This window comes from Schistocerca americana, chromosome 8 (assembly GCF_021461395.2).
Source record: "Schistocerca americana isolate TAMUIC-IGC-003095 chromosome 8, iqSchAmer2.1, whole genome shotgun sequence".
In the NCBI taxonomy this organism is placed as follows: Eukaryota; Metazoa; Arthropoda; class Insecta; order Orthoptera; family Acrididae; genus Schistocerca; species Schistocerca americana.
Genome location: NC_060126.1, coordinates 331577248 through 331721426, shown reverse-complemented (window position 1 = coordinate 331721426; position 144179 = coordinate 331577248).

Sequence of the window (144179 nt, the reverse complement as noted above, 5' to 3'; positions counted from 1 at the left end):
ACATTATCCGGTTCCTCGCCATCGTCTTCCAGAATGTCCATCCCTTTCAGCGCCCCCACACCCTCCAGCAGGTATCCCTCGCCGCCCGTTCCATTTTCCACCTCAAAATGTACACCACCTACTCCAACAACCAGGGTCCATTTCACCTTCTCCCGCCTTGACACCTCTTCTAAATCCCTGTCCTTTTCAACAACATCCGCTCCCTACCCGCCAACAAGAACCTCTTCCAGCACACCCTTGCCACGCACCGCGTGGATGCCTTCGTCCTAAATGAAACCTTCCTCCAACCTCACCACACCATCGCCCTATCTCCTCCACCGCTCCGATAATCTGCTCCCAACTGCGCGTGGCAGAGTTCCCTTTGGTCACCACTGCCAGATCCCCGTTCGGCTCCAACCTCTCCTTCCCGACCCCACCGAACACCTGGAGCCTATTGGTAGTGACCATCTCCCTGTCCTCCTCACCGTTTCAGACGGACGTCGCCCCTGACCCGACCCTCGTAATGACCCTCCCCCTAAGTACGTCCATGACTATTCCCGTGCCAACTGGAATGCCTACCGGGATACCCTCTCCACCCAGGTCCATAGCCACCCTTTCACCTACCACCACCCCGATGATGTCACCCATGCTGCCTCCTTTCTCCAGCAGACCTTGTCTGGGGCCGTGGAGGCCCACGTCCCTACTGTAGCCATCCACCCCCACCGTCCTACCTTACCCCCACAGGCCGTCCTCCTCCTCCGTGAATCCCGCCGTCTCTACCGTGCCTTCCTCCACACACGTGACCCGCACACACTACGACGCCACCGGCAACTCCAGCGACACATTCGTAATTTGCTCGCGGCTAAGAAACACCGGGACTGGCGACAGACATGCATCCATTTAAATACTACTCTACCTATCAACTCGTCCAAGTTCTGGTCAGCCTTCTGTCGCCTTACCGGAACTAAGCCCTCCCCCTATTATCCTCTTCTCCATGATGATCATCCCTTCCCTGACGCCCTTAGTAAGGCCAATCACTTTGCCTCCTACCTGTCCGATGTGTTTTCCATCCCCGATGATCCCCAGTTTGATTACTCCCTCTTCCCGGATATTCGCGATCGAACTGACACCTGTGTCCCTCACCTCGCTCCTGGTTTCCAGTACCTGGACAACATTGCACACACGGAACTAAATGCCCCTATCACTACACAGGATCTCATTGCTACACTCCGCACAAAACGCAACACCGCTCCTGGTCACGATCGTGTCACCTAGTGTCACCTTCGTGAAGCTCCTGTCTCTTTCCTCTCCATCCTGGCCAGGCTCTACAATGTAGTCCTGTCCACCGGTTACTACCCCGACCTGTGGAAAACCTCCCGTATCCTCATGTTTCTTAAACCTGGCAAACCGCCGTCCGCCGTCTCCTCCTACCGTCCCATCAGCCTTACCTCGGTCTTCAGCAAGGTCCTGGAATCTATCCTCACCCGACGCATCCACCAGCAACTCCGCCAGCACCGCCTCCTTCCCGTTACCCAGTGTGGCTTTCGGCCGTCCTTCTCTTCTGACGACCTTCTCCTTCACCTCACTCATCTCCTTTCCGAACAGCTTAATTCCCGTCGCTCCGCAATCTTCCTCTCCCTGGACCTTGAACGTGCCTATGACTGCGTATGGCATTCCGGTCTCCTCTTCAAGCTCCAAACCTTCGCCCTTCCCATTAACTACGTCCGTCTGATCGGCCCCTTTCTCTCCCGCCGTCCTTCCTGTGTCACCATCCATAACACAGATTCCTATACCTTTTCCCAAGGCTCCGTCCTCTCCCCCCTTCTGTACCTTTTGTACATGGCGGACATGCCGCCGCCGTCACCCCCCGTTTCACCTTCTCCAGTTTGCCGATGACACCGCCTTCCTTGCCCTTGCCCCCACCCTGCAGCGCTCCCAACACCTGCTCCAATCCCATCTTGACCGGTTCACCACTTGGTGCCCCCAGTGGTTGCTCAAGGTCAATCCCTCCAAATCCCAGGCGATCATTGTAGGCAAAACCACCCCTTCCTTACGCCTCCTTGATTTCTATCTCACCATCTATGGCCGTCCAATCACCCTCACTCCCAACCTTAAGTACCTTGGCGTCACCCTCGACTGTCGCCTCTCCTGGACTCCCCACCTCCGGACAATCCAAGCCAAGGCACGCTCCCGACTCAGTCTCCTCAAGCTCCTCTCCAGCCGTACGTGGGGTCTGGACCCCTCCACCATCCTCCACACCTATAAATCCCTCATCCGCCCTATCCTTTGTTACGCCCATCCGGCTTGGATCTCCGCCCCCCCTACCTTTTATAAATCCCTCCAAATCCTTGAACGCCATGCTCTTCCCCTCGCCTATCGCATCCGTCTCCCCTCCCCTACACGGATCCTGTACGATCTCATCCCGTTCCCCCACCTCCTCCTTTTCCTTGAAAGGATACGGATCCTGTACACCTCCCGAAAACTCGATCCTCCTCACCCGCTCATCTCCCCAATCCTCTCTCACCCCCGCCCGCTGCCGCACCTGTATTCCCACGTCCCACCCGGTCTCCATCTCTCCACCCTCCTTACCCTCTCCCAAGGTGGCTTTCGCCAGCTCCCCCTCCCTGATGATGTCCTCCTCCCCTCCATCTACCCCTCCTATCAACTTTGACCCTGCCCCACCCCCCACTTCCGGTGTCCTTTCCTTTAGGCACCCTCCCTCCCTTCTCTTCCCTTCCCTTCTCTTTCCTTTTCCCCCTTCCCCTCCCTCCACCCCTCTTCCACCGGGCTTCCCCTCCCCCATTCCTCCTTCCCCCCTATTTCCCCTGCCTGTTGCATCTCTGCTCTCCCCTCCCGGTCTCCCACTCCCCTTCCTCCTCCTCCTCTCTTGGCAGGTCCCCGGACTCGCACACGCATAGTGAACATTCGCGCGTTGGAGATCATCGCCATCAGTGCCTTGTGTGTGTGCTTCGTTTTGTGTTTCACGTTCTTTCGCAGTTCCAACTCCACTCTTCACATGTGCCGTCGCCGTCCTCCATGTTTTGTGCGCCGTGTCAACAAGTGAAGTGTTTTTATCGTCCAGCGTGAACGGCTTCATGTTTATTGTTTTTTTTTGTATCTCCATTTTTTGCCCGCCGTTTTTTTGTATGATCTGTATCACCTCTATGTCATTTTATTGTTCCACTTAAGGCTGAAGAGCAGCGTAATTTGCTGCTGACAGCTCGCCTGTATAGGTGATTAAAATTACAATAAAGGAAAAAAAAAAAGAGAGAGAATCAGATGCGCCAGCAGTCGCAGCATGTTGACATTAGTGAAGCTGTAGTATCAGAATGGGGAATGTGCTAGTTTAGCGTTACGATCCTATTGCCATAGGAAGGGGATTCGAACGGGTAAAGGTCTGTTGACAAATGCAGCTGTGGTGAGAATGATTTCGAAGTTCGAAGCCACGGGTTGTTTAGACGATAGACCCCGTGGTGGCCGCCCGAGCACAAGGCGTAGTGCTGCTAAGACAGTTCAGGAAGAAATGGAGACTGTAGCGGGTTCGTCTGTGCACGGGGAAGTCAGCGCTCGTGCACTCGCACTTCTCACCGGCATTTCATACATTACTGTTTGGTTGGCACTGGGGCGTACCCTCCGATGCTGTCCATACAAAATCCATCGGCATCATGAACTGTTACCTGGCAACTTAGTGAAGCGGAGGGCATTTGAGGTGTGTGCGATTCAAAAGATGGCGGAAGATGACGATTGGTTGAGTAACGTGTTGTGGACCGACGAAGCTCATTTCACGCTCCGAGGGTCTGTCAACACCAACAACTGCAGAATTTGGGCTACCGAAAATCCTAGAACTGTCGTGGAAACTCCATTTCATGACGAGAAAGTCACGGTATGGGTTGGATTTACCACATCTACCGTTATCGGGCCTTTTTTTTTTCGAAGAAATGCATGATTCTGGTTTTGTAACTGCTACCGTGACGGGTGAGAGGTACGCCGATATGTTACAGAATCGCATCATCCCCAGCCTGGCTGATAAACACCTGCTGGAACGTACGATGTTTATGCAGGATGGCGCTCCACCCCATACTGCTAGACACGTGAAAGATCTCTTGCGCGCGTCGTTTGGTGATGATCGTGTGCTCAGCTGCCACTTTTTTCACGCTCGGCCTCCCAGGTCCCCAGACGTCAGTCCGTGCAATTATTGGCTTTGGGGTTACCTGAAGTCGCAAGTGTATCGTGATCGACGGGACATCTCTAGGGATCCTGAAAGACAACATCCGACGCCAATGCCTCACCATAACTCCGGACATGCTTTACAGTGATGTTCACAACATCATTCCTCGACTACAGCTATTGTTGAGGAATGATGGTAGAGATATTGAGCATTTCCTGGAAAGAACATCATCTTTTCTTTGTCTTACTTTCTTATGCTAATTATTGCTAATCTGATCAGATGAAGCGCCATCTGTAGGACATTTTTTGAACTTTTGTATTTTTTTGGTTCTAATAAAAGCCCATGTCATTCCAAGCATGTGTGTCAATTTGTACCTCTCTCTCTCTCTCTCTCTATATATATATATATATATATATATATATATATATATATATATATATATATATATATATTAGCTTATTCCCAAGAATAAGCAGCTTTCACTCACTTAATACTCGGCAGAAGTCAAACTTGCATTTGGATCGGACGTTCTTAACTCTTGTGCAGAAATTTCTCGATTCAAAAAACTTTACCAACAGCCGTATATTTTGGGTTATTTTATTGTATATATCAAATGCTATCACCTTCGGCAATTCAGTATTGCCATCTTCAGGCCCTATACGTTTTTTTCGTATTAACAAGCTTATCGTATGGTGCCATAAAAATGGAACCGTAAATCCAAATCGTTATGCAACTCATTCATATGAAAGGGTGACACTGCAGTGATCGCTGTCAAAAATTTATCATAATTTTTTAAAATTAACGTTCTATTGTCAGGTTTGACGGACTGAGATTTGTCAGGAGGCCAGAGATGATATATGATTACAGTTGCTATAGAGTGCTGACATTATCATTTTGGGCTCTATGTAGATGATCTTTGTAATCGATGTGTCTGTGGGTAGTTTTTGTGTCCGTCCGTTATCTTTGGTTAGGAATTCAATACCACGTTGGATGAAATGTTTACGTTTTAAATTCGTTTGTTCATTTAAAATGTCATCAGGGCGCTGTATTGTGTGTATGTAGATTTCTACCTCTTCAGCTATGACATTGTTAAACCTTGATGCAATATGTGTAAAATTTTCATTACTAACTGCATTCGTTCTGCGTGGTGCTTTTGTTCTTTAAGTGACTGAAGAATGTAGGTGTACTATTTTCGATAATTCTCGTTGCTCTCGGTATCTTATACTCAAGTCAGGGTGCAACTTCAGTATAAGACGTCGAGAGCACACGAGAATAAGCGAAAACAGTCCATCTACGTTCTTCAACCACTTGATGAACGATAACCGCAACGCAGAACGAATGGAGTTAGCGATGAAACTTTCATGCATATCACCTACACGTTTAACACTGAAGGTGGTGAACAGATAGAAATCTACATACACACAATACAATGCCCTGATGAAATTTTAAATGAACAACTGGATTTAAAACATAAAAATTTCATATAAAGCCTTATTGAATTCGCAACCAAAGATAACGGATAGATACAAACAACTACCCATAGACACATTGATTATAAAGATCATACATACAGCCCTAAATGATAACGTCAACGTACCATAGCAACTGTAGGCATATAGCATCTTTGGCCAACTGACACAACTGTCAATCTGTCGAATCTGACAGTAAAACACTAAATTATAAAAATTACGAGAAAGAACGATTAACAACAGCAGCAAACTACAAAACAGGCTATAGCACAGAAGTCCTAAATCCACATCACAGTGTAATACAAAAAATTGCTCTGAGCACTATGGGACGTAACTGCTGAGGTCATCAGTCCCCTAGAACTTAGAACTACTTAAACCTAACTAACCTAAGGACATCACACACATCCATGCCCGAGGCAGGATTCGAACCTGCGACCGTAGCGGTCGCGCAGTTCCAGACTGTAGCGCCTAGAACCGCTCGGCCACTCCGGCCGGCATAGTGTAATACAAAACGGAGTTAAAGCGACCACTGATTATATATGGATGCAAATATCAAATTTGTGTAATCGAAAATCCGATTAGCCAACATTATAACAAAATTAAAAAATATTGTATACTCTTTCACAGATGGTCTGAAGAAGACAGTCTAGTAGAAATAAAACTATCACAATGAAAACATTGAACTTGTATAGCATCAATCTGGTTTTATTACATAATGTATCTAACAGATATCGCCAATGGTGAGGGACGATTGGATCGTAAACTAAAGTTTGTTTTCAGTGGTTCATTACTAAAACTGTGTGTGTAGATACTCGGTTTACGAATATATTCGTTCATAAGGACAGTTTTAAATATCACGAAATAAGAGAGGCACGCTCACGCCTGTACGAGTATGTGTAAGCGTACGAGCACCATAAATTATGTGAACAGTAGCATTCTCTTTTTGTTCGTCCTCCGTCGTGACTCGTGTACTTTCGGGTGCACACTAGACCGGAGAAGAGCTGCTGATATCAAGGAACTCTTTCGAACAACAGAGGAAAACAAAAGAAAGCAACAAGAACAAGAAAGTCGGAGGCAGCGGGGAAGGAATTAAGCCGGAATAGCCAGCACAGCGCTGATTTACGAGGACAAAGGAACGTGGCGGGCTAATTGCATTTAGGAGCATAAGCCGGCGCTCTCTCTGTGAATTACTGAGAGCCACTGCGATGCGGTGCAGAAAAGCCCCTAAATCTGCCCCTGTAGCCACACCCGCACATCTTTGTTTAGCGTATGATAAAGCAGGTCTGGCCTTTGCGTACATCTCGTAATTGCTCTTATCTAGCCCAAATGCAACATTTGTGGAACACGTACACCTCGCTCGTAAAGTGTATTGGATATCATCAATAGACAATAGTCGTCCGAACATTACGTGCTTCTTTCCGCCAGATGAACAACCGAATGTTCGAAGTATCTGTCAAGTCTGCTGAAAAAGATGACGAACTGTACGGAATTACAAGGGAAGCTCAATAAGTAAAGCGACACTTTTTCGTTCTCGGCCAATTTGTATTGAAAAAATGCGGAATTTGCTGTAGGACATCGTGGAATATTACCGCTTCAGCTTCTATAGTTTAATAATGTTCTGGTAGGTGGCGGCGAAATTCGTAACCTTCAAAATGGTGTCTCTAAAGGAGATGGTTTCCAATCTCAGAGGTGTCACTGAGTTTCTCTTGGCGGAAAACTACAGCTTCGCAGATATTGTTACGGCTATGCAGAATCTCTACGGGAACCTGGCAGTGAACAAAAGCGCGATGAGTTGTTGAGCGAGTCGTCTGTCATCATCGAAACAAGGTCGCAGAAACCTGTCAGATCTCCCGCATGCTACGTAGCTGTGACTCCTGCAATATACTCGTCGCCACAGAATTCAGATGTGGACAGCGAGCAAGCTGAACCACTTATGAGGTCGAGCATTAGAGTCCACAGCGCCTCGCAACAACCGCGCTTCATGTCCCAAGTTCTCGTCACGATACCTGACAGCAATTGTAGCTTCCTGATTCACCCATACAGAGGTGTTCCAGTATCAACATAATCCCTACCATTAGGGATCCTCCGCGATAGCGGTCTCTTTCCACGATGTTAGGTTCCGAAATCGTGTTCCACGTTCCGTCCAGATGCGGATCCATCGAGTATCACTCTTCAGACAAAATCGGAACTCATCTCTGAAAAGAACATTGGCCCACTATGCGACCGTCCATGTGGTATGTTGACGACTCCACTCTAGACATTCCATTCTGGGATGACATGTCAGAGGTACTCATGCACCAGGTCTCGATCAATAAATGCCGCTCTGCCGAAGCCTTGCCGCCAGGTCAGATGCCAGTCGTCGTGTAGTACTAAGGCGGAACTGTTGTTCCCCAAATAACGGTCCTCCCTTTCTGACGCCACACGTGGTGGGTCCTGTCCTGGTTTTCGGGACACAGTCACGCTCTCTGTAAACTGTCGCCACACCCGAGAAAAAAATAGAGCAATTCACATTAAGCCATCGGGCTACGTCAGTTTGCAACTGTCCTGCTTCAATTCTTCCTATGGCCCTCCACCGCAGAAAGTCTGGTAGGCGTCATCTCTGTGCCTTACTCCACCGTCTGTGACTGCGCACACAGCGATTGTGAATATGGGACTACCCGGCAAACACTACACCGTTTCATAGGTGTCCTGACGTCATCGATGCCGTGGTTGTCCATTTACCGGAAGGCCATCTTCCGTACGGAACACGATCGTACGGACGTCTGATGACAGTTGGATGATTATATCGTGAAGTAGACACAAGACGGGGAAATCGGTACTTGTTGCTTTAATTTTGGACACCAGTGTATCTGGCCCAACGAAGGATACACTCACGCGGAGCAGTAATTGGATGATGGGGAGGTTATTGATGAACCAAGCCCTTGTCTGCAACGTCTACAAGTAGAGTAGTACCATATGGGTCCTTCCATTAAGGTGGTGTAAAGCCTTCGCGTTGAACGGATACTATGTTGACAAATAGAGTTTCGTAGCGAAAAGAGTGTGAAATAATATATTGTATTGGAATCCTGAGTAAAACCAGTATTCAAAGAACTGTGAGTGACCCCCGAACAACAGGGAACTAACATGCATCAAGATTAAAAAATAGTGCATAGATAAAGATAGACACTAACCGAAAAATGGATTTGCGTAATAAAAAAAAAAAGGGACGACTGACTGCTGCGCTCTATCATTTATAAATTACATAAGAGTCGCCGTGTGCACCCATTTTCCTAATGGAAGGTAACCTGATAAAACCAACCAGTTTTCAGAAAAAAAAGTCCTGCATTACCTATTGAATGGCCCTCGTAACTGCCCTCATTTACGTCTGGTGTAAGTGTTGGGCATCAACCATTCACAAAACATGCCTGTAAAGTCAATGAAAATGGACAATAGAGATATGGTGAAATGAAAGTATATCCGAGAACAAAAAATTATAAAAGAGGAAGACTGAATTCGATACGCTCTCCTTACAAGGGAACCTCCCCATCGCAACCCCCTCAGATTTAGTTATAAGTTGGCATAGTAGATAGGCCTTGAAAACCTGAACACACATCAATCGAGAAAACAGGAAGAAGTTGTGTGGAACTATGAAAAAATAAACAAAATATACAAACTGAGTAGTCCATGCGCAAGATAAGCAACATCAAGGGAGTGGGGAGTCAGGAGCGCCCTGGCCCGGTGGTTAGCGTGAGCAGCTGCGGAACGAGGGGACCTCGGTTCAAGAATTGTGAAAACTGTAATTTTTTATTTTCAGTCTGTGACAAACTCTTACGTATTCATCGCTTTTTGGGAGTGATTACCACATCCACAAGAAAATCTAAATCGGGCAAGTTAGAAGAATGTTTTTACCCATTCGCCAAGTGTACAAGTTAGGTGGGTCGACAACATATTCCTGTCATGTGACGCACATGCTGTCACCAGTGTCGTATAGAATATATCAGACGTGTTTTCTTGTGGAGGAATCGGTTGACTTATGACCCAGCGATCAAATGTTTCCGGTTCCCATTGGAGAGGCACGTCCTTTCGTCTACTAATCGCACGGTTTTGCGGTGCGGTCGCAAAACACAGACACTAACCTTATTGCAATGAACAGAGACGTCAATCAACGAACAGACAGATCATAACGTTGCGAAAATAAAGAAATTAGAATTTTCACACGAGGGAGGACTTGAACGAAGGACCTCTTGTTCCACAAGCTGCTGACGCTGACCACGGGACCACGGCGCTGCTGAGCTCACCCTATCCTTGCTGCTGTATATCTTGCCCATGGACTACTCAGTTTGTACATTTTGCTTATTTTTTCATACTTCCACACAACTTCTTCCTGTTTTCTCGACTGATCTGTGTTCAGTTTTTCAAGGCCTATCCACTGTGCCAACTTATAACCAAATCTGAGGGGGGTGCGATGGGGAGGTTCCCTTGTTAGACGGGTACAAAAGCATGAGAACAAAGGCACTCATGAACGTAAAGTGGACTGACAGAAACGAAATCGGGCCGGCGAAGGTCAATATTAAACAATGGCCACAAGAGGTGTCGACATACATGCCCCGAAAGCCACCTTATAGTGCATGGTGGAGGATACCTTCTACGATAACTAGTCATTTCCTTTCCTGTTCCATTAGCAAATGGAGTGAGGGTAAAACGTCTGTCTGTATGCCTCCGTACGAGCCCTAATTTCTATAATCTTCGTTGTTCTTGGGCGAAATTTACGTTGGCGCCAGTACAATCGTTTTGCAGTCACCTTCAAATGCCGATTCTCTCAATTTTATCAGTAATGTTCAGCAATAAGAACATCATCTTCCCTTCGTGGATTCCCCTTGAGTTCACGAAGTATCTCCACAATACTGGCGTGTTGATCGAATCTGCCAGTAACGAATCCAGCAGCCAGCTTCTGTAGTGCTTCGATGCCTTTATTTAGACCTAGTGTAGATCCCAGACATTCGAACGTTACTTAACAATAGGTCGTACAAATATTCTATAGGTGCTCTCCCTAAAATTCTGTCAACAAAACGAAGTCGACCGTCCGCCTTGCCCGCTATAATCCTTACATGTTCGCTCCACTTCATATCGCTTTGCAACACTATGCCTATATATTTAATCGATGTGATTGTGTCAAACAACGCACTGACAATGCTGTATTCGAACACTACTGTACAGTCTTCTGCATTAATTTACATTTTCTATTCCTATAGTCACTCAACGAGGACACCTTTCCGTACACGGTAGCGTCATCAGCAAACAGTATTTTTTTTTCAGTCATCAGTCTTTTGACTGGTTTGATGCGGCCCGCCACGAGTTCCTCTCCTGTGCCCACCTCTTCATCTCGGACTAGCACTTGAAACCTACGTTCTCAATTATTTGCCGGTGTTTTCCAGTATACGTCTTTCTCTACCGTTTTTACCCTCTACAGCTCCCTCTAGTACCCTGATGTCTAACACATGTCCTACAATCCTGCCCCTTTTCTTGTCAGTGTTTTCCATATATTCCTTTCCTCGTCGATTCTCCGGAAAGCCTCCTCATTCCTTACCTTATCAATCTAGCTAATATTCAACATTCCTCTATAGCACCACATCTCAGATGCTTCGATCCTCTTCTGTTCCCCCGCAGTCCATTTTTCACTACCATACAAAGCTGTGATCTAAAGTACATTCTCAGAAATTTTTTCCTCAAATGAAGGACTATATTTGACACTAGTAGACTTGCCTTGGCTAGGAATGCCCTTTTTGCCAGTGCTAGTCTGCTTTTGATGTCCTCCTTGTTTGGTCCGTCATGGGTTATTTTACTGCCCAGGTAGCAGATTTCCTTAACTTCATCTACTTCTGGACTATCAATCCTGATGTTAAGCCTCTCATTTCTGCCACTTCTCTTTACTTTCGTTTCTCTTCCATTTAAGCAGGATAAGTGAAAGAAAGAAGTATATACAGGGTGTAATGGGTATAAGTGCAGATATTTCCGCTGGTGGCTGAGAATGATGTACTGAATAGTATTACATCAGTATTTACGTCATTTGCATTTAGGTTGGATAGTATCCCCAAGTACAGGTGGCAGGAGCAAGCCATTTATACTTATTTTCCCTAAGGCAGCAGAACAGGTGTTGAGTTGTGGACCAAAATAGTTGTGGACCACGCTGACATGCGTGGTCCGCTCACTGGTGCAATACGACTCTACAGACAACATCAGATAGTAATGTTTGTGACTGTATGTGGGATGACCGTTCAACATAGAGAAAAAAACAACCAGCTCACTGATATCAGAACATTTGAAGGTACCACATACAAAAATATCTGCACTTAGACGGGTTACACAGAGGCCAGACTGAGAGTTCAGCAGAAGGTTAGCGAATGGGAGGGCTACGCAGAGAGAAAATGAGGCCAAAGAAACGAAAGTAAATTTAAAAAGGAGAAGAAAAATATATAGCTTAATTCGCACCGCGCTAGCTTGCGAGATAGTCAGACCCAGGTCGAATCAGCGAGGTGGATTAACAACCGTGGGTCGGTACATCTGCCAGCCTGAGTGTGGTTTTTAGGTTTCCTACACCAATTTAGGCAAATGCTGGATTAGTTCCCTAAATCCATCTCAGAGAATGTAGTACACAAACAGGTAAAATACGATTACACTCAGAACACATCGTACATGATTCAAAGACAGACGGCGCACGCCACCCCCGTTCCATTCCTTATGTTACCTTGATGATTGTAGGTAGAGTCGGGAAGGACATCCGATCACAGTTAAATAATAAAAATAAATTTTTCCAAACACGGAAGAAATATTTGTACAAAGTTGCCCAGACTGTATATTTAGGCTTTTGTCAGCTATCAAGAAGGTTGCTTGACTTTTAGTAGTACCAACATTATTTATATTGCATGAAAACGTTTCTGAGAATTTAAAGTCAATTTTGCTTTAAGGACGGAATAAAGTGCAGAAAACTTTTACAAATGTTAAATACTGCGTTTACTGAGCTGTAGCGGGTAAAACAAGACTGTACGAGTGGTATAGCTGTTTCGAAGGACAACGTGGAGACGTCGAAGTTGAGCGTCCAGAATATCTCAGCACATCCGTCAGCCGATGAAATGTTGGAAAAAGTAAAAGAATTGATTAAAAACGATGGCATAATCACAGTCACAGAAATCACCAAGGACGTTAGCATAACACCTGGCTCATTCCATGAAAGGCTTTTGGACGCTTCTGTCAAGGAACTTGGGATAGAAAAATGCAATCCACAACTGTTGTATTTCGAACAAAAACAATGATGAACGCAAGCTGCTCATATGAAGTCAACAACGACGCAGACCTGGTGAACGTGTCACAAAAGGTGGTGAAACGCGGATGTGCGATATGACGTCGCACCTAACGCCCAATCGTTCCAGTAGAACGATTCTGTATCGCCAAAACCGGAAAGAGATCGACATGTACGGTGAAATGTGAAGGTTATATATATTGCGTTCTTTAAGTTTAACGGCATAATACACGACGAGTTCATGCTGCAAGGTCGAACAACCAATGAGGCGTACCAGAGTACTACTTACAAGTTCTGCACCGTGTGAGTGAACCAGTCCAAGAAAAACGCCCGGATTGGTGGCGAAGCAGTTCACGACTTTTGTATTACGATAATGCACCTGCTCAGACCTCCTTGCATACTCGTGAATGTTTGCCAAAAACGGTACAGCCTCAGTGTTCGCCGGAAATGGTACCATGTAATTTTTTCATATTCCAAAAAACTAAAAAAAAAAATCTAAAAGCGCCTCTGTTTTACATGCGCATATCAGATTAAACACACATGTCTGAGAGAGTTAAAAGATAACCCAAAGGTAAAGTTCCAGAGGTGGATCGGGGATTGGAAAAAGCGCTGGCGTAAGTAGATAGCGTGATGCAGGTTCCCCTACCGATGTCGTCTGACGCAATCCGCAATGTTTTGTCTGGCTTTCAAAAACGTCGTACGAGTTTTTCACATTCTCTCGCTCTGTACGCACAAATTAATCGTTTTACAGAAAAAAAAGAAACAAGACCTTTTTGTACGAAATTTAATGTAGTTAAATTTTATACTGCGATAAGTTTTCGCTGGAGGTCGTAGTTTTAGAGTTATTTAAGAGAAACCTACAAAAGTGACCTTCAGACGCACCTCCACCCCGACATCATCCCTCACCAGTCAGGATTCCTATACGTTGTTCGTGGCACTCCCTCCCAATGTATTTTCCAACCCGCGAAGTAATCCTGATATTCGACCTTACCTGTTCTCTATTGGTTGGACTATCACACCACCAAAGTAGTAGTTTCGCAGTCAGAAGGCCTGAACAATCCAACCATGAAACTGTTTATTTTGTGCTGTTAAAATTCACAAACTTGGCGGGTAATATTTACTCTAACGATAGTTTTATAATTTTTAAGTGCTCGACTAAGCCGCAGTTATAATAAGGCCATTCAATGAAGACCATAAACTATCGACTGTGGGAAACAATACGTGCAGTCTCAAATATTTGTGCAACGATAGGATGGAGTGCCTTGAACAACATACTAGAAAAGCTGACTGGTGGGGGCTGAGTGTGAAACTGGGGCTGCGTTTATCTTGAATAACTCGAAAACTACGAAAACGTATCCTAGTACAAAATTCAGCTACGTTAATTTTCCTACAAAAACGTCCTGTAGGACTAATAGCTCGCACTTAGCGAGCGAGAGAATATAATAATCTGGCGCGTGGTTTTTGAAGGCGAGATGTAAGACTGTGGGTTGCATTAAAAGACGTCGGTAAGAGCAGATGAATCATCCCGTATAATATCTAACGGCGACTATTTTGAATGGCATAATACTGATGTGGTCGAATAAATAAAATACTTCCCAAAAAAATCCCCGTTATGCTTTTAACTCACCCCGTATGAGTACTGCTTAAAATATATCGAGAGAAAATGCTAAATAGGGATCCAAAACTGCTCTTTGCAGTTGCTGGTATATTACAATAAGCTCTTTACAGTACACGCCAGAGCGCATTGAAATGAAAATGAGAGAGGTTTCGATTTGTTAAAAGCCGCATACTAATCTGAGCAGTCTAGCCGCTTATTTTTGGAACGTGAGTACCTGCTGAAAGTATAACCGCACCACGCAACGTAACAGAAGTACAGATAGGAACGTGGACAGAGCTGGTAGCGGAGGGACTAAATTGAGGGAACAAGCAGAGAGAGAAGGACAGGTATGTAAGTGATTCTCTCTTCACTCGGCCGGGGAAGAGGATAAAAAGAGCCGGCGTCAGGCGCAGCGGATGTGAACAGGTGCTCCTGTTTTCTAAATCCCTCGCGGATGAATTTGTTTGGTCGGACAGCGAGGGGAGGGGGAGGGTGGAATGGGGTGGCAGAGGGGTGGGGGGAACCACTGGTGTAGGGTGGTGCGTGCGACGAGAATGCCCGGCCGCCGCTGTCCTCTCTGCGCTGCGACAAGCTTTCGGCCCCGATAAACGCGGCCGGCCGAGTGCGTGCATTCACCGGGCCCCCGCCCCGGTCCCCGGTCACTCCACCTGCAAATGGGCCCCGGCACAAATATTGTCCGACAGCCAAAGCCGTCCGATTTACAATGAAATCTACTGCAGCGTATTTCTGGCGCGACTTTCCATTAGGCGCATCAGCGCGGCGGCGCACGTGTCGGGCGGGCCCCGCGCTCGTCGGCCCATCCCACGCGGCTGGAGAGCCATCGCCAGCGTCCGTGAGCGTCGGAACGCACTCGCCGGGCGTAGACCAGCTCCGGGTGCAGCCACTGCCGCGTCCACTGCGCTGCGCGGAAGCATAAAGCACAATGGAGTAGTCGTCAAATCAGTAGCTTATATCCACCCCACCTCCAAACACACGCACAAACACACACACACAATCCTAATTATCCGCACACGATACAAAGAAGCAGATAATACTGGACTAACCAAAAATATTGACCCAATTTGAATAATTTTCCCAAATTAATCATTGGGTTGGTGCAGAACTTTTAAGCGTTTTTTTTTTTTAATTACACACAACATGTACACATAACACAGACTTAAGTCATCAGTTATATATTACCCTTCACTATTTACAACAGTCTGCCAGCACTGGAGTAACTCCTCAATTCCGCGACCGTAAAAATCACGTGGTTTTTCTCGTATGCTACTGTGACGAGTTCGGAAGCCCGCCAGAACGCATGCACCCAGATGACAGCTGCTAGGCGTAGCTCCTAATACACTACTGGCCATTAAAATTGCTACACCAAGAAGAAATGCAGATTATAAACGGGTATTCATTTGACAAATATATTATACTAGAACTTACATGTGATTACATTTTCACGCAATTTGGCTGCATAGATCCTGAGAAATCAGTACCCAGAACAACCACCTATGGCCGTAATAAAGGCCTTGATACGCCTGGGCATTGAGTCAAACAGAGCTTGGATGGCGTGTACAGGTACAGCTGCCCATGCAGTTTCAACACGATATCACACTTCATCATGATTAGTGACTGACGTATTGTGACGAGCCAGTTGCTCGGCCACCATTGACCAGACGTTTTCAATTGGTGAGAGATCTGGAGAATGTGCTGGCCAGGGCAGCAGCCGAACATTTTCTGTATCCAGAAAGGCCCGTACAGAACCTGTAATATGCGGTCGTCGATTGTTGTTGTTGTTGTTGTTGTTGTGGTCTTCAGTCCTGAGACTGGTTTGATGCAGCTCTCCACGCTACTCTATCCTGTGCAAGCTTTTTCATCTCCCAGTACCTACTGCAACCTACATCCTTCTGAATCTGCTTAGTGTATTCATCTCTTGGTCTCCCTCTACGATTTTTACCCTCCACGCTGCCCTCCAATGCTAAATTTGTGATCCCTTGATGCCTCAGAACATGTCCTACCAACCGATCCCTTCTTCTGGTCAAGTTGTGCCACAAACTTCTCTTCTCCCCAATCCTATTCAATACTTCCTCATTAGTTATGTGATCTACCCATCTAATCTTCAGCATTCTTCTGTAGCACCACATTTCGAAAGCTTCTATTCTCTTCTTGTCCAAACTATTTATCGTCCATGTTTCACTTCCATAAATGGCTACACTCCATACGAATACTTTCAGAAATGACTTCCTGACACTTAAATCAATACTGGATGTTAACAAATTCCTCTTCTTCAGAAACGCTTTCCTTGCCATTGCCAGCCTACATTTTATATCCTCTCTACTTCGACCATCATCAGTTATTTTGCTCCCCAAATAGCAAAACTCCTTTACTACTTTAAGTGCCTCATTTCCTAATCTAATTCCCTCAGCATCACCCGACTTAATTAGACTACATTCCATTATCCTTGTTTTGCTTTTGTTGATGTTCATCTTATATCCTCCTTTCAAGACACTGTCCATTCCATTCAACTGCTCTTCCAAGTCCTTTGCTGTCTCTGACAGAATTACAATGTCATCGGCGAACCTCAAAGTTTTTATTTCTTCTCCATGAATTTTAATACCTACTCCGAATTTTTCTTTTGTTTCCTTTACTGCTTGCTCAATATACAGATTGAACAACATCGGGGAGAGGCTACAACCCTGTCTCAATCCTTTCCCAACCACTGCTTCCCTTTCATGTCCCTCGACTCTTATAACTGCCATCTGGTTTCTGTACAAATTGTAAATAGCCTTTCGCTCCCTGTATTTTACCCCTGCCACCTATAGAATTTGAAAGAGAGTATTCCAGTCAACATTGTCAAAAGCTTTCTCTAAGTCTACAAATGCTAGAAACGTAGGTTTGCCTTTCCTTAATCTTTCTTCTAAGATAAGTCGTAAGGTCAGTATTGCCTCACGTGTTCCAGTGTTTCTACGGAATCCAAACTGATCTTCCCCGAGGTTGGCTTCTACTAGTTTTTCCATTCGTCTGTAAAGAATTCGTGTTAGTATTTTGCAGCTGTGACTTATTAAGCTGATAGTTCGGTAATTTTCACATCTGTCAACACCTGCTTTCTTTGGGATTGGAATTATTATATTCTTCTTGAAGTCTGAGGGTATTTCGCCTGTTTCATACATCTTGCTCACCAGATGGTAGAGTTTTGTCAGGACTGGCTCTCCCACTGCCGTCAGTAGTTCCAATGGAATATTGTCTACTCCGGGGGCCTTGTTTCGACTCAGGTCTTTCAGTGCTCTGTCAAACTCTTCACGCAGTATCTTATCTCCCATTTCATCTTCATCTACATCCTCTTCCATTTCCATAATATTGTCCTCAAGTACATCGCCCTTGTATAGACCCTCTATATACTCCTTCCACCTTTCTGCTTTCCCTTCTTTGCTTAGAACTGGGTTTCCATCTGAGCTCTTGATATTCATACAAGTGGTTCTCTTTTCTCCAAAGGTCTCTTTAATTTTCCTGTAGGCTTTATCTATCTTACCCCTAGTGAGATAGGCCTCTACATCCTTACATTTGTCCTCTAGCCATCCCTGCTTAGCCATTTTGCACTTCCTGTCGATCTCATTTTTGAGACGTTTGTATTCCTTTTTGCCTGCTTCATTTACTTCATTTTTATATTTTCTCCTTTCATCAATTAAATTCAATATTTCTTCTGTTACCCAAGGATTTCTACTAGCCCTCGTCTTTTTACCTACTTGTTCCTCTGCTGCCTTCACTACTTCATCCCTCAAAGCTACCCATTCTTCTTCTACTGTATTTATTTCCCCCATTCCTGTCAATTGCTCCCTTATGCTCTCCCTGAATCTCTGTACAACCTCTGGTTCTTTTAGTTTATCCAGGTCCCATCTCCTTAAATTCCCACCTTTTTGCAGTTTCTTCAGTTTTAATCTACAGGTCATAACCAATAGATTGTGATCAGAGTCCACATCTGCCCCTGGAAATGTCTTACAATTTAAAACCTGGTTCCTAAATCTCTGTCTTACCATTATATAATCTATCTGATACCTTTTAGTATCTCCAGGGTTCTTCCATGTATATAACCTTCTTTCATGATTCTTAAACCAAGTGTTAGTTATGATTATGTTGTGCTCTGTGCAAAATTCTACCAGGCGGCTTCCTCTGTCATTTCTGTCCCCCAATCCATATTCACCTACTATGTTTCCTTCTCTCCCTTTTCCTACACTCGAATTCCAGTCACCCATGACTATTAAATTTTCGTCTCCCTTCACAATCTGAATAATTTCTTTTATTTCATCATACATTTCTTCAATTTCTTCGTCATCTGCAGAGCTAGTTGGCATATAAACTTGTACTACTGTAGTAGGTGTGGGCTTCGTATCTATCTTGGCCACAATAATGCGTTCACTATGCTGTTTGTAGTGGCTTACCCGCATTCCTATTTTCCTATTCATTATTAAACCTACTCCTGCATTACCCCTATTTGATTTTGTGTTTATAACCCTGTAGTCACCTGACCAGAAGTCTTGTTCCTCCTGCCACCGAACTTCACTAATTCCCACTATATCTAACTTCAACCTATCCATTTCCCTTTTTAAATTTTCTAACCTACCTGTCCGATTAAGGGATCTGACATTCCACGCTCCGATCCGTAGAACGCCAGTTTTCTTTCTCCTGATAACGACATCCTCTTGAGTAGTCCCCGCCCGGAGATCCGAATGGGGGACTATTTTACCTCCGGAATATTTTACCCAAGAGGACGCCATCATCATTTAATCATACAGTAAAGCTGCATGCCCTCGGGAAAAATTACGGCTGTAGTTTCCCCTTGCTTTCAGCCGTTCGCAGTACCAGCACAGCAAGGCCGTTTTGGTTATTGTTACAAGGCCACATCAGTCAATCATCCAGACTGTTGCCCTTGCAACTACTGAAAAGGCTGCTGCCCCTCTTCAGGAACCACACGTTTGTCTGGCCTCTCAACAGATACCCCTCCGTTGTGGTTGCACCTACGGTACGGCTATCTGTATCGCTGAGGCACGCAAGCCTCCCCACCAACGGCAAGGTCCATGGTTCATGGGTCGTCGATTATCCTGCAGAAATGTAGGGTTTCGCAGGGATCGAATAAAGGGTAGAGCCACGGGTCGTAACACATCTGAAATGTTATGTACACTGTTCAAAGTGCCGTTAATGCGAACAAGAGGTGACCGAGACGTGTAACCAACGGCACCCCATACCATCACGCCAGGTGATACGCCAGTATGGCGATGACGAATACACACTTCCAAAGTGCGTTCACCGCGATGTCGCCAAACAAGGATGCGACCATCATGATGCTGTAAACAGAACCTGAATTCATCCGAAAAAATGACGTTATTCCATTCGTGCACTCAGCTTTGTCGTTGAATACCCAACGCCTAGCGCTCCTATCTGTGATGCAGCGTCAAGGGTAACTGCAGCCATTGTCTCCGAGCTGATAGTCCATGCTGCTGCAAACGTCGTCGAACTGTTAGTTGAGATGATTGTTGTCTAGCAAACGTCCCCATCCATTGACTTATGGATCGAGACGTGGCTGCACGATCCGTTACAGCCATGCAGATAAGATGCCTGTCATCTCGACTGCAAGTGATACGAGGAACTTGGGATCCAGCACGACGTTCCGGATTACCGTCCTGAACCCAGCGATTACATATTCTGCTAACAGTCATTGGATCTCGACCAACGCGAGCAGCAATGTCGCGATACGATAAACCGCAATCGCGATAGGCTACAATCCGACCTTTATCAAAGTCGGAAACGTGATGGTACGCATTTCTCCTCCTTACACGAGGCATCACAACAACGTTTCACCAGGCAACGCCGATCAAGTGCTGTTTGTGTATGAGAAATCGGTTGGAAACTTTCCTCATGTCAGCACGTTATAGGTGTCGACACCGGCGCCAACTTTGTGTGAATGCTCTGAAAAGCTAATCATTTGCATATCACAGCATCTTCTTCCTGTCGGTTAAATTTCGCGTCTGCAGCACGTCATCATCGTGGTGTAGCAATTTTAATGGCCAGTAGTGTATTTTCGAGCGCTGCTGTCGCCAGCTGAGCGCTAGGCGCGGGCCATGACTCATGTTCCGCCCTGTCGGCGCCTGCAGCCGCGCTATAAAGCTCACAGCGCAGGGTCCTGCATCTCAATTCCCGAGTTAGATGACGATGAAGAAGGCCGTGGCAGATCGCCTTCTAATGACGCTTGCACCATAGGCGACTGCATCTGGCTTCTAACTTAAGGCGAACCGGCATTCGATCACAGTACACGACTTTGGCGGCTGGATGGATGTGTCGCGCTCGCGCCTGCTCTCGCTCTCACGCTCACGCTCTTGCGACGTTGCGGCCGAGAATATTTCGGCCATGCATCCTCGGTTCGCTATACCTCCGAGAGGACGACGGGCTTAAGACACTGCACAGAGGAAGCAGTGCCTTGCTGCATCGCCAGACGTGTCTTCCCAAGAGGCCGCTGCATTATCTGGAGCGATCCGGCTGGTCGTGCCAGGTAAGATTCAGCCAGTCGCAGGCACTCAAGCAGTCTGTCCGCCCAGACAGACTCCATCACTAGTGGGTCGCCATGAAGAAGCCACTGCAGTCAGCCCCGCCAGACGTGACTACAGAAGAGGTCACAGAGCTGCCAGCTGCTACCAAGCCAGTAATGCCGAAGAAAGATGGACATGCCTGAAGCCAATCTGTCCCTCCTGATGGGTTTTGTCCCGACAGGCACATCCCATGAAGACGGCCTTGTGGAAGTTTCACAGGCCTCATGCAAGTTGTTGCCTTCACTGACGGATGAGAAACACTCCTCGTTTCCGTCCACCTATGCCATTCGGCAGTCAAAGAAGTGGACACAAAAGGGTGCCCCTGCTCCTCCTCCATAGCACGGTTTAGAAGGCTTTGTCATCCCAAAGCGGAAACGCACTGCTCGGGCCAAAACGCTCAAGGAATTTTAGCCACTACTGATCCAGAGAGGCTGGCCGGAGTGGCCGAGCGGTTCTGGGCGCTTCAGTCTGGAAACGCGCGACCGCTACGTCGCAGGTTCGAATCCTACCTCGGGCATGGATGTGGTGATGTCCTTAGGTTAGTTAGGTTTAAGTATTTCTAAGTTCTAGGGGACTGATGACCATAGATGTTAAGTCCCATAGTGCCCAGAGCCATTTGAACCATTTGATCCAGAGAGGCAACAATTTCGAGGTAATGACCAAAGTAGCAGCAGGCAACATCGACACAACGCCGCTGGCGAGGGAAACTCCTCTCCCTCCTCCACTCGTCATCCAGTGGCAGAAAAGTCTACAAAGATTTCCAGTTGATTATCTAAAAGGAAGCAAACATCACATTGATCCGTGTTGCCTGCGATGACCTTTATGAGATCTATCGAGCAACCACCCACGGCCAAATCAAGCTCTTGAAATACATCTGCATAGATCACAATGCACAATGCCAAGCCTCTCTAACTACTGAAGATGGTCCGCTCAAGATGGATCTGGACTATCTCAAAGGAAAACTGGTGGTCTTGCGCTATGGCGTCCAGGCCACCAGAATCATGCAGTCGCCCAGGACACACAGGAACACCCCACGGCTCCTTGTCCTGGTAGACACTGACAACCGGAAGATACTTCACGTTACCAAGGTTGCTGACATCACAGTAGAGGTTGAACCACTCTGTGGCAAGGGCAGGTGGGCTCCTTCTGCCAGGGCCTCAGCCATGTAGCACAATACTGTGCAGTGCCAGTCCACTATGTTAAGTTCACCTGGTTGCACCAGAGCTGTGAGTGCATAAAGAAGAGGAAGTTGCAGTGAACAAAACGTGGCCAGTTACAGTGACTGTGCAGCCTTCAAATGTCGCCACCATGGCGGCAGAGCAGTGCAGAAGGTGCACGACAGCACTAGTTTTACCGAAGTTCCCAGGGCCAGGAATCAGTCAACCACCCTGACGAGCGCCTAGTACCTCTGTATTGGTCGTGCAACAACCACTGCTGCCCACTGTACCAGCAGAAGCGATTGTTAGCCAGCCATCCCCATCAGCTGCCTCCCAGGAGTGGTTCTTGTGGTTGTGGCCACCATCTGGACCACCCCTGTACCACCACAGCTCAGTAGCTCGCCAGGTCTGCATCTCGCCAGCTAGCACCCACTGCCCAGGCCCTGCCTGCCATTTTGGCCTCACAGGCATCCATGACTGCTACTACCCCAACCCCAACGTTCATTTAGTTGAGCTTAGCTCTCTCCTGGGCCAGCTCCCAGGGCTGGTCACCACTGCCACGTTGGCCCTGCAGGCTACCATTGCCACTACACAGTAAGACCATGGATAACGGTCATATTCATGGTCTTACTATCTGCATTTTCAGTGCCAATAGTCTCCAGCCACAACATGGTGAGTTCCACCAGTTCCTCTATGACAAGGCCTGTGAAACTCACCTTAAGCTGGGAGTCTCTATTGGATAGCCTCCTTTAGCTGCTAATACAGTCAGGCCAACTGCAGGTGGCAGGACTACTGTCCATGTTAGGATGTCATTACGCCACTACCACGTCAACTTGCCACAGCTGGACCTCCTAGAGGCGACAGACATGGTGGTCAACGCTTCAGTTGGTAATATTACCTTCGTTGTGGTTTACTGGTTGCCCAGAGGACTGCTCCAGGCATCAGACTTTGATGTACTGCTGGCTGTGAGGAAAGGGGGGGGGGGGGATTTTCACTGTGGACGACTTCAATGCAAAGAGCATGCAGTGGAATTCCCACCTCACCAACACCAGTGAGTGTCACCTCCTCCATTTGGTGCAGAATTATGGCACCATCACTTTGGGACCCTTAACCATACTATCTGCCCTGCCAGATATGCTCGATGTCACCATCCTCAAAGGCATCAGGCAGCATGTCTACCTATACGATCACTGCCATGTCCCGCAACCATCTCCCAGTGGTGGATGTGGTCGACACAGCAGTGCCTCCTGGGCAACCATACTACCAGCTCCTGGACAGTGAGAACTACTGGGCGAAAGTTCTTGGCCTAGCCACTGAAGGACTAGCCCAGTACATGATAGAAGCTGATGTGGCTCTCACCTCCTTTACCTGGGCACTACTTCGAGCAGTGGGTGCTGCCACTCCCTGTCAGCTGCAATGGCTGTAGAACCTCTCCCACCACCACCAACTGTTCTGGGAGTGGCAGGTCACTTGCCAGCTGGCCACCAAGAACCATCTCAACAATATGCCCATGGAGATCAAGGCCACTGTCGAGGAACACCACAACATGGACTGAGTGGACCTTGTCTCCACTGTTGATCCTGAGGACAGCAGTGCCTGGCACTTTATCTGCTACATCCTGCAGTATCAGTAGCGCTTCCCACCGTTGTGGGATGGCCAGGACGTCGCCTGATCCAGACACAAAGGCCAGTGAGCTGGCTGCTGTTTTTGATGCCCGTTTCACCCCATTAGTGGATGATGTCGACGACGACCACATCTTGGTTGTCAATTAACTGCTGCCTACCTTCCTGTCTGCCCTACAATCTCTGAAGAGGAAGTTATGGTTCATCTTCAAACCCTCGACACCTGACCAGCAGGGGATACTGATGGGATCAACAACATTCTCCTTAAGAATCTGCCACCAGGGGTCCATTGGCATCTGGCAGTCATCTTTAACGATATTATTTGTTTAGCACCTACCCTTCTGCATAGAAACATGCTGAAGTGGTCGCCATCCTGAAGGCCAACAAGGGCCCTTGGCTGTCATCACACCACCATCCCATCAGTCACCTCCCATCCCTGTCAATGGGCTTTGAGAGGTTCGACCTGTGGTACCTTAAGGGGCTTGTGCACAAGGAATGCTTCCTGCCTGACTAGCATTTTGGCTTCAAAAGCAGCCACACCACCTCTCACCAACTGCTACACCTGGTAGAATCTGCCATGAGGGCACTGGAGATGCGGAAGTGCCTTGGGGCAGTGTTCCTGGACGTGTCTAGAATCTTTACCCCATGTGGCATGACAGCCTCATGTACAATCTCTTTGTACTTGGGGTTCTGACGTCACACAGGGTCCTCCTGCAGTCTGTTCTGTCTGGCAGGACCTTAGGACCTTCCATGTATGGCCTGAATAGGCATATCCACTGTGGCGCCAATTATGTGCAGGGGTCCACAGAGGTTGGTACTCAACACCTTTTTATATTCTCTGTACACTGCTGACACAACCGATACAACACATGTGGCATGCTTTGAGTTGCTTCTCTACATTGATGACATGTCATTGTTCAAATGGTTCAAATGGCTCTGAGCACTATGGGACTTAACATCTTTGGTCATCAGTCCCCTAGAACTTAGAACTACTTAAACCTAACTAACCTAAGGACATCACACACATCCATGCCCGAGGCAGGATTCGAACCTGCGACCGTAGCAGTCGCGCAGTTCCGGACTGAGCGCCTAGAACCGCTAGACCACCGCGGCCGGCACATGTCATTGTTCACCTGTAGCTTGGCTATGACGTTTTGGGTGCCTGGCGACCAAATGGCGGCTCAAGTACAATCCTGTAAAGAGCCTGGTGATCGTCTATATGTGGCAGAAGGTCCTGCTGGCTCTCCCATGAGCCACAGTCATGGGAGGTCCCATCCCATGGGCTAAGACTTTAACTTACCTCGAGGTGAAATGACCAGCGCCTCACCGGTTCTTCCAAGTCCACAAGGTCCAGAACAGGGCCATGGGGTACATCTGCACGCTTTGTGACCTGTCAACCTCGATTCGACACTTCTCACCCGCCATGGTATCATGAGCTAGCTAAAGCTTATTCGTCCAGTGTCGGAGCATGCAGCCATGGCATGGCTGTATGGTGCTGACTCCCACATTGTCACCCTTCAACAGGTGCAGAATTGGGTGCTGAAACTAGCGCTGCACCTTCCCAGGCTCTACTCGACGTGAGGTTGTGGGCCTCCTATTGCTGTGGAACAGGTTCTGTCCGACAGCAAATGCTTTTTACGAAAAGGTTCGAGCAACCAGCAGCACCGCCGACCTACTAGGCATTGGCTAAATCTTTTGCGTGAGTGACTCTCTCCACAACGCCAAGAGGATCACCCCTCTCCCACTTCAACACAGGCTGATCCCACACTATATGGCACACAACATTGCCAGGCCATGCAGGATTAGCATGGCAGTGCTTACCCTGCAAAAGGATATGCTCAGTATTGTCGCCCATCAAAGTGAAGTGAAGCCCAGACCTCAGTCATGTTCCGACTGCACTCTCGTTTGTTCATAAAAGGCAATTTTGTTTGGTTCTCGATACTGCTGTGTCTAAACCGCTCGATTTAGTTTCCACTCTGCACTTGTCGTTCTGCCAAGCTGTCTTGTTGTTTGCCCGTCACTGTTGTTGTCTTTTGTGGTTCAGTGACTCACCGTCGACGCCCGTAGGAGCGCATTTTCATCTGGAAAGGAAATTCTTTCAATGTTGTTTATTAGAGGGCGGAAAAGGTGTAAATCTAAGGACACAAGATTAGGTGAATAAAGTTGGTGTGGAATGACATCGCAGCCCAACTCCTGAATAGTGTTGTTTGTCAGTCCAGCAGAATGCGGGGAGGAGTAGCATTACTTCATGCAGTCCTGGTCGTTGTTCTTGGTTTTAATCCACAAGACGTCTCATGTGTTGACAATAAACATCAGTAGTAATTGTTATGTCTCAGAGAAGCTATATGTAGTACACTACACTGTCACTGTTCCACCAGATTCATAACATTATCGTTTGTGGATGCATGCAGGTCTTTGTATGGGGACTTGCTGCTGTGTTTGAGCTCAACCATTCTTTTATTTTCCTTGTGTTAGCATAAAAACGCCATTTCTCGTCACCTGCAACGATACGACATAGGAATGGTCGGTATTGTTCACGAGCCAATTGATGACGAGCAAGCGGAGGTGCGCAGATGACCACCTGTTGGTTTTTTAGATTTAGGCTTAGAGCATGTGGTACACATACGCCCGATTTTTTAACCTTTCCCGTTGCATACAAATGTCACACTATGGTGAAATGATCACATTTCATCTCATTTGCCACTACTCGACTACAATGATGTGTGTCATTGTGGATTAATGTGTTTAAACGATTTTCATCAAACCTCGTAGGTCTTCCTGAATGTGAAGACTCACATCCTCCTTAAAACAAGAAAACCTTTTTCTTGCCGTGCTCGGTCCAGTGGCATTATCCCCGCATAGGATGCAAATGAATCTGGCTGCCTCCTCTGCTGTCACCTGCCTACCCGTCTATTGAACTCAGACAGGAGAATATTTCGGAAATGCTCCGATTTATCCAGTTGGCATTCCATTTTCTAGCGTACACAGCTCCCATCGCTATCACCAAATGACAAAAGGACAATACGTAAACTCAGACAGCAACAGCGTACTAAAAAAAATGACAATCGATATAAAACTCATACCAACGGGAATACCAACATACCAAAATTTCATGAACTTATGAAGTTGCTTGCTAAATTGCAGCAACTATACAGTTTTGTCACACGGACAAATATGATTATGAGAAAGTTACGGAAAGAAATGCCAACAAAGATCTACGATATATTATTGCGTGTAGTTCCGCTGCCAGAGTAAGGTAACAGGGAAGTTTTCCTGGTATGGTAGCGTATTGTATTGCATAAAAATGACCCGTTCGCTGTTCGATACGCTATCGAAAGTGCGAAGCAACGGCCTGCTTGGTGACTCTCCAGGGGGCATCTGTGTGCTCTGCCGCGCTTCACTCGAGGGCTCAGGACCCATTCCTCCCGACACTAGGTAGCTTATCAAGTTACAAGACTCACTCTTTCCGAACTAGCCTAATGGCCTGCAGGTAATAGCCTCGGGACTTCCCAGCCGTTTGCGGCATAATGTCTCAATCTATGGCAGCTCCTCCGATGCGCTTGAAGTCACAGTAAGCATAATGGGAAGTAAAATATTACTTCTGAAAGGTAACGCCTTCAGGTTTCATAAATTGAACGTGCAACATTAACGGTTGCAGAAGCTTTACTGAAACTGTTCCTGTTCAGGAGCTGGACTGTGGAGATTCAAGAAGACCACAGTCACGTGGAAATACCTTGTGAAGGAAATCAGAGGCAAAAAATAATTTGTAATCTAAAGATAAAAGTCACAGAAGATATTTTTGAGACGGTATCAGAGCTAATTTACAATTAGTTAAAAGTACAAGATATGCAAGACATAGCAATTACATATGTCTTCAGCTTTCATAAATCGAAACTTACGGAAAACGGTCGCTACGCCAAAAAATGATGTAGTGTAATGAAATTCCGCAAATACATTTGTTTAGGTAAATATTTAATTGCAACACTGCAATATCACAGGTTAAAATCCGCGTGAGGTAACCCACTGAGAATATGAAATGCTGGTACATTAATAACCGGTGTAAGTGCCAGAATGACACGCGGGTAGCCGGGCGGTCTTTGGGCGTCTTGTTACGGCCCGCGTGGCTTCCCCCGTCGGAGGTTCGAGTCCTCTCTCGGGCATTGATGTGTGTGTCGTCCTTTGCGTAAGTTAGTTACATAAATAGTTTGTAAGCTTGGGGACCGTTGACCTCCGCAGTTTGGTCCCATAAGACCTTACCACAAATTTCCAAAAATTAAGTGTCAGAATGTTGAATCAAGCATGCGAACGTACTTGCACTATGTTGTACAGGTGTCGGACGAAAGTTTGCGGGATGGAGTTGCATGCCTGTACACTTGGTCAGTCAATACAGGAACGGTGAGTAGTGTTTGTGGATGATGCTGGAGCTATTGTCCGATGATGTCCCATATATGCCCGATTGGAGACGAATCTGGTAATCAAGCAGACCAACGCAATGTGACGACTCTCTGCAGGGCGTCTTGCGTTACAAAAGCTGTTTACAGGGAACTTTATCCTGAATTGTTTTTAATGACTGACAGAGAAACGGGTAGAATCACCAGACTGACGTACAAATTTGCAGTCAGTTTGCGTGGGATAACCACGAGAACGTTCCTGCTGTCATATGAAATCTTACCCCAGACTATAGCTACAGGTATAGGTCCAGTGCGTCTAGCACGCCGACGGGTTGGTAACAGGTTCTCAGCTGGCCTTCTTGTGACCACCACACGGCCATCACTGGCACCGCCGCAAAACCACCTTTCATCAGAAAATACAACACACCTCCATCCTGCCCTCAAATAAGCTCCCTCTTGACTCCATTGAAGTCGCAAATGGTGGCGGGTCGGGGTCAGTGGAAGGCACGCTATAGGGTGTCTGTCTCGGAGCTGTCCTTGAAGTAACCAATTTGTAACAGTTCGTTGTGTAACTGTGGTGCCAACTGCTATTCAGACAGCTGGTGCAGATGCAGTACGCTGCGCCAGAGCCATACGCCGATCACGATGGTCTTTCTCTCCGTAGTGGCACCTATCTTCCAGAGCCCGGTCTTGTTGGGACCGTACATTCCCGTGGCTACTGCTGCCAGCAGTCATGTACAGTGGCTACATTCCTCCCAAGTCTTTCTGCTGTATCGCAGAAGGAACATTCAACTTCTCGTAGCCCTATTACGCGGCCTCGTTCAACCTTGAGTGAGATGTTGATAACAGAGTCTTTGTCACCTTAAAGAGAATCTTGACTAACACCAAATCACCGTGTCCAGTCTCAAAGGTCATGACAGTTGCAGAAATTGTGTATTCAAGCAAACTTGATTTGCATCCTCATAGTGGCGCTACTGACGCCACTCTTTATGTGACATGGTGGGAAATGTGAACAGACGTCATCTTTCAGATGTAGAAACACGCTTACCAACTTTCGTTTATGTCGCACAAGTCTTTCTTGCTACGATTTTTTTTTTCTGTCAGTATATTTACAAAGCTAAATTCCGCCGAAATTGCCGGCGTGTTTTAAAGAGGTTTATGATGTTATCAGCACGCTTAATGTGGAAACTAGAGACGGGACAAATTTCTTGCTAAAAAATACTGCCATGAAAAAAACTGTGATTTTTTTGAATCGGAAAACCTTAAAATACTTACTCAGTTTAACACAATATATGCCGATGAAACATTCAAGTGTCGCGAAAAACTTTTTGACAGCTGTTTACAATACCTGGGCAAGTTCATTGACATTATATTCCAATGATTTTTTTCTTTATTGAACGACAAGACAACTTCGTAGCATCAGTACGTCTTTCAAACAGTTGTGCATAAACGTAAGGATGTAGATCTGAAATTTTCATCGCCAACGATGTTTTCAGAATTTGAATACAGCATATGAGAGCTTTAAGTGAAGTCTGAAGTGACATAAGAATCCTAGGATGCAAATTTCATTGAACCAAGAGCTAGTGGCGAAAAATACTAACTTTGTGACTTGCACATGATTGTTACGTAACAAATGAAATTAAATGGTTTCTGTCTTATGTATTTGGTTTTCAGATACTTGATCCTGGTACGGTTGTGACTGTTTTGTTGAAGATTTCATGTTAGCGATGCATGCACCGGGAAAATTGCAGACGTTGTGGAAGTTTACACAGAAAATTCAATAGTCATTTCTAATCCTACAGTCCAGATATTTACACATTTCTTGAGACGATTAAGCAAATTCAGCTCGGCTCTAAAATCGCAATAAATTCCTCAAAAACCAAGAAAAAGGAAAGGAACTGTCCCGACTTTAAATTTATGATACACCAAGTGGTAAATTTCAAAGCTGGAAAAATTTCCAGATTTCAGTATGTGAGATCGGTTCAAATCAAGAATTACACAGGGAAAAAAGAATTACACAGCGAAGTACATTTTAAAATACAGAAAAATTAAAGGTGTAAATATTTTTGGGGTGTGAAACAGTTCGTTGACTTGTGGTGCACCCTGGGCGAAGCTAAACGAGCTGATACTCTCAACATGTGTTTTATTTTATAAAGTTTGTTTTCAACAACATCAACTTATTCCTAAAAATTAGCAGCTTTCATTCAATTAATATTGGACGGAAATTCATTCTGCATTTGTATCACGCCTCCTTGACTCTTGTACAGATTGATGTTTAGTATTCTCCAGCGCCGCTTTTCAGTAAGCTACCACGACATGTAAAAGGTCCTGGCGGTAACCCTCGCACTTTCCGATGCAAAGTGAAGAATATCCTCATGGAACACTCCTTTTATTGTGTCTAGTATTTTCCAGGGGAAATTTCAGCCATTTCCTATGTTTCATTGCTGTTGTGCTGGTTTATATCCAGGGGTTTTACGTACTTTTTACGGTTAACGGAACTTGAAGAGTAAAAAATTAAATCCCCGTGTCACGCTTAGCCACATACGCAATAAACGTGGAAAAGCTCTCCAGCTTATTTTATAAGTGCATACACTAGAAAACTTTGCCTGCCGGGAGCGTTCATAAGGTTTAAACTGAAGAATGAGTGCAGTTTTCTGGGCAGAAAATGCTGGCGCGATAAAGCGAACAGTCTCGCGGGCTTGCCGCTCACTCCTTCTTCATCGTCAGGTGCGCTGAACGGCCGTCACCAGCGTCTGTCTGCTTTAAATAGGAGGAATGAGTCCCATCCTTTTCTGAACCCTTGCGGGCTCGGGAGGAACAAGTCCTGTTTTTCTGACCGCTAGAGGAGTGAGTCCTGCCCCTTCAGTCACAACTGACGCGAACTGGCTGACTGTTGGTGAGAGAACTCTAGTGGTCGTTTACGTAATTATCGGCACTCTAGTAGTGGTAAACGAAACTTAACATCGTCTTCCTTCCAACGCTAAAATATCGGTTTTATATTTTGCTTTTTACAGTGTAAGATATGGGACAGGGCTATACACAGAAGAGGGTAGAGCTGTCTAGTACGCAGGTGCAACTGAACTAAGACTAGCATCTAACAGAGGGCGCACAAGGCAAGGCCTATTCTATGCTTCTTCTCTATGTTATATATATATATAGCTTCCAATCGAACATCCAGAGGTAAACGTAGATATAAGAGGACACACGGCTCTTTTCAGTCAGTATCAACTTAATATCGCACAGTTCGTCAGTCAGTAGCAGTGAACAGTACCTCAACACAAGACCGTGTCTCTGTGAGTGTCACGACAAACCTACATTCACTTCCGAGAACAGCCAAACTGGACGTTACACTAGTGATATTGGTCTCGTTCACTCGATCTACAGCGAGGCGTAGCCGCGTGGTCCAGGGCGCCTTGCCACGGTTCGCGCGGCTCCTCCCGTCGCAGGTTCGACTACTCTCTCAGGCATGGGCAAGTTAGTATAAGTTATATTATGTAGTGTGTAAGGCTAGGGACCGATGACATCGATAGTTTGGTCCCTTACGAACTTACCACCACCCCACTCGATCAAGAACTATACCACAGTTAACAGTTCAGTGAAAATGATTACTGATCTGTTTAGCCAAGCATAATCTTCTCAGAAAGCTACAATCTTGTTGGTTGTTAGATCGCGCCACATTTCTTACAAAAGTTCGAAGTTTCGACACCTATTCTGGGATCTTCTTCAGGACACTGTTCAGTCAACAACAGTGGTCATCATAGCACTAAGAAGAAGATCGCAGCAGAGGGATCGAAACGTCTATCGCTTGTAAGAAATATGACGGACCCCTAACAACCCAGAATATTTTAGCTTCAGTGACAACGGCCACGAAAGCGTGCAAAATTAGTCTTCTTATTCCATTTAAGCGTTAAATACTCCGTACAATAAACCATTATAAATTGTAGCTAATTGAACACGAAAGTTTTTTCGTTATGGTACCACACCATATTGTAAAAAACGTATTACGGATGAAACCGACGTTTCGGCCGCTGTAACCAAGGCCGAAACTTTGATTTCATCACTAAGTGTATTTGAAGTTCTATAGCATGCGAGTAGCTGGGAGTGCTAAGGTGCAGACAACAAAATGTTAACACATCATAAAGTAAAGGTGATTTATTAAGTTTTCTGCAAAGTTTTAGTGCATTTCTTTTTGAGAAATGAAATCGGAAAAATTGAAGTAAATGGAAGAAAATTACCAGTCAATCATTAACATTTGAAATTTAATCCATTTCCAGTTAAGGTTTGAAAGCGTGGTATGTGTCGCCTTCTGTCAAAATAATTTCAACAAGAAAGTCTGAAAATCCAGCCGTCATTACAACACATACAAAATTTTCAGTTAACACGTGCTCCAAAGACAACACAGTTGAGGCCTGTAAGCCCGACATATCAAAAAAGAATGGGAACATAGGCTCTAGCTAAATCAGAAAAAAAATAATCAAGGGAGGTTGTAGAGAAAGGAATAGGACATATGGTTGTTGGAAAACAGGGATTAGAAGGTAGGAATGATAGAGGAGGGAGACTAATTTCAGATGGTAATACCAAATACTCTATTCAAGAATTACAACAGGAGTTGGTATACGTAGGAAAGATGTGGAGACGCAAGAAGATTTCAGCTAGATTACATAATGGTCAGACAGAGATCCCGACATCTGATATTGGATTCTAAGTCGTACCCAGGAGCAGATATAGACTCTAATCATAATGAAGAGTTGACTGAAGTATGAGAGAATCATCTGGAAGAATCAGTATGGGAGGAAGTGGAATACTGAAGCAGTGAGGAATGATGAGATGCGTTAGAAGTCCACTAAGGATGTGGATACTGCGATAAGGAATACCATAGTAGGCAGCTCAGTTGAAGAGATATCTCTGAAAGGACACAAACAGATGCTGGACATAACGTTCGGTGAAATTAAAATAAAGAGTGGTAATATTAACAGCACAATTCACATTTCACCGTAAAACGCAGAGTAAAGAGCTTATAGTTGGAAATAGCATGCTAAAGGCCTCTATGTGGGGGGGTGGGGACTTGCCTGATGACTTGATAGAAGAACAAATTGGAGTCGATACCGAAAATTTAGAGATCCAGTATTACAAATTAAAAGAGCTCTGGAAAACCTGAGATTAAATAAAGCAGAAGAGATAGATAACATTCCGTCAGAATTCGTTGGGCAAAGTTACAAACAAACTACTATTTAAGTTGGTGTGTAGACTGTCGCTGTTGACACACCATCAGACTTTTCGAAAATATCATCCACATAATTCCGAAAATAACAGAGGCAGATGGTTGCGAAAAATACTGCACAGTCAGCTCAACATTTCATGTTTCGAGCTACTGACAAAAACAACATAAAAAGTAGTGTCCACCGCTGTATGCGGTTATAACAGTTCATTGCTAGCGCTCATTCTATTTCTTCATGTAAACTGTCTGATGGCTGCCTGATAGAGGCTTCAGATGCTCCACTGTACTGAATAACACCTTTGTGCGTGTCTGTGTGTTCTCATATACTGTGGAACAATCTGATATTCCGCTCGCTTCACAGAATGTCGACTTTAGGAACAACCACCTAAGTAAAATGTTTGTTGACAACGCTCCACGTACATCTGTCGATGGTTGAAACCCACAGAAACAATACACACACAACCATTTATGGATCTTTGTGTTGAAAGAGCGGCATTCCTGCTGTACAAACGGTGATGAACAGACGGTGGAGGAATTTTAGCCGCGCGGAGTGAACGTGCGGTTTGAGGAGCCATGTCACAGACTGCGCGACCCTTCCGGCAGGGGTTCGAGATACACGTCGGGCATGGGTGTGTGTGTCGTTCTTAGTATAATTTAGTTTAAGTAGTATGTATGTCTAGGGACCGATGACCTCAGCAGTTTGGTCCCACATTGAACATTTGAGGAATTTTAGACAGCTCTCTTGCAGCTCAAGGAGTAACACGCAGTGTGTCTACCTAAAGTACTGCCATTCTTAACAGCCCAACTGCTGTAAAGACAGCTCACCTTCTACCAGAAGACATGTTGTCTGCTACTTGGAATCATGTCTTCGCATTCAACCGTAAGTTTGTCTTTTTAATTGTTACTGAAATCTTGGTTTGCAGGACAGAGCGGATCAGGTTGTGGTTGTGGTAAGGAGTCAAAATTAGTAACTGTTAGTTGTGCAAAACACACAAACTTTATTTTACTAAGGACACTTAATCAAACATGCCCTTAAAAGGATTCAAAAACAATACGGCTGAAGGCCCGAACACAAGTTATTTAAATTGCTTTAAGGAATACACACGGCTGAAGGCCACATACTGAACATTGAAGAAATGAAGGCTTAAGGCCTGAATAAGAAGGATTTAAAATAGAGCAAAATCTCCTTTTTTAAAATAAGATTTAAACAATTCAATCTTGAAACCTTGATTTAAGTCGGCTGAAGGACTTATTTTAAAATTGAAGCAACTAAATTAATAGACGGCTGAAGGCCTGGCACAGTACTTGAGACTAAAAGAAAATCACAATCTAAAAACAACAGAACAATGGTGCTCAAAAGTGCTCCAAGGGTCGGCCTGAGGAGGTAACTCTAACGTAAGGTTCGGTGAGATAGGCAAACAAGAAAAAGATTAAGTAATCAGATGGCAACCCCACCCAGAGATGGCTGAAGGACCGAACATCAACCTAATCAATTCCCTTCCAGCCGACCAACGGCACGACAAAGGAAAATGTCAGCGAGGACGAAGATACCAGCAGCGCTACGTCTTCAAATATTGGCGTCTAAATACAGCCAAGGAACAATAACCACTCAAAAATATGAACAACACCAATGGCTGTCGAACTACACGCCGTGTCGGACAGCATCATACGGCGAGGAAAGACACTGCTGAACACTACGCTAATGAACTCACCGCGGAGACTTGCTCGCTGCTGTGTCCCAACCGACCGACTGCCTACTCCAGTAGGTAGACAGCAATAAAATTAACTGCTCAGTCGAAATCATACAATCTAGACACACTTCCACAAGTACTCGAACAATGCTAAAAGCAATCACTGTGGAACAACAAGGACGAATCACAAATCAACACACACAGGAGCTCGTAGCGGTCGGCGACCAAATATCCGTCGTCCGATGAGACGACCGACTGAACTACAAACCAAGGTCGTCCCCACTCAAGTCATGTGTGTCAGCAACAGTCGGGCGAGTCTCGACTATCCGGACCTCGCTGCAGCTCCATCCCGACCCAGCTCCATGCCCGTTTGGAACTCTGAGACTCGACGACCCGGGCACACAGGCTCGGACCCAACCATGCAGGGGTAACATGCCCATTGGCCACCCGACATCTCTGCACAAGGAATGAATCGACCCAAGTCCCGCAAGATGACCAATTGAAGGGGCCCAGAAGAGGTAACATGCCCATTGGCCACCCGACATCTCTGCACAAGGAATGAACCGACCCAAGTCCCGCAAGATGACCAATTGAAGGGGCCCAGAAGAGGTAACATGCCCATTGGCCACCCGACATCTCTGCACAAGGAATGAACCGACCCAAGTCCCGCAAGATGACCAATTGAAGGGGCCCAGAAGACGTAACATGCCCATTGGCCACCCGACATCTCTGCACAAGGAATGAACCGACCCAAGTCCCGCAAGATGACCAATTGAAGGGGCCCAGAAGACGTAACATGCCCATTGGCCACCCGACATCTCTGCACAAGGAATGAACCGACCCAAGTCCCGCAAGATGACCAATTGAAGGGGCCCAGAAGAGGTAACATGCCCATTGGCCACCCGACATCTCTGCACAAGGAATGAACCGACCCAAGTCCCGCAAGATGACCAATTGAAGGGGCCCAGAAGAGGTAACATGCCCATTGGCCACCCGACATCTCTGCACAAGGAATGAACCGACCCAAGTCCCGCAAGATGACCAATTGAAGGGGCCCAGAAGACGTAACATGCCCATTGGCCACCCGACATCTCTGCACAAGGAATGAACCGACCCAAGTCCCGCAAGATGACCAATTGAAGGGGCCCAGAAGAGGTAACATGCCCATTGGCCACCCGACATCTCTGCACAAGGAATGAACCGACCCAAGTCCCGCAAGATGACCAATTGAAGGGGCCCAGAAGAGGTAACATGCCCATTGGCCACCCGACATCTCTGCACAAGGAATGAACCGACCCAAGTCCCGCAAGATGACCAATTGAAGGGGCCCAGAAGAGGTAACATGCCCATTGGCCACCAGACATCTCTGCACAAGGAATGAACCGACCCAAGTCCCGCAAGATGACCAATTGAAGGGGCCCAGAAGCGGTCAGAAGACCAAATACACGTCGCCCGATGAGACGACCATCCAAACGACCAACCAACGGTAGTCCCCGCTCAAGTCTCCTTCCATTAGACAGTACATGTGTGTCGCCAGCGGTCGGCGAGTACTGGCTGTCCGAACCTCACTGGCGCTGCGTCCCGACTGAACTGCCGATAGACTACGACCCGGAAATACTAGCGGTCGCTCCAGAGATAGTACGACAGCGCACTCATCGATAAGCTCTGCTGCTTCCACTCATGGACAAGCAAACCAGCAACTTAGTGACGCCAGTAAATCGAATAAGAAACAAGACGGCGGCACCGCAAAGACAAGCTGTCAAGCAATAAACGGCACGAACGCGAGCCGCGCACGGCTCAATTACCCTCGCAACTGGCGAATCATATCCATGACATACTCGGCCCTATTACGAAACAAACTGCATTTCTTTGAATTTTTGTCCATGTGATGGTTCCGATTTAATTTACACACTGACCAGAAATTGGGGGTGCCCTTCTGTGTCTCGTGGAGACTAAAGACCGTGTCATCTCCTAGGCTGGAAATTCACCCAGTGTCTTCAAACTGAATAACGGACGAGTCTTTCGGAGTGGGATCCAATGGGTGCATACTTTCAGCTACCTGCATTCGGATACTTTTCTGAGGCTAAATTTTCCGTTAACTTCTCTCTGTGACTACAGTTCACATCATTTGGTGAACTTGCTGTCACCGTAAAAATTCTATTACAGCGAAATACAGATTATGACAGAGAGGGAGAGATTGCTGTCGCCATATCAAGCAACCAGTATAAGCAGGGAGCAGCGACTGTGAGGCTTTGTCGTTGTTGGCGGCTGCTGCTGGAGCCCGGTCCTCCAATCAGTCTCTGGCGAGCCAAAACGACGACGACGTATTCTGATGACTATTCGTTTCGTTCACCTGTGGAGAACCGCAAGCGAACGTCTCTGCCATAACCTGGCGCCAGACACACGCTGTGTTCCTCAAGCGAGTCAACAGTCTCCTTGTCGGTGGACTAGCGCAGCGGTGAGCGGTTTGTTTCATATTTGCCAGCCCCATCTACGCAGGGGAAATCGAGTGGTCTAAAAGTTGGAGACTGCTGATGAAATACTTTCTACCAGCCGTCTGCTTTGAAAGTGGGTAGCAATGCTGTATTTTTTCTCGTATTTTCAACACCAGCGAAATTATCTACTAAAAGGAATTCATCACACAAACAGTGCATTCAAATTCCTACAAGCAAAAGTACTTAAGAAAAAAACACTACATCGCTGGTGAATTATACAATTTCCGCTCTTGGTCAACACTATTCTCACTGCTTCTGTAAATTACCGGCATTCTGATCAATTTAATTAAATGGTTATGGAGCGCCTCTCAGTTACAAGTAGCTCTCACGCTGAGTTTAGTAAGAGCGATTTCAGCGACCCCTAGCCGTAGATTCTTGCTCTACATGTTAGCAACCGGATCGCGCGCTTCTCTTTTTATCGAATTCAGCTTCTGCATCGCCTAAATAAGAATCCATTCTGCAATTCCTGCTCTTAAACCCCCTTGCTGTAATTATGTTATTCAACTAGCAGAGGGCAGAACAGTGATGGCACATATGGGCAATACATCATCTATTATAGATTCAAGTCTCATAATCATTTAATATTATCACTCTGGGTTTGGCCATCCGCTGAAGCCGAGCGGTTCTAGGCGCTTCAGTACGGAACTGCGCTGCTGCTACTACGGTTGCAGGTTCGAATCCTGCCTCGGGCATGGATGTGTGTGATGTCCTTAGGTTAGTTAGGTTTAATTAGTTCTAAGTTCTAGGCGACTGATGACCTCAGAAGTTAAGTCATACTGCTCAGAACCATTTTTGATTTACCTGAAGAATTTCCTACCAACCTTGCAATCACGTTGCAGAGCGTGAATCACCATACCACTCTGCCATTAGTTATTGCTTCTGAGCTTATAGGTAGTGCCGTAAACATTTAGCAACCTAAAGGTATTATTGTCATGCTCTGGAAATATGCAAATATCTAAAACCTAAACCACCATAAGGACACCGAATGACACATACACAATATTCTCATTCCAGTGCCGTAACTACTGTTCCGCGAAAATTAGCTCTCAGCCTGAGTAGCCCAACTCCCGTAAGTTAGAGATGCGAATCTGGCATTCAGATCAGACGAATTCGATAGCTAAGAAGAAGTGCTCCTCAAACGTCAGTCGGTTATGTGGTTGCTGATGTGTGGGTGTGTGTCAATATACAGGGTGGTCCATTGATAGTAACCGGGTCCAATATCTCACGAAATAAGCGTCAAACGAAAAAACAACAAAGAACGAAACTAGTCTAGCTTGAAGAGGGAAACCAGATGGCGCTATGGTTGGCCCGCTACATGGTCAAACGGATATCAACTGCGTTTTTTAAAATAGGAACCCCCATTTTTTATTACATATTCGTGTAGTACGTAATTAAATATGAATGTTTTAGTTGGATCACTTTTTTCGCTTTGTGATAGATATCTGTTTGACCTACGGCAGCGCCATCTAGCGGGCCAATCATAGCGCCATCTGGTTTCCCCCTTCAAGCTAGACGAGTTTCGTTCTTTGTAGTTTTTTCGTTTGATGCTTATTTTGTAAGATATTGGGCCCGGTCACTATCAATGGACCACCATATATATATATATATATATATATATATATATATATATATATATATATATATATATATATATATGTGTGTGTGTGTGTGTGTGTGTGAGTGTGTTGTTGGAGATCTATAGTGCTCTTGAAAGTATTAAGCACTGTTTACCAACTTCGACTGGAACGAGTACACGCATTTACCGTATCCCGTATCGGCCCTATTCATTACAGCAACGTAGAGCTGCAATCCTAATGAAATAGGAAGGGGATACAATCATTTGTTTTACGTACTGTCAACTTATTCAGACTAAGGACTGCGTCGTCTCCTGAACTGGAGTGTCACCCAATGTCTTCAAACTGAATGACGAACACTCAGGCATGTCAGGTTACATTTTGTCATGATAGACGACATAACTGTTATTGATACACAGACACACACACACACACACATACACACACACACACACACACACACACACACGCACACGCAAACACACACACACACACACACACACACACACACACACACACACACACCATACCCTGCTATACGTGAATGGAATTATGGAACTGCAGAAGACGCTAGGTTTGTAAGGAAAGAAATCTACATATTTATTTTTAATCTATTTTTCTTATCTCTAAATTTATTTTAACGTAATCCTCAACATCATATGATGTTATATAAACCTTGGCGCCGACGGTGATGAAGGTGATCGCGCATTCCTGGTGTCGGCAGTGCCACTAATAGGGAGCGAGAAGCCACCATCGAATGGCAACAGGTACTACATAAGTGGTGGAGGCGGGGGGGGGGGGGGGGAGGTGAGGGCGATCTTGGCGAGTTGGGTACCGGCGTCGGTGAAGGCGGACTATCTGGTATACCACCTGCAAATTACAATAAAATTAAATTAGCTCCATCGCACAGACATTTGATTGCTGCATATCTCCCAGATGTAGCCCCTCATGAATTCAGGCAATAGTAACACTTTTACAGCAGATACCTGTTCGTAAAAGTCGCTACATGATGCGGATCCTCAGTCGCCATTGTGCTGTAGACCATGTTAACTCTGTATTTTCTTAACTTTCGGAACCTGGGGCCTGATAAATAATCCTCAGCTACAATGCATTTCATAGGTTATGGCTTTTTCACCCCTATCGCACCCTCTTCAGTTTACGTCCTGACAATCCAGACCAATTCAGTTTATCGCGTCATCTAGCCGTTATATGTGTGTTTACACACTACTTTAACCATAGCATAAATGCATTTCAAACTTATTCTCTCTATTAAATTGCACTATCATCTGCTGAAGTTTATAAAAAAAATGTTCAGATGTGTGTGAAATCTTATGGGACTTAACTGCTACGGTCATCAGTCCCTAAGCTTACACACTACTTAACCTAAATTATCCTAAGGACAAACACACACACCCATGCCCGAGGGAGGACTCGAACTTCCGCCGGGGCCAGCAGCACAGTCCACGACTGCAGCTCCTTAGACCGCTCGTCTGAAGTTTATCTACACTACAGACTGACAGTACAGTGTTCTCAGGACAAAAACAAAGATGGTTCGTCCATATTCCAATACAATATATTCCTTCTTCATTTTCCAAAACATTCTTGAAAGAGAACCATGCTTCTAGATCGTGTTGGATGAATAAACTAATCGTCTTAGGACGTTGCTGCATGAAAATATGTGCAGTCCAATAGCGGAGCTCTGTAGGTTTGTATGAGTGAGCAATATTTTTACAGATGTTCAAACAACCACCATCTTGTTGAATCACTAATCTGAGAGTTGAACTTACGCTCATCCAACGCGTTATCATGATTATTACCGCTTCCATAGCACAACGCAACTCAACATTCTGACACGTCACATTCAGATGAAGTGGAAAAGAAAAACAGCTCTAATTGGCTACCATGCATGAAATACATAAACAAAATGACAGTTGCTTATTCACAATACATCTGAAACTACCTTACACACTGAAATATACATGATGTTATTCACAATCATGAAAGAATATCGATACCTAAAATTGTAATGTATATGGAAATTCATAAAAATTAAGCTGTCTGGGTGGTGCTATTTACTATGCAGTGAAGATGCTGCAGGGATATCCCACATCGGTTTGAACATTGGCTTCCAATGACATAAAACCCTGTATAGTAGGCGACGGTTTAACGTAAATGATGTTAAGCAATCACTCGCTAGGTTACACAGCCTCAGTGCATTTAGAATTCACAGCACAGCTTATCGCTATGCACAGGGTTGACTTACTAACTTACCTGCTGTGTCATTGAGAACGGTTTCAACTGTAATAACCCCTCATTAAATCATCGAATATATCATTGAATGAATCGTCACACACTCAAAGAGGAGGACTCAAAGCAAGCTGTCGGATGTGAATAAAGGTGAGCTACAGTGTAAGTACAGAGAGGTAATAAAGGCCTCTGGCACTCTAACTGTTCGAACAGCTCTCCAAAGAGAGAGACAGCTTATAGCCGAAATAAATTGCACAAAGTAAAATCAACACACAGATCAACAGGATGATGAGTTGTTTTTTCATCCTCAGAGAAAGCGTGCAGGATTAAATTATATGGTATTAAACACGATTATGTACTCTCATTCAACCGACTCCACCTCCATCTCCTCCTCCTCCTCCTCCTCCTGCTGCCCGACTGCATCGAGGAGGTCATCTATTGCACCCCAGATATCGTCCTCTGTGGATAAAAGCGAGAACTTTGCTTATATCGTTAAATTAACTGAAGCACATATAATTCGAAATGTCGATAATTATTTTCAGCTAAATGGAAAGCACTCGAGAGAATGAATTTCACACACACACACACACACACACACACACACACACACACACACGCACACACACACACGTACTCTTTAGTGGTAAACACTATAGTGTACTCATCATCTGTTACGTCCCATTCCGTTTCACATTCCACCATCACCTGTGGGAACTCCCTTGCCGATAGCAATGGGAAAAGAAATTATAGAACAGCATATTATTTATCCGAAACTATATCAGCTGACTGAAGTTGCAAAAACAACTTGATCAGATAACTTCGTGTCTACAGTTGATATTATGTCAACCTCCCACATGAAACTATCCCTCTCCGCATATGCCTCCTCCACACCTGAGGGTGCTGTGAAAAAAGGAACATAAGAGATTCACAATCACAGTCCTTCAGACCACGTCTGTATGTAGATGAATAAACACACGGAATTGCTGTTGAGTGAATAATTATGAAGAAAGCGAGACTTACACCAAATCCTCAGAGCTATGGTGTGAACTGCTTGATGGCAACGTGGATAATTGTTTGTGCTTGGGGGGGAGGGGGGATTTGGGGTCGTTGTTGACGAGAGATAGAGTGGTGGATAACTGATAGGTGGGGTAGCCTGTACGTCAAATACATTCCTACTGGACGAGGTGCCCTCCAGTTACCAGACTAGCTGTGGGTGGGGATGTCTGGACTGCTGGAGTACGTTCTGAACGGCTGACTCACGTCCTGTAGATTTATTATAGCACTGAGATCCGTTTGTTATAATAAAAGAACTGCTGCAACAGACTACAAGTCTTCCCTCATTAACCGTAAAACATACATGAAGATATTCGAGCAGGTACATACGATCAGACGATCGTTTCTGCATGCATCAAATACATGCATAACAGACCTTATTCACCAAACCCAGAGTGGTTCAAATGGTTCAAATGGCTCTAAGCACTATGGGATTTAACATCTGAGGGCATCAGTCCCCGAGACTTAGAAGTACTTAAACCTAACTAACCTAAGGACATCACACACATCCATGCCCGAGGCAGGATTCGAACCTGCGACCGGAGCGGTCACCCGGCTCCAGACTGTAGCGCCTAGAACCGCACGGCCACTCCAGCCGGCCAGGTAAATCATTCCACTCCTCCATCAATGCGATTGACTGCTGATGGTGCACTGAGTACTGCCTGTGCTTGACGAGATTTAAGTCGCGTCGAATATTCTATCATAGCAAGAGTTCCTCCACAAGCGGTTACACATCGTATGCCTTGAAAGACACGCGTTGTCGTAGTAATGTTGACAGTATCCAAAGATTTTGAGGTGATGCCCTCTGATACAAAAAAAAATAATGTTCCTGGGTGCATAATGCGTTTCCAACTCTTGCCATCACTACTCTGCTCTCATCTGAGAAGCGCACACAACCCAGTCCCCATAATATTAACCTAATCGCCATCTGTTTAGTAGCCGGCAGAACAGTATGTTTAGCTGATCAGAACCCCTCACCATGCAGCTATCCTGGGAAATGCGACTGAAGTTTGCCATGAGGCACTTGTACAATGTAGAGGTCATCTTTTTATGGTAGTATCTGTAGTTTGTAAGCGCTTCACGACGCTGTGGGCAGTAGAAAACACCTCTCCATTCTTCCAGTTTCCATATGATGCACAGTCTTCCAGATTCGACAGTACAAAACACCACCGTAGCTCCTCACATTGTCATCTTCTGCTGCCTCGTGTGAGAGGCAGCTATATTTAACGGTGGTCTTATACAATGTACAAAAGCAGTGGATCTATGACAAAATGCCGTCATTTCCACCAAGTGGTTAATACATGACCAGTTGCATGAACTCAGCTTGCTCTGTTCCTCCACGAGTTGCAAAAGGCGGTAGACATAGTGCACCTCGGCTTCTGGTCAATGCCTAAATTAAATTGGAACAATCGCATAGACAAAAGTTCAAAGAATGGCAGTTCATTTCGAAAGAGGGACGAGTGTGCTGTGGATGTGATTCGCCAGTTGCAGTGGTAATCATTAAATAGACATCTCCAACACAAGCTCACGGCTGAATAGGAAGACGTGATCCCAAGTCGTAGACAGTATGTCTTTCGGTAGAAAGCTATGGTATTGTTGTAGAACTTTGTGCCTTTCTTACGACCTCAGTCTAATACCCTAGTATCATACTACCACCTACACTCCTGGAAATTGAAATAAGAACACCGTGAATTCATTGTCCCAGGAAGGGGAAACTTTATTGACACATTCCTGGGGTCAGATACATCACATGATCACACTGACAGAACCACAGGCACATAGACACAGGCAACAGAGCATGCACAATGTCGGCACTAGTACAGTGTATATCCACCTTTCGCAGCAATGCAGGCTGCTATTCTCCCATGGAGACGATCGTAGAGATGCTGGATGTAGTCCTGTGGAACGGCTTGCCATGCCATTTCCACCTGGCGCCTCAGTTGGACCAGCGTTCGTGCTGGACGTGCAGACCGCGTGAGACGACGCTTCATCCAGTCCCAAACATGCTCAATGGGGGACAGATCCGGAGATCTTGCTGGCCAGGGTAGTTGACTTACACCTTCTAGAGCACGTTGGGTGGCACGGGATGCATGCGGACGTGCATTGTCCTGTTGGACCAGCAAGTTCCCTTGCCGGTCTAGGAATGGTAGAACGATGGTTTCGATGACGGTTTGGATGTACCGTGCACTATTCAGTGTCCCCTCGACGATCACCAGTGGTGTACGGCCAGTGTAGGAGATCGCTCCCCACACCATGATGCCGGGTATTGGCCCTGTGTGCCTCGGTCGTATGCAGTCCTGATTGTGGCGCTCACCTGCACGGTGTCAAACACGCATACGACCATCATTGGCACCAAGTCAGAAGCGACTCTCATCGCTGAAGACGACACGTCTCCATTCGTCCCTCCATTCACGCCTGTCGCGACACCACTGGAGGTGGGCTGCACGATGTTGGGGCGTGAGCGGAAGACGGCCTAACGGTGTGCGGAACCGTAGCCCAGCTTCATGGAGACGGTTGCGAATGGTCCTCGCCGATACCCCAGGAGCAACAGTGTCCCTAATTTGCTGGGAAGTGGCGGTGCGGTCCCCTACGGCACTGCGTAGGATCCTACGGTCTTGGCGTGCATCCGTGCGTCGCTGCGGTCCGGTCCCAGGTCGACGGGCACGTGCACCTTCCGCCGACCACTGGCGACAACATCGATGTACTGTGGAGACCTCACGCCCCACGTGTTGAGCAATTCGGCGGTACGTCCACCCGGCCTCCCGCATGCCCACTATACGCCCTCGCTCAAAGTCCGTCAACTGCACATACGGTTCACTTCCACGCTGTCGCGGCATGCTACCAGTGTTAAAGACTGCGATGGAGCTCCGTATGTCACGGCAAACTGGCTGACACTGACGGCGGCGGTGCACAAATGCTGCGCAGCTAGCGCCATTCGACGGCCAACACCGCGGTTCCTGGTGTGTCCGCTGTGCCGTGCGTGTGATCATTGCTTGTACAGCCCTCTCGCAGTGTCCGGAGCAAGTATGGTGGGTCTGACACACCGGTGTCAATGTGTTCTTTTTTCTATTTCCAGGAGTGTAATACTGTAGTTTTTAATGAATCATATGAAGCATACTGTACCTTGATACTATAATTATAAATTCGATTTATAAAAACACGTATAGTTTTAACATGAAAATCGACACAGTCGTACTTGCGTCTGCATTTTGAGTAGTTCCTCACACAGCATCTGTTGTACATGACCCTTCTCCATCGAGCATCAATCTCCATCACCTACAACCCTGTGGACATGTCATCACTTTATAAATTCGGTAAGATGGATGACTTTATTATTACCTTATACCATGTGACGTCCTGCTTTCTGGCAGCACGATCATGCACTTTCCACCGAGTGGTTAATACGCAATTAATGTGATCAAAATCAATGTGCAGTCGTCATTTGTAGCTGATAGTGGAAGACTGTAGTTTTTAATGAATCATATGAAGCATATCTTACCTTGATACTATAATTATAAATTCGATTTATAAAAACACGTATAGTTTTAACGTGGAAATCGACACAGTCATACTTGCATCTGTTTTTTGTTTCGTCTTCCTGTAGAATCAAGCCTGGTGTGCACTCGCAGCTGTCACGTTTCTTTTAATATTTATCAGAGGATTACGTCTCTTTCCTCCTAAGATGCACTGGTACCATTCACAAGAGTACCATGTATATACATCCTGGAATGTTCACTCAGTGTTGGTTATCCTGTTATTGTTTGGTCTACCAGCATTACGTTATTGGCGAAGTCTTCTACTAACCATAGTGGTTGGAACTTGCTAGCTGAATGTATGTTTAAGGACTGTTGGACGATGTTAAGTGCTTATTTTGCAGTACATTCAAAGCAAAATTCAGTGTTTTTTTTTTCAATATTCATTGTAGAAAGCATAACTTCGTATCACGAGAGTGAGTTTACATTTATTTAACTGGAAATTTCATTGGTTTTAGTACTACATCTACTGTTTGCACTGTCACAGTATTCATTTTTAAAGCTTAGGACTACAACCTTTAATCGATGTTAGGTGTGAGCTGTTGGCATAATATTCGTTGTAGCGGGCATAAGAATCACGTCTGGAGAATACATAATGATAATTCTTCATACAGCAAGTGAGTGCTTGTGTTTATTCAGTCAATTTTTTAAATAAATGAGCTGAAATAACAGCAGACGAGCTATTAAGAACGTCTGCGCTTTAGGCAGACATGCAGTGTGTCACTCCAGGAGAAGCAAGAGAACTGTATAAAATTCCACCACTGTCTATGCAGCCACCGTCTGTAAAGCATAAATGTTGCCTTTTGAACACCAACATCCCTCAATAGTTGTGAGTTCTTATTCTTCTGGAGTCGGTTTCAACCATCGACGGATGTTCCTAGAGCATTGTGAGGAAGTATTTTAGTTAGGTGGATGATCTTAAAGACGACAATCCGCGAGGCGAGTGAAATATCACATCCTTCCACAGTATACAAGAACACACAGACACAAGCTGTTACCCGGTATAGTGGAGCGTCTGATACCTCTACCGGACAGCCTTCAGACAGTTTACATGAAGAGTTAGAATGAACGCGAGCGATCACGGGTTATAGCCGCACCCTACCTGTGGGGAGGGAGAGGGGGGCGGGGGAGGGGGCATAGGGGCGGATCAGTGAATGGAGAGACTTCTAGTATACAGATACGTTCATATCTCATTTACTCGTGACATATTGCCTCAATGTTTTTCCTACATGAGTCTGATTTTACTTAGGCGAGGACCACTTTCATACAGTGCTGGCACCTCCAGAATGTTTGAAAGCTCGCCACTGTCGACTAGTTCTTCATCTATTGTGGATAAACAGATATTTAGCTGTTGTTTCAAGGGTGCGGGAGGGGGGAGGGCAGACGTTCCTAGAAATACGTTCAACGGATTGCAGGAAGCGTCCTGTTCTTGAGTCTTTTGTTCATCTGTGGCCGATTTCTTCAGACCGGGAACGGTGCATCACTGTCAGCCGAGGAATCTGTCTGGAAAAATCGCTATTCCTACGTACAAGGAGGAGGGGGGGGGGGGCAGAGAGGGAGAGAAGAGGAGTGCGAGATGGGGAGCTAAGTCTGGTTCTAAGCTGGTTAGTCTGTAGCAACACATCGAGGTGAACACATGTGCAAATGCCGCCATTCTCTCCTGATGAGATCTTTTGGGGTCGGTTTTTGCAGTAGTTGTGTTATTACAATGATTTTTTTCAATTCCCAGTGAGTTTGTTGATTATGACTAGTTGTTGTTAGTCGTGGCTTTTTCACGACTATTTCGATGTCTAATTAGAGCAGCGAAGCATTTTCCATCACTTGTGATAGTTGTATGTTGGTCTTCATACAATTCAGTCATAATTTGTGCCCTATCCCTTCTTACCATGTATCTGTGTACATTTTCCTCAGCAGCTTTTTTTTTCTTGTATCTGCGCACAAATTCGTCAGCGGCTATTTCACTTGTAAAACGGTAGGGGGCAACTCGTTTTTTACTTCCGTGACAGTTTGCTTTCAGTGATAGTTTGCTGGCCTACACCTTCTTACCACGTATTTGTGTGCAAGTTTCTCAGCAGCTACACCGAGGTAACCTCTCAGGGGCAGTGGACTAGGACTAAGTTGTCAAGAAATAATGAGAAGCCCGTTTATTTAAATTTCGAGCACCAGGGCTGTAGTATTGTATAGAAGGGCATACAGCAATGCAGCGGGCGTCCTCTTTAGAGAACTGCAACGTTAAACAAGGGGACACATGTTGTTGGTAAAAAGGAACGCCTGGGGACATTGGCGGGGTGCGAAGTTGTCTCCTACACTATGGATTGACAGGCCGTCTCAAAAAACGCGATAGTCTCTATGAGTTGTGAAATGCATTTTCAGTTCATCCCACAGCATCGCTATTATTTGCTGAAAAATATTCCCCAAAAATCGTCCATTATCACCTCCTTCTAGTTCTCATGTATAAGGCTATGGACGCAGTCCTCAGCTGTATGCCTGTTATTAAACTCACCTCTGTCCAAAACCAACATCTCGTCAATTGAACACATTTCCCGCCGAAAATAAAGAAACTACGTTCCACTCAAGTTTTTTCCCACCAATTCACAAGTGGTGGGCAGGGGACAGCTGTAGGATAGTTTTGGGCACCCTCTGGTGTCAGTATTTTGGACTAGAGCAATCAGTCTTTAAACTTTGAAACGAACATTGAAACGTGCCGTCGGAAAAAATGGGGGTGAGGTGGCGGAAAGTGTGGGGATGGATAGAGGCTGATGTAGGACAATCCAGCAGCAGGATAACACAGCAAAGAACACATTTCCCACCAAAATATATAAATAAATAAGGACTGTCCTTATGTCATTTTTCTCCAGCGGCTCAGCACTGAGTGACCCTTTTTCCCACCAAGTCACAAGTGGGGGAGGGGAGGAAAATTGGGATAGGGGAGAGAGGAATAGGGGGAGGAGAGAGAAAGTGTGGGAAGATGGAGCAGTGGGGGCGGTGATGACAACGAAATTGCCATGTGTACCCCCAGGGAGAGTAGGTGAGGGAACAGCTGCCATTTTGAATAAATTTTGCAACAATGCAGACTAGGCTGGCTTCAGCTTTATTCCACTAATGACAGAAGAAGGAGGACATAAAAGGCAAACTAGCAAAGGCAAAGACGGCTACTGGTCTCAAAGATTAGCCTTAACTTGAGGACAGAATTTTCGAGAATATATATCTGGAGCACAGCATTGTATGATAATAAATCAGTGGGAAAATCAGAACAGAACAGAACTGAAATGTTTGAGATGTGGTTCTATGGAATAACACTGAAAGTCAAGTGGACTGATAAGAAAAGTGTTAAGGACATTGTCTACAGAATTGGAGAAGAAAGAAACATTTGGCAATCACTGACAAAAAGGGACAGGATGACAGGAGAAGCCCTAAGGCATCAGGTATTAACCTTCATGCTACTTAAGGGAACTGTAGAGAGTAAAAACTCTAGGAAAAGACAAAGATTGTAATACATCCAGCAAATAATTGAGGACATAGGATGCAAGTGCTCCTCTGAAACGAAGAAGTCTGTGCAGGAAAGGAATTCATCGTGCAATACAGGAAATCAGTCAGGAGACTGATAACAAAACAATATGATGAACAATAGTACAATTTAGACATGGAAATAACATCTTGACACTTCATTACAGCGTCCAGTGTGCCTTGTACCAAGTGAGGTAAAATATCAAACTTTACTCATTGTATAGAGAAGAAGCTGGAGAATATATTGATTGGTGTTTCAGTTTAATGGCTGGCAAAATGCTGGGCTATGACTGGACGAGCCTTTGCCAGGTTTCTCCGAAGTCAACAACGGGTCAGACAAATTAAGACTTGACAAAGCTGTGTGGAGCCGGCCGGGGTGGCCGAGCGGTTCTAGCCGCTACAGTCTGGAACCGCGCGACCGCTACGGTCGCAGGTTCGAATCCTGCTTCGGGCATGGATGTGTGTGATGTTCTTAGGTTAGTTAGGTTTAAGTAGTTCTAAGTTATAGGGACTGAAGACATCAGAAGTTAAGTCCCATATTACAAAAAAAATTTAAAAAAAGCTGTGTGAATGTTCTGCTGTCAAAGATGTGACAGGTGTCTGCAAATACTGCCAAGATGGTGGCTATAAGGTACATATTCACTGAGTATTTCATTTTAATGGACAGAGAAATACTGGTTGTGAGTGGGACATCTGCATGTATTTTGGCTTAGAAGGTCTCTGATTGGCCAACGTTCAAGAAAATGGAACTTATGAAGGAGCCATGTGTGTTTTATACCACTATAGAACAAATCTGACATAATTATGTAAATAATATAGAAATTTTAAGTACTATTTTACTCTGGTACAAATACCGAACCACTGTTGGGATTTAGATTCAAGTGGGGTGTACAGAAGAAGATGGCAGCTTGGATACACATTGACTGGCTGATTCGTTTTAATATTTGGTAAAATAATGGGCTATGATTGGAGGAGAGATGAGAGGAATGGAGAATGAGTGCTTAAGTCATAGGTGGTGAGTACATGAGGGAGGGGGTAGAGGAGTTGTTTGTGATGTCAGCATGCATTCAGTCCCAAGCCAACAGTCGAAGTCATTGATAACATCACACCTTCAAGGTCAGGCCAATATTTGAAGGTCACGACTTGCACCTGGCAGAGATATTTCGAGGTCGAATTACATACAGAAGCCCTGTTGCCCTCCTACTTACATTTTTGGAATACCTTGTACAATAATTGAAAGTTTTGTTTATTCGTCATCATACATAGCACACATTTTTACAAATAATTACGTTTCAGACCATTGTGGCCCTTTTCATATGCACTGAAAAAATAATATTAAAGAATAACATAAGTGAAATTCAAGTGCGGAGAAGTACAGGGGTATTACAAATTATTGAAGCGATTTCACAGCTCTACAATAACTTTATTATTTGAGATATTTTCACAATGCTTTGCACACACATACAAAAACTCAAAAAGTTTTTTTAGGCATTCACAAATGTCGATATGTGCCCCTTTAGTGATTCGGCAGACATCAAGCCGATAATCAAGTTCCTCCCACACTCGGCGCAGCATGTCCCCATCAATGAGTTCGAAAGCATCGTTGATGCGAGCTCCCAGTTCTGGCACGATTCTTGGTAGAGGAGGTTTAAACACTGAATCTTTGACATAACCCCACAGAAAGAAACCGCATGGGGTTAAGTCGGGAGAGCGTGGAGGCCATGACATGAATTGCTGATCATGATCTCCACCACGACCGATCCATCGGTTTTCCAATCTCCTGTTTAAGAAATGCCGAACATCATGATGGAAGTGCGGTGGAGCACCATCCTGTTGAAAGATGAAGTCGGCGCTGTCGGTCTCCAGTTGTGGCATGAGCCAATTTTCCAGCATGTCCAGATACACGTGTCCTGTAACGTTTTTTTTGCAGAAGAAAAAGGAGCCGTAAACTTTAAACCGTGAGATTGCACAAAACACGTTAACTTTTGGTGAATTGCCCCGAGGAGATGGCACACGCTCTTGTCCACTCCCCCTCGTATTTGTAGAAAAGTCTGCCCGACCCCAACACATACTTTTCTTCCACACTCAATACAGAACTCCCTCGACGAGATCCACCTCACCTGCACAAGGACAGAAGAGCAAGTAATGTTGCAACACCATTTGAAATATCACTCATAAAAGTCAGAGACCTCATTACCGGTTTCATTTACAGCAATGACTTTTCTCGGCCCGCCCCCCACTGAGGCACATTAATAAAATGATGTTAAATCAAAAAAAAAAATAAGAAAAATGATAGAAGACTGGCCACAATAGGCTTGTAACCTCTTAAGTGTGCATGAACCAAATTCAGATAAAATTCTAAACAATGCATCAGTACTTCACAATAGCATAGGTCATTGCTACACTATATCGACACTGAAGTACCTGTTATATACGACAGATCACCGGAAATGGGATGTCGTCAAACTTCTGCGTAATAGCATTTTCGAAAATATCATCTCGATGTTATCAACAATTCATTGGGCATCCGCATCATTTGGTCTAATACAGCGAGTTTGAAAATCACTTGTATGGTAAACAGTTGCAGAAATTGCCTCGCAGATCTTTGACTTTATTACTGTATTAGCAGCTGTTCAATCGCAGGTCCTTCCTTATTGCATTCAAAATTACGTTACTACCTTATCTGGAATATTATAATATTTCAAATGGACATAATCTCATATGAGTTCATAAGCAAACTCTCTGTTTTCATAAATAACGTCAGATAGTAGTTGTTTATCACGGTTCGTCAGCAACGTAATGCTACAACTGACTAAAACATTCACAGAATAAACTATTATTCTTATAGTTCAATGAGTAACCTCGGTTCTCTAGGTTGTCAGCATCTCTGTTATTTCCTGGTATTCACTTAGTTGCTTTTGTGTTTGAATTGTTTGGACTGGATTGGTAGTGGAACATTATAATCAGTGCGCCACACAAATCTATTTCGCAAGTGTGTCGCAACTTTTTACTACAGACGAGCGAGCAAAGACATTTTATATAGCGTAGGTTGGGTAAAAAGTGCGCATTTTTGGTTCTACTAAATATTTAAAAAGACCTGCAGCAATATTATGTCAGTTAGGTAGGCATCAGCTGTTTTGACATCGCGGTAACCTTGTGCAAAGGTTTAATTGCCAGTTAAATGTTATTAGAGAAGTAATAAAAGCTTTCCTAAAAAATATATGTACTCTTACCCCATGATGTGGGATAAGAGCAAGCGGGGCCACGGCAAGAGTAAGCCATGCGTATTTTTACCACCACCTGAAGAAACTAAAAATGATTACAAATGAATAAGTTACATTCTAAAACAAATTAGGTATTACTTATTTTTCAAAAATATCTGATGAATATACATACATTATAATTAGTAACAGCCTTTTAAGTATTGCAGACCGACTGACATCAGGGCCACACATTACAGTATTGTCAACACGATTTTAAAAGAATTTAAGTCGGAATAATGGCGTGCAGGTGTACATGGGGTTCTAACGCACTAGTAGGAATACATGAAAAAGTTATGGCTTGTAGGAATCAGAGAGCAGAAAAACTAATTGAGTTATAGAATTGTGTGTCCGAGCGGTTCTAGGTGCTTCAGTCTGGAACCGCGCGACCGCTACAGTCTCAGGTTCGAATCCTGCCTCGGGCATGGATGTGTATGATGTCCTTAAGTTAGTTAGGTTTAAGTAGTTCTAAGTTCTAGGGGACTGATGACCTTAGATGTTAAGTCCCATAGTACACAGTGCCATTTGAACCATTTGAGGCTCGAGGCTCTGAGCACTATGGGACTCAACTGCTGTGGTCATCAGTCCCCTAGAACTTAGAACTACTTAAACCTAACTAACCTAAGGACATCACACACATCCATGCCCGAGGCAGGATTCGAACCTGCGACCGTAGCAGTCGCACGGTTCCGGACTGCGCGCCTAGAACCGCGAGACCACCGCGGCCGGCTTGAACCATTTGAAGTTATGGAATAAATTACCACTGCTAATAGAAAATCCACTGTTCAAACGAAGCAAGAGGCGATGGTATACTTGGAAACGGTCTGGAAACAGAGAAGATTGCACCTGGATTACGTTTTAGAGAGAAATTCGGAAATTAGATATATGATTGTTCAGCGTACCCTGGGCCAGTTATAGATTCAGATTAAAATTTGGTAACGATGAGCAGAGGTCTGAAGTTTGAGAAAATCGTACGGAAGAATCAATGTGGAAAAAATTAGAACAACAAATTGCTAAAAATGATGATGCCCACTTGAAGTTGTCTAAGTCTGTAGGTGCTTCAATAATGAATACCACAGTAGGCGGTTTAATTGAAGGGGACTGCCCATAAAAATGGCAATCACAGAAATTGAAAGGACAAATATACTTAGAAAGAAGGTAACAACAACAGAACATTGGGTAAGAGAAGAAATACAGTTGATCGACGATAGAAGGACTTACGAATGTTCAAGGAATTTCGCGAATGTAGTAATACAAGTTCCTTACGAATAAAATAAACAGAGCGTGCAGGGAAGCCAAACCGAAATTGCTGCATGACGTTATGTGCAGAAATCTTAAAAGAAGTGGTTGTCAACATATAAACAAGTCTGAGCAATCTTCTTTGAAATTAAAAACAAGGTAATCAACATAGGAGTGCAGTGAACATTTCACTGATAAGCGCCGACGAGACAACAGATACCTGGAAAGAGCATACTGAAGGCCTCTACAGTCGGATGACTTGTCTGATGAGGTGACTAAGAAGAAACGGGAGTCCATAGGAAAGACAAGGGGGCTCCAGTATTAATCAGACTTTAATAGAGTTTTGGTATATAGACGATCAAATAACGCAGAAGGAATAGACAAAAATAAGAAGGGCTGACCGAGAACGAAATGCTCGGACTAATAACAGTGTATAACAAGATGTAGTTGCCATTTCACTGAAAGTGCCCAACAATTATAGGACGTGTTAAATTGAAAGAACAGCCTACAGAATATGGATTCAGGGTAAACCGAAGAAAGATGAATGTTATGATTAGTAGCAGAATAGGGTTTAGCGATAAACTTAACTTCAAAATTGTGGGCGACGAAGTAGACAAAATGAAGGAAGCAAAATAACATGTCACCAGCGAAGAAAGAATAACATGAAAAGCAGAAGAAGAAATTTCTGAGAATATACATTTGTATCACAGAACTGTATAGCAGTGGGTTATAGACTGTGGAAATATCGGAAAAGAAGAGAATCGCAGTGACTGAGAATCGCAGTAGGATTTTGAAAAACAAGTGGACTGGTAAAATGAGGAATGATGTTGTTCTTTGCAGGATTATCGACGGAAGGGAATGATGGAAAATGAAGACAAGAAGAACGCACAGAATGAGAGGACACGTGTTAAGAGATCGGGGAGTAACTTTCGTTCTAAAAGAGGGATGCCAGGAATACGACCACGCCAGAGTTGAAACCGTGTGCTGAGACATTATGTGAAGACCTTGGAATAACGGCTGATAAAAATGACACTTCAGAACAAAATGTAAATTGCCTGATAACTGTCAATGAAAATCATAAATCAGTGTATTATGTAACAATCTAAGATATTATAAGATATCCAGCACCAAAGTGAATAAACTGACAGGTGATTTTCGTGATTCAAAACCGGCTAATATTTTGAAGGATTCTGGAAACAATCCCCCAGACTGTGGCTGAGCCATTTCTCCGCATTGTCCTTTCTTCCAGGAGTGCTGGACCGGCTGGGTATACAGGAGGGCTTCTGTGAAGTTTGGAGGGGGGATACAGGCGGGTGTGTCATCAGGTAAGGGCACTGCTTGCAAAAAGCAAGGTTTCGGATTAGAGTTCTGGTCGGCACTCAGTTTTAACCTGGCATGATAGTTCAGAACACCGCACACCCCACTGCAGAGTGAAAGATTCATTCTGGAGCCTGAGATTTAATTTCACCACACGAAATCGACAGACAGCTTTCATTATAAAGAGTGATTTTAGCTAAATTTTTGCTACCTGTGTCAGTGCAGACGAAAAACTATTTAGCGGATGAATAATCGACTTTATAGGAATGATGTTCTGACTGTGCGTTGCAGGGTTTGCGTTGTTAGTAATGTTAGTATCATGACTTGCCGCTAGATGTTAATACTGGACAGCAACATAGCGTTGAAACGCAAGCATCTGTGTGCATTACAGTAACAGATAGTCAACATGGATCTGGATAAGGTGAGCAGGGCTTTACTAGTAGAACTGTTTCCAAAATACCACAGGAGACGGTGTTACTGGTCTTCAGTAGTGTCGACGTATTAAACGAATACGGAGAGGTCCTCTTTCCGCAACGTGGTTGAAGAACATGATTCGGAAGTTCGAATTAACTAGCGATTTGGGAATTGCTCCTGGGAGAGACCGACGGCCAATTGGGCCACAAATTGTTCAAGAAATTACTGTCTCAGAATGCTGGACGCAATATGTGATCTTCAAGGAATGCATGAGCTGTGTCACAACAGCTGAACATTCCGCTGTTCACCGTTCGGAGAACGCTGCGAACGATTGTGGAATGGTATCTCTAGTGCAGTTCGAGACTGTCATGATTGCAGATATTCGACGAACTAAGCAATGTCTGTAACCTGGAACTTAAACATGGTACGCAGTTAACAGATGTTGCCCTCTCGTGTGGAATGTGAAACATGTTTCTTTCAGTGGTTTATTCATTATTTTTCTTTCTCAAGTCCTTACAAATGTTTTCTCAAAGTAAAATTGTCCTTCAATCATTCGTTATTTATGGGGGCTCTCTCTCAAGCGGCGAAAATTGAATTATAACCACCCTGTTCAACAGGGAATTATTGCAGGAGGTATTACAGCTGATAAGACATTGACCTAATATTCGGGAGAATGGAGCTGCTCTCTCTGGCCATTCTGATTTGGGTTTTCCGTGGTTTTCCTAGATCGCTAACGCAAATGCCGGGATGGTTCCCTAATCAAGGGCACAGGCGACTACCTGTCCTATTTCCATACGCTATCTCCCCTGTCCTCATGAAGCCTGTTATGCAGTGTGCTGAAAATTTTGCCCGAATGACTTGCAATGTATTACCTGGACACATCCTTTACCATTGTGAGATGATCCTTGTATGAATAAAGATAAATAGAATAAATGTCATGTCGAGCACAGAACACGGAGCGTCATGTTGTGTACGACTTGTTGGGAGAAGCTAAATTGTATCAACTTAGGGGTCGCAAACTTTAGTTCAACAGCAGTAAGGAGAAGTGAGAAAGTCCCATTCCAAAAAGGGCAAGGTACAACATTAGGTGGAATACATCAAAAGGTACACGTTTATAGGAATGTGAGAGATAGTTTTGCTGTTGATCTTGGAAGGTTCATGATGCTAGAAGAGTAAATAAGTATTTCGACAGGCTGAACAGACTGCATAAGCTGTCCATTCGGAATCAAAAAAATTTCGTGGAAATATTGCAGGACCTGTGCGGAAGCGTGAGGATATCAGCTGAGTTATGAGCATCGAAGTTTCTGACACTGATTTGTGCTACACATTCTGCTGTGCTCCCTTCTGATACAAACACACTGTTCCGAATTTCTGTAATGCAACGCAGACATGTCCAACGGAGAAGCATTTCATATTGATCATCGAGCTAAAGACTCTGTTTCAGGTCTCTACCAGTTGAGGAAAATAACTGATCAGTCACTGTTCGTGCCTGCCATGATACGTCAGCAGTAGTCACATCACTGGGTCCTCCCGAGCCACTACAATAAGACTTGCCGCCATGAACAGGACATGAACAGCGTCATATGTTGAGTGATTTTTGTGACGGACATGGAGATGCCACCTGCTCGTGTGAGACCCGGTATCAGCTTCTGACGGAGTTTAAAAGGCTGTCTCACTGTAGCTCTCCATTTGGCCAGCTGGTCGAATCAGGGAGTATCAAGATTTGTGCGGCATTTGGATGTGACAGTAACCCGATGTTGCAAAGTATGTGGATGTGATGGGATGCTTACACGTCGGCAACCTTCCAAACGACCATGTCTCACCGCTACAAGGCAGGTTCGCCGTATTGTGCACCAAGCACATCGTAACTCTTTCAGATCTGCGTCCAGCTTCCAAGAACAACTAATTGACTCCCTAAATCGTTCTGCCACCCTGCACATTTGGTCGGAGACTAGCAACAGCCGGAAAGGGAATTGCTGTCCCATGCGTAGGCTGTACTGATAACACCACAGCAAACGGCTGCTTTGGAGTTGTGGCCTGATTGGGAAGCATGTATTTCTGACGAATGGAATCGCATGTGTTCAGCGATGAATCGTGGTTATTCGGTTACACTTCAAGTGGTATGGAAAGGACAGTGGTATTGCTCCTGGCGTCTTGGAGTGGGGAGCCATCGGTATGGCATTGGGTCACGGCTGAAAGTGGCTGAGGGAACTCTGACGGCACAACAGTAAATCAATTTCATTCTGCATCCTCATGCGTGGCCTCTCATGCGACAGTATCCCGGCGCCATTTTTCAACAGGATAATGCTCATCCACACATGGCACATGTTTCTATGAATTGTCTGCGTGATGTTGAGGCAGTCAATATTCCTAGTTACCTTTCATGCGGCCGTATCCTGGCGCCATTTTTCAACAGGATAATGCTCATCCACAAGTGGCACATGTCTCTGTGAACTGTCTACGCGATATTGAGGCACTGTCCCCATAGAATATGTGTTGGAGTAGCTCGGACTTAAGCTCCGTCCCAGTGCCAGTATCCAGGATATCAAAGCCCAGTTACAATATTTGTACGCTAGCTTGCTTCAGGAGAGGATACAAACTGCTTTATGGGACCCATCCTAACCGAACCAGTGCATGCTTCCAGTACAAAGGAGTCCATTGGCATAGTGATAGGTGCACTTTACTGCCAAATTCTTTGTAAATTTTATTCGATCTTGTAATTTCATAAATAATATCACATGCTCTCTCAACAGGGAAGTTTGCCGGCCGGAGTGGCCGTGCGGTTCTAGGCGCTACAGTCAGGAGCCGAGCGACCGCTACGGTCGCAGGTTCGAATCCTACCTCGGGCATGGACGTGTGTGATGTCCTTAGGTTAGTTAGGTTTAAGTAGTTCTATGTTCTAGGCGACTGATGACCTCAGAAGTTAAGTCGCATGGTGCTCAGAGCCATTTGAATCATTTGAACAGGGAAGTTTCATTTCATTTCCTCCTCCAATTCTATGGGCACACTTTTTTTTGTCAGGCAGTGCAAATGCACTATTGTTAAATGTTGTGTACTGGCAGCTTTATTCTCAGCTGAATCTAGTACCTGACATAAAATCATACGAAATTTATTTAATCACGGACCAAATAAGCATAATCATATGAGAATAAAAATCTGTTCTGATATATGTGCATGCCCATTTCTTGCCACTGACATGTCTAATTCCACTCAAGTGCACATCAGAAGTAATTAACTACGAGTACATTGAAAGCGGCGAGCAGCATGCATCAGTATTGCCATGACTAACTTTTCAATACATTGGAGAAAGAGTTCCGTAGAGAAACGTATATTTAATTGCTTCTCTGTACGGTCGACTGTCCAGGCAGCAATTCAGTTGTCGATTTATTTTCATTTAGTAGCTTATTTTACAGATACTGAGAGTGAAGGAAAAATAGGAACAGTTGACAAGAGATACATACGAAAGTCACTGTATCTCAACAACCAGTACGCCTAAACAATATTAGGCCACATTCTTAACCAAACATTATCCCCTATGCTAAAAACTTAAAAATGCTGTCTTTTTCTTTCGTTGGAGTAGAATATTGTTTCTAACATGTAGCTGGAACACACCAACTGCAGTTTCTTTATCTATAATATTACATTTGCAAAGAAAAAGAGTGACGTTTTCAAACTTCTGTACGCCAAAGCTGCTAATAAAACGACGAGCTACTGTCACCATATACAGAGTACTGATTGTACTCCCTTCCATTGGCTACAGACTACACATTTAAGATCAGCAAGATGAACAAAGGCACGCTCAGCGGAATTAACTTTGCCAGCGCCGCTTACGGAAGCAACAAAGGAGCGGAATAAGCTTTCAGCGCCGCTGCTTCCTCGTTTAGAATTTCAGATGTAATAATCGCGGTGAGTTTTGCAGCGAATAATTTTGCCGGCATGTGAAATACAAATACAGAAGGCCGCTCCCCAGGCGCGCCAGCAGTGGGTCCTGCCACAAAGCGATAAACGAGGTTCCAACCGGAGCCTCTGCCCTATTCAAAGGGGAATGGCAAAAAGAAAACTAAACTGTAAACCAGACGCGGTGTTCGCTGAGAGGTCTATTCCTAAAAGCCTTCCTGCGAGGATCGCTTTTCATCGACGACGCGTACAATCACGAACCTCTGCGTAAATGAAGTTTCTCTCGCACTAGAATTACTTTGCAAATATTAGCTTTTGTGAGAACTACAGCTTCAGACTGGTTAATTTCCGATACTGTCTCAACTGTGTATCAAAATACTACGTACAACGTAGCACGGTTATGCAACATACTTTTTAGGTGACAAAACAATTTCCCTGCAGAAGGCAAGCACCGATCGTGAATAGTATGGCTATCAACTACCTGGCCACTCAACGAGTACAGGAGGACACCTCTAGGTGGCGCTGCAGCCAGTTGCTATTAATAGTGAGTTCAGGAAGCTTCCGCTTGTCAGCACTGCAGTTGCCGGAATTCAAGATGGCGGTGGTAGGAAATTCAACGTCATAGAACTAGTCAGTTGTGCTAGTGAGAAATTTAAAAAATCCAAGATGATGGAATAACTCCAGTTATTCTTTGCAACCACTCTGATGTCACAATCCAAGATGGTGGAACTAGCGCACTTGTACAAAAGAATAAGACACCTGAGTTAATTAATATAGTGCTATATTCAAAGGTTCCAAAATGGCCTTAATTACATAAATTAGCGCTATGTTCAGAAGCATCCAAACGACTTTAATTTCTATTATTTTTTCGAAAATACACAAAGGCACTGATAATACTAGTGTAACAGTATTTCAAGATGTGCATTACTTATTACTAATATATAAGTACACACACACACACACACACACACACACACACACACAATATTTTGTTTTAACAAACAGAACACAGCATGTTGTTCTCAATGGAGAGACGTCTACAGACGTTGAAGTAACCTCTGGCGTGCCACAGGGGAGTGTTATGGGACCATTGCTTTTCACAATATATATAAATGACCTAGTAGATAGTGTCGGAAGTTCCACGCGGCTTTTCGCGGATGATACTGTAGTATACAGAGAAGTTGCAGCATTAGAAAATTGCAGCGAAATGCAGGAAGATCTTCACCGGATAGGCACTTAGGGCAGGGAGTGGCAACTGACCCTTAACATAGACAAATGTAATGTATTGCGAATACATAGAAAGAAGGATCCTTTACTGTATCATTATATGATAGCAAAACAAACAATGGTAACAGTTACTTCTGTAAAATATCTGGGAGTATGCTTACGGAACGATTTGAAGTGGAATGATAACATAAAATTAATTGTTGGTAAGGCGGGTGCCAGATTGAGATTCATTGGGAGAGTCCTTAGAAAATGTAGTCCATCAACAAAGGAGGTGACTTACAAAACACTCGTTCGACCTATACTTGAGTATTGCTCATCAGTGTGTGATCCGTACCAGGTCGGGTCGACAGAGGAGATAGAGAAGATCCAAAGAAGAGCGGCGCGTTTCCTCACAGGGTTATTTGGTAAGCGTGATAGCGTTACGGAGACGTTTAGCAAACTCAAGTGGCAGACCCTGCAAGAGAGGCACTCTGCATCGCGGTGTAGCTTGCTGTCCAGGTTTCGAGAGGGTGCGTTTCTGGAGGAGGTATCGGATATATTGCTTCCCCCTACTTATACCTCCCGAGGAGATCACGAATGTAAAATTAGAGAGATTCGAGCGCGCACGGAGACTTTCCGGCAGTTGTTGTTCCCGCGAACCATACGCGACTGGGACAGGAAAGGTAGGTAATGACAGTGGCACGTAAAGTGCCCTACGCCACACACCGTTGGGTGGCTTGCGGAATATAAATGTAGATGTAGAATATGTTTATGTCAAATATCACTGTGTTATTTCTACATCTAAAATATCTGTCAAAGCATTTAGATTGTCAGCTTAGTTGAGGTTATGACACAATTGGTACCTTATCTAACTATGAACATCTAAACCTTTTAGAAGCTTTTCGGAAATACTTCACCTCTCCAAGCCTCATTTCAGGGGGAAGAAGATAATGCATCTTGTTGCACAGTAGCAAAATATAACTGATGATACTGGCTAATATTACTTTTTATTACATTTGGTCTAGACTTAAGAGGAAGACTGTGACACTTACCGATCAAAACATTGTGCAAAGGCTCTCTAAAAGGTTTACAAACTGTATTTTCACAATCAGCTGTTAAATAACACCATAATCAAGCCATAATGCTCAGATACTAACTTTAAATAAACAACATAGCCAATGATAAACGAACTGACCAAGCACTAATTTAGACCGAGAAGGAAACATTTTGTGAGTTCTTTAATTCATTGCGTCTCTTTAACTACATATTTTTGTAATACATAAACATAAACTTTTAAACCTCTGGACATGAGATATAATGATATGAGATGGTCAAAAAGTATCGGGCAAGCTTTCACATAAAGCAAAGTTTGATACCTCTGGAACATGATCTTTGTATCAAACTAAAATTATTTATCAAATAAGTATTGATACGCAAGTACAATTACAAGGTTCTGATCATGAACAAAAATGCTTTGCACCAAATTATAATTGTTTATTATTATACTAGGTGTTTTTTAACTGACAGTGTTCCAAATGTTGCATTGTGGGTTGTATACAACTCAGAACACTGAAACACTATAGGTATGATTGTTAATGGATGAGCTTGTGGGGTAAGTTGAAAAAAAGATGTTCCACATTCTACTACCAGTTGCAAACAGGTTGCTGTAAGTAGTCAGAATTTGGTGTGGGTGCAGGAAAAGGGGAGGAACAATCAAACGGATAATAACGGTGTGTCTGACACATTTATTAGGATATGGCCACAAGGTACGAGAGTAAGTCAATTATTATCCGCAATTTAGTTGTTTTTGGTTATTTTGGTAGTACTGTCGTTTTACGCTGATGACGCATGCTTTGTTTATTTGTTGTTATATCTTCGCAATTTTCAAGCTGCTAGGTTAGTTTCGTTATCGCTGCCGTGCTGTTAATCATGGCTGCTCCGCTGTCTATTTGCAACAAAGAAGAGCAACGTAGCCGGCGGAAGTGGCCGTGCGGTTAAAGGCGCTGCAGTCTGGAACCGCAAGACCGCTACGGTCGCAGGTTCGAATCCTGCCTCGGGCATGGATGTTTGTGATGTCCTTAGGTTAGTTAGGTTTAACTAGTTCTAAGTTCTAGGGGACTAATGACCTCAGCAGTTGAGTCCCATAGCGCTCAGAGCCATTTGAACAATTTGAAGAGCAACGTTTTCTGTGGTCGGAAGGCGTTTCAGGGGCCGAAATTCATCGAAGACTTTCGGTACAGTACGGGAACAGTGTTTATCCAAAGCGGAGTGTCTACGAATAGATTGCAAAATTACTAAATGGTCGCAAAAGTGTTACGCACGGCCAGCCCCGGTGGCCGAGCGGTTCTAGGCGCTACAGTCTGGAACTGCGCGACCGCTCCGGTCTTAGGTTCGAATCCTGCCTCGGGCAAGGATGCGTGTGATGTCTTTCGGTTAGTTAGGTTTAAGTAGTTCTAAGTTCTAGGGGACTGATGACCTCAGCTGTAATGTCCCATAGTGCTCAGAGCCATTTGAACCATTTGTTACGCACGATGAAGGAGTCGGACGACCGTTTACCGCCACAAATGAAGAAACCATTGAGCGTTCACGTGAAATGATTCTCTTAGACAGACGATTAACTATTAACGAAGTGGCAAATCGTCTGCAAATCAGTCATGGTTCTGCCTACGAAATCATCCACAATAGACTTAGGTTTCATAAAGTTTGTGCAAGACGGGTCCCAAAACAACTCACACAGTTGCATAAACAAACGCGCTTGGACATGTGCAAAAAACATTTCAATCGCTATGGTAACAAAGGGGACAACTTCTTAGACAAGATCATTACTGGCGACGAAACATGGATCCATCATTACGAGCCGGATAGTAAACGGTAGAGTATGGAATGGAAACATCCAAATTTGCCGTGTAAGAAAATGTTCAAGACCAAACGGTTCGCATGAGAACTGATACTTACGGTTTTTTGGGACGCACAAGGTCCAGTACTGGAACATTATGGGGAAAGGGGCACAACAATAAACATTGTACTTTACAGTGAGGCGCTTACTGCCAGGCTAAACCCTGCAATTCGAAGCAAACGCCGAGGATTGCTGTCAAAAGGAGGTGTGTTGTTGCACGAAAATGCCCGTCCGAGTACTGCTGCCCACACTGCCGAAACGCTCTAGAAACTCAAATTTGAAGTACTGGATCATCCTCCATATAGTCTCGATCTTGCCCCTTCTGATTATCACTTGTGTGCTCCACTCAAACAGGCATTAAGGGGCCGTCGATTTCCCTCGGACAAAGCAGTAAAAGAAGCGGTGCATTCCTGCATCGCAGCTCAACCGAGAACCTTAATTTATGAGGAGTCAGGAAGCTTGTACAACGGTGGACCAAGTGCGTTGAAACGCAAGGAGACTATGTCGAAGAATGGTGTTCTTGTAAGAATCCTCTTTGATTAGAATAAAATTTTATAACTAATTTGCGGATAATAATTGACTTACACTCGTAGGAGATGTGATAAGTACGGTCTCATGACTCAACAATAAGCTGCATCCATAACACAGCATGATCGACAGTTTCTCACAGTCTATCTGACGTAATCACTGCGATATGTCGTTATATGGTACCCTTCAGATCAGGACGAGTCCGGATATACAACGTGGTCCATTGACCGGGACAAATATCTCACGAAATATGCGTCAAACGAAAAAACTACAAAGAACGAAACTTGTCTAGCTAGAAGGGGGAAACCAGATGGCGCTATGGTTGGCCCGCTAGATGGCGCTGCCATACGTCAAACGGATATCAACTGCGCTTTTTTTTTTTTTTTTTAGATAGGAACCCCCATTTTGTATTACATATTCGTGTAGTACGTAAAGTAATATGAATGTTTTAGTTGGACCACTTTTTTCGCTTTGTGATAGATGGCGCTGTAATAGTCACAAACATATGGTTCACAATTTTAGACGAACAGTTGGTAACAGGTAGTTTTTTTAAAGTTAAAATACAGAACGTAGGTACGTTTGAACATTTTATTTCGGTTGTTCCAGTGTGATACATGTACCTTTGTGAACTTATCATTTCTGAGAACGCATGCTGTTACAGCGTGATTACTTGTAAATACCACATTAATGCAATAAATGCTCAAAATGATTTCCGCCAACCTCAATGCATTTGGCAATACGTGTAACGACATTCCTCTCAACAGCGAGTAGTTCGCCTTCCTTAATGTTCGCACATGCATTGACAATGCGCTGACGCATGTTGTCAGGCGTTGTCGGTGGATGGCGATAGCAGATATCCTTCAACTTTCCCCACAGAAAGAAATCTGGGGACGTCTGATCCGGTGAACGTACGGGACATGGTATGGTGTTTCGACGACCAATCCACCTGTCATGAAATATGCTACTCAATACCGCTTCAACCGCACGCGAGCTATGTGCCGGACATCCATCATGTTGGAAGTGCATCGCCATTCTGTCATGCAGTGAAACATCTTGTAGTAACATCGGTAGAACATTACGTAGGAAATCAGCATGCATTGCACCATTTAGATTGCCATCGATGAAATGGGGGCCAATTATCCTTCCTCCCATAATGCCGCACCATACATTAACCCGCCAAGGTCGCTGATGTTCCACTTGTCGCAGCCATCGTGGATTTTCCGTTGCCCAATAGTGCATATTATGGCAGTTTACGTTACTGCTGTTGGTGAATGACGCTAAATAGAACGCGTGCAAAAAATCTGTCATCGTCTCGTAATTTCTCTTGTGCCAAGTGGCAGAGCTGTACGCGACGTTCAATGTCGTCACCATGCAATTCCTGGTGCAGAGAAATATGGTATGGGTGCAATCGATGTTGATGTAGCACTCTCAACACCGACGTTTTTGAGATTCCCGATTCTCGCACAATTTGTCTACTACTGATGTGCGGATTAGCCGCGACAGCAGCTAAAGCACTTACATGGGCATACTTATTTGTTGCAGATTGTGGTTGACGTTCCACATGTGACTGAACACTTCCTGTTTCCGTAAATAACGTAACTATCCGGCAAACGCTCCGGACACTTGAATGATCGACCAGGATACCGAGCAGCATACATAGCACAAGCCCGTTGGGCATTTTGATCACAACAGCCATACATCAACACGATATCGACCTTTTCCGCAATTGGTAAACGATCCATTTGAACACGGGTAATGTATCACGAAGCAAATACCGTCCGCAGTGGAAGAGTGTTACGTGATACCACATACTCATACGTTTGTGACTACTTTAGCGCCATCTCATCACAAAGCTAAAAAAGTGGTCCAACTAAAACATTCATATTTCTTTACGTACTACACGAATATGTAATAAGAAATGGGGGTTCCTATTTAAAAACGCAGTTGATATCCGTTTGACCTATGGCAGCGCCATCTAGCGGGCCAGCCATAGCACCATCTGGTTTCCCCCTTCAAGCTAGAAGACAAGTTTCGTTCTTTGTAGTTTTTTCGTTTGATGCTTATTTCGTGAGATATTTGGCCCGATCACTATCAATGGGCCACGCTGTATAGCTGATAGACACCATCTTTCAGATATCCCCACACCCACAAGTCACACGGATTTAGGTTGGTAGTCTACATGGCCACACACCTTCAAATTGCCTGGAGAGGAAACGGTTGCTACCGAGTGCTTCTTGAAGTAAGTCTTTCTCTTGGTGGACTACATGCATGAAAATAATGGTGCGGACAGGACTGCGTTCTTGCAAAGCTGGAATCACGTGTTGTAAAATGAGGTTCTTATAAGGTGTAGCTGTCACTGTACACGTAACAGTCCCACAAAGTGTCATCTCCTCGAAGAAAAATGGACCACGAATAAAGGAACACACCGGCACATCAGCTGAGTGCAGTGGATGTTCCTGCACAACATGTGGCATAGAAGAACCCCAAATGCAATAGTTATGGCGTGTTCCACATCCACACAAAGAATATTTTCCAGCCATATGTCACCCACTTTCAAGCGTGTCAAAAGACAAAGCACAAAATCACAGCGTTGTAGCCTATCTTGGGAATTATTTGGTGTACTTTCTGATTCTTTTAGTGATACCAATGAAAAATACGCAGTAAAATCTTTTTAACTGTTGTTCAGAGACAACTTCCTTCACACAGATCGAGCACTGACTGCAGAATTTGCTGCACAGCTGGTTGCAGCTACAACTTCATCGACAACTCCTATGAGAATGGACCGCCTCTAACACCCTGTTGAGCCAATTAAGTCCGCTGTTTCTTCAAATTTCTTGATCCTATTCTTTCGGCTACGTATTGACATAGGGCTTCTTCACACCTGTTTTTTGAGGCGATATTCCTGCAATGCTACGCTGCTATTGCTGCCGTTCTGAAAAAAAATTATCAGCAGTGTACGGTCCTTCTTCTCAGTAGCTGTTGAATTTTTTAAGGAACATTGTTAACTCTTCACACCAACAGTCACTCCACAAAATAAATCAACAATCATTGCCAAGCGACAGCCAGTACACTAACGTCAAAACAGGAAACACCTGTCTGCTTACAGCACCATATTGTCACCTAGTGGCAGAAAGTAAAACTATTATCTTTTTTCATCATACTCTGCGAGTGTATCGATTAATGAACATACCTACGATGTTTCAGCATTCTGCGACGTATACAGCCTCCACTGCAGCACTTGGAACACCGTCAGTTTAAATGTAACCACCCAATATGTATTGATTCCGAGTATAAAACAGACTATTATCATAAGTTAGTTGTTCTATGAGACTGAAAAAAATACAATGTCTAGCATATTAGCTCTACTGGCAGAACATAGGGGTTAAGCAGCACATGTTTATGTTTAAAGTCTGATATGCGTACCAAACGTTTCAAGGCACAATGAACCCTCAAAATAAATATTTCCACATGTAAACTGTCCACATTACCTATCAAAATAAATGCAGCTCACACAAGAGCATCAGTGATAAAACTTACAGATTATGCAGACCTTGTTACTAAAGTCTGGTATCTACCCTGTCACACTTTGCAAGGCACAATGGACACTCAGATGTGTGTAAGTGATGTAAGGGAGGATGCTTAGTCAACAATCTCTGAGAGAAGTGGAGACGTTTTCTAAACTTAGGAGCCATAGGCAGAAGCGATGTTTTGATTAGACTCACTGACGTCTCTGCATCTGCAATGAAGCAACCTCCAAGCATAACATACTTAGCTGAGTAGAGATAAATGTGCATGTGGGGTAACGTCGTTGCCCAAGGATAGCGTCCTGTAAACTGACCGTCGTTGCCCCAGGCTGAAAACTGGTCATCGTAATTTGTTACTATTTGACTGTAACATGCCTATTTATGGAGCAATTTGTGACAATTATGGTGTAAAATGACGATTTATGGGGGGTTAAAGTGTCATGCAGTCTCCCGAGTGACAGCGTAAGTTAGCATTATCAGCAGAAGACAAACTTGCGTTTGTTTAGCACTTTAAATCTTTACCAATTTAACAAAAAATTTTCTTATGAAGCAAAGATCATAGTTTATATGTATGAGAGCTTGTCCATGATTTTCTTTGGCCATGTTGTTTGCTTACATCTTATTTTCGGAGCTATATTTGTTTATTATAGAAAAATGTAGTTCAAGTGATACAACGGATTAAAGATCTCACAAAAGTCTTCTTCTCCCTCTACAATGGTTCTTAATCAGTTTCTCTTTGGCTATATTGTGTGTTTACATTTCATATTTGAGCATTACGATTTCAGTTCGCTACTATTTAGTAGCTGATTATGGAAATATACTCTGTAAAGCAGGATCATGTTGTGGTAGTGGGTGGAGCGGTAAACAGTATTGATATGGATCAGGGCTACAATATTGAGTGTGACCTGGTAAATATAGCATCTGCAACGGGCCATACAAATGTTGGCTTGGTTCCTGCTTTCATGTGGTATGACTGGCCCCAATTGAACAGCTCTGTCAGGAGGGTCAATATGGAGCTAGAACAGCTGCTTCGGGCAGCTACTTTGTCAGCCATAGGTTTGGTTCCTGTTGATGGTATTGATAGGTGGGACCACATCCTCAACATTGAAAATATTTTTAGACTGACACAAAGTCTCTGACGCGTAACGACTCAAACTGTATGTACTTTTATTGCCTTGTTAAAGCAAAATTCTGAGCCTTAGTGTAATCACAAGTACATTGCTCAACTTTCTTTTGACTCTAGGCCTTGTCTTGTATCTGATTTTGACTTCTTCCTGAAATTCCTCTGTTGTAATATGCTCACTGAGGTTTATTTCGTAAAGATCGTCAATGAATTCTTCATAAGTTAGTGACGTAGGAACCTGATTTACTGTTAGCAGTGGACTTAGTTATCATGGCTCTTCGCATCGAATATCTTTTAAATATGCAGATCTGGCAAAAATCTTCTTTTTGTTTGTCAAAGTTCCTGTTTCCAGAATCACCGTGTTTTTCGTTGTTCTGATCGCCTCGAACTTTACCTTGTGCTTCCCCGGATCTATAGTTTTTGTGTTAGTGTCTCGAGCAAGTCTGGCATCTTTATTTACTTCTGACTTGAAAAATAGTACACTTGTTTGTTTCGCCTTTACGTTTTGGATACTTCCTTACATCTTATTCTTTGGCTTTACCTTTTGAGCTGATTGCTCTTAAACAAGTCATTCTTGAACATTTGAGAAGTCCAAAACGATGTAGAGAGTCTGCAAACTTTGCACTGAATAACAAGTTTGCCAAAGGACTGAGTGCAGCTCAAGTATTATGTGCGACTGAACATGTCAAACCTTCCAACCAGATCAAGTATGTCCACATAAGTAATTGGTGACTGTGTCAAACCTGTTGCTGTTGCTTCTAGGAATGCTAGAGAAGCTGTAGAATTAAATAACAAGACAGATTTATCTGTGGCAGTTGATGGTACATAGCAGAAGAGAGGCCACACATCTAAAAATGCAGTCGCGATTGTCACTAGTGTGGACACAGGTAAAATTTTAGACCTCGAAGTGCTAACTAAATACTGCCATCAGCGTAATTCAGTTGACAATGAAACAAGTGAAAATCATAAAACAAATTGTGCCAAGAATTATGAGGGAACTAGTGGAGGTATGGAGGTTACTGCAATTGTTTCTACAATATGTAATCAAAAGTATCCGGACAACCCCAAAAACATACGCCTTTCATATTAGGTGCATTGTGTTGCCACCTGCTGCCACATACTCCATATCAGCGACCTCAGTAGTCAATAGACATGGTGAGAGAGCAGAATGGGGCGCTCCGCTGAACTCACCGACTTCGAACGTCGTCAGGTGATTGGCTGACTTGTGTCATACGTCGTAATGTGTAATACGCAGACGTCTATCTAGACCATCACACAGGAATTCCAAACTGCATCAGGATCCATTGCAAGTGCTATGACAGTTAGGCGGGAGGTGAGAAAACTTGGATTTCATAGTCAAGCGTCTGCTCATAAGCCACACATCACGCCGGTAAATACCAAACGACGCTTCGCTTGGTGTAAGGAGCGTAAACATTGGACGACTGAACAGTGGAAAAACGTTGTGTGGAGTGACGAATCCCGGTTCACAATGTGGCGATCCGATGGTAGGGTGTGGGTATGGCGAATGCCCGGTAAACGTCATCTGCCAGCATGCGTAGTGCCAACAGTAAAATTCGGAGGCGGTGGCGTTATGGTGTGGTCGTGCTTTTTTTTTGTTTTGCGCGGCACTATCACAGCACAGGCCTACATTGATGTTTTAAGCACCTTATTGCTTCCCACTGTTGAAGAGCAATTCGGGGATGGCGATTGTATCTTTCAACACGATCGAGCACCTGTTCATAATGCACGGCCTGTAGCGGAGTGGTTACACAAAAATAACATCCATATAATGGACTGGCCTGCACGGAATCCTCACCTGAATCCTATAGAACACCTTTGGAATGTTTTGGAACACCGAATTCGTGCCAGGCCTCATCAACCGACATTGATACCTCTCCTCAGTGCAGCACTCCGTGAAGAATGGGCTGCCATTCCCGAAGAAACCTTCCAGCAGCTGATTGAACGTATGAATGGGAGGGTGGAAGCTGTCGCCAAGACTAAGGTTGGGCCGACACCAAACTGAATTCCACCAACACCATACTGAATTCCAGGACTGCTGATGGAGGGCGCCACGAACTTGTGAGTCATTTTCAGCCAAGTGTCCGGATACTTTTGATCACATTGTGTATGTTCAGACGCTCACAGCAGGAAATATGTGTATGCTAGACTGAGTCCTTGGAGGATGGTGATTCTAAGGCTGCGGAATCACTCATGGAAAGCCAACCTTGTGGTGAAAAGCATATTTTGAAGACTGAATGTGTGCGCCACGTTCAAAACGGATGGGAACACGGCTTCGAAAATTGAAGCAGACAAAAGGAAAAGAGAAGTTATCGGATGGAAAGACTCTAAATGGTAAAGGAAGACTTACAGACAAAACATTGATGAACTCCAGCAATATTATGGAATGGCAATAAGAAACAACACACATGACCTACAAGGAATGAAAAGAGCAGTGTGGGTTACATTTTTCCACAAATCATCACCTATTCATGGTCTTTGCCCACCTGGTGCTGATTCATGGTGCAAGTACCGCAAAGCTCAGGCAGCGAGTACAGAGGAACAATTTAGGCACAAAAATAGCATACCATCTGCAGTATTGGAGGTAATTAAGCCAATATATTGAGAGTTAGCTCATCCTGATCTTCTTTCCAAATGTCTCCGTGGTCGAAGGCAAAACCCGAATCAGTCTTTCAATGATGCCATTTGGACCCGCACACCAAAAAATGTCTTTGTAGACATGAAAACTCCATGATTGGGTGTTTTTGATGCTGTGACGACGTTTAATGATGGCAATAAGGGAAGAATTAGGATACCAGAACACCTTGGTGTCACTTCAGGAGCCAACACACTGCAAGTCTTCCAACGAATGGATCGACTCTGGATCATAAAAGTGCAGCGTGCAGCAGAGGAAATGACTAAAGAAGCAAGAGGCAGGAAAAGAAGGAAGCTTCTAGGTTTGTAGGATGATCACGTACACGATCCAGATAATGTTGATTATGGGCCTGGCTGTTTTTAGGACCTGGCATGGCTCCATACGTAAGTTAATATCAAATGAAATGTTTAAACTTGATTTCCTGGAAGCGACATTTTTTAAAATATTTGACCCATTGTCTCAGGAATTATTACAGATACATATGTCTTATTTTACACTATGCCACCTCTTAGTACACTGCACCTGCCGAACCACCAAAACATCTCTACTTTTAGCGGTTTTTACTTAGAGAAGGAACAGGGGGCTTTTTTTTTTTTCAAAAAAAATTAAACATAATTTTTGAAAAATCATAACTAACTAATTATTTGTCTGTACATTCTGATACCGGCTCAGTGATCAGAAAAGGAGTGAAACTATACTTCCTAAGAATTTAAGATCTCTATCTCTCAAAGGTTCTGGGATAATGGGTGATCAATATTGCAAATTTATCACTGTAGGTATAGGACGTATGTACTCCCCTTCAGCAACATCGTTTTCCAGCTGTATAACGTTAGGGTCGTTCGCCGCTGCTAGGTCCCTGGGCAATCCGTGGTTGTCAGTTCGAAGCTGGGTTAGGATTACTTGTTTAATTATTTACTATCTGCTTTTTGTCTATTATAACAGACTAGACAGATAGACTAGACAGATAATTATCTGTATAAAATGACAAAACTGAATGTGGCACATGAATTGGCATGAATAAAGCACATAATATTTTAGCATTAATACATGATTTCAATTGTGTTACTGTTACCAATAACTCAGCCTCATGCTATTTAAGAGACTCGGGGAGGGAGGGGAATCTAGATAGAATAGTTAAATTAAAACAAAAAAGTTTGAATACTACATTTTAGCCATCCGGGGGGCAGATAACTGCTCATACGGAATCCAGAAGACACACGCTACTGGTCTGTTACACTATTCGGCATTGGTAGGTCACAAATTTTGTAATTTATAATCCTGGACTACACTGCTACAATAATATACTACACAGCACTGCGAAAGGTTACACTACATCACTACATTTGGTATTAGAACCAAGCTGGGTCTCTCATTTATCTGTACAACTAAGCCCCGGCGTGCTGAGGTGCAATTCAGAATTCACAGGGGCTGTGATGTTGAGCCACCCAATGTGTAGAGATTCGGAGATGGCTGTCAGAGTCTCAGGAAGTCCTTCCTGGTCCTCCCCGAGGTTCGTCTCCAAATTTGCATCCGGAAGTTTGTTATAGGTGGGTGTTCTGCCGTGACGCGTCTCGTTGTCATGATGTAAGGCCTCTTCTTGGTTATCTCTCAACCGTGTAGGCTTGCAGTTCATAAGCAGATATCTTAGCTGCAAGTGAATTCAGCTTGCGTCGTAGTTCCTCATTCTTTATCATACTACAGACTGTTAGATTTCCAAATGCGCTCCTGTCTTGGTCTGTAATATCTTGTCTAACTTCACATTCACAGACAGTGAGACCCAGCAAACCGATTGGTCCACATTCACAAGTGTCTGTGGTGTGCTGCTCTATTTTACGCTACTGGCCATTAAAATTGCTACACCAAGAAGAAATGCAGATGATAAACAGGTATTCATTAGACAAACATATTATACTAGAACTGACATGTGATTACATTTTCACGCAGTTTGGGTGCATAGATCCTGAGAAATCACTACCCGGAACAACCACCTCTGGCCGTAATAATGGCCTTGATACGCCTGGGCATTGAGTCAAACAGAGCTTGGATGGCGTGTACAGGTACAGCTGCCCATGCAGCTTCAACACGATACCACAGTTCATCAAGAGTAGTGACAGGCGTACTGTGACGAGCCAGTTGCTCGGCCACCACTGACCAGGCGTTTTCAATTGGTGAGAGATGGAGAATGTGCTGGCCTTTCTGATCCAGAAAGGCTCGCACAGGACCTGCAACATGCGCTCCTGCATTATCCTGCTGAAATGTAGGGTTTCGCACGGATCGAATGAAGGGTAGAGCCACGGGTCGTAACACATCTGAAATGTAACATCCACTGTTCAAAGTGCTGTCAATGTGGACAAGAGGTGACCGAGACGTGTAATCAATGGAACCCCGTACCATCACGCCGGGTGATACGCCAGTATGGCGATGACGAATACAATGCGCCTTCACCGCGATGTCGCCAAACACGGATGCGACCATCATGATGCTGTAAACAGAACCTGAATTCATCCGAAAAAATGACGTATTGCCATTCGTGCACCCAGGTTCGTCGTTGAGTACACCATCGCAGCCGCTCCTGTCTGTGATGCAGCGTCAAGGGTAACCGCAGCCATGGTCTCCGAGCTGATAGTCCATGCTGCTGCTAACGTCGTCGAACTGTTCGTGCACATGGTTGTTGTCTTGCAAACGTCCCCATCTGTTAACTCAGGGATCGAGACGTGGCTGCACGATCCGTTACAGCCATGCGGATAAGATGCCTGTCATCTCGACTGCTAGTGATACGAGGCCGTTGGGTCCAGCACGGCGTTGCGTATTACCCTCCTGAACCCACCGATTCCATATTCTGCTAACAGTCATTAGATGTCAACCAATGCGAGCAGCAGTGTCGCGATACGATAAACCTCAATCGCGATAGGCTACAATCCGACCTTATCAAAGTCGGAAAAATGATGGTACGCATACCTCCTCCTTACACGAGGCATCACAACAACGTTTCACCATCCAACGCCGGTCAACTGCTGTTTGTGTAAGAGAAATCGGTTGGAAACTTTCCTCATGTCAGCACGTTGTAGGTGTCGCCACCGGCGCCAACCTTGTGTGAATGCTCTGAAAAGCTCATCATTTGCGTATGACAGCATCTTCTTCCTGTCGGTCAAATTTCGCGTCGGTAGCACGTCATATTTGTGGTGTAGCAATTTTAATAGCCAGTAGTGTAGTAATTAGCTGGGATACGGACTACGTCTCGACAGGTGGTGTATAACTCCCTTGATCGAAAGCAAATATGTCATTTCTGTTTTTTCTTTTGTGCTAGGAAAGGACGTGGTAGGTTCTCCTCCCTGTTTCTTTAGTGTCCCGGATTTCCTGCCATTCCTTGTCAATGCACGCTTTTATTTCTTTATTCAATACGGCTCTTATACCCAGTATCACCTTTACCTTAGCATATTCGCGCTGTCAGAGACAATATTGATACCGGTGCCAGCTGTCATACCGCCGGCCACCGGGGGAATCGTTCTCGGCGGCAGATGAGGTGTGTGACGTCAGCAACTACTTATACGTGAGTACCAACACAGCAAGGAATAGCTATCTCATCCACACATTATGAAACATGGATGAGGCAAAAAGCGACACATAGAGTGCAGCAAAGCCCTCCACAATAACGTCTGAGCACTCAGAAACAAGTAATGTATAGTCGAGTGAATTTGAAGGCTTAATATAACATATCGGAGAGGAATTCAGTGTAACAGCAAAGGTTACTGGCGGAAAAATACTAGAGTTGAAATAGAAAGTCAATCATTGGGCAATATCATACACAAAACTGACTGGGCGTAAAGAACAATTAGGAAAAAAATGCCAGGCTTAGAGAGAAAACGAAAACAAGACGCTCCCTTCGTTCGCAGTGTAGCAGCCACTGCTCCATTCGTTTAGATGGTCGCCACGAAATCAAAGATTGAGACGGCACAAGCCAAGCGAGGTCGCACACTATTCATCAGATCCAAGGACAAGAAAGACGCAAAGGAAATACAGACTTGTGTGACAGAGATAATTAAATCGAAAAAAGAAAAGATAGGAACCAAGAAAATGAAAACAGCAAACGATGTAGACATAACTCAAAAAGAACCAGAAGAGGAAATCAGGAAGCTGAAACAAAATTCGGGAATGCGACCGTCGTAATGAAGACCGAAGATTATGAGCAAAAGATCCGAGACCTATTAGATCCTACGACGTACCGAAAACTAAGCGCAGATCCGACGCAGCGTATCACACGGAATACGAATCGATTAATCAAGGCGTCTTCTCTGCCGGCTGACATACAGAGAAACCTGCGCAACACAGAAGCCCTACCACCTCGGCTGTATGGATTGCCCAAGATCCATAAGAACAACGTTCCACTGAGACCGATCGTTAGCGCTCCTGGCTCACCGACATACACTCCTGGAAATGGAAAAAAGAACACATTGACACCGGTGTGTCAGACCCACCATACTTGCTCCGGACACTGCGAGAGGTCTGTACAAGCAATGATCACACGCACGGCACAGCGGACACACCAGGAACCGCGGTGTTGGCAGTCGAATGGCGCTAGCTGCGCAGCATTTGTGCACCGCCGCCGTCAGTGTCAGACAGTTTGCCGTGGCATACGGAGCTCCATCGCAGCCTTTAACACTGGTACCATGCCGCGACAGCGTGGACGTGAACCGTATGTGCAGTTGACGGACTTTGAACGAGGGCGTATAGTGGGCATGCGGGAGGCCGGGTGGACGTACCGCCAAATTGCTCAACACGTGGGGCGTGAGGTCTCCACAGTACATCGATGTTGTCGCCAGTGGTCGGCGGAAGGTGCACGTGCCCGTCGACCTGGGACCGGACCGCAGCGACGCACGGATGCACGCCAAGACCGTAGGATCCTACGCAGTGCCGTAGGGGACCGCACCGCCACTTCCCAGCAAATTAGGGACACTGTTGCTCCTGGGGTATTGGCGAGGACCATTCGCAACCGTCTCCATGAAGCTGGACTACGGTCCCACACACCGTTAGGCCGTCTTCCGCTCACGCCCCAACATCGTGCAGCCCGCCTCCAGTGGTGTCGCGACAGGCGTGAATGGAGGGACGAATGGAGACGTGTCGTCTTCAGCGATGAGAGTCGCTTCTGCCTTGGTGCCAATGATGGTCGTATGCGTGTTTGGCGCCGTGCAGGTGAGCGCCACAATCAGGACTGCATACGACCGAGGCACACAGGGCCAACACCCGGCATCATGGTGTGGGGAGCGATCTCCTACACTGGCCGTACACCACTGGTGATCGTCGAGGGGACACTGAATAGTGCACGGTACATCCAAACCGTCATCGAACCCATCGTTCTACCATTCCTAGACCGGCAAGGGAACTTGCTGTTCCAACAGGACAATGCACGTCCGCATGTATCCCGTGCCACCCAACGTGCTCTAGAAGGTGTAAGTCAACTACCCTGGCCAGCAAGATCTCCGGATCTGTCCCCCATTGAGCATGTTTGGGACTGGATGAAGCGTCGTCTCACGCGGTCTGCACGTCCAGCACGAACGCTGGTCCAACTGAGGCGCCAGGTGGAAATGGCATGGCAAGCCGTTCCACAGGACTACATCCAGCATCTCTACGATCGTCTCCATGGGAGAATAGCAGCCTGCATTGCTGCGAAAGGTGGGTATACACTGTACTAGTGCCGACATTGTGCGTGCTCTGTTGCCTGTGTCAATGTGCCTGTGGTTCTGTCAGTGTGATCATGTGATGTATCTGACCCCAGGAATGTGTCAATAAAGTTTCCCCTTCCTGGGACAATGAATTCACGGTGTTCTTATTTCAATTTCCAGGAGTGTATAAACTGGCAAAACACTTGGCCTCTCTGCTCCAGCCACATGTGGGGAAGACCGACACATACATTAAGGACTCAGGACATTTCATTGAGAAGCTGAAGAAACTGAAAGTTGCACCAAACGACATCCTGGTCAGCTTTGATGTTGTTTCGTTATTTACGAAAGTGCCACTCAGTGACGCTCTGGGGCACATCGGCTCCATTTTCCCGCAAGACATCAGAAAGCTCTTCCATGCATGTCTCACCACGAGCTATTTCACGTGGAATGGCGATTTCTACGAACAGCTGGAAGGCGTCGCCATGGGTAGTCCTCTCAGTCCATGGAACAATTCGAAGCACAGGCACTGGACTCGGCGACTTGCAAACCTAAGGTGTGGTACAGGTACGTCGATGATACTTTCGTGGTGTGGAGCCATGGTGAAGAACAGCTCGGTGACTTCCTAAGACACTTGAACAGCCACCATACCAACATAACATTTACCATGGAAGTAGAAAAGGACAAGAAACTGCCATTTCTAGATGTGCTGGTCACAAGGGACGGCGAAAACCTGGGACACAGCGTGTATCGAAAACAGACACACACGGACCGATACCTGCACAGACTGTCAAACCACCACCCGAGCCAGAAAAGAGGCATGATTAGTACGCTCGTAACGAGAGCAGGACGAATATGTGAGCTGCAACACCTCAAACGAGAAATGCAACACCTGGAAACTGTCCTGAGGAGCAATGGGTACTCCACAAATTATATTAGAAGTGTAACAGAGCCAAACACTCGGCGAAGTAAGGAACCAGAAAAAGAAATGTCGGGTACGGCCTTTCTGCCATACATTCCCAGAGTGACGGACAGAATCGGCCGTATATTGCGCAAACATGGCGTAAAGACGATTTTCAAATCGACAAGGAAGATCAAAGAGTGTCTTAGATCGGCGAAGGAGAAAAGAGACCCACTTGCAATGTCGGGAATATACCGTATATCATGCACATACGGAAAAGTTTGTGTCGGAATGACTGGACGATCCATTAACACCAGGATCAAAGAGCATAAGCGAGATTGCAGGTTGGGGCAGGTGGAGAAATCGGCCGTGGCAGAGCACGCATTGAATGAGACCGACCACGTAATAAAATTCGCCGACACGGAAGTTCTGGCTGTAGAGAAGCACTATCACACGCGCTTCTTCAGAGAAACTGTAGAAATACAAAAGCACGCGAACAGTTTGAACAAGGAAAAGGAAAGCCTTAAGGTAAACGTATCCTGGCTTCCCGTACTGCAGCGAACGACCGTCGCAGGCAGCAAGAGGAGGACCGCACCGGAAATAACCGCCGAGAAGCCCTCGGACGTTGGCGCGCCAGGTACATATAGTCTGCGGCCGCGAGCTCGGCTCCATTTTACCACCGGCAATGGAGGGTGAAGCTTTGACAATGCCAGCCACTCGTGCTGGCGAAACGTCAGAAAAAATCATTAGATGAACGTCGGCAGAAGAACCCGAGACAAAAGCCAATAGGCAGTTTGTCAAATTATGTATTGGTGGTAAAGCTGGAAGTCAGGGCACTGCTGGTTACACAGAAAAGTATATACTGGATTTCGATCAACCATTGTGAAGGACTACGTTGCAGTCACCAAATGGCGTAAGTGCCACGACTGTGGGCACATTGCAGATTACAGTAAGGAAAACAAATCTATATGTTCCCACTGTGGAGAGTGTGACCGTCTAAAGAAGAACTGTAAATATACCAAACGAGCTTCTGCGTACATTCTATTTGCGAAAAGGAAGAAATCATGCAGCCGTCGAGGGGAAGACTGTGCGACGTACCATCTGTTCTTGGAGCGGAAAATTGAGAGGACCGAATATGGATTCCGATCCACTGTGATATCCGCTGGCTAGTAACACAGGAATCCACAGAGTAAATACAAACGCAGCAAATATCACGTCGACAGTCAAAGATGATTAAAACTGTTATAAAATTACATGTCATAGTTGTAAGAAACGGAAACCTCAGTCGAACAAAAAGCGAGATATGAAAGAGCTAAAATATTCTGGTTCAACGTGAAGGGCAGAACTAGAGGAGACACGACACAAACCGAAAACCTGATCGACCACATACACCAGGGCGATAACGAGATGGACAATAAAATGATCAATAGTAAGAATAATGGAGAGGAGTGCAGTTACTGGAAGTGATTAAAAAAAAGGAAAACAGGGAAAGGATAGCGTGCCCACCTCCAAACAAGAAAGATTCAAAGAAGGACATAATTTTAAATTCAGAAAAAGTTGAAAGTGCAACAAGTGCTAGGTATGACAGTGAAACAGGTCTATTGGGAATTTCTTATTTTCATTGCTGGAATTTGTACATACTTTGGATGTCTCAAACGCTAAGCGACAATTTTAAATCGCTTAAATTTCGCGCGCAGTCTTTGGTCAGAGTAGCTCTGTCGCTGGAGAAAGTGTTTGCTTTGTCATCGCTGCTTGGCAGCGAGGAGCGCGGGAGTTCTGTGGTTTGGGCAGTAGTGGGACAGACGCCAGCAGAGGACTCGTGGCAATGTAGACGTAAAGTTAAGTGCATCTGCGTTTAAGTAAAATGATTTGTGTTTGGACAGTGGTGGAATAGAGGAGAAGGATTTGATTGGTCATTTAGAATGAAAAGAGTATGAAGAAGAATGAAGTTAATACATTTTTTTATTGGCACTACAGTCGCAAGTAATTTGAATCACTGTTGAATGAGACATCCATATCAGGGACGTTTAGATTTCTCATTAAAGATTGAGTATTTCTCACTGTATGGTATTTTTCATGTTTATCAATGATTTGTCTAACATTTGTAAGATTTTGGTATCAATGTTGCCCTTTTTCAACATTAATAAGTGTTGTAAAATGAATATCGTACAAGTAATAATATATAAGATAATTTAAGAACATCTTCAACTTTTGTAGTCCTGTCTTCCTCAGTTGCGTGTAATATTACGGTATATTGATAATTTTTACTTATGGACCGTCTGACAGCAACTGCTGTCCATGAGTAAAAATTATCAGTATACCGTAAAATTTAAGAACAGTTTGTTAAATAAATATTTCACCTAAGAGCGTTGTCCACATCCTCAATCCAAGTCAGTTTTATTTAAAATGTGTCTCACTCAATGATGGGTATAAAATAGTCTCCTTATTGTATGGAGCACTGCACTAAGCTCTGAGCAACTGTAGTTAGAAATATGCAATTGACGCACAGAGAGCAGCAAGCACCACATTGCCAAGCAAGTACATTACAAGGTAAGATACGTTCATTTCAATCAGTTATCAATGCACAGGGTCCATTTCATGAACAGCATTATTAGGTGGATCATTAACGCACAGGGACCACTTTGTTTAATTAAAGAGATTAATAGTAAAGTTCAGGATTTAATCAGTTTGCACATTTTTTAGAAAGATTATAAAACAGGGCCAAATTCATGTTGTACTCTCGCAAACAGATATATTTGTTTTCTCTCGCAGTTGGAAATGCACGAAATCACTCAAAACTAAACAACAGCAAAGTTACAACCTAGCAACCAAGCCACTACGGGGTCAAAAGAAAAGCAATCCAACATCAGCAATATGCAATAGGTTGCACTAACGGAGCGTGATAGCATGTAACAGCTAACAGAGGAGAACTCTAAAGCAAAACAATCCAAAGCAATTCTTTAAGGCAAACCATCAACAGTATGCAACACACTGCACTAACGGTTGCACTAACGGAGTTTGATAGCATGCAACAGCTAAATAGAGGAAGATTATGAAAAGACACATGTCATAGAACGTACAGACGATAACGGTAATCAAGGAAAGGATACAAACAGTGATGAACATAGCATGAAAAATGGAAGACGTTTACGGCCGGACCTATGACCTGTTCACGAAACGTGTGAAAATGGAAATGCACGAAGTCACTCAAAACTAAACAACAGCAAAGTTACAACCTGACAACCAAGCCAGTACGAGTTCAAAAGCAAAGAAATCCAACATTAACAGTATGCAAAACTTTGCACTAACGGAGCGTGATAGCGTGCAACAGCTAACAGAGGAGAACTCTAAAGCAAAGCTATCCAAAGCAATTCTTTAAGGCAAACCATCAACAGTATGCAACACGCTGCACTAGCGGTTGCACTAACTGAGTTTGATAGCATGAAACAGCTAATAGAGGAAGATTGTTATGGCTGCCATAGGGAAATTTTACATAACTAATCAATATTTTCAATACAGTCAGGACATACAACCACACGTAAGAAACATAAAAACAGCAGCAATACGACGCGACAGACACATTTTCGTCATTGACGCAAACGTGAAATCAATACAGTAAAGAAGAACTTGACCTTCATGACATGAATAGACCACTCAACCCACCCACTTTCCAAAATAGCGCAGGTGCGGCAGCAAATATATATATCACCATCGCAAACTCGAAAGTCATTAATCACATTGTCAAATGGAAGGTCTGTGATGTACTTGCAACAAGTGACTATAATCTTATTTACTCCATTATTACAAACGCAGATAATGACTTAGGCACTGACATCAGGTCCAAGGGACAATACAAAACACGCAGAGAGTATTGGAAACTTTTAGAGGTAGAGTTCAAGATACAACCACTGCAAGGAAGCGGATTTGATGTTGACGCCAAAGCAGACGAATTGGTGTGAGCGCTGCAGATGGCGCAAGACAAGGCGATCCCAACATTTGTTCAAAACGGCTTAAAATTCCCTGGAGTCCCGCCCTACAGTCCTTAAGACGCAAAGCAAGACAGGCGAGTAGATATTACCAAAGACCTCTATGGGGAACAGAACGACAAAGAAGGCTGATTTTCTATCGAACAGTGAAAAAGAACTACTTCACCAAACAAGAGTAGAATAATGGGAGAAGTACATAAAAGACCAAATGGTAACAGATGTTCTGTGTTTTCCATACAGGCTTGCAACAAACGAGATCCGATCACCCACTGTATTATCAACCCTGAGGTCCGCCCAGATAGCTGAGTTGTCAGCGCGACGGATTGCCGTCCTACGGGCCCGGGTTCGATTCCTGGCTGCGTCAGGGATTTTCTCCGCTCAGGGACTGGGTGTTGTGTTGTCTTCATCATAATTTCATCCCCATCCGGTGCGCAGGTCGCCCACTGTGGCGTCGAATGTAATACGACCTGCACCAAGGTGGCCGGACCTGCCCCTAAGGGGCCTCCCGGCCAATGACACCAAATGCTCATTTACATAAACCCTGAGAAGATCCGACGGCACCATGACCACAGACTGGGAAACATCAGTGCAGCATCTAGTCGTAACTTGTTGCCGGACGATACAACGATGGAAGATACAGAGTTCCATCAGCATCTTCGCTCCGAATTACTAGTGCAGCATGTGAATAACAGTGTTGTGATTCCATTTGCCCAGGAGCAAGTGAGGCTGGCAATAACGAATTTAAAGAAGAAGAAAGCACCAGGGCCTGATAGAGTACTGGCAGAAGGGTTGCATCAGCTAGTGGACCAAAGTGTGCCATATAAAACAGTGTTATTAACCGAAGGTCTTTTCCATAATATGGAAAATCTCGAATGCCTTTACTCTAAAAAAAAAGAAAAAAAAGGGGGGAAAGACTAAGACACACGAGAACCGAAATCTTACAGGCCGACGTGCTAGGTAAATGCTCTAGCCAAAGTACTGGAGAAGCTTCTGTGCCGCCGCCTGAGGGACGACAGACAGTAAGTAGGCATGAGTCCCCGCAGTACGGCTTCAGAAAAGGGAAATCCGCCAGGGATGCCATAAATGACGCAATGAATATTGTGAACACCTCAGGCCACTAGTATGTTCTAGGCATAACGATTGATATTCCTGATAACTTGTGGTCGCTGCCCTGTTTAAAAACTGAAGGAGATGGACTGTCCAAGGCGTCTCTATAACTGTCTACGAAATTGGTGTACAGACAGACAGGTGTAATTGGAAAGTCCTGGAAGGAAAACTGCGAAAGACATCACCGAAGACTGTCACTGGTATCTGTTTGTGGTCCAGATTTCTGGACCACAGAGGATTGTATTTCTGCGCCTGGCAGACGTCTATAGAACAATACGGACGGAGGCGTTGCTAGGGATATTAGGCTTGCTACCTCTAGACTTATAGACTTAGCAGCAAGAAAGAGGTGCACAATATTGGCTCAGAAAGCTTGGTTGGGTTCACGATCGGGAAGCAACGTGAAATAAAAGTCCAAAGTGTGATGTTGCCATGCAGTGATGTCATTTCCATGTTGTATTAGCACCCACCGGAACGCTGGTTTTGCACAATCCATCCACGATACCAACGTCGAAGGACATCATGGAAGACGTGTTCCGCAGTCGGCGGCGATAATCTGACGGCATTCATCTTCCACATGCCACTTTCATCTTCCACAAACCACGGTTGCGCCATCCACGTTGTTGCTGGAGGTCGACTGTATGCAGGCAGTATGATCTGAGAAGGCAACAGACCACCGTTCGGCGTTCAACACTTCCTGCGCAGGATTATGTAAGACGTAGATGCGATCAAGACGACTGATCGAATGACTATAAGCTATGTGTGTCCGAGGTTGCCACCTTGTACCTTCTCCCAAGTATCGATGAGATGCAGGTCTCACACCTGTATGCGAAGTTCATGACAGGTGAAAAGTGTAGGACCTGATCATCGGGAATTGGGAATCTGTGGTATGTTCCTATGGGACCAAACTGCTGAGGTCATCGGTTCATAGGCTTATACACTGATTAATCTAACTTAAACTAACTTACGCTAAGGACAACACACATGCCCGAGAAAAGACTCGAATCTCCGACGGGGGGAGCCGCGCGAACAGTGACAGGGCGCGTCAAACCGAGAGGCTATCCCGTGTGGCTGGTTTTTGGAGTGGAGTACACAAAATCGCCGCCGAAGATATATTGATCGTAGCGATCAGGAAAGAGGAGGGTGGTATCCTCCGAGTAGAACTATGATCTCTCACGGCGTTTGTCGATTCCCAGTGGAGAACACACGTTAATAATACGTGTACCCAGCGCCGTGATCACCAGCCGTCTGGCGGAGGGAAGGTCAGCCAACACATCTTAAGCGGCAATACCGTCACGTACTAGTATCGCCGTACTGCTGTCAAACTGATCACCATGCGTCATATACGTCGCATAACCATAGAAGTCGGGGAGGGACGCGAACGCACTTCTTGCAAAGAAAGATCGGTTACTGCTGCTGCAATGCCACGTTATCGAGATTTAAGTGAGTTTCACCATGGTGTTATAACCGGCGCACGACCGATGGGACACAGCATCTCCGAGGTAGCGATGAATTGGGTATTCTCCCGTACGGCCATTTCACGAGTCTACGTGAATATCAGGAATCTGGTAAAACATCAAACCTCCGAAATCGCTGCGGCCCGAAAAGGATCCTGCAGGAACGGGACGAACGATGACTGAAGAGAATCGTTCAACATTATAGAAGTGCAAACTTTACCAAATTGCTTCAAATTTCAATGCTGGACTATCCACAAGTGTCAGCGTGCGAACCATTCAAAGAAACATAATCGATATTGGTTTTCGTAATCGAAGGCCCACTCGTGTACCTTTGATGACTGCACAACACAAAGCTTTACGACTCACCTGGACCCGTCAGTACCAACATTACAGTGTTGACGACTGAAACGGGTTGCCTGGTCGGAAGAGTCTCGTTTAAAATTGTATCGAGCGGATGGATGTGTACTGGTATGGAGACAATCTCAAGAATCCAAGGACCCTGCATGTTAACAGCGGACTGTTCAAGCTGGTGGAGGCTCTGTAATGGTGTGGGGCGTGAGCAGTTGGAGTGATATGGGACTCATGACAAGCCTAGATACGACTCTGACACGTATATAAGCATCCTATCTGACCACCTGCATCCATTCATGTCCATTGTGCATTCTGGTGGATTTGGGCAATACGAGCAGGACAATCGACACCCCACGCGTTCATAATTGCAACAGAGTGGCTCTAGGAATACTCTTCTGACTTAAACACTTCCGCTAGCCACAAAACTCCCCATAAATGATCATTAGTGATCATATCTGGGATGCTTCGCAAGTGCTATTCGGAAGAGATCTCCATCCACTCGTACTTTTACGGATTTATGGACAGCACTGAAGGATTCATGGTGTCAATTTCCTCCAGCATTACATTAGCCGCGCCCATGCCACGTCGTGTTGCGGCAGTTCTGCATGCTCGCGGGGCCCTACACGATATTCGGTAGGTGTACCTGTTTCTTTGGCTCTTCGGTGAATATCTCACAGCAGATGGATTTTCACTGTCGTTCCAATCGTATTGAGGTTTTGGCGATAGGTTAAGCCTGCTTCGAACAGTGGGTGCCAAGTTATTCATTAGGAGGGAAGTGGCTATTGTGTTTCAATGTGTAAGTCACCAATGGCCACCCCCAAAACCTCGGCCGGAATCGTTCCTAAAGTGTCGTCGCCACCGGTGCGGACCCCGTCGGTCTATCTTGTGTGGCATCATCGTCCTAACCCCATGGCGTTGAACGCAGAGCAAAATCATCTCACATCGTCTCCTCAGGGCATGGGATGGGTGCCTGCACTTTGGCATGTGGAGGGCAGGGCCTGACTTGCGTATCGGTGTCTGGTCGCTGAGCTGAGGGCACGGACTAAACTCCCTCAGTCCCATTCTGTGTTCCTATGCTCCGCAGCCGGCAGCAGTTGCCTCTGAGCAAGCATCGTTTTGGCAGATGTAGTCCTCGTCCTCCGGCAGTTGGGTGTCCACGTGTTCTGATGCTGCTCTGCAACTCCGCTTACGACGATTTGGTGATCGTTGCTTTCTCGTGTGTCGTTCTGTGTCAGACGATGGCAGCCTCATGAAGCTCCGGCACTAAGGCCGCAGTTGGCACGATCAACGAGTCTATCACCATTTTATCGTCATGACGATCGTCATCTGTCCACGAAGACGCCGCTGTCGGAGTGGAGACCGCGACACGTAGAACGGACTTCCACCTTCCCGCCTCATTGGAGGAAGCTGCGGTGGATCATTAGGGAGCGTCGGATGCCGTGATGAAGCAGCAGCAGTCGTGATGGCGGCAACGTAAGGCAGGGGATGTAGTGTCGGCTGCGATGTCGGCTGCGACGGTGGCGCCATGTCCGCAGACGGTAGTTCCTGGATCCGGCGTTGGACGCATGCGGATCGGAGATGCCCCTCCTTCCTGCATCCAGAACAGGTCCTCGGTTGTCCGTCGTAAATGACGATGGCACGGCAGCCACCGATATAGAGATATGAGGGGACGTGTTCAGTTCTGACATGGCGGACTCCGTTCAGGATAGGATACGTTCAGAATACGTCCGTCTTTTCGTTACACGGCCATATACCCTGCCGTAGGGTGAAGAGCCGGTTCGACTTCTTCTGCTGAGACTTCAGGTGGAATTTCAAATACTCTGATCACCCGGAGTCCCAAGCCAGTGTGACTAACGTCTACAGTAGCCAGATTGCCATATGTGTGGCAGAAGCGGAGGCCCTCTTTTGTTTCCTGAAGGATACCTTCACATGTGACAGCGTTGATGATCTTTACATAGACTATACTGCTGACAAAGGATAAATGTACGTCAGTGATGTCGGCCGGAGGGATTTTCACCTCGTCTCGAAAAAATCGTTCCACTTAGAGTGATTTTGCAAGATCGTTTTGGAACGTAAATTTCAGCGTCGATTTTCTGTATCGTTTCGCTATGCTGATATACAGGGTGGTCCATTGACAGTGACCGGGCCAAATATCTCACGAAATAAGCGTCAAACGAAAAAACTACAAAGAACGAAACACATCTAGTTTGAAGGGGGAAACCAGATGGCGCTATGGTTTGCCCGCTAGATGCAGCTGCCATAGGTCAATCGGATATCAACTCCGTTTTTTTAAGTAGGAACCCCCATTTTTTATTACCTATTCGTGTAATACGTAAAGAAATATGAATGTTTTAGTTGGACCACTTCTTTCGCTTTGTGGTAGATGACGCTTAATAGTCACAAACGTATAAGTACGTGGTATCAAGCAACATTCCGCCAGTGCGGACGGTATTTGCTTCGTAATACATCACCCGTGCTAAAATGGACCGTTTACCAATTACGGAAGAGGTCGATCTCATGTTGATGTATGGCTCTTGTGATCAAAATGCCCAACGGGCGTGTGCTATGTCTGCTGCTCGGTATCCTGGACGACATCATCCAAGTGTCCGTACCGTTCGCCGGATAGTTACGTTATTTAAGGAAACAGGAAGTGTTCAGCCACATGTGAAACGTCAACCACGACCTGCAACAAATGATGATGCCCAAGTAGATGTTTTAGCTGCTGTCGCGGCTAGTCCGCACATCAGTAGCAGACAAATTACGTGAGAATCAGGAATCTCAAAAACGACGGTATTGAGAATATCGATTGCACCCGTACCATATTTCTATGCACCAGGAATTGTATGGAGACGACTTTGATCGTCGTGTACAGTTCTGCCACTTGGTAAAAGAGAAATTACGGGACGATGACAGATTTTTTGCACGCGTTCTATTTAGCGACGAAGCGTCATTCACCAACAGTGATAACGTAAATCGGCATAATAGATGCACTATTGGGCAACGGAAAATTCACGGTGGCTGCGACAAGTGGAACATCAGCGACCTTGGCGGGTTAATGGTGCGGCATTATGCGGCATTATGGGAGGAAGGATAATTGCCCCCATTTTATCGATGGCAGTCTAAATGGTGCAATGTATCCTGATTTCCCACGTAATGCTCTACAGATGTTACTACAAAATGTTTGACTGCATGACAGAATGGCGATGTACTTCCAACATGATGGATGTCCGGCATATAGCTCGCGTGCGGTTGAAGCGGTATTGAATAGTATATTTAATGACAGGTGGATTGGTCGTCGAAGCACCATACCATGGCCCGCACGTTCACCGGATCTGACGTCTCCGGATTTCCTTCTGTGGGGTAAGTTGAAGGATATTTGCTATCGTGATCCACCGACAACGTCTGACAACATGCGTCAGTGCATTGTCAATGCATGTGAGAACATTACGGAAGGCGAACTACTCGCTGTTGAGAGGAAAGTCGTTATACGTATTGCCAAATGCATTGAGGTTGACGGACATCATTTTGAGCTTTATTGCATTAATGTGGTATTTACAGGTAAGCACGCTGTAACAGCATGCGTTCTCACAAATGATAAGTTCACAAAGGTACATGTATCACATTGTAACAACCGAAATAAAATGTTCAAAGGTACCTACGTTCTGTATTTTAACTTAAAAAACCTGCCTGTTACCAACTGTTCGTCTAAAATTGTGATCCATATGTTTCTGACTATTACAGCGCCATCTATCACAAAACGAAAAAAGTGGTCCAACTAAAATATTCATATTTCTTTACGTACTACACAAATATGTAATAAAAATGGGGGTTCCTATTTAAAAAAAACGCAGTTGATATCCGTTTGACCTTTGGCAGCGCCATCTAGCGGGCCAACCGTAGAGGCATCTGGTTTCCCCCTTCAAGCTAGACTAGTTTCTTCCTTTGTATTTTTTTCGTTTGACGCTTATTTCGTGAGATATTTGGCCCGGTCACGATCAGTGAATTACCCTGTATATGCTTAAGCAGGCATGCACGAAACGGCCATGTGAGCAAACCGACATGAGTACCCAATCCGCGGCGAGGACACAAACAGCACGTCCGCACTGCTGACCTGCTAATGGCAAACTACCACTTGGGCTATCAGGGCGCGAATCATGGCCAGAGTCAAACTTCCACAAGTTGTCGTCCATCTGTGGCAACCTGCACACGCACGTTACGTACATTCCCGTCCAGAAGAATTATATTTATTGAGAGTTGAGGGCCTGGTATCGGAGAATAAATAAGCAATGGCAGCGCCTTTATTATTAAAAAGCAAGATGCAAATTTCGTAAGCACATGCATGGATGTCCGAAGGTTCAAATTCAAATGGCTCTGAGTACTATGGGACTTAACATCTGAGGTCATCAGTCCACTAGAACTTAGAACTACTTAAACCTAACTAACCCAAGGACGTCACACACATCCATGCCCGAGGCAGGATTCGAACCTGCGACCGTAGCGGTCGCGATTCCAGACTGAAGCGCCTAGAACGGCTCGATCACACCGGCTGGCGGTGTCCGAAGGACCAGGCACTGCAGTGGCTACTGCTGTCAATAAATACAGGATATGTATTGGCAATTGTGAATATTAACCACCATCAGCTGTTCATAGGAAAGACTACAATGAAAATTTGTGCCGGACCGGGACATGAACCCGTATTAACCAACCTTACCCGATCAGTCGCCTTAACCGCTTTGGTATGCACGCACATCCGAAGGAACATTGCAGCGTACTTCAGAATAGCAGAGGACTGCTATTTCGTATTTATTCGCCCGTACCAAGTCCTTGACTCTCAATGAATGTGTTGTTCCCGGAAGGGAATACACGTAATGTACGAGTGCATGTTGTGACACATGGACGACGACGTATGGAAGTTTGGGTCTCCCTCTGATTCGTACTCGGGTAACCGAATTGTTGATGCGACCGCTGGCGTAAAACGGGAAATCCGGTTTCGAGTCCCGACTGACTCAAATTTTCATTGTCCTCATTCTAATACATAGCCAATGGTCGGTCATATTCGCAATAGCGAGTATATTTCCTGTAGTATCTTTGAGCGAAAGTGTCATCATCTCTTCGTCTAACTGCGTAATTCTTTCAGTTACCGTCTGTATTATACAGTAGCAGTTGTTCCTATATTTCACCGAGCTGTGTTAAGTGGCTGTGATGTGTCGCATGAAAGGTACTTTCGTCCTTACGTTTAGCACATCAGTGTAGTTATGTCACCGAATTTGTTTCAATGGGATCTGCTATTCTGGCAGCATAAAAACATAGCACTATTTAAGAAATTAATTTATGCTTGTATACCGAATATTAATGAAGTTGCGAGAAGGCGTTACTGTTTGTCTCATGGGCTCACGCACTGTCTTTCCGTGTGGAAACAAGTTACAGATATTTTTGTCGGGTCAAAAGTGATTTGACGTGAGGAGGTTAGACACCCTAGAAAGTATATGAAATGAATAACCTGACCTCGAATGGCGCGGTATGCATGTTTCAAGTGATAACAGGCAAGTGGCAGTACGAGATCGCACCGCATTGTTTCATACTCTACATCGATACTGTGGCTCGGCGTTGAATCCAAATCACTGTCGGGAATGACATGTTATTGTATAGCAGTGTCAGTAAATTTGGAATTATTATTTTTTGACAGTGAGAGTATTATATTTATAGTAGAGGCGTGCCATTAGTGGTAACTGGTATTGTTCTGCTTTCTGCTGAATTATCTTAGCGATGTCTATATGTATTTTGAGACGTTCTGTTGATTCAAGAATATCGCTTCTACGAATATCGCTATTTTCATTATTATTACAAGACTCTGTTGTGCTATTTTTGTGTGGAGACTGACTCTTCCTAATACAGGGGTCCACTTCATAACCGGCTATGAGACGTTCCATCGAAAGAAAACTCTAACGTGTGTGGGCGAATGGAGTTTATTTCTTTAGACTGAAACTTTCCTCTATGGGGTCACAGAACTGTGAACCAGGTTCAGCAACCGGCTCCCAGTAGTTATTCATTCACGTTGTGTATTTGTACTCTTAGGTTGTAGCGCACCACTTACCACTCTGGCTACGGAGCCATCACCTATACCTCTCTCTGAATCAGTTGTCTGATTTCAAACGTTCAGGGAATCTAAATCTGCGTCGGAGGTTCTAGCCAAATTAATGTTGTTGAAATGCGTTCATATTGTCGCAGAAGAAGCTGAAAACAAAAGTTCAAATATGTGTGAAATCTTATGGGACTTAACTGCTAAGGTCATCAGTCCCAAAGCTTACACACTACTTAACCTAAGCTGTCCTAAGGACAAACACACACACCCATGCCCGAAGGAGGACTCGAACCTCCGCCGGGACCAGCCGCACAGTCCATGCCTGCAGCGCCTGAGACCTCTCGGCTAATCCCGCGCGGCGAAGAAGCTGAGTAGCGCCGAGCTGTGGTCGTGATAATACTAAACTGTTATGTTGAGGGTCGTGAGTTCAAACCTCACCTGGACTGTACAACTTTAATTTCTATATTCGGTTCGAGTACATTCTAGAAGTATCCACAAACGTCAAAAATCATTGTACTGGTATGTTCTGTGGCTGTATATATATTCTGTACGTGTTCTGGCTGGAGGCTGCTCGCTCCGCGCTCTTGTATGTGCAAGAGCTGAATATACCTTCGTTAAGTGAAGTTAATGTTCGTCATTCAGCTAATTACACCATCGTCTACGTGACATTATTCTGGTGGAGGCGCTGGGTATTGGAACTTGTGATAGTGCACATTATCGACGACACAGTAGCTCCCATCAGGCGACGACAGACTTTTACGTGGAGAGAAACCAGAGTTCGAGCCATATCCAACAGATCGCAATCTATCGGAGACAGAAGAAGAAGAGGACGTTACGATGACAGCGACTGTGTGCCACCACCTGAGACATCCTTCCGGGTTCTCTGGTGACGATGGCCAAGATCCAAACAAGTGGCTGAAGGTATATGAGCGTATAGCCAAATTTAACAAACGGGATGACACCGTGTGTTCGGCTAACGTATTTTTATACTTGGAGGGCACTGCCAAGCAATGGTATGAGAACAACGAGGAGAAGTATTCTTGACGGAACTGCGCAAGTATTTCGTCGACACATAACGACAGAAGTACAAGGCTGAAGATAAATTAAAGTGCTGAGCACAGCGTCTAGTAGAAACTACAGCATCCTACACTCAAGACGTCTTGGAGCTGTGTAAAATAGTGGATCCTAGAATGAAGGAGGAAGACAAGGTTACACATCTCATGAAGGGTGTTGCTGACAACATGTACCAAGCCCTACTCCTGAAGGAGGTTTCGACAGCAGACGACTTCATAAAATGGTGCCAGAATATCGAGACAATGTATCAAAAACTAATTACACGCAAGAAGTTTGAACGGCTTCCAAACGTCGCATCGATGTCTGTGATGGAGTAAGCAACTGATTTCACAAGTGTTCTTCGTCAGATAGTGAGAGAGAAAGTTCAGAAGGCACTTGGATTGCACGGCGAGCAAAAAACCGAGACGCTTCAAGAGGTCATAAGGGAGGAAGTGGAACAGACATTGAACCTCTCGTCCTTCACTTCACTTTAAAACGGTGAAAAAGTCGAGACCCAGGCGGAGTTACGATCCAACAATGCCGCATGAGGAACCTGTTTGAGCACCAAGGAAGACTGACGTATGGAGGGCCCAGGATAACCAACCACTGCGGACGCCCGGGACATGTGGTGCGCTATTGTCGAGAAGGGCGGCGGATATTTGATAACGACCGCGCCAGAACACAGCAGACCGATCTTAGCCGACGCCAACTCCGGAACGACGAAGATGGAAAAGAACATGTGGGCGCAGGACGACGTAGATCACCATCGCCGCAAGCTAGCCGCTGTAGAGGGGGCTCCCCAACACGCCGATCAAGGTCTCCATCGCCGTTTAGAAGCTCCAGCCGATCACCTAGCCGCCGCAACCTGGAAAACTGGAGGGTGTGACCTGCCTTGGAGGTGAGGCCGCCGAAGATAAAAATCCTCCGCCGTCGATCACTAAAAAAATGATAGGAAACTACGTCGATATCCTCATGGATGGCCGACCAGCCCAAGCTCTTGTGGACTCTGGAGCATCGTATTCAGTCATTTCGGAGAAGTACCGTCGCTAGTTGCGGCAAACCGTATTCATCGACAGCAAAACTTCTCTGCTGAAGGTGGCTAATGGGAAAAATGTAAAACCTATGGAAGGTGTACTATTCGTGTGGGTATAAGTGGCCATACACAGCCCTTAGAATTCATCGTCTTACAAGATTGTAGTCATGACGTCGTTCTAGGATGAGACTTTTTGAAAGCTTCTTAGGCAATTATAGATTGTGGTCGCTCAAAGAATATGCTAGACAAGATGAGATACTGTGGACAGGAAGATACGCATCCGAGTGTATGGAGACTATGTCTGCTGGATGAAGTGATCATTCCTGCGGTTGGCGCTAGAAAGGTAACTGCCATGTGTCATGCCATGCATCAACCCATGGATCTTGTAGTGGAATGTAAGAGAAGCATACCACTGGTGAATAGCTTGATCATCCCAGCCTTTGTCGTCTCGTTTAAGAACAGATTCGGTGAATTGTGGGTAGTTAACTGTCGCCGAGAACCGCAGATCCTTCCAGGACACATGTGCATCGCAAACGTTGAGCCGTTAATTGCAGAGCAGCTGAGCGTCATGGAAACCTCCCATGCAGAGTCTGTTGGCGAAATCAGCGCTACCACTGCGAGACAAGATCTTCTAGCTCGATTATCACCAAATCTCACTAAGGAACAACAGAAGAAGCTATTTGCCATTCTTCAAGAGTTTTCTGGATGCTTCAATCCACAGGTGAAGAGCAAATTAGACAAATCGACAGTGAAGCACCGGATTACCGCTGGAGACCATCAACCAATAAGCTAGAGATCATACTGTATGTCAGCAACGGAACGTCGAATAATTCACGACGAGGTAGAGAAAATGATGAGGAATGACATCATTCAGCCTTCGCGGAGCCCATGGTCGTCACCAGTGGTCCTCGTCAGGAAGAAGGATGGCAGTTGACGCTTTCGTGTTGATTACAGGAAGCTTAATGAGATAACTAAAAAGGACGTTTACCCTCCTCCACGAATTGACGATACACTAGATTGTCTGAAGGGGGCTAAGTTTTTCTCAACCGTGGACATGTATTCGGGATATTGGCAAATCGAAGTAGATGAGTCTGGTCGTGAGAAAACTGCGTTCATCACCCCTGAGGGCCTGTATGAGTTTAAGGTAATGCCATTTGGTTTGTGTAGTGCACCAGCAACTTTTGAACGGATGATGGATAATCTTCTACGTCACCTGAAGTGGACGATGTGTCTTTGTTATTTAGATGACATTATAGGGTTCTCAGAGACATTTGATGAACATATAAAAAGACTGAAGGCCGTTCTTCAGTGTCTCCAACAAGGCGGACTGAAACTTAATTCAAGAAAGTGTCTCTTAGGAGCCAAAGAAATTTAAATACTTGAACACCTTGTGTCAAACGAAGGTGTACGACCAGACCCAGAAAAAGTGAGAGCTGTAACGGAATTTCCTATTCCTAAAATTATTAGAGATGTGAGAAGCTTCCTCGGATTATGTTCTTACTACCATCCTTTTATCAAAGACTTTTGTATCAAAGCCAGGCCACTCCAAGAGTTGTTAAAAGCTGATGCTAAATTTAGCTGGGGTGATGCTCAACAAGATTCGTTCGATATGCTGGCAAAAGTTCTGACGACTGGCCCTGCACTTGGACTGTATGACGAAAGAGCACCTAAATAACTACACAAAGAGTACCAGAGGAGAAAGGCAGTTCCTTAGAAACCACCAGACCGACTCATACCAATTCCACCAGCCAAAACGCCTTTCCAGCGTGTTGAGATTGACCTGCTGGGACATTTCCAACGTCTGTTAGTGGCAATAGACGAATTATTGTTTGCACTGATTATCTGACACGCTATGCCATTACAAAAGCCGTGAAACCAGCCGTAGCATTCGAGTTAGTCAAACTCATCGTGGAAGACATTGTATTAAAACACGGTGCCCCAAGGTCGTTAATTACGGATCCAAGGAAAGTTTTTCAATCGAGTCTTCGCCGACATGCTATCAATGTTCGTCAATGTTGATCAGACCACATAGGATGAGTTGCTACCTTTCGTGACGTTTGCCTACAACACCGCCAAACAAGACACCACAGGATTTAAGCCATTTTTCCTGGTGCATGGGCGTGGGGCGATTACGACGGTGGACACTGTGTTTCCGTTACATCTTGATGACGTGGATGAGGACTACATCGGCCACGTGTTAACCAGAGCTGAGGAAGCTCGGCAGTTAGCTCGACTCCGCACGTTGCAGGCTCAAGAAAACGATCGCCTAAGGTATGACGCAAGCCACTGTCCTGTTGTCTACCAGCCTGGTGACCTCGTCTGGATCTTCACTCCTGTTCGGAAGGCTGGTCTCTTTGAGAAGCTCAGGTGCTACTTTGGACCTTAGAAGGTTGTAAGACACTTGTCTGATGTCACGTATGAAATTGAAGATTTCGACCCCGCACAAGGTGACGAAAGATCAGATACGATCCACGTCCTTCGAATGAAGCCCTACAAGAATCCTGCAACCCGTGGTAAATTCGAAGCTCCAGCGACAGGCAACAAACGGAAAGATGACGAAGAGCGTAGCGGCAAAAGAAGTTCTAAGAAGATCACCGCCAGGGGAGCATCAGTCATCGGGATTCGGACTATGCAGGACCGATGACTCGTCCCCGGACTGGGACGACGCAACACCGAGACGCTGCTCCCTTAAGGAGGGAGCAATGTCGCAGAAGAAGCTGAGTATCGCTGTGGTGTGATGGTGATGATACGAAACTGTTATGTGGAGGGTCGTGAGTTCAAAACTCACCTGGACTGTACAATTCCAATTTCTGTATTGGGTTCGAGTGCATTCTAGAAGTATCCACAAATGTCAAGAATCATTGTACTGGAATGTTCTGTGGCTGTATATATACTGTATTTGTTCTGGCCGGAGGCAGTTCGCTCCGCGCTCTTGTATGTGCAAGTACTGAATAAACCTTCGTTAAGTGAAGTTAGTGTTCGTCATTCAGCTAATTACGCCTTCTTCTACGTGACAATATGAAATCAGATCGTGATATATGCATGTGTGGTTCTGATTCACTCGACCTTAAATATATAACTGTAAACTCATTTTCATTAAGTCAAAAATAATTTTTTGAAATTAAATTCATTGAGCTTTGTTGGATGGAGGTTGTGAGGTGAGGGGTACGGGCGTAGGTGGAAAGATTATCTTTCCCAAACGTGTTGTTGAGTGTAGAGTGACTGACGTATTTGTTAATGATGTGTTTCTGCTTTTCATGCCCAAGAAGGAAAACGAAGGGGAGGGGGTAGTATTGCTGAAAAATACCCGTGGGCTCACCAAACTTAATAAATTAACGCCACAAACTATTTATTTAGTAAATAGGCAAAAAACTCGATAAGGCGGGGGACCTGTGGCCCTGGATAGGACAGTGTTTGATCAGCAGAGGAACCCTTGAGAAACTTCTAACTTCTACGTCTACATACATACTCCACAGGCCACCGCACCGTGCATGGCTGAGATTACCTTGAACCACTGCTTTCCATTCCTTTCCCTTTCCCACTCGCAAATGGAGCCACGTGAAGACGTCTTCCCTCTAGGGATTCATATTTTAGTTCACGAAGCATCTCCGTAATACAAATCTAGCAGCACACCTCGCAATTGCTTCGATGTCTTCCTTTAATTCAAACTGGCAGAGATCCCTGACACCCAGGTAGTCAACAACGAGTCTCACTAGTGTTCTACACCCAGTCACCTTTATAGATGAGCAACACTTTCCAAAAATATTCCCCGTAAACCGAAGTTGATCATCGACCTTCCCTGCAACCGTTCCTGGTATTCTCGTTCCATTTCATATCGGTTTTCGACGTTCTACATGCAAAGAAAGCTGCCATTCATCACATCATCTAGAAATTTTGTCTATGTCGTCTCGTATCCTCCTACAGCCACTCTACGATGGCACTTTCCCATACATCACATCCTCATCAACAAACAGATTCAGACTGCTGTTCACCCAATCTGTCAGATCATTTGTGTGTATAACAACAGCCGTCCTATCATACTTGCCTGGGCTACATCTGATGAACACTCACCGTAGTGGTCAAAATCCTGTGATCTGTAATTTAACAAGTCTTCGTGGCACTCACATATCTAGGAACATAACCCGTGTGCTAGGACAATCGTTAGCAGTCTGTAGTGGATCACTCATGGCTGCCGTTATTGTTTTTGTTGTTGTTGTTGTTGTGCTCCTCAGACTGGTTTGATGCATTTGTCCATGCCATATCCTGCGCAAGTCTCTTCATCTCTGACTAACTACCGCAACCAACATCCATTTGAACCTGTTTACTTTACCCGTCTCTTCGTCTCCTCCTCAATTTTTACACCCATAGTTCCCTCCAACACTAAACTAAAGATTCCTTAACGTCTCATCTATTCTATCAACCAGTTCCTTCTTTTAGTCAAATTTCTTTTCTCCCCAATTCGATTCAGTATTTGCTCATTAGTTACGTGGTCGACCCATCTAAAGTTCAGCATTCTCCTGTAGCACCATATTTCAAAAGCTTCTGTTCTCTTATTGTCTGACTGTTTAACGTCTATGTTTCGTTTCTGTATAAGTGACGCTCCAGAAAATGCCTTCAGAAAAAAAGCTTTCTAACGTTTTCATTTATCCAGAACGAAATTTTCACTCTGCAGCGGAGTGTGCGCTGATGTGAAACTTCCTGGCAGATTAAAACTGTGTACCGGACGGAGACTCGAACTCGGGACCTTTGCCTTTATCGCGCAACTGCTCTACCAGCTGAACTACCCTAGCACGACTCATGGTGACTCCTCGCAGCGGACCAGGTACTGGCCGAATTAAAGCTCTGAGGTCATGGAGTGAGCCGCGCTTGGGTAGTTCAGTTGGTTCAGCACTTGCCCACGAAAGGCAAAGATCCCGAGTTCGAGGCACGGTCCGGCACACAGTTTTAATTTGTCAGGAAGTTTATCACTTTAATTTATAATAGATGTTCGTAAATTTCTCTTCCTCAGAAACGCTTTTCTTGCCATCGCCAGTTTACATTTTATATCCTCTCTATTTCGGGCGTAATCATTTATTTAGTTGCCCAGATAACAAAACTCATCTACTACTTTAAATGCCTCGTTTCCTAACATAATTTCCTCAGGATCATCTGATTTAATTCGACTACATTCTGTTATCCTCTTTTGCTTTTGTTGATGTTCATCTCATATCCTCCATTCAAAACACGGTTCATTCCATTTAATTACGCTTCCAAGTATTACGCTGTCTCTGACAGAATTGCGCTGTCACCAGCAAACCTCAAAGTTTTTTTTATTTCTTCTTCCTGAACATTAATTCCCTCCACAAATTTATCTTTGACTTTCTCTGTTGCTTGCTCATTGTATAGATTGAACAATATAGAGGATGGCCTACAACCCTGCCTCATTCAATTCTCAACCACTACTTCAATTTCATGCTCTTTGACTGTTGTAAGTGCCGTCTGGTTTCTGTACAAGTTATATATAACCTTTTACTCCATATATTTTACCCTCGCTACCTATATAATTGCAAAGAGTGGGTTCCAGTCAACATTCTCAAAAGCTATCTATAAGACTTTTTTGAGTCGGCAGTGTTCTGACTGGTTTGGTGCTGTCCTCCACGAATTCCTCTGCTGTGCCAAGTTCTTCATCTCACAGTAGCACTTGCAACTTACGTCCTCAATTATTTGCTGGATGTAGTCCAATCTCTGTCTTCCTCTACAGTTTTTGCCCTCTGCAGTTCCCTCTAGTACCAAGGAAGTCATTCCCTAACGCCTTCACTGTTGTCCTATCATCCTGTCCCTTTTTCTTGTCAGTGTTTTCCACATTTGCTTTCCTCTCCGATTCTGCACAGAACCTCCTCATTCCTTACCTTATCAGTCCACCTAATTTTCGACATTAGTCTGTAGCATCACATCTCAAATGTTTCGATTCTCTACTGTTGCGGTTTTCACACAGTCCATGTTTCACTACCATACAATGCTGTGGTCCAAACGTACATTCTCAAATATTTCCTCCTCAAATTAAGGCCTATGTTTGATACTAGCACACTTCTCTTGGCCAGGAGCACCCTTTTCGCCAGTGCTAGTCTGCTTTTGATGCCCTCCTTGCTCCGTCCGTCCTTGGTTATTTTAATGCCTAGATAGTAGAATTCCTTAACTTCATCTACTTCATTACCATCAGTCTCAATGTTAAGTTTCTCGCTGTTCTCATTTCTGCTACTTCTCATTTCTTTCGTCTTTCTTCGATTTACTCTCAGTCCATATTCTGTACTCATTAGACTGTCCATTCCATTCAGCAGATCATGTATTTCTCTTCACTTTCACTCAGGATAGCAGCGTCATCAGCGAATCGTGCCGTTGTTATCCTTTCACCTTCAATTTTAATTACACTCCTGAACCTATGTTTTATTTCTATCATTACTTCTAAGCTGTACAGATTGAAAACTGGAGGCGAAAGATTACATCTCTGTCTCACATCCTGTTTCATCCGAGCACTTCGTTCTTGGTGCTCCACTCCTATTATTCCCTCTTGACTCTTGTACATATTGTACATTTCCCGTCTCTTCCTACAGCTTTCACCTATTTTTCTCCGAATTTCGAACATCTTGCACCATTTTACACTGTCGAACGCTTTTTCCACATAGATAAATCCTATGAAAGTGTCTTGCTTTTTTTAGCCTTGCTTCCATTATCAACCGCAACGTCAGAATTACCTCTCTGGTGCTTTTACCTTTTCTAAAGACAAACAGATTCTCATCTAACACATCCTCAATTTTCTTTTCCATTCTGTTTATTATTCTTGGTAGCAATTGGATGCATAAACGTTAAGCTGACTGTGGGATAATTCTCGAGTTTGTCAGCTCTTGCAATCTTCTAAATCGACACCTTTTTTTTTTTTGTATCACATCAGACATATCTTCCCACTCACTGAGGCCTTCAATGTACTCTTTCCATTCATCCGCTCTCTCCTGTGCATTTAACAGTGGAATTCCCATTCCATCACTCTATTTTTTAATTTCACCGAAGGTTGTTTTGACTTTCCTACATGCTGAGGCAGTCCTTCCCACAATCATTTTTTTTCTATTTCTTCACATTACATTTTGTCTTAGCTTCTCTGCACTTCCTATTTATTTCATTTCTATCGACTTTTATTTCTGCATTCCTGAATGTCTCTGATCATTTTTACACCTCCTTCTTACTTTGAACAACTGAAGCATCTCTTCTGTTACCCATGGTTCTTTCTATGTACCTACATTCTACTTTCCAAGTTCTGTGACTGCACTTTTCAGAGATGTCCATTCCTCTTCAACTGTACCGCCTACTGAGCTATTCCGTATTACTGTACCTATAGAGCCATAGAGAACTTCAAGCGTATCTCGTCAGTCCTTATTACTTCCGTCTCCCACTTATTTGCGTATTGATTCTTCCTGACTAACCTCTTAAGCTTCAGCCTGCTCTTCATCACTATAACATTGTTATCTGAGTCTACATCTGCTCCTGGGTACGCCTTACAATCTAGTATCTGATTTCGGAATCCCTGTCTTACCATGATATAATTTAACTGAAATCTTCTCGTATCACCCGGCCCTATCGAAGTATATCTCATCCTCTCGTGATTCTTGAACAGAGTATTCGCTATTAATAGCTGAAATTTATTACAGAATTCAATTAGTCTTTCTTCTCTCTCGTTCCTTGTGCTAAGTTCATATTCTCCTGTAACGTTTTCTTTTATTCCTTCCCCTACAATATTCCATTCCCTCATGACTATTACTTTTTCGTATCCCTTTAAGTACAGTATTAGTCTTTCAGATCTTCATATACTTTCCCTATCTCTTCATCTTCAGCTTGCGATGTCGGCATGTATACCTGAACTATCGTTGGCGGTGTCGTTTTGCTGTCTATTCTGATAAGGACAACCCTATCAGTGAAATTTTCACAGTAACACACTCTCTGCCCTACCTTCCTATTCCCGTTATACCATTTTCTGTTGTTGTTGATATTACCCTATACTCATCTGACCAGAAATCCGTGTCTTCTATCCATTTCACTCCACTGACCCCTACTTTATCTAGGTTGAGCCTTTACATTTTCCTTTTCAGATTTTCTAGTTTCCCTAACACGTTCAAGCTTCTGAAATTCCATGCCCCGAGTCATAGAGTGTTATTCTTTCGTTGGTTATTCAATCTTTTTCTCGTGGTGACCTCTCCCTTTGGCAGTCCCCTCCAGAGATCCGAGTGAGGGACTGTTGCGGAATCTTTTGCCAATGAGAGATCATCATGCCACTTTTTCTATCACAGGCCACATGTCTTGTGGATACACGTCATATGTCTTTAATGTAGTGGTTTCCATTGCCTTCTGCGTCCTCATGCCGTTGATCATTGTTGATTCTTCCCGCCTTTAGGTGCAGTTTCCCATCCCATGGACAAGAGAGTGCCCTGAACCTCTGTCCAGTCTTCCGCCCTCTTTGACAAAGCCGTTGGCAGAATGAGGGTGACTTCTTACGCCGGAAGTCTTCGGCCGCCAATGCTGATTATTAATCAAAATGTAAGCGGTGGTGGGTTTCGAACCCGGGATCGAGGACTAGTCAGAGACACTGCCCCTAGACCACGGGTGCCACTCTAAGACTACAAAAGCTATAAACGTAGGTTTGTCTTTCTTTAACCTATACCCTAATATAAATTGTATGGTCAGTGTTGCCTCGTATGTTTTAATATTCCTGCGGGACCCAGGAGGTCGGCTTCTACCAGTTTTCCATTCTTCTGTAAATATTCTGTAAATATTTTCCAACCATGACTTAAATAAACTGATAGCTCGGTATATCCAGACCCGTCAGCATCTGCTTATTTTGGAGTTGGAATTCATACATTCATATTGAACTCTGAGGGTATTTCCCTCTGTCTCATACATCTTACATACCAGGTGTAGTAGTCTCGTCATGGCTGGCCCTTACAAGGGTATCAGCAGTTTTGAGGGAATGTCGTTTACTCCACGGACCTTGCTTCGGCTTAGATCGCTCAATGCTCTCTCAAATTTTTCGCGCAGTATCATATGTCGCATCTCATCTTCTTGGCCTTCGTAATTTTTCTATAATCTTGCCTTGATTTCCCTTGTGTAGCCCAGCTACACTTTTATTCCACCAATTTCACTTTCCCTTCTTTCCTTAGTACTACTTTTCTAAATGAGCTCTTGATATTCATATAGCCGCATTTATTTCATCCAAAGGCCTCGTTATTTTTCTGTAGGCCATACCTACCTTCCTCTAGTTACACATGGTTCCACAGCCTTACAGTTGTGCTTATGCCATATTGCACTTACTGTCAATCTAACTGTATTTCTTTGCGCCTGGTTAATTTGCTGTATTTCTATATTTCCTTCTTTTATCAATTAAATTCAATACCTCCTGTGATATCCATAGATTTCTACTAGGCCTAGTCTTTTTATCTGTTTGATCCTCTGCTGCCTTCACTATGTCATCTCTAAAAGCTACTAATCCGTCTTCTACTATAACCCTTTCCCCTGTTTCAGTCAATTGTTGCTTAAAGCTCCCTTCGAAACTCTGAACAACCTCTCGTTTTCTTTTAACATTCCAGGTTCCTTCAGTCTAATTTCCTGCCTTTGTGGAAACTCTTGGAAACTCTTCAGTTTTAATCTACAGTTCATAAGCAATTAATTTTGGTCGGATTCCACATGTGCCCCGGTAACTGTTTTAGAGATAAAATCGGGTTCAGAAAGCTCTTTATTACACATAATGAGTCTGAAACCTTCCAGTATATCCCGCAGTCTTCCACGTATACTCTTTCCTTTCATGATTCTTAAACCTAAGTGTTAGCAGCGATTAAATTATGCCCTGTGCAAAATTCTACCAGGTGGCTTTCCCTTTCGTTCCTTTCCTCCAGTCCATATGCTCATACTCGATATATTCCTAACCGTATTCCTGTAGTCCGACCCAATTAAATATTCCTTTTCCCTAACTATCTGCGTAATTTCTCATATCTCATCAAACGCTTCATCTGACACATAAACTTGTACTACTGTGGTGGATTTTGGATTTGTGTCTATCTTGTGTGTGATAATGCGCTCACTAAGCTGCTCATGGTAGCTTATTCGCATTCCTCTTTTCTAATTTATTATTAGACCTGCTCTTGCATTACCTCTGTTCAATCCTGAGTTTATAACAATGTACTCAGCTGACCAGAAGTCTTGCTCATCCAGCCACCAAACTTCACTAATACTCACTACAGCTAACGTCAACCTTGTGGTGGTTAATCCACCCTAATCAGCCAATTGCTGTTGAGCGGGAGGGCCGGGCCACATAAGCAACATTCACAGTTAACAACACAATTTTATTAACTTTTCTTTGGCCAAATAAAATTTTATCTTTAAAATTCAAAATCCTTACAAGCACGGGCAACCGCCCTATTCAAACAACAACATTAATCTGTAACCAAGCATTAAGTGACTTGTAAGTTAATTAAATTCTATAGACAGTAAAGTTCCCAAAAGGAGACTACAATAATGAGATAAAGTTTAACCAATAATGGATTTCACAATTTTTTAACACAAAATAAAATACAAACAGATACGCCCCTTCGTGACACATTTTCAAAACAGGTGACGTCACATAGGCACGGGCTAATTCAAGTAGTAGAAGGGGGGAGGGGGCACTGGACCCAGACCAGAGGCGGCTACACCCAAAACCCACAGCAAGCGGGCGGGCTGGACAGGGTGCCGCACACAGTACTCTATAACACACTGGGAAGAAAGGTCTTAGAGCCCGTGCTACTATGCAATTTCAGGGAAAGGATGGGGGGGGGGGGGGGACGGCAAACATTAATTCCTCAAACATAAAATAACTACGATGTATAAACTGATAGCCTATTTCACGAACATTGAAATAAAATAGTTAATAATCAATAACTAATGCCCTTGACGTAACCTTAAAGGACGAGGGCGAAGAGCATAATACCAAGTCAGCTTAGAAATTTAAACTTCACTAGTAGGTTAACATATGCTCACTGAAACTGGAGAGCTTATTTAAATTACCCCTTAACAGGATACTGATAAACTTAAACAGTCAAGTAAGGCTACCATTTCACTGTTGACGAGTGAACAAGTAATGCAATTAGATAACACAGAATCAATATTAAGCCTGAGCTTCGAACCAACTGTACCAACGTCCACACAGCTCACTGTAGCTCACTGTACCAGGAAAAATATTACAGTTTCACCATACTGGCTCGGACTGTATCAGATCACCAGAATCCAGATAGACCTTCAACCAAACACAGTAACACGTGTTTACTTAAACAGCACTAAATAGAGGGGACCTTTTGGTTGGCAAAACAACAGTTTCCGGTCATGGTGCCGATACTTGGAAAGCAAGGATCAGTATAATATGCGCACCAAGAACATGACAAGCAATTCTCACCAAATCTTTTATGAAATCCTTTACAGATCCAAATCAGGGCCGCACGACTCGATTCGGGTAATGCGGCCGAGTCCAGTTCCCACACTACAAGCCAGGTTCGGTCCTGCAAACGTGTCCAACACACCACAACCTCTGCGTCGTGCCCCGGCCTGCTCAACCACGCTCGCCTCCGATTCTCCCGCACCGCGCGGCTCTCCGGCCGTCCTGTCCCACTCTAGCGCTACACGCCCGTCGCGGCCAAAAGCCACCTCAATCGGCCAAGCCCAAAGATCACACCATGCCGACCCGATCGATCAATCGATACGAGCCGGCACGGCTCAAATCTGTCCATTTTCCTTTTTTTCCCTTCGTTGTATAGGGTGCCAATTTTGTTTTTCCTGAATACGCCGTCCTTCTGAGTTGTCTCCACCCCAAGGTCCAAATGACGGACTACTTTACCCCCGAATATTGTACTCAAGAGGATGCGACCATCATTTAACCTCGGGGAAAGTTACAGCTGTACCGAGCGGAGCTCATTGGTTAGCTCGCTGGACCCACAATCCGGAGGATCACAGCTGAAAGCGCATTCTGGCTACCCTGATTTAGATTCTCCGAGATTTCCCTAATTCGCTAATCGCTAATGGTGAATGCTGAAATCGTTCCTTCGAAAGGGCACGGCTGATTTCCTTCTCCATCCATTCCTAATCCGAACTTGTGCTCTGTCTTTAGTACCTCGTTACCGAGGGGACGTTAAATGCTAATCTCCTCCTCGTTCTCCTCCTCCTCCTCCTCCTCCCCCTCTAGTAACGGCTGTAGTTCATCCTTGCTTTCGGCCGTTCATAGCATCACCACAGGAAGGCTGTGTTGGCTGATGTTACAAGGCCATATCAGTCAATCATCCAGACTGATGCCTTTGCAACTATCGGAAAGCCTGCTGCCCCTCTTCTGGAACCACACGTTTGACCTACAGTAAAGCTCTCTGTTTTGTTGAAGTACACGAGGCAACACCAACGGCGATATCTGCGGTTCATGGCTGTGGTTAATGGCTACCGTTAGCGAAGAGTAAAGACGTGTTTCCGGTGGAACTCGAGTTTCAATGAGTTCTGTCTAACGATTTGTACTACTGATAGTTAAGTGAAGAGAAGGCGCTCTCTTAGTAATCCCAGAGCGTATAACACTAGCTTAGAGGTATTTCTTGTCACTATCGCTAGTTTTAGAAGATCACAAGACAATTTCTTTTTCAGCCTTCCGTACGTTTTGGACTGGCACCTGAAAACTACATTACTATTAAGTGCTACTGGCCATGAATAACTTAAAGAATATTTCCTTGCAGATCAGCACATTCTTATTCTGAGTATACATGAGTAAATACGCAACATAATAATGTGTCCTTCACTTTGCATAAACTTCCTCACGTACTTCGTTGTACACATGGTGGTTAGAAACAGTCAGAAAACTTGTAAAGGCATAACAGGGTAGATTAAGCTGATATGTAAGTATTAAGAAAAAATTCGATATTTTAACCCATCCCCGAGTTAATTAGAATAGAAGTTAGGCAGTCAGACAGTTGCGCGCTCAAATTCAAGTGGTCTGCCAGATACAATTAGTGTCAGTTGCTCTCATGGATAGATGATAGCGCACGAGGCTGCTCAGCCTTTCGCTCGGATTCGGTGCTTAATGCTGTCCCATGTCCAATTTTTGTGTCGCTCTCTTCTTCGGTTTTAGTGACCAAACTAAGAACAAGTCCGGTGACACTGTCTCTAGTTGGCCGCTTGAATTTGCGCGTGCAGTTGCTTCAATGGCTAACTTCAATACTGATTAGCTGGGGCGCGGTGAAACGTATCAAGTTTTTTCTTAACAATTATTTCTCAGCACAATCTAACGTGCAACACCGTTGCAAGCTTTTCAGACTGTTTCTGACCACCTTGTATGCAGGCCTATCTCTGACACTCCGTGTCGCAGTCTACATTACATATTCTTTCTTTTTCCAATTACCACTACAGTTCTTTTCAATATTACAATACATAGACCTATATTAACTGAAGCTTCACTCTAAGCCTTCTTTCGGTTTCTTGTAGAACCCACAATCTCTTGCAAAGTTGTACAAATAATGATAACAATTTCGTGTTGCTCAATGGCGTCATGCAGGTCTTCAAATTGGACGCCAGTGAGGTGAGCTGCGCATCCCTAACCCATCCCTGTTATCCAGACGGTGGAAGGGAACCTACAGGTTAAAGTGCTATCTAAAACACGTGTTTCTGGCGAGTCTCCACACCATTGAGAAGTGAATGCTATGTTAAAAAGCTGAAAAATCCATGGTCTGACCAATATTCGATCCCGCGACCTGTCGGTATCCAGGCTCGAGTTTTATTGCTAAACTACCAGGCAAAAATAATTTGAACAAACACTTGTCTCACAAGTGTAAAGATCGTTTCAGTTTCCATTTGTGTTGGCATCGAAGAGAAATTGTTAAGTCAAGGCCCAGTCTCAGCATTGAATTACACAATTTGACAATGTATGAATCGTTAGAAACAGCGGCTACTTTCGGCATTGTAACTTTTCTGAGCCATTAAACATTGTCATTACAACAAAGTACATTAGAATTATTCATTGCAACTTCTGTACTAGCACTTAGGCTGAAGCAAAACATAAACGGTGTCCGTGACATTCAACTAAATGCTTGAAATATCCCGTAATAAATATCCTCTCTCCCGAATAAGATGTATGCTGCAGCTCTTAATCGTAATGAGCGATTCAATCTGTACCAAGAAACTAATTGGACGTTGATACAGATAAAAGACGACGAGTTGTTCACATAGAAAGGATGCAGGATCTGTTTAAAGTTAGGACTCGGGTCATCATTTTGGAAGTTACAGTAAAACAGAGCACAACTGTTGGCACCGTGTACTACTACCCGACCACGACATTACTGCACTTGGCCTCCTGTGGCCGTTGTCGGAAACATGCTGTGACATTACAGTAAACAAGAACAGTGGTGACGAAGGAAAACGCATCACACTGAGAATTCCTTCAGGACAGTTGCGCATATACTAACTATCAAATGACTCAGCGCGTCATCTGAAACACCACAATAAAAACACACGATAAGCCGATCGAAGATCCCACACTCGGGGGTGATGCACTAATACTGTGGCCGACTAAGATGACCTAACAAGTAAAACCATCAATAATACAATTTACAGCTGACAAGCGGAAGAGTTGTGCCGAACAGTATCCCTTCCAAAACATACCATCCACAAACTTAGAGAAAATTCCGTTGATTTTATAAACAAGAATGCAGCAACAATCCTCGCTGTTACTATCATCTTTGCGATATGTGAAGGTAGAAGTCTGGTATCTATGGAGATACTTTTTATTTCTTCTAGACGCAGTCAAGGAATAATTTTGTCATTGTACCATTTGTAATTGTAGCTTTTGGTCACATTTTCAGAAAACACAAATCTTGTTGTTGTTGTTGTATCCAGTCCTGAGACTGGTTCGATGCAGCTCTCCATGCTACTCTATCCTGTGCAAGCTTCTTCATCTCCCAGTACCTACTGCAACCTACATCCTTCTGAATCAGCTTAGTGTATTCATCTCTTGGTCTCCCTCTACGATTTTTACCCTCCACGCTGCCCTCCTATACTAAACTGGTGATCCCTTGATGCCTCAGAACATGTCCTACCAACCGATCCCTTCTTCTAGTCAAGTTGTGCCACAAATTTCTCTTCTCCCCAATCCTATTCAATACTTCCTCATTAGTTATATGATCTCCCCATGTAATCTTCATCATTCTTCTGTAGCACCACATTTCAAAAGTTTCTATTCTCTTCATGTCCAAACTGTTTATCGTCCATGTTTCACTTCCATACATGGCTACACTCCATACAAATACTTTCACAAACGACTTCCTGACACTTAAATCTATACTCGATGTTAACAAATTTCTCTTCGTCAGAAACGCTTTCCTTGCCATTGCCAGTCTACATTTTATATCCTCTCTACTTCGACAATCATCAGTTATTTTGCTCCCCAGATAGCAAAACTCCTCTACTACCTTAAGTGTCTCATCTCCTAATCTAATTCCCTCAGCATCACCCGACTTAATTCGACTACATTCCATTATCCTCGTTTTGCTTTAATTGATGTTCATCTTATATCCTCCTTTCAAGACACTATCCATTCCGTTCAACTGCTCTTCCAAGTCCTTTGCTGTCTCTGACAGAATTAAAATGTCATCGGCGAACCTCAAAGTTTTTATTTCTTCTCCATGGATTTTAATACCTACTCCGAATTTTTCTTTTGATTCCTTCACTGCTTGCTCAATATACAGATTGAACAACATCGGGGAGAGGCCACAACCCTGTCTTACTCCCTTCCCAACCACTGCTTCCCTTTCGTGTCCCTCGACTCTTATAACTGCCATCTGGTTTCTGTACAAATTGTAAATAGCCTTTCGATCCCTGTATTTTACCCCTGCTACCTTCAGAATTTGAAAGAGAGAATTCCAGTCAACATTGTCAAAAGCTTTCTCTAAGTCTGCAAATGCTAGAAACGTAGGTTTCCTTTCCTTAATCCGGCTTCTAAGATAAGTCGTAGTGTCAGTATTGCCTCACGTGTTCCAATACTTCTACGGAATCCAAACTGATCGTCCCCGAGGTCGGTTTCTACTAGTTTTTCCATTCGTCTGTAAAGAATTCGCGTTACTATTTTGCAGCCGTGACTTATTAAACTGATAGTTCCGTAATTTTCGCACCTGTCAACACCTGCTTTCTTTGGGATTGGAATTATTATATTCTTCTTGAAGTCTGAGGGTACTTCGCCTGTCTCATATACCTTGCTCACCAGATGGTAGAGTTTTGTCAAGACTGGCTCTCCCAAGGCTGTCAGTAGTTCTAATGGAATGTTGTCTACTCCCGGAGCCTTGTTCCGACTCAGGTCTTTCAGTGCTCTGTCAAACTCTTCACGCAGTATCTTATCTCCCATTTCATCTTCATCTACATCCTCTTCCATTTCCATAATATTGTCCTCAAGTACATCGCCCTTGTATAGACCCTCCATATACTCCTTCCACCTTTCTGCTTTCCCTTCTTTGCTTAGAACTGGGTTTCCATCTGAGCTCTTGATATTCATACGTGTGGTTCTCGTTTCTCCAAAGGTCTCTTTAATTTTCCTGTAGGCAGTATCTATCTTACCCCTGGAGAGACAAGCCTCTACATCCTTATATTTGTCCTCTAGCCATCCCTGCTTAGCCATTTTGCACTTCCTGTCGATCTCATTTTTGAGACATTTTTATTCCTTTTTGCCTGCTTCATTTACTGCATTTTTATATTTTCTCCTTTCATAAATTAAGTTCAATATGTCTTCTGTTACCCAAAGATATCTAGCAGCCCTCGTCTTGTTATCTACATTATCCTCTGCTGCCTTCACTACTTCATCCCTCAAAGCTACCCATTCTTCTTCTACAGTATTTCTTTGCCCGATTCCTGTCAATTGTTCCCTTATGCTCTCCTTGAAATTCTGTACAACCTCTGGTTCTTTCAGTTTATCCAGGTCCCATCTTAAATTCCCACCCTTTTGCAGTTTCTTCAGTTTTAATCTACAGTCATAACCAATAGATTGTGGTCAGAGTCCACATCTGCCCCTGGAAATATCTTACAATTTAAAATCTGGTTCCTAAATCTCTGTATTACAAGTATATAATCTATCTGAAACCTGTCAGTATCTCCAGGCTTCTTCTATGTGTACCACCAAGTGTTAGCTATGATTAAGTTGTGCTCTGTGCAAAATTCTACCAGGCGGCTTCGTCTTCCATTTCTTCCCCCCAATCCATATTCACCTACTACGTTTCCTTCTCTCCCTTTTCCCACTACCGAATTCCAGTCACCCATGACTATTAAATTTTCGTCTTCCTTCACTATCTGAATAATTTCTTTTATTTCATCATACATTTCTTCAATACGTAATGCATTGAGAAAATTGTGTACTCGATGTACGTTGTCGTGAAAATGTTTGCACGTATGGAGAGAAGCTTCTCAGGTGTTACACACGGTACTGAGAGTTGATGAGAAATAACACTTCCTACGAAATCTAACAGGATGTAGAAATTATAATGTCTGTTTGTAGTAAACAATCATTTACAGAAAACACAAACACAACACAACACAACATGGTAAATCTTGTCAGGTTAAAGAAGTACCTCATCTCAATCTTATTTGCTATTATTAGATGCCATTACAGGAAAAATCTTCTAGGGGGTTATTATTCACGTCCCGACAGCGAAAAGCTAGTTGAAAAACATTCTCGGAAGAAGGTTCCCGCGACAGTGCTAAACTGGGATGGAAACCCAAAGATGACACTTTAACACACTCTCTGTAACAGCGGTCACCATGTGCATGTCCCACCCTAAACTGCTAGTTTCTACAAAGGTGACTACCAAAGCAGTCTCACTAAAATCAACTCATTTTTAAAGTGACAGTTCATCCAGTTTAACTCGTTTGAAGAGTTTGAATGTAAAGTACACATGTCTCATTAATTATCACAAAGACGCAAGATCCAAACAACAGATTCAAATGATCAGTTTTGACATAAAGCCAAAGAGAAGTAAATGATCACTTAGACGTAAAGTCAAAACTAACAGAGTTAAGGATTACTGAGATGCAATGTCTAAGCTTACATAATTAAATGATCACGTAGATGCAAAGCCGGAAACAACACTTGGCCAGTCGATGGCTTTCTGATGACTGTGGCTTGGCCATTCGCTGAACGTGGAGGTAAAAATCTGAAGTGGAGCTGTAACCGGTACACTCTCCACAACCAGAACTGCAGGCTACAAACAGTATTGACTCCTTAAAACTGCCTGTTGTGGCGCAGTTCTCTCTCGGCTCGATCATGATGGGTGTCCCAGTCGAGATGGCATGGAACGGCTTCAAATGGTTCAAATGGCTCTGAGCACTATGCGACTTAACTTCTGAGGTCATCAGTCGCCTAGAACTTAGAACTAATTAAACCTAACTAACCTAAGGACATCACACACACCCATGCCCGAGGCTGGATTCGAACCTGCGATCGGAGCGGTCGCTCGGCTCCAGACTGTAGCGCCTAGAACCGCACGGCCACTTCGGCCGGCCGTGGAACGTCGTCCGTCGATCAGGCCAACGCCAATCTGTAACTATTAAAAAAAAAAACTCCTCGGGTGGTTTGGCTATTTTCGGATACTGTATCTCGAAAATGATATCCCTGTCTCGATGGAGCAGCAAGCCGGAGTGTGTGCGCCGCCCTTGTTTGTAATGAAAGCAATTGTGTTCGTTGCCTGTCCATTTCTTCACTTATAAACGTAGCGAGTGCACCACTCTATAACGCGATGCCTCCATTGATCTGAAATAACCAAACGTCCCTTGCGTGTTCCCTTCAGTTTACGCGAACTTGCTGGCTATAGTTCTTATGGCCGATTTGTGAATTGTTATTCAAACGTTGACAAATAGTGTCTTGAATTATCATTCCATCACCCAATCCGAGGCCACATTATGAATTTTGCGTTTTAAGTTGTTAATTATTATTCCGTCGTTAGGACGTCACTACGTCGTGTATTCAACAACTGCATGACGTAACTCCAGAGATAACATACCCTTGAGCAATGTTCAAAATGCGTCGTTACTTTGATGTAAAGTTATTGCTATTCACGTTTAAATTATCGCTAATTCACTTGGTACTTTTATGTTATCCGAAGACTCAATCAGTTTTACAAATATACTTTAAATGTCCATTAAATGATGTAGGCGACAGGGAGAATTAAAGTTGAATTAAGGTTTATTGTCTTTCGTAATTATTGTTTGTCCCTACGCTAAGCACACACACCGATATGGCATTCAGGGAATTATGTCCGTTAACATCAGTAATCCTGACTCTGACGATAACTTCTGACAGTACGGCGAAACTGTAATCTCTTCGTGATTGCGTTTAGTTGTAGCCTACTCAAGTCTAATAATCGAGTTTATGTCGGCAATCAGTCTCTTTCTGTGTCCTTTGATGTTCGTGACTATTAAGTACCACGAAGGCTAAGTCCCATCACAGATCGGTAATCACACGATTTACTTTTCTGTCACATACATCAAAATCCCTTTATTTGTCCAGACGGTAAAGAAGATCCTACTTTAATCCGACTTTTTACTGACTCTTCCAGTGTATATCGTAAAACTTCAACTTCATATCGGTTTTAAAACAATCTAGTAGCGCTTAACATGCCTAATGCTGTTGCAAAATACAAGAGAGATGTTAAGTTAATATCTCCATTGCCGAGTTACATTGTAGTCACAGCGAACTTACAGCTCGATGCGGCTACAACTCTCTTCTAGGATAAATTTTATCTTTGGTCGGTTTATGGTCTGGGCTTTAACCTTCGTAAATAATACTTTTTGAATTCTTTCTTTAAAGTTTCTGTTTTGTATTACATGGTATTCTTTCATTCAGTCCTTTATTTGTGATAATCATTAGTATTTATATATCATCTCTGTTAATGAAACTGACAAGAGTGTAAATTGTGTTGTCATTAGCTGCCGTCACTGTCAGGATGACTAATTTTGCTATTTCTTTTACAACAAAAAGGGTGGTCATTATGGGTTATATATTTTTGGTGTTACACTGTGCAGAAGTTTATACGTCCCTCTCACTTCCTGCACACGTGATCAGTGTAGGGAGGTAGAACAGTAACTTTGGCACTGCCTGTGGCGACGTTGGTGCTGCCAGTCCGTGGACGCTTCCACAGGCCAGACTATAAACATGTTATTTTGATGCTGGGAGCAGGCAACCCAGCCGACCTGCCTGTATTGCGGAAGAGCATATGCCCAAGGATTCAACAACAACAATGTCCTGAAGTAATTATAACTTAGAAAGAAACAGCTGATGAAAGTTAAATAATAACTGTAAATGATGACTATGATTTCTCAAAAGACCAGTGTTGATCTACTCTGTTCAGGCATATCATCTGTCAAACACCTTAATATCCACCTTTTGCAGCACGAGACATGCAGGACAAGAGTCAGCAAGGCTCTGAAAGGTAGTGAAATGGGTTTGGGGCAATGCCGACTCTAGTGACATGACCAGCTGCGCTAGGTTTCTAGGTTGAAGATCCATGGTGTGAACAGCTCGATCTATGTGGTCCTACATATTCCCTATTGGGTTTAAATCCTGGGAGCTTGGAGACCGGGGTAGTATGGTGAACCCATCCTGATGCTCTTCGAACCATGCAAGTATACTTTGAGCTGTGTGATGTGTTGCATTGTTTTCTTAGTAGATGCCATCGAGCCGAAGAAAAACAAGCTGCATTTAGGGTTGAACATGACCCCCAAAGATAAAATCTTATGTGAGTTGATCCAGTGTGCCTTCCAGAATGACAGCGTCAGCCAGGGAATCCCACCGAAACATTCTCCAGATCAGCAATTGCCATAATGCTCCCTTCTTTGACCTGTAATTTTCTGATGATTGTTGCAAGGCCGAGTACGCCAACAGCCATTTGTCTAATGGAGCATAAAACATGATTCATCTGAAGGGGCCACCTGACCCACTCAATGGACGTCCAGTTGCGTTACTGGCGTCCATACCAGCCTTCGTCACCGACGGACAATATTCAGCATGGATGCATGAACCTGGTATATGCTGCAGAGGCCATTACGCAGCAACATTTGCTGAATAGTCATTGAGGTGACACTGTTGGTACTTCCTTCGTTCATGTAGGTGGTCAGTTGCTCAGTTCTCACACGAATATTCGGCCGTACTTATCTGCGCTGCCGGCATTCTTCCCTGTCATCTATGGCTCGTGGAGCACCACTGTTGACTCGGCACCAGTATTTTACCATGCACGGTATAACTTAACCTCAGCAGCACGCGAACAATTTACAGATTTAGATGTTGCAGAAATGCCTCCACCCTTGTCCTGAAAGCCAATGATCATGCCCTTTTGGACGTCAAATAAATCGCATCATATCTGCATTAGGACAACGAATGCACTGAATGCTCTGTTTTCCGTGTGTGTCCGTCCTCCTCCCCCTCCCACGCTGACACACTTTATATAGTCTCCACTGCTAGTGCTGCTATCTGCAATCTGTGAGTGACTATCATGTATGTGTTCATGGGAGCTAGACATGATACACAGATAACGAAAAGCAATGTGTTACACTCTTTCGGTCTAAGACGCTGCAGTCATGGACTGTGCGGCTGGTCCCGGCGGAGGTTCAAGTCCTCCCTCGGGCATGGGTGTGTGTGTGTTTGTCCTTAGGATAATTTAGGTTAAGCAGTGTGTAAGCTTAGGGACTGGTGACTTTAGCAGTTAAGTCCAATAAGATTTCACACACATTGGAACATTTTTTTGTTACACTCTTCATTCGTGTCTGCAATTTCCTTGTGAAGCTTAAAATGTAATATCTGTTTTCCGGCCTTGAGTCCCAGGGCAACACGCTAGTTTGACATGTCAGGACGGTTCGCTCTGCTTCCCACATATGAAAAAAGAAACACAAGGAATGAGAAGATTTCTAGGGGAAGCAGTACAAAAGGATTGTTAATAACTCAAAGCACTAATATAGCTGACTTAACGGAGGACTACGAATGCGAGACTAATGTGAGAAGTACTCTACCTGCCTCAGAGCCGTCATTGAGGTGAATGATATCAGGTATTTCTTTTATCTGTAAATGTTTCGTAATAAAGAAAGCCAAATGTCAGCTTGACCTGCAAAACACTTTTGCCTACAAAGCCTTTTAAACTAATTGTATTGTTTTTTGTGTGTCTGACTTGATAAACAGGAAGATTTTGACATCATAATCTTTTTTTTTTAAAGTTTATGAGAGATTGCAGGGCACTCTCACTTCTGATTCGGTGTTATGATGTTTATTGCAATTTTGACTTCATACATCATGATGATGGTGGGCAGTAGTTAATGCTCTTGCTTGCGTGCTCCAGGGAAGGAATAACAGTAAGCTTTACCTGCATTCAAAGGAATAGGGCGCCGATTTAAATGACTGCAGTAAAAGTGGACGGTAACGGTGGGCCGAGGGAAGCGCGTTTTTTCTGTGAAGCCTGGGAGAAAACATTTCCAGACAGTCGAGTTTCGCGGTCTAACTGTGCAGGCACGTTGGTTGGCGCCTCCGCCTCCAGTCTTCTTTCATCTTCCTTCCTCAATGTCCAGGTCTCCGCACCATGTAGTGCAACGCTCCAGATGCATTTGTCAAGTCTTTTCCTCAGATCTTTGTTTAGTGGTCCAGAAAGTAATATATGTTTCCTCTTGTATCCTTCTTTTGCCATTGCAATTTTTTTCCTAATTTCTGTTGAGCAGTACATATCATCCATTATTACACTTCCAAAGTAATTGAAGTTATTCACTTCCTCTATTTCCTCTCCCCCTATTTTCATACGTCATTTTTTCCCCTTTCCTCCAATTACCATGTTTTTCGTTTCCTTCTTGTTAATCTTCATTCCATATTCTTCTAATTTTGTGTTTAGATCATCTAACTTTTGTTCCATCTCTCCTGCACTGTCTGCCGTCACAACCATGTCGTCTGCAAATCTTATACAATCCACTCTCCGACCCCCACCTCTGCTGTGAGAAGAACACCGTAACTGCCTGCTGCACGTTCTCGTCCAACAGGAGTCGTCTACCCTTCAAGGTCATTTTTAAAGGACCGAAGGCGTGATAATCGCATGGGGAAAGGTCATAACTATAGGACGGGTGCGCGAGTGTCTCTCACTTTAGTTGGCATTCTGTGTTGCGATATTTTCGATATGGGGACGTGCGTTATTACGAAGCAGCAGCGTTGAACTTGGCGCACAATATCACAGCGTTATTCTCCGACGCACATGCTGTCCCCAACCCATTGTTCATTCTCTGACGGATGTCCTCCGGTGTTTCTCTTCGGCATCCAAGAAAAAAATAACAACTCGTTGATCCTGTTTGGACGCATTTGGTGATAATGTCACCATGTTATGTTATGTTATGTTATGTTAACTGGGGATCTAGAAACGACGGAGAGGCTCCGTCCCCGCAGCAGCCGCACTGGTCCACAACCCCACGACGACTACCGCAGTCCACTTCACCCCTCCGCCGCCCCACACCGAACCCAGGGTTATTGTGCGGTTCGGCCCCCGGTGGACCCCCCAGGGAACGTCTCACACCAGACGAGTGTAACCCCTATGTTTGCGTGGTAGAGTAATGGTGGTGTACGCGTACGTGGAGAACTTGTTTGCGCAGCATTCGCCGACATAGTGTAGCTGGGGCGGAATAAGGGGAACCAGCCCGCATTCGCCGAGGCAGATGGAAAACCGCCTAAAACCATCCACAGACTGGCGGGCTCACCGGTCCTCGACACAAATCCGCCGGGCGGATTCGTGCCGGGGAGCAGGTGCTCCTTCCCGCCCGGAAAGCCGTGCGTTACACCGAACGACTAACAGGGCGGGCAACGTCACCATAGTTCACGTTTCCGCATTTTCTGCACGCACGTATGAAAGACGTGAAAGTCACACTGATCCCACGCCTACAAGTCGGTGCTTATATACACGCATCAAAACAGCGATCCCACGCCTACATGTCGGTGCTTATATACAAGCATCGAAGCAGCAACTCCTTCAGACTATAACTTTTTGATCGTACCTTGTACACTGCCGAAAAAAAATTAGCACACTGCTTTAGAGATTTCCAGTTCACTCAAGATCTATTGTTGCAACAGTGCATATGGAGTATATGAAATGTTTACGTTTACAGGTCAATATCACAAGCTATTTTTTAGGTACCAGGTATCGGCCTATGCTGCAACACCCATATTATTAAGTGGTGTAGCACTCATGGGTGGTAATGCAGGCGCTGACTATGGCATCCAGTCGATCGTACACATGGCGAATACTGTTCTGAGATACGTCACGCCGCGCCTACTCGACCCGTTCACGTAGTTCTGTAAGAGTTGTTGGATGACGAATCGCACGAGTCACTACTGGTCCCATCAAATCCCACACGTACTCGATTGGAGATAAGTCCAGAGATTGTGCTGCCCAGGGAAGTTGCAGAGCACGATGAGTTTCACGGGCAGTGTGTGAGCCAGCATTATCCTATTGGAACAATACATCACCTTACTGTTGCGAGATCGGCAAAACAACGGGTCTAACAACATGCTGCACGTAGCGAGCGCTGGTTAGCATTCCCTCCAGACATACTAAATGTGAACTAGAGTTGTAGTTTAGCACACTCCATACCATGAGGATTGGGGTGGGACCAGTGCGTGTTGGACGAATGCTCTCTATGAGACAGCACTCAACAGATTTACGCTGTACGTTCAAACAGTCATCACTTGCGTGCAGTCAGAATTTACTTTCATCGCTGAAGACCACAGCGCGCCATTCCATCTTCCAAGCGATCCTCTGACGGAATTAGTCGTGTCGTGCACCTCGATGCTGTGGCGCGAGTGGAAGACGGCCTAGAAGTGTGCATTCCCGTAGTCCAGTTGCTAATATCCGGTTCTCAACAGTTCGTGTCGCCACGTCTGGGCTCACAAGCCTTCTTATCTGTGCTGTGGTAGCTGTATGATCTTCCACTGCTGTCCTTACAATACGACGATCCTTACGGGCGTCTGCGCTGCGTGGGCGTCCAGAAACTCGTCTCCGGGCGTGAGAATGTTCACGTGACCACTGATACCAGTATCGTTGCACGGCTGACGCAGCACATCCAGCCTGCGTGGCAATTCTCCGAAAGGACCATCCCGTCATTCAGAAGGCCACATTTTGACGCCTTTCAAACTTGCGTCTCCGTGACACGGGTGACTGCTTGCTTTACACGTTTGCATCACACTGAGCCTTATGGCTGTGAGTATTCCCTATTAGCCGGTAGTCACAAATGGTGACCTGGAAGCTACGCCGAAAGTTATGTGGCGGCGGACGACGTTGAAACCACTATCGGTACATCCACTATACACCAGGTGGAATATGTCGTCATTGGATCAAAATCAGCGTCGTCTTTCCGGGTTTAGTAATTCCATTTTCCCGGAATTGTAGCTACATTCAATATTTGTTCACATAAATAACACTAAAAACGAAATAAAAGATTGGATTAGTTCAGGAAGGGTGTAATGACCAATAGTTGGCCATTTTGATGTTAATTGGTGACTGCCACCGATTAAACAATTGTCGACATGGACATTTGTCGCTAAGTAACCACTCTTTCGTCAGAATTACGAGGATAATCTCAAAAGTAAGGTCTCCTGTTTTTTTGGAAGTACATAGAACTGTTTATTTCTACAATGGTTTACATCAGTTTACAGCTTGAACATTTAGCTATTTTTAGACGTAATCACCATTTCTGTCGATGCATTTTTGTAGAAGCTGTGGCAGTTTTTGTATGCCCATGTCATACCAGCTCGCCGCCATGCTGTTCAGAAAGCTATGAACCTCTTCTTTCACATCGTCATCGGTGCTGAATCTCTGGGACCACAATTAACAATGACAAGTACTCTGAGCCTCTGAAAAAACTCAAACGGGCAATTCAGAACCGGAGAACAGGAATGTTGAGCAAGAGCGTACACATTCTCCATGACAAGGCTCGCCCATACATCGCTCGGCAAACAGTTGCTCTCCTGCAACAGTTTCAGTGGAACGTAATCACCCACCCACCCTATAGTCTTGACTTGGCGCCCAGTTCCCTAGGTTAAAAGAACATTTGGCCGGAAAGCTATTCAGCTCCGACGACGAGGTGAAAGAAGCGGTTCATAACTTTCTGAACAGCATGGCGGCGAGATGGTATGACATGGGCATACAAAAACTGCCACTGAGTCTACAAAAATGCATCGACAGAAATGTGATTACGTCGAAAAATAGCTAAATGTTCAAACTGTAAACTGATGTAAACCATTGTAGAAATAAACAGTTCTATGTACTTATAAAACAAAATAAAAGACCTTACTTTTGAGATTACCCTCATATATTAGAAACACTTAACTTATTACGTAAATTTGTAATAATTACGTGAAGTGAGAACCTACCTTAGCTAAGAAGGTTTCAAAACTACGGACAACATACTACGAGATGATACGATACTCTGGCCCCTTCATATGACTGTTTAACTGAAGAAGTTTCAAGTGACACCTTTATGTATCTGACATGTACAACACTGCACGGACCCACAAATTAAAAGGGCCGTTATATCCGCACTTGCCGCTACACTTAACGCCAGTATGACTTTGAGTGCACGCCCCCTACATTATGTTGCAATTTTAATGGCCAGCTGAGTATTTTCAAAAGACTTACCTCTTAACAAAATGAGGTTGAGAAGTACATGTGTCTCGACAGTTACATCTGGAAGGGACAAGTAAGCTTGTTTCAGGGTAGATTGATTTTGACGTGATAGATTTTTCAAAACTGAGTGGACGTGCTGTGTAGCGGCGTCGTCGAGGCAGCTCCTGTGGCGTTTGTGCGCCCCCTCAGCGGGAGCCTCTGCTTTATTTACTGCGCAGGCTGGCTTTTAAGGTGACACTTTTGTTGCCAGGGAGGAGGGAAGGGCTTCCACTGTGGGCAGCAACACGAGCGCGCTGGGGGCGTGGCCCTTAGCTCCAGCGTGGCACTAGCGGCGCTGCCTAGGAGCCTTTGTTTGTCCTCGCACGTGTCAGCTGCACGCCCGCACCGCAAAACACCCCGCGCAGCCTGCAGCCTCCCTGATTACACCACAGTCGAGCAGCTGCTTGGTGAGACTTGCAATTGTCTCCGTTCAAGCGGTTATCAAGTTAATTGAAACAACTGATCCACCATGTTGAATACGGCGTTGCATCATATTTAGCGTATCGCGCAGCTGTGGCCCATCGTGGAAAAGATTAGTACAGCTCGCGATCATTTTCGACAGTAAATGCTCACCGCAGTGCCACCCGATCAACGATGGGCCAAATACTACGAATAGGGGTAAAATTCGTGTATTTTCAAATTTTTGTAACATGGTGGTGGCAGGGAGGTATGAGCGTTGGGATCACTTTTTCACGTTTTGCTTGAATACACTGAAAACCGTGGCCTCAAGGGAGAATGTTTCCCCGTACAAAATTGAACTACGGCAAGTTTCCTTCAAGAAAGATAATTTTAGTTTCTTCTCTTGGATTAATTGTTCCTGCGCTGCGAGGTGTGGAACAATCCCAGATTATTAATAATAGTATCTTAATAATATAAAATTAATTTTTTATTGTAGAATGAAATGGCTTAGGAACAAATATTAAATGTATGTACCATGTTCGAGTTTAGCAGAGCCGTATCAGTAGAAAAACTGTGGCCGGCCTCTGTGGCCGAGCGGTTCTAGGCGCTTCAGTCAGGAACCACGTGACTGCTACGGTCGCAGATTCGAATCCTGCCTCGGGCATGGGTGTGTGTGATGTCCTTGGGTTAGTAAGGTTTAAGTAGATCTAAGTCTAGGGGACTGATGACCTCAGATGTTAAGTCCCATAGTGCTCAGAGCCATTTGAACCATTTCGAAAACTTTGTTCGGGGTGGAGGAGGAGGGCGTGGGCTTGGAGGGTAGAAGCACGTTTCTGTACAGTAGAGTTAAAATTTTATTTACTAATGATTACTTATTTTGCAATTGTTAACTGAGCTATTACATAATAAAGCTCAACAGCTGGAGCCGTCAGGTGTCTACCACGCTGAAGATATCGTCCCAAGTGTAACATGCTGTCAATACGTATTCGACAGTGGTCATTTCATTGTCTCCGCTATCACTGCCTGGAATACTTTTGATAGCATGAGGGGTATCAAATGCATTACTCCAGCCTCAGCTATCCCTGCCTCAGCTCTCCCAACATGTGAGGAGACCCAGAGGCCTAAATTGTCTCTCTCTGCGACAGAAGTAGGTCAGCTAGGAGTTGTGGAACTTCAGATGTATCAATATAGGTCAAGCAACGCCTGTTTGTTTGCTTTAGACGCTGCCCGCCTTGCGGGAGTGTTGTATATAGGTAGCAGAGATTGTCGTTTACATTTGCTCCCAGCCAAGTTTTATTTGTCGTAAAGGTTCTATCCGGTATCACCTTCGGTGCATTAGATTACGTAGGAAGGTACTCAATAAAAACAATATTAACGCACGATTCTAATTGTTGTAGAAATACAGAACGGGATATGTTTGTCTGCAATATGTGTGAGATGCTAGTGATATATTTTCCAGTTGAGCATTGTTTCTTGTATCTGTCCCGACTTCTTTAAGAGAACATTTACTCTCTGCATTAACGTAGCCATTGGTGTAAAATATATCTGTCTGAATGACTGAAACTATTTGAAAACTTGGTCAAATGAAGTCTTAAAAGAATTTAAATCTTAAGGGCAATAAGTGAACCATGTCTACAGTATCAACAGTCATTTGGAACTTATGGAGCAAAAAATATCCCGAAAGCGTGAACACTTTGCACCTTTTAATTTATGGCTCCAGCGGAAAAAGATCACCATTCCTTTCTCGGACATGTTATGACTTGCAAGATCAATCAACGTCCACTTGAGAGCACGATGTCTTGAAGTTACATAAATAATTGAAAAACTGCTGACCCAAAACTTCCGTTTCAAGAAGTGCTATCGAACGAAGTATCAATAAACATCTACTATTAATTATAAGGATTAATTTTATTGTTCAAAATATTCCTAAAAAAAGGAAGTTCATAGAAATGTGGAACCGAAACGCAATAGTTGCAGAAATTTTCAAATAACAAACAACATTTCGAAAGTACTAGTCATTATTTTAAATCTGTACTCTGTTTTTTAAATATAGTTTCACGCATAATAATGTGCAGCGTAATGTGCAATGTACAACGAAAATGTAAGTACCGATGTAACTGCAAAGCAGACTTTCACGTTAGCGCCCTGCAACGATGTCAGCATTGTTCAGCTCAGAGCCGTGCATTGGACAGGCCGAAATCAATACAATCACACGACAGCCATTTCACGGCGTGTGACCTGAATCTTTGCCACGAAGCGCTGGTACCCTTGTTGACAACTATTCACATGTGTGAATGTCAGACACTAGTACAACTTTGCGAGAAATCTTCAGTATATATGAGTTTATGAACGTAAAAAGAAACTTCACGTCTATTGGTTTGCCCAATTTGTGAACAAATTACGAGGCTTACGTATTCATTTCCACACCAACTTTGCTTGAAGATTACGACTTCAAAGGATTTACTACCTGAAAATTCTGGTAACTGCTGACAACTAAGCAATAACCGTACAAAGAGAACACACAGTTTTTATTTATTTATTTTTTTACTGGCAAAGAAATCAGCAGATATCAGTTACAAAAGTTCACTTATCATTTGTGAACTGATTTCATTGTCTTTATTTATTTACTAAATTCTTCATGTCCTGGTAGTGAATAAGTTATAAATGTTCTCAGAATGCATTAGCATTTTTAATATTTTTTTAACTGTCGGAGAACATCTTAGTAAAAAATTTACGTGTGTTGTATGCAACCAGATTCACAAGACTTCAATGCAATTAATTAATTTCAAAATGCATCCGAATGGAAGGGAAAACTCCTAGGCACATATAGTTGACCAATAACACGTTAATACCATGAACGTATGAGTGTCCTGCGCATTAAGTGCTATGATTATTAAAAGAGACGAATGTTTTTATAGCACATTTACAGGCGTGAAAGAAGGTATATGGTCATAAGATACCACTTGCCGAAAGCTTCTTTTCCTGGCGGGTGATGGTTTTTTTTATTTGACTGAGTGATTTTGAAACCCAAAGGGCGACATCTCAGGGAGACCAATAATTGTGGCTTACAAGATTTCCTTACTTCACGCACTGCTAAATTGGGAATATAGTTTCGGTTTTGTATGACAACGGTCACAAGAAAACAGAAAGGGGGGGGAGGGGCAACGTTTGCCCACTCCAGGAATCTGGGGGTATACACACCTCTTATTTATTACTAAATTCTCAAGCACTTCTCAAAATTATTCTCTGTGATGCTACTCATACTAAACTTACACTGAAGAGCCTAATATCGTGTAGGAACCCTCCGAGTACGCAGCAGTCCCGCTACAGGACGTGGCATGGACTCGCCCAATGTCTGAAGTAGTGCTGCAGGCAACTGACAACTGACGCCATGAATCCTGCAGGGCTGTCCATAAATCCGCAAGAGTATGAGGGGGTGGAGATCTCTTCTGAACACCACGTTGCAAGGCATACCAGATATGCTCAATGATTTTCATGTCTGGGGAGTTTAGTATCCAGTGGAAGTGGTCAAACTCAGAAGAGTTTTCCGGGAGCCACTCTGTAGCAATTTTGAACGTGTGGGGTGTCGCATTGTCCCGTTGGAATTGCCTACGTTCGTAGGAAGGCACGATGGTCAAGAACCAAGCAGGTGATCAGACTGGTTGCTTACGTTCGTGTCACCTGTCAGAATCGTATCTAGACGTATCAGGGATCCCACATCACTCCAACTCTACACGACCCACACCATTACAGAGCGTCCACCAGCTTGAACAGTCCCCTGCTGACATGCAGGGTTCATGGATTTATGAGGTTGTCTCCATACCAGTACACATCCACCCGCTCGATACAATTTGAAACGAGACTCGTCCGACCAGGCATGTTTGCACTCAGTCGAATGTCGGTGTTGACGGGCCCAGACGAGGCGTAAAGCTATGTGTCACGCAGTCATCAAGGGTACACGAGTGGGCCTTCGGCTCCGAAAGCACATATCGATGATGTTTCGTTGAATGGTTCGCATGCTGACACTTGTTAATGGCCCAGCACTGAAATCTGCAGCAGTTTGCGGAAGGATTGCACTTCCGTCACGCTGAGCGATTCTCTTCAGTTCTCATTAGTCCCGTTCTTGCAGGATCTTTTTCCGGCCGCAGCGATGTTGGAGATTTGATGTTTTACCGGATTCCTGATATTCACGGTACCCTCTTGAAATGGTCGTACAGGAAATTCCCCATTTCGTCGCTACCTCGTAGATGCTGTGTCCCATCGGTCGTGTGCCGACTATAACACCAAGTTGAAACGCACTGAAATCTTAATAACCTGCCATTGTAACAGCAGTAGCCGGCCGGAGTGGCCGAGCGGTTAAAGGCGCTACAGTCTGGAACCGCACGACCGCTACGGTCGCAGGTTCGAATCCTGCCTCGGGCATGGATGTGTGTGATGTCCTTAGGTTACTTAGGTTTAAGTAGTTCTAAGTTCTAGGGGACTTATGACCACAGCAGTTGAGTCCCATAGTGCTCAGAGCCATTTGAACCATTTTAACAGCAGTAACCGATCTAATAACTACGCCAGACACTTGTTGTCTTATATAGGCGTTGCCGACCGCAGTACCGTACTCTGCGTCTTTACATATCTCCGTATTTGAACACGTATGCATGTACCGGTTTCTTTAGGGTTTCAGTATAGTATTGCCAAGTGCAACGGGAAATACTTTGACTTTAGCAAACACCAAATAACAAGGGTATATTTCAATATCAAGCTGTTCATGGCAAATCATAACATTTACTTAGTAGCCTACTCCGGCGGATTCGATGCTATTTTGCAGGATTTGTGGATGCGTACTTTAACAGAGTATCGCCGAAATGGAGTCTCCAACCTTTCCTCGTACAGCCCGTTTCCAGTTGCAAGAAGACTGATCGAACAGCGACCATAATTTAAAAATTTCTGCTGCCTGCCTGCCCGACATCCATCCCCAATTTTCCAAAAGCGCACAACTTCTTCCCTAACTTCATAATAGTAGTTAACTATTTGTCAGTAGACAATGAAAATCCTCTCAAGCTTCCTGAAACTACATTCAGTTTCATACGGCAGAGAGATTCTAGTATACGCTTAAAAACACGGCTGTATTATATAGTAGGTGTGTCCAACTATATCTATGGACAAAAATGCACCAATCAAAAAGACGAAGTAACATTTTTTGCGGTAGAAGAGACGAAAATCGGTAAGATGTTGTCTCCAGACGTTTGGATCTTCTAAAACTGTTATAGGGTGCAACATATTGCAATATGCAGAAAGGAGGAGGAGATTAGTGTTTAACGTCCCGTCGACAACGAGGTCATTAGAGACGGAGCGCAAGCTCTGGTGAGGGAAGGATGGGGAAGGAAATCGGCCGTGCCCTTTTCAAAGGAACCGTCCCGGCATTTGCCTGAAGCGATTTAGGGAAATCACGGAAAACCTAAATCAGGATGGCCGGTGACGGGATTGAACCGTCGTCCTCCCGAATGCGAGTCCAGTGTGCTAACCACTGCGCCACCTCGCTCGGTAAGATGCAGAAAGAGTTTCAGTCCAATCGGTAGGGTTGCACAGTAGTTTCTGGAACTGAGGAGGGTTGTCTTTGTTCATTTCTACGCTTTTAAGAGAGAGTTTTACCGGCCAGTCTGAGTGCTGTTTCTGAGGGTCCTCTTTTACACATCGCTCCTGAATTACACTTCATGCGAAACAAACCAAAAACATAGCTTTCAGAACACGTTTCGTCCAATTTTTATTATGCTAATCAACATTAAAAAGTGTAGAGAAGGTATGAAATAATAAAGAAAGTAATTAATTAACCAGTCATCATCATCATTTAAGACTGATTATGCCTTTCAGCGTTCAGTCTGGAGTCCCCCTTATAAAATTGCTCCATGATCCCCTATTCAGTGCTAACATTGGTGCCTCTTCTGATGTTAAGCCTATTACTTCAAAATCATTGTTAACCGAATCCGGGTGTCTTCTCCTTGGTCTACCCCGACTCCTCCTGCCCTCTGCTGCTGAACCCATGAGTCTCTTGGGTAACCTTGCTTCTCCCATGCGTGTAACATGACCCCACCATCTAAGCCTATTCGCCCTGACTGCTACATCTATAGAGTTCATCCCAGTTTTTCTTTGATTTCTTCATTGTGGACACCCTCCTGCCATTGTTCCCATCTACTAGTACCTGCAATCATCGTAGCTACTTTCATATCCATAACCTCAACCTTATTGATAAGGTAACCTGAATCCACCCAGCTTTCGCTCCCATACAACAAAGTTGGTCGAAAGATTGAACGGTGCACAGATAACTTAGTCTTGGTACTGACTCCCTTCTTGCAGAAGAGAGTAGATCGTAGCTGAGCGCTCACTGCATTAGCATTGCTACACCTCGCTTCCAGTTCTTTCACTATGTTGCCATCCTGTGAGAATATGCATCCTAAGTACTTGAAGCCGTCCACCTGTTTTAACTTTGTTCCTCCTATTTGGCACTCAATCCGTTTATATCTCTTTCCCACTGACATTACTTTCGTTTTGGAGATGCTAATCTTCTTACCATAGTCCTTACATTTCTGATCTAGCTCTGAAATATTACTTTGCAACCTTTCAATCGAATCTCCCATCACAACTAAGTCATCTGCATATGCGAAACCGCTTATTTTGTGTTCAGATATCTTATCTCACCCAGCCAGTCTATTGTTTTCAACATATGATCCATAAATAATATGAACAACAGTGGAGACAGGTTGCAGCCTTGTCTTACCCCTGAAACTACTCTGAACCATGAACTCAATTTACCATCAACTCTAACTGCTGCCTGACTATCTACGTAAAGACCTTTAACTGCTTGCAAAAGTTTGCCTCCTGTTCCATAATCTCGTAGAACAGACAATAACTTCCTCCTAGGAACCCGGTTATATGACTTTTCTAGATCTATAAAGCATAGATACAATTCCCTGTTCCACTCGTAACACTTCTCCATTATTTGCCGTAAGCTAAAGATCTGGTCCTGACAACCTCTAAGAGGCCTAAACCCACACTGATTTTCATCCAATTTGTCCTCAACTAATACTCGCACTTTCCTTTCAACAATACCTGAGAAGATTTTACCCACAACGCTGATTAAAGAGATACCTCTGTAGTTGTTACAATCTTTTCTGTTTCCATGTTTAAAGATTGGCGTGATTACTGCTTTGGTCCAGTCTGATGGAACCTGTCCCGACTCCCACGCCATTTCAGTTGTCCTGTGTAGCCATTTGAGACCTGACATTCCACTGTATTTTATGAGTTCCGACTTAATTTCATCCACCCCAGCCGCTTTGTTGCCCTGCAATCGATTGATCATTTTCTCCACTTCCTCAAATGTGATCCTATTTCCATCATCATTCCTATCCCATTGTACATCGAAATCTGAAACATTACTGATCGTATTTTCACCTACATTGAGCAACTCTTCAAAATATTCTCTCCATCTGCCCAGGGCATCAACAGGATTCACCAGCAGTTTTCCTGACCTGTCCAAAATACTTGTCATTTCCTTCTTACCTCCCTTTCGAAGACTGCTAATTACACTCCAGAATGGTTTTCCAGCAGCTTGACCCAAAGTCTCCAACCTGTTTCCAAAGTCTTCCCAAGATTTCTTCTTGGATGCTGCAATTATCTGTTTGGCTTTGTTTCTATCTTCAACATAACTTTCTCTGTCTACCTAAGTTCTAGTATGTAGCCATTTTTTATACGCCTTCTTTTTCCTTTTACAGGCTGCCTTGACTGTGTCATTCCACCAAGCTGTTTGCTTCATCCTACCTTTACACACTACTGTTCCAAGACATTCTTTAGCCACTTCTAGTACTGTGTCCCTGTACCTTGTCCATTCCTTTTCCAATGACTGTAATTGGCTACATTCAACTAACTGGTCACTTTCTGAGATCACTGTTATGTACTTGTGCCTGATTTCCTTATCCTGAAGTTTCTCCACTCTTATCCTCCTACATATGGACCAGACCTCCTGCCGTTTCGGCCTCACAATACCAATTTCACTGCAGATTAAATAATGATCAGTGTCATCAAAGAATCCCCTGAATACACGTGTGTCCCTCACAGCCTTCCTGAATTCCTGATCTGTTATTATATAGTCAATGACAGATCTGATTCCCCGGCCTTCCCAAGTACACCGGTGAATGTTCTTATGTTTAAAAAAGGAGTTTGTGATTACTAAGCCCATACTGGCACAGAAACCCAAGAGTTGTTTCCCGTTCCTGTTGGCCTCCATATCCTCTCCAAATTTACCCATAACCTTTCCATACCCTTCTGATCGATTTCCAATCCTGGCATTAAAATCACCCATGAGCAGAACACTGTCCTTGTCCTTTACTCTAACAACTACATCACTGAGTGCGTCATAAAAACTATCCATCTTATCTTGATCTGTCCCTTCACAATGCGAATATACTGACATAATCCTAATTTTCTTGCTAGACACTGTCAGATCTATCCACATCAGTCGTTCGTTTACATACCTTGTTGCAACTACGCTGGGTTCCATTTCTTTCCTGATGTAAAGCCCTACACCACATTGTGTTATTCCTGCTTTGACTCCTGACAGGTAGACCTTGTATTCTCCCACTTCCTCTTCTTTCTCACCCCTTACCCGAATGTCACTAACAGCTAAAACGTCCAACCCCATCTTACTTGCAGCCTCTGCCAGCTCTACCTTCTTCCCAGAGTAGCCGCCATTGATATTAATAGCTCCCCATCTCGTTGCCATTCGTTTGCCGAGTCGTATCTTAGGAGTCCCTGGTTTGTCAATTAGAGGTGGGACTCCGTCACCTCCAAAGGTCCGAGGCATTTTGCTCTGATTGTTGCCAGCATCATATTTAAAGTACCAGGGAAGCAGGTTGCTAGCCTTACTTGCCCCGGGTCCCATTGAGTTTTACCCCTAACGGTTGAGGGACTAACCGGTGGATTTGGTAGTCTTTGCCGTCTGAGCACAAAGGTGACCACGACTCAGAATATGTCTGAGATGCCCAGCCTTATTCCAAAGTAACTGGTATCCCGACTGTCAGGACCACTTACTTGGCCACTCATACGTTGCCTGTGGTTCATAAACTAGGACATGACAACAGGAACCCACACCATGAACCACCAATCGCGTAAGAAAAAAATGTTTTGCAGCATCATAGATGAATAAGTGGCTTTTAAAGTTTGCTTCCTAGTTCCCCGCTTTGAGGGGTATTTTTTGGCTATTTTTATATTCAGTTGTATTTTTTCAGTGAATCTCTTCTATTTCAGATTTGTTATTTATAGTATCAAAACAACTTTATTAGCTTATCAATAAATAAAGTTTTTGTGCAAAAAATTGTAACTTTATTCCGTTGTGTAGCAAACGGAAGGAGCGTCGTTATAGAACATGGAGAACGAGTGACGTGCGTGTTTAAGTGGTTCTGGTAACTGGCGTCAGAATCCGCGCACCAGGGAATCTACAGATCGACAAGAGATATGACAGGAATTGACAGAGAAAAGACTGAGGACACTGTTTCGGCACAGTTTTGTGAACTGTCGCATTCATCTTCGCTGCGCAACAGCTCCGAAATCGGCGCCTCATGTACAAATGGGTATAAATCCCTGTGAAGAGTGTATCAACCAAAAAATCCATAGTATTCCAAATCAAATAATCAAATAATGGCAGCTAATGCAACAGTATCTCCCGTTTGTCTCAGCAGTGTTACATCTGCAGTTCACTAGAGTCGCCCCTCCCCCTCCTCCCCCCCCCCCCCTCCCCCGCCCTGCCCCACCCATGCGGATGCGTATGTACGTGAAAGATAAACTCTCAAAGCTGTGTTTGATCTTGGTACCGGCAAGTTAGTTTGGGAAAACCACCAACAAGGCTACCATCAACCATAGTTGCCGAAAATCGCAGCAAGCCAGGGAGTGAAAGCATTTATTATGTTTCACTTTGCCCATTGGCAATGGGAAGTGAGTTTGCCTCGAGATTTCACTGGCAAGTTTCACGAAAAACAACCAGTTTACAACAGCACGGTGAAATAACAAGAAATTCGAGGAGGGTGATTGCTTGTGCGATGTTGCAATTGTGCCTCGTGCTGCAGCTTGAAAATGATAGCAGGGATTTCACCTTTCAAAAACGCGTTGCTCCTCCACATTATCCCAATGAGACCGCTCCGATTCCGTTTTGCGGCCTCTAACCTGCCGTCACTCGAATGGCCACCACCCGCTACAGATTTCGCCTGTGATTTTTTCTTGTCTTCTTACATCAAGGATAGCGATAATATTCCACCACTACCACATAACTTCAAAGTCTTCAGAAGCTACATCGCAGCACCTGCTCCTACCGTCAAACCTCATACACTGGGTTGGGTGTGGGCAGAACTGCATTATCTGCTACCTGTGTGCCATGTGACGAACGGAGGACAGTAGGGGGACAAGAGGCGGGGGGGGGGGGGGGGGTGTCAGGTCACTCTGCATTGTTGCCAAATTTATTCAAGATGGCGGCTATGACGTCATCCAAGACGGCAGCGTGTAGACTTGGCAACAGCGAATGAAGTCTTCCAAGATGGCGGATTTTGGCGGGAAAATAGGCCAATTGTGCTGCATCCACTAACCTAACCTCAGGCAAAAATGGCGGCAAGTTTGAATTTTGGTGAGAAATAGCCCAATTGTGCGATGCCCACTAAACTAAGCCTCCAGAAGGAAAATGGCGGGAAGCTTGAATTCCAACAGTATAATGCATGCAAAAACCGTACTTATCTTTATTATTATTTATTATCATTTATTATTATTTATTATTATTGACCTGCCTCCACTAGGAAATACCCTCCAAATTCAAATTACAACACAACAATGGCTGCAAAACCTTACTTTTGTTTATTATTATTATTCATTATTATTCATTATCATTTATTAACATCATTCATTGTCATTTATTGTCATTCATTATCATTTACTATCATTCACTATCATTTATTATTATTATTGTTATTATTATTTATTATTATTGCACCAAATTCAAATTCCAATACAATAATGTCTCGAAAACTGTACTTCTATTTATTATTATCATTTATTATTTGTTCAAGATGGCCGATTTTCTCGGCGAGAAAGCCATTTTCCTTACATTCATAACAAAAATCTATCACAAGTTCAAATCCAAACACCATAATTGATCACACGTACGAACTTCTCTGTCACTTGTCTTTTCTCACTGGTAGCCTATCATAATCGCGTCAAATAATAAACTGCACTTATAGCAACGTAAGTCACGTCCTTTGATTTTGCAGGGGGGAAAGGACTGACGACTTTATTTCAAGCAGTATGGTCATCACTTTTTCTCCAACACAGTCAGCACACACATCTTTGATATCGCAGTGCAGTCGCCACTACGTCCTCGCTCCAACTGTATTAGTTCAAATCCTCGCCACCCCCGGGTCAGCGCGTGGAGACATTGCCGACGCTTGTCACATGAGGCGGCCGGCCACTCGCGCTGGACTGGCGGTACGCTGGGGGCGAGCCTAGCGATCCCTCCCTTGTCGTAAACATGTTTTCGCTGGACACGCTGGAACTTGCTGAGTTTGATGTCACAGCGGTCCCTTGTCCACTCACCACGTGTATTCGTCGCCTCCGCACGTTTCCCGCCAAAATTGTTCGCCTCGGAGCTGAATCACACAACGGTCGACCGTTCCCTGCCACACTTTTGGCGCAAAACCTGTTTTCCTGGGCACGTTCAAACCTGTCGATGCTGACAGCTCACCGTCCACCACGTGTCCTTGTGCAAGCGAGAACGCAGTGCTACACTTTTGGCGGCAAAGTCTGCTCGACAGTGGAATCTGCCATGACTATATAACAGCAAGTTTGGTCCGCACTAGAACGCTCGCTAATTGACTCTCTCTCGCGCGAGCATAATAACTGTACAATCGCTGCGCCGCCGCCCCGCTTATATGTCACACACCCTCCATACACGCGATGGACATAATCTTCTGTAAATACCTAAGTAATTCCATTTCGATTTTAATCATATTAAATAATTCAATTTACAATTTCATATACATATGCAAAGGTGTTCAACTACCTAAGTGCAACTACTTTTCGACGACCAGACAGCCACCTCTCCCTAGGAACCAGCACCAAGTTTGTAATCTGCCAATAAACAAAGCTCACTTGCGCTTCCACCACCAACCTAAGAAAATTGTTCCAAACGAAGCTCATCACCGCTAAACTAAGCCACTAACACTCAACCTCTTCCTACACATTTCGGGTAAAAGGACTCGCCCTGCACTAGGCCCATGGATGGAGGAAACAATTTACTTTATTTAGGAATGGAGTATATATATCACACCGACATGTTCCACACCATACAGACCTGCAAAACACTCCTACATAACTCATTTATAATGCTCTAAACACACGCTTGCTAATTGTAAACAGTTAAAAATAACACATAGCACAGCCTACAGACATGCGAACCACTCGTAAATAATGCAAAACATTTACATCCAAATAGCCAAACAACTCCTAATTTTCGCAATAATTTCAGTGCATAGGCTGATGGAAGGAGTAACGAGTGTACTTTATTTATTTGGGACATATCTTTTTGAAACTTTTGCTTCTCATAGGTTTCGATATGTAAGGCTGACCTAAGGCATGTTCTGAACTCCAGTAGTGCACGACACTTGGCAACACAACCACACCCATCAAGATATTCATTCCAATCCAGACCTGTAACTCCTCTACAGATCAATTTGTCCACTTATTTGTCGACTCACTCACATTCTGACCAGACTGCCGTTATTGCGCAAAAACAGCTCAGACTGCGCTGTGCTGCTCGGGGAAGTAAGGAAGGACTGCACTCTATTTATTTGGATCCCTTTTATTTAGTCGTGGAGTATATTTGCCACAAAACACCCACACTGATCCGACTGTGGTCATCTGACACAGGCCACAAACACGTAAACAATTCCTAATTTCACCACACAATAGCAAACAGCTCTTAAATTATGCAGTACACAATATCAGCAGACGAGCTCTGTACTCGTAAACTCTCCAAATAAAGCACCGCACAGTGCATATACATGCTCACAAAATAGTGCAACAGACGCGCCCAAACACCCCCAGCTGCCAAACCAACCAAAAGTCTCTGCTCGGCCTCCCCCCAAACATGACCTCAACACAGTCGCATTCGCACCTAACACCGGAGAAACTGATATCACCTATGCGCCTTAGATTACGCTCCAAGGTAGGCCGCGCGCGCCTGCGGTCGGCGGGAGTGGGGGTTCCAGAGTCTCCAGTCAAATTCAGCTTCCGAGCGCTCGTGACAGCCGACCAGAAAGGGCACTCTCTTCTGACACATGTCAAAGCTACATTGTTCTCCTCATGTTTACTGCTGGCGTCTCAGGTCCGGACCTGCCTTCACGTCTATTGTCAGAATAGCTCATAGCTCATTGACACACACCATTAATGCGACCGGGAAAACATTTACTTCTCACATGCAACCGAGATGATGACGCAAAACCAATCACTCTGATCTGTGCTGCGGGAGCATGTAATCATTGAGAATACTCTATTTATTTTTTCGAACAACTTATTTAACCATACAGTATATCTATCACGCTATCACAAAACACTCACCCAGATGTGCCCTGGGCCATGTTGCACAGCCCACAGACAAGCACCCAGTCATAATTTCAGTACACACTATAGCAAACTGCTACTTAGTAATTCCTCACACAGATGTGTAGATACGCTAAGTACTCGTAAACTATCCTAATAACGCATAGCAGAGCCTGGAGATCCGCTCGCAAAATAACTCAGCAGACGTGCGCAGGTACCCCCCACCCCACACCCTGCCCACAGAATCGTGAAGTCACCCATCCGCCTGATTTCAGACCTCGCACAGCCCCTGCTCGGCCTCCACAAGCGTGAGTTGGCGCAGTCAAAGCGCTCGTCAGCGGTCAAAGCACACACATACGTCCATCCAGGACCGCGATCCGCCACAATCCTGAGCCGCGACAACCGAATGCGGGTGAAAGTCAACTTTATATCAACGTAGCATAATTCCAAAGTGCAGCCTCCATACGCTAGACACATCATAGCAGCACATGTCTTTGCCTCCTATGACACAGTAGCACACTGCGCATTGCTCTTGACACGACATTACTCAGCCCTTTAACTAAACATAACTACACATCCCTGCTCTCGCCTCGTTGCGATACAAGCCATCTGAAACCTTCTCAATATTATTCTTACTTTACAACATTTTTTTAAAAAATAAGATCTAATTTAAACCTCCCACCGCACCTAACCTCACACCCGTCCCACCATCAACATACGCAAACGTCCTCAGCCCTATCTCTACACCCATATATCACCTCACGAACCATGTCCATCAATCAATTTACCATTCTCATCCCCTCTTTTCGAATTAAAAACCTAGCCTCTATCTAAACGCCAATCAACTCATCTTTCTCGCACTTTCAACAGTACAATTAATTTTACACACACCCAGAAATACCAAACGCAATTAAAGAGTCTACTTTTATACAGAGCATCAAGCACATACGACACTCACACCAATATTCAAAGCCTGGTCCAAATTTACCACCTCCATCTTGAATTAAACATTATTACCATTGCCGCAACATTCTGCCAGAGCTCGATTTGTACCTATTTTTCCGCTCTTAACTGTTGTCACTAGCGGTCGAATATCACTATCTATAGACTGCATAAATTTCCACGTAAAAAAAAATCTCGCCCCGCCGTTTAGAGACTCCTGTATCTGAACACATAGCATTGTTCAACTGTCACTTGCTCTTATCTAATAACTCATCCATCAGGTCCGGGGGCAAGGTCGCCCCTCTCTTTCTTTCTTTCTTTCTTTCAGCAGCAGACAGCTATTTTTTTTAGAGTGGTAGCTAAATTGCGCCATCAACTTAACATCACAATTCGCGAAACATATCTTCAAATACGTAAACACTCTTACTCAATTACACAGCGGTCCCACTGAATACATGACCTTCAATATTACAGTTCTTAATCCAATAACCACCGAAACAAGTACTAAATGCTCCAACTAATCCCATAGCGCCTTACAAAGCGAGCATCCGAGCGCCGCCGGCGGCACGTCAAAGCCACATAGCTGTCCATCTAAACGGCCGTCCACTCAGCCCCCACTGAAGTGGGCTCTCCATATACCTGCTCTCCAGCTACTGTCTAACGACATACAGTGCACAAATGGATTCCTGAATAGCGCAGATCTCTATCTCCCCCTTGCATCTCCAACAGAACATATAAACAGTGTCTCCCCCAGCCAGTAACCCGACGTCATTCACCCTTCGCTGACAATTTCGCCTCACTCCGGCCAAAACTCACTTAATAATAAAAAAGCATTCTCCCTTTCAAAGCATAGATGAGTATGCATTCATCTTCACCCATCTGATTTCTGCAATTTAAATCGAAGAAAGACATATCTATTACCTTCTGCAACCTGTCTATAAACAGAATGATCTCACAGTCAGTTACTACAACAGGACCATGTTTTGACCATTTGCCGGAAATGCGCGCATTGTTGTAAGCCTCAAACTAGGTACAAGTACAACAGCTCCTCAACACCCTATCATCTTTATCCTCTACCATCAAGCAGTGAAAAAGTCGCAAAGGCACCAATGCGATCTATCTCCAGCGCGGACAAACGGAATTCACAATACTCTCCCCGAGTAACTTAGAGTGCGATCATCAAAGAATTCCTAACAGCCCGCCAAGTCCGAAACCTCAAACTACAGATGCCTATATGAACAAGATCATATTAAATATACACACGCTGCAGAGACCCCTTTAGAGTTTGATCACCCATACTCTAAGCGAATAAGAAGCTGCCTCTGGCCCTTGTTCAAGCAGTGTTTTGTAACACACTTTTGCACACTGCCGAGCATTTCGTCTTTCTGCGGTGACTTCGAAGTCAGTGTCTGATTCTAAACAGACTTTAACACGAACTGATGCAAGGCCTCTCATAGGAAACTATACCTTGCACCTTGTAAATCATATTCGTACAGTCGGTAGCATAACATTGAATGATTTTAAATAAAGGACAGCCACAACACAAGCCTGGTGGCGTTGTAGCGACTTCGCTCGAAAGTGATTGACGACCTCTACATTTAAACTCATATGTCGCAGTGACCAAATAGTTTATAACTCTGCGTTCCAGTTGTAGTGATTGGTCATTTTTGCTCACAAGTACGGGATCACCGTTTTCGGTGCTAGCAACCCCGGAAGTTGCGGTCCATCAACAAATTTGTCCCCCAACTCAAGCAAGCATTGTCAGTTAGTCATTATGTTGTACCCAATGCACAGATGCGATGGATAAGACACCACCGATCTACTGTAATATTATCCATCACAGCTGATATCGTGAAAAATTTTACAGTAAGTCCAACACTGGCCAGTTATGTGACAGCTTGTTTTCTTAATTTCAGCATCACAGCTAAACCATACATCCTCTACTTTGCAAGTATCATTGCGAACATTCATAGATGACTCCTCAGCACGTCCATTCACACTTAATTCTCGAACACATAAAGACGATCAAATTATACCAGACAACGCCATACATATTTCTAAGACCTCGCGCATAGTGCTAGGTCAATCTCTCTTCGTATTGCGGTCACAGAGCTATCTAGTCCTCTTACGTTAAAAGACCATCCTCACCTCGGCGTTGACCAAGCAGATGCCAGACTGAGATTCACTGGAAGAATCCTAAGGAAATGCAATCCGAAAACAAAGGAAGTAGGTTACAGTGCGCTTGTTCGCCCAATACTGCTCAGCAGTGTGAGATCCGTACCAGATAGGGTTCATAGAAGAGATGGAGAAGATCCAACGGAGAGCAGCGCGCTTCGTTACAGGGTCATTTAGTAATCGCGAAAGCGTTATGGAGATGATAGATAAACTCTAGTGGACGACTGCAGGAGAGACGCTCAGTAGCTCGGTACGGGCTTTTGTTGAAGTTTCGAGAACATACCTTCACCGACGAGTCAAGCAGTATATTGCTCCCTCCTACGTATATCTCGCGAAGAGACCATGAGGATAAAATCAGAGAGATTAGAGCCCACACAGAGGCATACCGACAATCCTTCTTTCCACGAACAGTACGAGACTGGAATAGGAGGGAGAACCGATAGAGGTACTCAAAGTACCCTCCGCCACACACAGTCAGGTGGCTTGCGGAGTATGGATATAGATCTAGATGTAGACCAACCTACCCCGCGACATCGCTAACCAATTATTCCTCAACCGAGCAGACGAATACAGCTACACTCCACCTCTCTTGACTGAATAGAGCTTTCCTAGCCCTAACCCCTCCAAGTGCACCACATTTCTCGAAATGTAACCAAGTATTGAAGCTTAGCACACCATATCGATCTATAGTAACAGATCTCAAAGATCCTAACAATAACCCATTCATTTCATAACTCACCTCACAGAAAATCTTCATTACACGAACTACAGCGATACAGCAAGCACCAATACAGGCAACTAAATAAAAACTATTGTAGGCTCTAATAGCCAGGTGGTTAGTAAAGGAAAGATTCTGTTGCAGAGCAAACAATGTATTTAACACATTTTCCTTAATCATGTGACATGCAGTTCAAAAATTATATAATCGTCAAGAATATTACATCTCCATGACGGACACAAGTCCAGACCGTCCGCTCGCGCTAACACTTCAGGTCTCCTCCTTCACTGCTAACTATAAACTTTCAACCTCTATCCTTGCTGACTGTTAACTTCCAACTGTCATCACTACTGGCTGTTCACTTCCAACTTCTATCACTGCTGATTCACTGAACTTCCAACTGCGAGTCCGACCAGCCATAGAGTCTCTTACAGAGGGCGCACAGCGCTGTCAGAGTTATTAATGCAGTCTATAGCGCTGCCAACATACAAACGTATAAACGGGCTACTTACAGTATGACCGTGCTTCCGTTGAGGTCCTGACTTCCAGATTGTGTTATCAGACGCCAACAGAACTCTTAGTTGGCTTGCACAGGTAGCTTTCAGGGAACCCCAAGAGGGAAATAGCACCAGAGTTATCATGCGAAACCACGCAAAATTCCATGCAGGGAACCAGCCTAGCAGTGAATGGGTCCTGCTAGGGAGCCGTCGCACGAGCCAGCAAGTAAGCTCACAGCGAATCTTACTGCGCCTGAGAAAGGCTTTCGTGTACGCCCCGAGTACATGCTAGTATAGAATTGCTCATCGTGTGATTGTCCGTGACTGCTCATCTGATGTGAAGGGAAGAACTGATTGATAGTAAGTTTTTGTATGTCCATCTTTTTGGCAGGAGGTCTCTCGGACGACGGCCGTTTACTATTCTGGCAAAATAAAACACCTACAGTCGTCCTCATGATTTTATTTTATTTTGTTGTAACCAGTTTCAACTCTTCAGTGCGTCATCTTCAGGCTTGTTGATGCTGTACGGGTTGATATCATATCTATATAAATCACATCAGGTGCCTGCATTACTGAATACCTAGATAGAGTTCCAACACAGTGTCCGCGACTAACCGACCGCTTTCTATAAAGCTCCTCAGCTAAGTAACGTAACTTGACATGGTATCACGGTACTTCAGCTTTTTATGTTTGACCGTGCCTTACTCTGCCATGTATTCGTTTATTTCATGCTTCTGAAGAAGGCTAGATTACTCTAGATGAAACCTGGGTAAAAACCAGTAACTTTTCGCACCTGAGGCGGATCTTTGACGTATTAATTTATCACAGTTGCTGACAGGGCTGCAACATGTTAAAAATTCTTATTATGTGTCAGCACTCCGAGTTGACAGTTGATGTGTGCAGTGCTGACACATTATCTTCGCATCCAGTAATGCTGACAACTGATGTGATACACATAGGAATCATATCAACCCGTACCGCATCAACAAACCTGAAGATGACGCATTGAACCTTTGAAACTGGTAGCAACAAAATAAAATAAGGACGGCAGTAGGTGTTTTATTTTGTGAGGATTGCTAGTAAGTCTCCATGCGAGTTCGATTCTCTCTCTCATTATCAGCTGCACCACCTATCCGCAAGATACACAGAGTGTTTTGGAAATTCACGCTACAAACTTCTAGGGCCTGTAGAGGGGAGAAAGTAAATAATATTTTGAGTTGGAACCCATGTCGGAAACGTACCGTTTCCATGCTACAACCATTTGGAAACATGTTGGTAATGCGACCACTTTTACAAGTAACTGACTAGGTGTGACCCTGTATATCACTTGTTTTACAATTCTACTCATTATACAGCCAAATAAATTGCTCGTGTACTCATCGACGAGTTCTCTTCAACATCACATAGTGAGGCCTCTTCCAATTCTAATGTGCAGTGTCTCGTTAGAGCACCACAGTCACGTCTGCTGACGCTGAAGGTGACCTTTATCGAAGCCGTTGCATAATTGTGGCGGAAAGATTATGCGACGCAGTCGGACATTGTGGATAACGATTTTCATAAATGCGACAAGCAGCTCTTCTATTACTGTGAGCTTCACCATTCAGAAGGGATTGTCGTTGTATTCTGCCAATGTGTACTCAACCACGTTGCTCCAACACTCACAGACAGGCTCGAACCAGGTCAAATAGATAGGACCGACGTCAGATGACATCAGCAGATCCAACACAACCATCCCCAACCATGACTGACGTGTTGCTTACCTACCCAGCAAACATGTTTTCAAACGGCTGTACATTTCCAGAAGTGGGTTCTTATTCAAAATGTTATGTACTCACTCCCCTTTACAAGTCCTAGAAATTTGTAATGCGAGTTACCGAACATCCTGAACTTAGCGGGTAGAAACGTTGTGGTTGACTCAGTGAAGAGGAACTGAAATAATCTTGATCGTGCTGAGCCCATAGCTGACACCAACGTTAAAGATTAATAAAAACAACAGCAGCTGTATTATTACACATTTAATTGTTATGACCGGTTTCGTTCTTTGAATATCTTCGGGGTGCCGAGCTGAGTTTATGTCATGACTTTAGAACACTCGGCAATCTGAACGTGTTCAAAGAACGAAACCGGTCATAACAAATTAAATCTAGAATAATGCAGATGAGGCGGTTTTTATTGAGCATTAAAACGTAAATAAACCTGGAATCTACTACATGCTTCAGCTGCAATCTTATCAAAATGTTTGAAATCGATTTAAAAATTTCACAAACACACACAAGAATAAAAGGCATAAAATAATTATTTAAACAAAAAAAACTTTGTAAGCCCCACAATGATTCCCAACCCCATACAGGTAGTCCTGAAAATTAGTGCTTGTGAATTATTGATAGTTAAGACAATGCTTGTGACATTTGAAACAAAAGACTAGGGAGCACTGTAAGGAATGTAGAAAGTAGGTGTCAATGAGAAGAATCACACAACAGATAGTATATTGTTTCCAGTGAAATAAAGTGATTTAGATGAACAATTCATCCATCAATTATCTACGCCATGCTCCTCACACTCTTCGTTTTAAATTTTACAACTATTGTAATAGTCATTAAAAATTCAAAGCACAGGGTTTCAAGATTATCTGTATGTGGATAGAAACCTGTATGTGGCTAGAAGAAATTATTTTATACCTTTTACTCCACTTTAAAAACGTCTTATATTAAAAAATTGTTTTACTTAAATAATTGTTTTATTTAAATAATTATGTAGTCTTCATTCCTTAGGAAATAGTGGCTAGTAGTCACCTCTGCGCGTACGCCCCGATAGCTGAGCGATCAGCGTGGCGGATTGCCGTCCTACGGGCCCGTGTTCGATTCTCGGCTGGGTCGGGGATTTTCTCCGCTCAGAGACTGGGTGTTGTGTTGTCTTCACCATCATTTCATCCCCATCCGACGCGCAGGTAGCCCAATGTGGCGCTTAATGTAATAAGACCTGCACCAAGGCGGCCGGACGTGCCCTGTAAGGGGCGTGCCGGCCAATGATGCCAAACGTTCGTTTCCATCTCTGTGTCTTTTGTTCAACAACCACTGTTCTGCGCCTCTGCTGCATCTACGTTGGTCTTCCAGGTGCTCTATGTCCCACTCCCTCTCCTCCTGGGGTTATGATACGCTGCTCCTACATTCTTTCCATGCAGAAGATTTTCACAAAGTGATGAGAAGTGGGAAACCATTCAGTTCATCTATTTTCATTTATTTGTGATCAGTTACATAACTGGAGGGGAGCTGAATTAGTTTAGATGGAGTAATGAGATTAAAGTGCTTGTGTGTGCAGATTTCATTTCCTTATTTTAATACTGTTTAATCTAATATGGTGCTGGCTATGTCCATTACTTTTCTATGTGAGCTATGGAAATGAGGAGCACTGCGGATATGAATCGGGTAACATTTGGAAAGGCTCGATGAAGTGTGCCCCAATAAGCCGAGGGAACGTGGCCTTTCACAGGAGTGCGGGCAGGGGACTGGCAGCTGTAGCTGCCCTTGCGTTATCTTGGGTAAACTCTTCCTAACGCCAGCCTGTTGTGTGGTTTATTGCCCTTATCCACTGCATACAGCCGAGCTGAAAGCATCGTTCCAGGAGACAGGACTCTGCCAGCATGAGGAAGGCTCTCTGATCATGTTAAGAAATATGCTTCAGAGATAAATATATTCCGGATATCCAGAAAAGATGCCAAAAGAACGCTGATGTATTACAGGTTCAGCCGGCACGGTAGCTCAGCGTGTTCGGTCAGAGAGCTGGTTGGCCTCTGCAATAAAAAAAAACTGAGTGAAAGGATCAACAACGAACCTGAACGGATGTCATGTGACGTCCGCAACGACCAAACACAACGATCAACAACGAACAAAATGCAACAAAAAAAAAAGTGGTCAGCGCGACGGACTGTCAATCCTATGGGCCCCAGTTCGATTCCCTGCTGGGATCGGAGATTTTCTCCGCTCATGGACTCGGTGTTGTGTTGTCCTAATCATCATTATTTCATCCTCATCGACGCGCAAGTCGCCGAAGTGGCGTCAAATCAAAATAATTGCACCAGGCGAGCGGTCTACCCGACGGGAGGCCCTCGTCACACGCCATTATTGTTATTATTACAGGTTCATAAGATATCGCAAAGTTGGCAGCTAACCTCGGACACAGTTTTTTAGCTTCTTCCAGAAACTGTAATGCGAAGCTATCTGTTGGTTGAGAAGGCACCAACTGGTGAGATAGAAGTGACGTCAGCAGGTCGTAACACGTTGTGGGAAGTCTTTTAGGAAAGACGGGACGAAACTGAGATAATTGGTTTTCTGATGTTTCGCCTCTTGTTGGTAGGATATTTCTTTGTAAAGAAATTATTACGCTATTGGCAGATCGATGTAGCTTTAGAGAGGATTAGTGGTTGAGTTTTTCCTGGTGGGAAGAAGGGACCAGTCACTTCCTGACTTGGACAGAAGGGCTCCGTCTCTGGGCTTGGTGCTGAACACATTGGTAATCCGCATGCTGCACTCCCAACCGGAGGGTCAGAGCTATCCTAACATCACGGCAGTAACACATGGTGTCACCACTCTGCACAAATTACATTGAAGATTATGGTGAGCATTGCTACCAGCGCTGGCATGTTAGGACAATCAAGAGTTTGAAGTTCAGTTTCATGATAGGTTTCGCTGTCTCATGTTCATCAGTGCATCGTCAGATTTATGGGCTTCTAAGGTTCTTTGTTCAGCTAATCAGTTAATAATCAGTTACTATAATCATTATATAGTCAGGTTGAGACAAGTTTCACAAAGTCAGATTCGAGATTATTAAGTAATCCTAGCGCCACTGAATAAATTTGCCAGCCAATAGTTACAGTTTTCTGATTCTCATGGTTAATTCAGTGATTATAACTTTAGCAATGTCATGATTGTTTTGGATGCTTTACGATTCTAATGCATTTCGTAATATACCTGTGTCTATTTTTACATTCGATATATTTCAGTGTCAAAATGTAAATTCCCCACCTTAAAATCCACTGTTAGGGCCACAGTATTTCGAACTGTTAATCAATTCTTTGCGTACATTAATTCCAGCACTGGATTCAAGGCTTCGTCTACATCATGATTAATTGTGATTCAGTTAAATTCTCTTACGTATACACGGGATTTTGTAATGGTTAATAAAAAAGCCTTCTTTCAACACTCATCAAACGTTTGTAAAACGTAATCCTTGTTTTGCATTTTGAATTTACGTTAAGGTAAAGGAAGAATAAAAACACGAATGCTAGAAAGTGACAGATGCTGTAAATGAAAATAATTATGCGCTTAACGTCAAGGAACCTTCCCTTAATCTTAAGTAATTGTGTCCGTGACTTGAACATGGTCGCTTACTGAAAAAATAAATACACGTTACATATTAACACTATGCCATTTCTTTATACCAGTTCCCAGACACTTTTTACTTTTCCGTTACAAATACGCACAGTTTGCCCTTCATCACTATATTATTTTTAATGAAATTTGCGTTACTTCATTACACCCTTAAAAAATAAAGAAACGCATGACGAGTTGCAAGATCCACCTATAACTTTCGTCACAGCCGTACGATACATTAAATTTCGTTTCATAAACATGTAATTCGGTTAAAATTAGGGGGCGTTTCGCGACGTGATTAGGCGCATTCAGGGAAACGCGGGCCTGCAAACAGAGAGGGTAGTTGCGGAAAGCAGGAGCACGGCAGAAAATTAACGCGAGTAAAATAATTAACTTAGGGTTATGCTGATTTACGGGCGCCAACACACACTGCAAGAAATTGCGCTTATAAATGCATGTGCTTCTGTGTGGTACTGTGGAACACGTACTGCAGA